Source organism: Diabrotica virgifera, chromosome 2, assembly GCF_917563875.1.
Source record: "Diabrotica virgifera virgifera chromosome 2, PGI_DIABVI_V3a".
Lineage (NCBI taxonomy): Eukaryota > Metazoa > Arthropoda > Insecta > Coleoptera > Chrysomelidae > Diabrotica > Diabrotica virgifera.
The window spans coordinates 16,789,875-16,934,053 of record NC_065444.1 but is presented as its reverse complement, the minus strand read 5'-3'; the positions used below and the strand labels follow the sequence as shown (position 1 = coordinate 16,934,053).

Sequence of the window (144,179 nt, the reverse complement as noted above, 5' to 3'; positions counted from 1 at the left end):
CGAAGTTTTAGACTCTTCACATTTTTCAATGTCGTTTACAGGGTTAATATTTGAGTATGGAAAAAAATGTATACAACGTTTTTTGTAGGAAATTTTCCGTACTTTCTGATGCGCCTAATTAGAAAACCCTAAGAGATTGCTTTCACATGTTCTTTGATATTTTTTATTGTCACCTTGAGAATATCTAGATCAAACTCCACACAAAAAAATAATTGTTTTGCAAAATATACATGCATTGATACTTTACCTCACTCTTTTTGGAGTGTGCATGTATATATATGCACATGCAAATATGTGAATATAAATAATAAAATACAACTAAAATAGCTTTATCAATATGTGACTGAAGTAATTCTGAAAAAATGTTTTTTATTTATTTCCTTCGATTTGTCAGGACGACACGTTTATCATGCTCCACCGTTAAAACTTCCCCTGTTGCAGTGTTACCGTGCATCAATGTTTGTCCGACTAGACACCGTTAAGCTATTAACAAATTTTCAGCTTGCTATTAATCAACTTTTTTTTCTTACGCGGGATCCAGGTCTATGTATTACACAGTTTGTAGGTACACAATATTTTTTAGATTACACCCGTATAATATCTTTTGGCATGGATATAAATTTTATATTATAAATGCTGTAATAAAATTAGACATGCAAACAGTTGAGAAAAAGATTGTATTGTACATATTTGTCTACTAGGCAATTTATAAATATGGACTAGAAACAATTTGTTTAAAAAACAGCTGTATTGAAAACCGTAAAGAATGTTTCTCATGAATCACGTTTTAAAAGACATGGTATTGATTCCGGAAATGCAAGAAGAAGGGGGTAAAAAATACAGTTGGTTGCAAAAATTAAACTAAACGATCATTTTTTGAATTATTTTTTTATAAAATTATTACACTGATAGAGTAAAATAGAATAGTCAAATTGCTGCCAGTTTTTATATGAAAAAAAATTTAAAAAATACAAGATCCTTTGTAAAAGGTATATTTAAAATACCCCAATAAGGGTTACATCACAAAACAAAACGTTTTCGGATTAATAAGTAATCCATCATCAGTGTTAAGCCAATAGCATGCATGCGTGAGCCACCAAAAAGTTATGGGTGAAAACCCTTTGAAAGTTGTAAGATGTTAAATGATACTACATATTATTTATAATGATGATCGATGTTGCAAATATTCCTGGATATAACCCAGGGCAACACAGGACTCTAACCCACGTGGATATGATCTGCAAGGAATGAACCTTACATATTGAAAATTTAGTGTCAACTAAATTTTTATATGCTTTTCGTCTTTTTCTTGATATGCCTATACGTGTAACAATTGTTAGCGATCATCACGGCGATCTTTATTTTATCTGCAGCAGTGCGGAAAAGCTGCACCGGTGTTGTGTTGAACCAGGTTCTGAGGTTATTTAACCAGGATGTTCTTCTTCTTCCTGGACCTCGTTTTCCATATATTTGTTCTTGTAGGATGTCGTCTAGGAGTGCATATCTGGATTAGTTTTGCATAATGTGGCCGAAGTATCTTTTGGGATTTGATGGTTAAAAGTGAATTTAGCTTTTCTGATGCGCGCACTTATCTCTTGTTTATTGGTATACTCTTCATTTGGTAGGGTGCCGAGGTTGTTGTGGTGTGTCATTCTTTATACAGGGGTTTGGTTGACCTTTTTTTATCTTCTCCTTGCACATGATTATAAGCTTTGTCTTATTTACGTTTATATTAATAATATATACTTTATATACTTGATTCATATTAAACTCTTTTAGACATTCAAAATATTTTCAAATTTTACATTTTAGGCAAACAAATAATATAAATAAAATGCGTGTGCCAGGCCTTTAAAACAGAGAAGAAATAAAAATATTCTCTAGTATACACCGTTTTGAATAAATTTGTTCCTTAACTTCTGAAAGATTCTGGGACGTCTAAGTCTCCCCAAAAGCGTCCATGTCTTGTAGTAAATATTGTACTCTTATTTACGTAAACATTCCATAAAATTTTTATTTTAATTATGGTAGGGGAGCCCAACCGGGGATTTTTGCAGTTACTCGAGCGCGTCAGATTAGCATATGGGGAGAAGCCTGGTACCCTGCAGATGTACCTCTACCATATATTGGCTCTTAACACAGGGGAGTTCATTAAAATCGGGGGGGCCCGAAAAAAAATCTATCCTTAAAAACACTCGAAATTGTCAGATTAAGATAAGGTAAGTTAAGTATACATGCAAGAGATTAAAAAATTTGACGATTTGAGCGGGGCATAAGGAAATGGGTGAGTCCCAAAGTTTTACAAGAAAAAAACGAATATTTCGCGAAATGAATGACAGAGCGAAAAACTAAAAAATATGTGCTCAATATTTTTTAAAAATCTATCGAATGGTACCAAACACGACTTCCCACGGAGAGGAGTGGGGGGTAAATTTAATATTTTAAATACGAATCCCGGGGATATTTCGCGAAATGAACATCAGATCGAAAAGCTGTAAAATACACTTATTCAATATTTTTTAAAAATCTATCGAATGGCACCAAACACCACCCCCCATGGAGATGGGGTGGGGGTTACTTTAAAATCTTAAATAGGATCCCCCATTTTTTATTGCAGATTTGGATTCCTTACGTAAAAATAAGTAATTTTATTCGAGACATTTTTTTGAATTATGGATAGATGGCTCTATAACCTAAAAAAACGATTTTTGAAAATGGAAAATTAAATTAAAAATGGAAAGTCCCCACTAAAATGGAAAACTTTATTTAACTTTTTTTGGTTTTAGGACCTACTCTTCACAACCCAATAATAGGTCCCCATAACGCTCGAGTGACTGCACATTTAGCAAACTTTACTCCCCTACTATTAGCAATTAAACAAAACTATTTTTTTTTTGTTTTCATTGCCTTTACTTTAAAAATGTTCCATAAATTAGCAATAACTTGCTACGGTGGTTTATTTCGGATGTTGTTTTGTTACGGTCCATGTTGATGTTTTATATGGTTGATGTGATGTTTTATATGGTTCCAATATGTAACGGCTATATTAGTATCGGACAAAATTGCGCAATTATAATCGCAATTGGGTCAGAGGAAGAAATCGAAAAAATGTTTGACATCATAGATAAAATATTGCGACTGAAAAAAAGAGGCGAGATAAAGATGATCATGGGTGAATTTAACGCCAAATTGGTCGTGGTACTGAAGGAGACACATAGGGGCATACGGTTTCGTTACTAATAACAATAGGGCGAGAGAGACTTTTACAAACCTGCGTAAATAACAACCTTTTAATAGCCAACACTTTTTTTTAAAAAACATCCTAATAAACTTGGAAATTACCTGCAGACAGTGAAGATAGAATTGTTAAGAATTAAATTGACTTCATATTGCTCTATAACAACTTTAAGAAGTACATAAAATCTACGAAAACATACCCTGGAACTGACAGACACAGCGATCACAACCCAGTTATAATGGATTTTAGACTAAAATATTTCTGAAAGCTTAAAATGAAAACTGGCAAGAAAAATATACATCTCACAACTGAAAAACCCTGAAAGAAAAAATGAAAAGTATCAAGGTTGAGAAAGAAATAGGAACGATAGAGAACTAGGTACAGACACACGTAGAAGTAACATGGACTGCTTTAAAAACACAAATAACAAAGATACAGTAGAAGACATTAAAAAAGCAACAGAAAACAAGAATGGGTAACTGGTTGCATGGACCTCGTTGACGTAAGACGAAAAAATAAAACAACCCCAACAGAATACAAACGAATCAATAAAATCATTGGAAAAAAGTGCAGAGGAGCTAAAGAAAACTGAATGTCAGAAAAATGCCTAGAAATCGAACAACTTCGCGAAATATACGACACCTTTTAATGTCCATAAAAAAGTGAAAGAAATGACAGGTAGATGTATATATTATCGGTTTACAACGTTCTCCGTCTTCCGATACCGGTTCGCCATTCCTCTCTGTCCGCACATTGATCTACTTGCAAACCTCTTTCATCCATGGCTTTGTTTATTCCTGCCTGCCAACTTTTCCTCGGTCTACCTCTTCTTCTTCTACCTTGCGGTTTCCAGTTTTGTATTTGTTTTGGGATTCTGTCTTCGTGCATTCTTTGTACGTGACCAAACCATCGTAGTTGTATTTCATTGATTTCGTCATTTATTGTATGTGTGACCTTCATTATTTCTCGTATTCGTTCATTGGTGACATGTTCTCTTCTTGATCTTCCTGCAGCTCTTCTCCAGAAATCCATTTCGGTGACCTCTAACATTCGTTTTGCTTTTTCCTTCATAGGCCATACTTCGCAGCTGTATGCTATGATGCTTTTCACTACGGCGTTATCGATCTTTTTCTTGTTTTGTTTGTTTATCTGCTTGTCCCAGAGTACTGAGTTTAGGAGCGTAGTTGCTTTCCTGCCCTAAGTATTTCGTTCTTTAATGGCTCCGTCCAGTGTTCCATCATTCGTGATTTTCATACCCAGGTATTTATATTCGTTACATTTACTGATTGTTTCTCCTCCTTCTAGTATCAAGTCCTGCTGCGTTTCACCGATATTCATATATTTGATTTTTCTTATGTTGATCTCTAGTCACCATTTCCTGTACTCCTCTATTAGCTTTCTTGTCATGTAGCAGATATCATCGCAGTCTTGTGCTATTAGTATTTGGTCGTCTGCGAAGCAAAGAGTATATAGGGTATGGTCATTTAGTGGGAGTCCCATGTTCTTGCATTTCCGTTTCCAATTTTTAAGAGCTTGTTCTAAATGTATTTTAAAAAGTGTTGAAGAGAGGCAGCACCCTTGTTTGAGCCCTTTATTTGTCAGAAATCCTTCGGTGAGTTTGTTTCCTTGTTTAATTCTCGTGGTCGTGTTTTTATAAAAAATTTTAATTATTTTTATGATTTCTATGTTTATATTTGTATTCTTCATTGCCTCTCATAACTTTACCAAAGGTACACTGTCGTATGCTTTTTTCAGATCAATATATACGAAATGAATCTCTTGGTTAACCGCTGTTTTCTTTTCCATGACTTGTGTGATTGTAAAATGGTGGTCAATTGTAGATCTTCCGGCTCTAAATCCTGCTTGTTCTTCTGCCTCCATTTCCTTGTAAGTATTCGTCTTCTATTCGGTTTTTTAAGATCCTTCCGTATATCTTGCTGATTGTTGGTGTAACGGAAATACCCCTGTAGTTATCATATTGTTTTCGATCTCCTTTTTTGTATATTGCTGACATATACGATAATTTCCATTCTTGTGGGACTTCTTTGTTGTCGATGCATCTTTGTAGAAGTTTCCTTATGTGCTCGTAAAGTCTTGGAGTTCCGTTTTTTATCAACTCAGCTGGAATCCCCCCAGGTCCTGGTGCTTTACCGTTTTTTAGTTCGGTACATACTTTCTTAATTTCATTGGTGGATAGCCTTATTGGAGATCCTGTTACTCCTATTGTGTCCTGGGATGGTTCTGATGTTTCGAATTCATTTCTTTTTTCTGTCAGTAGGTCGCTAAAATACTCCTTCCACTCATTCGGTGATATTGCAGTTACAAGTTCTTTTCCTGTCTCTTTGTTTGCTTGCTCTTTGTTTCTACGTTTGCTTGTGCTTCCTTATAAGCTAGTTGGTCTACTACATCTCTTGTACTCATGTATTTCTGGTATTTTCTTCGCTTTTCTTCTATTTCTGATTCGACTTCTTTGTCCCACCAATATGGTTTGTTTTTTGTGTTCTTTTCTATCTAATGACAGGTAGATACAGAAACAAATAAGGAACAATATTAAGACATAATAATAACGAAATAATTCTGCCTTCACATATCTAGGCACAGAAATCAATCAGAAAAATTTCGTAGGTAACGAAACGAATGCAAGTATTTCCAGTGGGAATCGTAATTACTATCTACATACAGAACATTGATTAGACCCATAGTAACCTATGGTTGTGAAACCTGGGTAATGACGAAAAAAGATGAAGCCCAACTCAGGACGTTCTAGAGAAAGATGCTGAGAAAAGTATATATGGTGCAAGAGGAAGATGGCACATGGAGAATCAGGAGAAACGACAAGGTTAGTAAATTGAATGAAGGGTATGCTATTGTAAGATTTGTGGAAAGTCAAAGACTGTCATGGCTGGGACATGTTCAGCGACAAAAACGACAAAGAAGATATTACAGTGGAAACCGGTAGGAAGGCGAAAAAAAGGAAGGCCCTTAAAGAGATGGTTGGATGACATGGAAGACGACCTGAAAACCATGAATATAAACCATGAATATAAGACAATGGAGAAAGGCACAAGAGATAATCTGAATGGAAGGACATATCTAGACTTACCTTCCAGGGTTATGATGACAACAGAAGGAGAATTACAAAATAATTATAGGTACAGAAGACAAACTTGTTAATTAAAAGATGTAACTTGTTAAGTTGTGAAAGTTTAATAAAACAAATTATGTATATGTTACAGTTCAAGTTGATTATCCAGTTGGAGTTGACTCTAACGCAGGGGTGGGCAAATACTTTTAAGCGCGGGCCAAAATGAAATTTTCAAAATGTCTCCCGGGCCGGAGACATATTATATCCAGTATGTACGCTACGTACAATGTTTGTGGTGGAGATTTTTTCTGTCCAAGAAAGTTTTTTGACATAAATACTATAAGTATCATTTTAAAGTATTTGGATAAATACATTTGACTGTGAATAATAAAAAATAGTAATAATAAATTGTCTTACTTGTGTGTACATGCGAACAATTTGTTCTCAGTAAAATTTCGAAATTTTTAAAATGGTCCATTATATTAAGCCATAACAGCCTTTTTGAAGATAAGGAAATTTCTGAGCAATCAAAGATTCAATCTGCAAATCTGATATCGGATGGTAAAATGTTATGTCAAGTCAACTATCATAGTAATAATTTAAAGGTGTCAACTGATCCAGTATGGTCATGTAGAAAGATTGGACGACGACAGGCTGCCAAAACAAACTTTAAAATGAACGCCAAAAAAAGAAGGAAGAGAGGAAAGCCGAAACAATCCGGGCTAGATGACATTCAGAAGACAATGTCGGAAAGGAACCTTCACCCTGGCGAAAGCAACGACGGACGAAGCTGGAAATTGGGAACCGGAAGGCGGAAACCCTATAAAAACCCGGGATAATAATAAAAATGTTATGTCCACTCTATTCTTCTTTATTGGATTGTCAATGCTGACTTAGTGAGAAAGCTGGAAGCTTTTGACATGTGGCAACAAAATGGTGTTGCACAGAATGGAAAAGGAACAGAGAACTTTGACCATCGTTAAAGAGAGAGAGACAGCAAGGAGAAAGGGCACATACTAATAAATGATAAGTACGATGTTGTATGTGGTTGAAGCAGCTGATTATGAAGGGTAAAAATGAAGGAAAAAGGTCCTGGTAGACGACAAATACCCTGGCCGAAAAATATTCGCGCCTGAACCGGGTTAAACACAAGACGTTTTTAAGAAAAGCAGAAGAAAGAGATTAATTATTTATATGAACCCTACAAACACTAATCTAATACTGTTAATTTCAACAAAATCGCATAACAGAGATTAAGAGCGTAAGCGCAAAATTTCGGACCAATGATTTTAAATGAATTCTTTTTTTCGAATACTGAGAAAAATAATAAATATTTTTGAAAAATTTAAACGCAGAATGAAAGATTAAATTATTACCGAGAGCCAAAAGTCTCTTAGAGTAAACAAAATGTTTCTTTTGAATAAGATATTTGAAATTAAAAATCACACTTTTTTTTCTTTTTTTTTACCCCTGCGACTTACTAAAATAAGCATTATAAAAGTTTTCAGGTACTTTCAGCCCTCGGCAGTATAATTTTCTCAGGCTTCGAAAAAAAAATGAATGCATTTAACAATCATTGCGCCTATCCTCTTAAAAAAAAGTTTGCGGGATTTTTCAACGGGCCGGATAAAGTAAGCAAAAGGGCCGCATCCGGCCCGCGGGCCGCCTTTTGCCCACCCCTGCCCTAACGGCTGGTTTCAGTAAAAGTTGATTATAAATATAAAATGAAGATTTATATTCAACATTTACTAGTAAAAGTAGTCTCCAACTAGGAAAAGTATACTCTTCCCAATGCCATTTAGTAAAAGTTGATTCTGATTCATACAAACAGCCGATTCTAGAAATTAAATGTTACTGAAAATGTTCAAATTAGTCTAGGCTGTATCGTCGCCCCCGTTAGGTAAATTACTCCGATTCGAATTTTTTGCACAAACTTACTCAAAAAGAGGTCCTTATAACAAATCTACTGGGTGCCAGGCAGTACCTTGATCGATAAATTGTTTAAACAATTTTTTTAGACAAATTCACAAAAATAATTTTTTCACTTCGAACAATTTTTTTAGATCACTTGGGTTATTCTGAGCAAAAAAAGGTATTTTGTGATTTTTCTCTAAAATTGATTGTTGTCGAGTTATACGCGATTTAAAATTTGAAACATGCGAAAATAGCCATTTTCAAGGCTTAATGACTCTGTTAAAATCCATTATTATGAAAGTCAGAAAGTGACCAAATCAAAGTTTATAGCCCCCTCTACAAGATCCAGCAGAAATTTTTGTGACTATTTTATTACTAAGCTTTATCTTTAATTATTAACAATGAGCGCTAAGTGCGTATTAGGCGGCCGTCAATGGTGAGTGCTAAAGAGATAAACCATTCCAGCCGTCCAATGGTGAATCTCACTCGCACTCACATTGACGGCCGCCTCAATACACGGTTAGCGCTCATTGTTGATAATTAAAAATAATATCTTATTAATGAAGGAATGACAAAAATTTCTTCAGGATCTTATAGAGGTAGCTTTAATCTTTGATTTTTTTTAGTTTGTGACTTTCATAATAATATATAATATCGTATGGCATTTTTGCCTTTCGGACAGTTCCGGCTTCAATTACATCTTTAACCCTGTTTCACGTAACTAGTGTCGATGTACACTAGCCCAGGGGGACCGACTGCTTAACGTGCTCTCCGAGGCACGATGAGACGGCTCGTGTCATTATTGAAAATGAAAATGGTTTGTCTTTAGCAGGGCTCGAACCCCCATGCACTGGCGTATGAGGCCAGCGATTATGCCGTTACTCCACGGCCGCTCGCTCGACTTTCACAATAATTATCTTTAACGAGTTATTAAACCTTGAAAATGGTTATTTTGGCGTTTTTCAAATTGTAAGTCGCTAATAACTCGACAACAGTCAATTTTAGAGAAAAAAAGGCACAACGGATCTAAAAAAAATTTGTACGAAGTGAAAAAATTATGTATTTTTGCGAATTTGTTTAAAATCATTGTTTATTGCCAAACTTCACTAAAATCATTCATTATTGTACTCATTTGCCCTCATTTTCGGCAGTAAAGTAACACTTTGTTGTATTGAAAGAAGAATGTTACTTTACCTGCCGCGATAATTAATCAAATTAACCGAGATTGAATGTAAGTGGTCAATGGCAGCAATCGATTATTTATTTGAGTGAAATTAAAATTTATTTACTTTAATCATTAAAAATATTGTATAAAATTTATCTTATTATTAATAAAATTTATCTCAAAAAGTAAAATTCTGTAGTGTTTCGCAATTATATTCATACAAAATAAATCAAAACTTTACAGATTTAGTAATTAGGTAGGTATACAATATTGATAACTATCGATTAAACATCAAAACCGGCCATCATGCAAAAGTCATCTGTCATTACTGTCATACGAATTTTATATTTCGTCTAAAATTACAAAAATTTCCTCAAAGTTGTAAGTAAGTGTTAATGTTTTTTATGATTGACGATACAATTTTGTACGCACCACCTCAATACTCTTTATCGAACGCGTCTGTTCCTCTGCTCGTAATATCAGACTCGTTCGATAAAGAGTCAATTTACTGACTGACTTTACTGAAATTGGTTAAACAATTTTTCGACGGCGGTACCGCGTGACACCCTGTGTATTTGTTATAAGGATTGTTATACGGATGTATTTCTTTGAGTAAGTTTGTGCAAAAAATCGAATCAGAATAATTTACCTAACGGGGGCGACGTTACAGACTATACTAATAAGTAGTTGAAACGGTCAAAACAAAGAAACGCACATTCATCAAAAATGCACTTGAGATTCTCGTATAATCAACATTTACTGAATCGATCCAGGAAGAGTCAACTCCAACTAGTAAAAGTTGATTTAAATTTTTAAAATCAACTTTTACTGCTCGTTTCAGTTGGAGTTGACTCCAACTAGTTGGAGTCAACTCTAACTGAGAATCAACTTGAACTGTAACATATACACTTATTAATTGTAATAATAAACATTTTTTGACATTCTCGATTATGTGGACGCACTGTAAAATAAAATTGCTTTGGGTAATGGATTTGGTTCCGGAAGAGATAAATTACAGATTTCATTTAACGAGCAAGATTTTATTGCAGTCTCGGTGAAAAGTTCTTTATTTGTATGTTTCAGGTTGAGTAGATACCAAAGGCAAATGCTTTCTGCAGTTATAATTATTGTTTTTTATTATCTTGACCATGATAAAACTTTCTCGAAATTTCTTTCGTCAGTCACATTTTCAACGCTTTGCATAGAAATCTATAAAGTTTGATTTAAATTGTTGCTAATTACATTTTTTTATTTGAATTAAAGCGTTTCAGCAACTATTGGCCATTGACACTGGTACAAAATTTATATACAATCTGTTTATATACAAGTTAGGATACATTAGCTACATCTTAATATAATTACACTAGGTAGTAAAAGAAAATGTAATGGCATGGTAATCCCTCTCAATGACCAGACAACACTAGACACTTTATGTTTCGCTGATGACCAAATTCTGATTGCTCAGGATCATGACGACTTGAGTTACATGATGCGAAAGCTAATAGAAAAATATTACAAATGAAGTCTCGAAGTCAACATTAAGAAAACTGAAGCCATGTGTATTGGAGGGACAAAGCAGTCCATTACATTAGACGATGGGGTAGAAATTAAACACTGTGCTGAATGCAAGTACTTGACTATGAAGATATCTCAAGATGGAACACTCGTTGCTGCTATAAAAGACAGAAATATACAAGGTAGAAGTAGAAAAGCCATATCCATGACGAACGGCATTCTGTGGGACCAAACAATATCTAAAGAGAACAAACAGCTTATATACAATACCATACTTAAAAGTGTCACACTTTTCACAACAAAGAGACACAACTCTCAGGAAAGAACAAGCGGGTTTCAGAAGGGGAAGATCCTGTATAGACCAAATTTCTACGGCAAGAATCATCATAGACGAAACTATAGAGAAGAACGCAGGCTTTATAATGGCCTTTATAGATTTGCTAAAGCCTTCGACAGCATAAAACATACAGCCCTGTGGAAAATCTTAAAGCTAAATAAATTACCTCCCAAAATATCATTGGAATAATCAAAATGATGTATTAGCATCAGCAAACAACATGTCAAGTACTGCATAAAGAGCAAATGACAGATAAAATAACAATAGAAGTAGGTTTAAAACAAGGTTGCATACTGTCACCTTTGCTCTTTAATATATGTCTTAACCATATACTGGAAAAACCATTGAAAGAAAAAATGAGATACCTTGGAACTCCTTCAGAACAAGAAACTAGCAGATATGGAATACGCAGATGATATCTGTTTCGTAGCGAGCACAATAGATGATATGAAGAGCATAAAGGAAGCTAGAGGTAAAATCGGCAAAAGTGGGTCTTAAAATTAACACGAACAAGACAGTAGAGATGAGAATAGGAGTATCTAACTGTGACAAACTATACATCAACCAACAAGAAATAAAACAGGTTCAATAATTTTGCTACCTAGGCAGTATAATCAGTGCTCAAGCAGATATTAAACAGAGAATACGAAAAGTACAACATGCCTTGGGAACCCTCGCAAATATATGGATATGGAGATCAAAACAGATTAGCCAAAATGCTAAAGTAAGGCTATTTAGTAGTAACGTGAAAACTGTGCTACTTTATGGGAGTGAAACATGGGCAATCACTGACGGAAATGTAAATAAAATCCAAGTTTTTGTAAATAGATGTCTACGTAAAATTCTAAAGGTATATTGGCCTAATACCATAACAAATGTAGCACTATGGAGGAAAACCAAACAAGAACCCATCAGAACAACAATAAAGAGGAAAAGATGGAACTGGCTGGGACACACCCTAAGGAAAGAAAATGCAGACAGAACAAAACAAGCACTCAAATGGAGTGCAGTAGGACCAAGAAGCAGAGGACGCCCGACCAAAACATGGAGGAGTACCATTGAAGAATACTACAAAAGTATGAATAGCAACCATGGCGAGAAATAGAGGAAAATGGAGAAGCTTCGTGGATGCCATATGCTCCTTCACGGAGTAACAGGATTGGATATATGTATACTTAAAAGTGTGATCAAATATAGCAATGAAGTTTGACCAATGAAACAAAGAGCAGAGAAAATGTTACTAGGAACAGAATTGGACTTCTTGAGAAGAGCAGCACGCAAATCAAAAAGAGATCGGATATCAAAAGAGAGAATACGAGAAATTATGGGAGTCAAGCATACAATAATTGATGATATAAAAACAAAACAATTAATATGGTACGGCCATGTACAGAGAATGGCAAATGACAGGATCCATAAACAGTTTTTGACGTGGACACCACAAGAGAAGTAAAAGAGGCCGAGAAGAAGCTGGAGGGAGGGAATTGTAAGAGATCTAGAAGAAAGAGAGATTCTTCTCAGGTCTATGGTGAAACAGAGAAGAATGGCGGTTAGGAGTTGGGAGGCGTCGGAGAACGCAGCAAAACAATAGTAGTATGTAGTATTAGTAAATGTAACAGCCTTTTAGGAAACAAATTATGGCACTGCACATGTTTGTAGAACCGAGTAGGTCACTTAAATTATTTTGAAAGTCGTTGTAGTGTCTTTGAGGTATGTATTAAACCAGTGATTCTCAACCTGTGGGGCGCGCCCCCCTAGGGGGGCGCGCTTTTAGCAATGAGGGGGCGTGAAAATATAAAAAAAAAACACCTAAAACATTGACTAATTTACTAAAATCAAAGCAAAACAAAATTCTGACAAACAAAAAAATAAAATACCCATGAACAAGGAGCTATACATAGTTATGAGCACTGAATACTAAATCAACTAATTTAATGTAAATTAGTGACTTCCTTGGGCCTGTTTTGCAGAGCAAAGCTTATCAAAACAGGGTGTAATATTAGAAATAGACGCTCTCAGTTCTTTCTCTATATTTAGCTGCGATCTATATTTGGTCTTTAAAGCAGCCATCGCGGAAAATCCTGTTTCGCAAAGGTACGATGGTGAAAACGGTAATAGTATACGAAACGCTCTGGTTTTCAGTGCAGAAAACTCATCATTTACCCCTGCCCAAAATTCAAAGAGGGATCTAATATTAAACTGTTTCTTGATTTCGGCATTTGCTGTGAAGTCTATGAAGGTTCCTTTTCTGCAGTAGAGAGCTCTTCGGGTGTAATTTGAAACGGATTCCCGACCCACTCATAACTATTAGGTAAGTATTAATTGGTCGTCGGCAAAAAAGTATTTTTTAAAATTTTTTGTCAGCATTGCTAAATGATTTTCAATGGTTACAAAAACAACTTTCACGTGTTGTTCTTCAACCTGGTAAGTTTTAAAACATTCATCCACATTTTCAAATATTTCTAGGTTTTTTGCTTTAAATTTCTGCTCCACAATTTCAATTTTCTACAGAAAGCGTTAATTTTATCATTCGTATCAAATATATGTGTATTGGCCCCTTGAAGTTGTAAGTTCAAAATATTTAGTTTCTCGAATATATCAACCAAGTAACTCAAAAATAAACCATCGTGAAACATCTTGGCTTGCGGCCTCTTTTCTTCTTCAAGAAAAATGGCGATTTCATGTCTTAATTCAAAACACGTTGTAAAAATTTCCCACGTAATAACCAGCTTGCCTCACAATAAAATAATAATGCTGAATGTACCGCATCCATGTCTTTGCAACGTACAGAAAAGATTCTAGTTTTCAAAGGTCTCATTTTTATGTAGATAATTAACTATTGTTACAACCGTAGTTAGCACAATATTCAAGCCAGAGCTTCTCTGTTGAACATACAGTGTCTCTATTTTTGCTTCATTTATATAATCATTTAACATAGCAAATAATGCAAGCGACTTTGCTATCAATTCTATTGGTTTGCAGAAAAGTAGTTCTGCTACTGATCTGCCATCACAAAATCGAACGTAGGCAATAAAATGAGCATATTTATTGCTACTGTTGCCTCATCAAGCTGAATCGAAAACGGCTTTTCACGCAACTTCCTGATTAGCTGATCCTGTACATATTCAGCTATATCACCAATTCGGCGGGCAACAGTATCATTTGATAGAGGTATAAAATTTTTTAGCAAAATTATCTCCAAACACAGTTTCTACAATTTTGATTGCAGTTGGTAATATAAGATCTTCACCAATAGTGTTAGGCTTTTTAGATCTGGCTATTTAATATCAGACTTTATAAGAGGCAAGTAAAGCTATTTCATTCACAGTCAAAGTTTTTATTAAAACTAATTTTTGCTTTTCACGCCGTTTTAATTTTAACTCGAAGAATTCTCGGGGTTTGTTAATGTACTCACTACGAAGCGTTTCCCAATGTATTTTTAGTTTATTAGGTTTCATGCTGCTCAAGGTATATTATTATTGCATATATAATATATATTGTTATTGAACGAGGAGGGGCGCGGTGAAAATAATTATGGAAAATTGGGGCGCAAATGGTAAAACGTTGAGAAACGCTGTATTAAACACATTCTAGTATTTCTAGTAATAAGTGCTGGATTGCTAAATAGTCATCACAATGTTCACAGCGAGGACGATTTTCCGAAGACATCAGATATCCATGAATAAGACGAGTGTGACCTATTCTGAGGCTGCCAACTTATTCTTGTTACTCTTTTCAGATCTATTCCGTCGACATTGACCTTCACCCTTCTGTTTTGGTGCTTGGTGATGAACGTCGTTTTTGTCTTCCTTGTATTCAATTTCATTCCAAATTCTCTACAGGCCTTCGTTACTCGGTCCATTAGGCGTTGCAGTGCTTCAGCATTATCTGCCAGAATGAGCGTATCATCAGCGTATAGCAGGTTATTTATACATTCCCCTTTTATAATTATACCATCCGAGGTAACTTCGTGTTGATTGGTAGTGCCTGATTGGTACTAATACGAAGAAATCACAAACTTTTAGTAATATTTAGGTTTTATTGTGATCAAAGGGATTTCAAAAACATTTTGTACATACAGATACATATTATATACATATACATATTATATACGAGCTCCTTCCATTTCAGTTGGCCCAACATAGGTTAAGGAGAAAATCCAATTTTAGAGAACAAAAACAAAAGTCCAGCAAACTTTAAAATAATTTTATTAATTCATCAAACATTATTTTTGGATTCCCATAATTATAGAAAATGTTGTTTAAATTAACGAAAACGGTTATTTAAACAGAATAATAACAAATTTAATAAAAAATGTGTAGTTTACTACTGAGTGAAGTCCCCCTTATTTGTAATGACATCCAAAATTATTCAAGGCCTACTTTTACAAAGTTCTGGAAAAATTTTGGTGTAAATGAATCCCATAATATGTCTTGCAAGTTTTGCTTTAATTCGTTGACAGACCCGGCAGTTTCTATAAGGAACAAGTCGGGACTGTTAGAAACCCATTCCATAAGTGGTATACGAGTACCATGGTCTTCAATCCAGTTTAAACGCTTTTTTAAGGTATGACAACCTGCGCTGCCAAATCTTCTGCTGATTTTGACTTGTTTGAAATGACTTTGTTCTATAACCGGTAAGAGAGATTCTCGAAAAAAGGCAACTTTTTTACATCCTCGGACGACGTGCTGCCCTAGACGATGAAAGACACATGGAATTTGACTTTTCTCTTGAGACAGTTGGATTGAAAAGCATTATTTTTCCTGCGAATAACGCGACTCCTACTGTCTCCATCTCACACTTCAAATCTGGATTGTGTATTAGATCTCATGGTGAATGTGTTCAACCTTAATGCTCTTTTCTTGTACTGTTAAAACTAGATTTTACTTGGCCTGAGATAAAATGAAATTTTTCTGTCTTATTGTTGAAAACAAATAAAAACAGTAAGAGTAATGTTTTTTTAAATACAGTGGAATCCCGATAAGTCGGCCTCCGATAACCCGGAAGTCCGGCTAACCCGGACTGATTTTAATCAGATGAAACAAACATTCAGTTTGACTGAGTTTTTTACCAAGAAATAAGCAATACTGTATACAACTGTACGTAATTTAGATGTACTGTACATTATGTATTTCATGTTTTTGCAATTATAATGAGTATTTGTTTATTATTTATATGTATTTTATTAATTTTTACCATGTTCTCCGGCTGACCCGGATTTTCGATTACCTGGATCGGCCGCGGTCCCGTTTAATCCGACTTATCGAGGTTCCACTGTATTAATAAAAGATGCTATAAAAATTAATCTGGGAACTTACATGTAGATTATGATTTTTTTATAACTGATTTGGGAAGAGGCTCATATACACATATACAGTGCGTTGGAATAAGTGTTACCCCCATTATTAACTTATTTATTTTTAGCACATAAGGAAAACGCTTGGATAGGTCGATTTTTAAAATAATCAAAGTATATTATAACATCAATGTTTCGAACTTTACGCAATCCGTCTTCAAGTGACAGGCACAACTTTGATTTTTTTAAATGGGAAAGTACATCATGTGACACCTCATTTAAGAGGATCGGTACGTATTTTCGGCTGCAATGCTATTCAAATTGGGATTCATTTTTTTCAAATCCTGAGAAAACTAATAAGTCTTTTTGAAAAATTTAAACGCAGAATGAAAGATTACGTTATTAGCGAGGGCCGAAAGTCCCTGAGAACTTCTATAATGTTTATTTTAATTAGTTACAGGGGTGAAAAACTAAGAGAAAATGTAGTGTGATTTTTAATTTCAAATATCTCATTCGAAAGAACCTTCTTATATATTCTAAGGGACTTTCGGTCCTCGATAATAATTTAGTCTTTCATTTTGTGTTTAAATTTTTTTAAAATATTTATTAGTTTTTTCAGGATTTGAAAAAAATGGACACCATGTCCGTGGAGATCGAACATTCGCTATCTTTGTCATAAAACGCACTCAGTCGAATATAATGTTATGACAAGACTCAAAAAAGTGACAAAGTAGAGATGTGTCCGACCCGCTATTTTGATATAGCAGTTCATTCTGCTACTGCTTTTTAACGCTTTTGCGATGATAATAAAATCAAACAAAGAGTTGTTTAAAGATTAACAAATAACAATTGTTCATTTTTATCCTCGCGTAACTCGTTTGTCGCTTCGGAATCTGAGTCACTCGTTTTTACTCATGTACAATAATTATTCTTTAATATAATTAATACAAAAGAATTATTCTAATAATTAAATAATCCAACAAATAGTTTATTCCTTTAAACTACAATAAAATTTAATGCGAAAATTCTTAGTTTACCTATAGATTTTATAGATCATCTTTTCACTATAAATTTAAAATTAATTTGAAAAATACAATAGTAATTAATTTGATTTATGTAAAAAAGTACTTACTTCAATTGAGCTAACCGTCTATTTCTTCGCTTTTCAGTAACACATTTCTTGTAACAACGTCCCATATTTTAATTTGCGTAAATAAAGAAATAAATAAAGTCTTTATAAATTACTTGAGTAACACTACATTTATACAACGCAGTTCTTCACATGTTCAAACCTTATCTAAGCTTTCCATGGTAACACTACATTATTAAAATAACTTTACAACTTTTTTTCTTTTTCGACTATTTGTATAGTATATAAATAATGGTAACCACTGAATACATAATTAGTGAAAAAATAATCCTATCATTTATACAAGTAAAGGTTATTCAAGAACCAACAACATTCAAAAACTGAACGAAACCGAAATAGCCATCTCTACCTTTCTAATGACAATGTCACTGTCAACCTAATGTTTACATCTGCAGTTTCCATACCAGTGAGAATTTTACTACACGTAATTTACCGTGTAAAGACAGAAAAAGTAGGGATAGCCGTAAAATATTTGCGAATTATGTACCCATAGCCTTAAAAGCTTTTGAAATACTTATTACAAAAATAAATTACCAATTAAATTTCGATCAAATTCTTTTTAAACGCATTCATTTTTTAGAATCCTGAGAAAACTAATAAGTATTTTTGAACCATTTAAACGCAGAATAAAATATTACAGTATCTTCGAGGGTCTAAATTCGCTGAGAACCTCTATAATGATTATTTTAATAAGTCACAGGGGTGAAAAAAAAAGAGAAAATTTAGTATGATTTTTAATTTCAAATATATCATTTAAAAGAAACTTTTTGTTTATTATAATGGACTTTCAGCCCTCTGTAATAATGTAATATTTTATTCTGGGTTTAAATGCTTCAAAAATACTTACTAGTTTTCTCAGGATTCGGAAAAAATGAATGCGTTTAAAAAGAATTCGATCGAATTTTGACGCCTACGCTCACAAAAAGAACTAAAGTATTATACATTTTTGTAATAAGTATTTCAAAAGCTTTTCAATGAGGTGTCACATGATGTACTTTCCCATTTAAAAAAATCAAAGTTATGCCTGTCACCTGGAGAGGTATCACGTAAAGTTCGAAACATTGATGCTATAATATACTATGATTATTTTAAAAATCGACCTATCTTAGCGTTTTGCTTATGTGCTAAAAATAAGTTAGTAAGGGGGGGGGGAACACTTATTCCAGTGCACTGTAGAAATTTTGTACATAGGTACGAGAAGAGACCACAGAATAATTTTAAAATACTTTTATAATTTGCTTAAAAAATATTGATGATTGGTTAGCAAGAAAGCCTTTATTATTTCTGCAAACAATGACTTCCTTATTGACAATTCTATAAAATATAGTCATCTTTTAATTGCTTTATTTGCAGAGTATAAATTTTTATGAAAATTACTCTTAAAACCACAAAGATCGATTTTGTCCGGTTTACCTTGCATAATAATCTTAATATATCATGGTTGTCAGTAGAACCAACAATTTTTAATTCTGTAAAAATGTAAATTTATGAGCAACGCTTACTTGGGTGGATGTAAGTCAAGGACCATATAATATGTACATTTTATATTTCTTAATTTTTTTCGTTTTATTTATAGAATGCACTTTATATGTCATTCTTACACAAGAATAAACCATTACCTAAAATATCTGATAAAATGTAATCTACATTTTCATCGTAAAACACTGTGGGTTCCTGCGCCAACTCTATATTTTCAATAATAAGAGCAGAAATTGATATAAATAAATCTGAAATCAAATGGGTACGTACATAAGTTAGAGAGAGAAAAAATATTTTAAAATACCCAAATTGTCGGTACTCCATAAATCAGAGGATTAGTTTCACTAATTCGCTTAGGCCCAGCGGGGGGTTTAAGCTCTTTTGAATAGCATCCAGAGCAATAGTGATGGTAACTGACACTTTTACTGACTCAAAAAATGTGATTTCGATAAATTTTAATTGCAATTTGCGCCGTAATTAATCATAATTAAGAGTTGGCGCAATGATAAGATTTGACCGTTAATTTAAAACGAATCTATTCGTATAAATTTTATTGAATTTGAGTGACATTATATTTTCCATAAGATGTGTGCGAGGTCCTTTGTATAATATTTTATTTTTATAGTATTTATCTTTGTGTGTTGAACTTTTTGTCGTTAATTTATCTCTATTGGTTCAAAAGTTATGTTGGCAAATAAATAAGGGCAGATTTTGGACGTATTTTTGGTAACCATCAATCAGATTAATAATAGTTTGACATTAATTTTACAACAACAACGAGTACAATAAATGAAATGTTTTTCATAATCGGTAAAAGTCCTTTTCGCAGTAGTTTTTAGAGTGTAACTCTGGCCTTAATACAAAAAGATACCAATGTTAAGGATATACAAGATAATAATTTAAATAAGTAAGGTATAATCAGAATTGCAAATAAGCTTGCATAATATGTGTTAATAGATCTTCTTTTTCCAATATTGACCGATTTTTGCAACTAAATATTGTTTAAAAATACGTACAAGTGTCAATGATTATTTAATTGGCTAAAAAGATAGTTTCTTGAACTCAAAATTCGTATTTTACAGACTTAGAAGCAGTCTGTAAACTTCTAGCTTATCAATAATTGACGTCAAATGAAGTAAATCTATACCTAGTATTAAAACAGCAGTCAGGTTAGATGAAAGAAGTCCTAACCGTGCATTTAGGAGGTAGTCCTTTAGGGGGTCAATAGTAATGTAAATTTAAAATCGCGATTTTGGTTAATCTTCCAAGTAACAAATTAACATTACAACTTTTAGCAATCGTCATTTTAAAGCTTTTTATGTCTTAAAAGATAAAGTTTTGTAATTTTCTCTCAAACCATAATCTTTTTAATTGTAAACAAAAAATCGAAAAAAGTCATTTTTACACTAAATTTTTAATAATTAAAAAAGCATCAAAATATCTGCAGAAAACATACCTTTACGTGTATACTCCATCTAATTTACTTACCGTTGCACGTCATCCGCGTCATAGCCCGTGACGGCACATGATACCAACACGAAATATTTAGGCGGTAGGTGTGTTCTTTTTTAGAATCCTTTTGCCGAGTACACGGGAATTACAGCCACTAGACATATTTTATCATATACGCGTAGAAATAATATTCGAAGATTTCTATTAATGTTAACTTAAAAAAATACAGAATAATATGTTTCGTTTAATTTGTATAAATGGATTATAAAGCGTTTTTATGAAGCACGTTTGTTCGGAACACACTGTAACTGTAATCGAACGAAGGTGACATTTCGGCATAAATTGGTAACATTTATTTGACAGTTGCTGTATTGACACTTTAGATTTGTTTTGATTCTTTACTCTAAGTATTTGTTTTATTATATTTATTGTTTTTATTATTTATTTTAAGGTAAGTTTATAACTTAATTCTAGTTTTACATTTCTAATGTTTTTATTTATTTACATTGAATATTAATTTGTTTTGTTGTATAATCCTAGTTTGCAATAATTATGTGATCTATTTGATTTAAAATGGATTCAGGATTTTTTTATACTTTGGCAACAATGTCAACTTAGATCTCTGACATAGATAATGACGTGCAACGGTAAGTAAATTAGACAAACTGTATATGCTTACGAGACTTAAAAAAAATTCAGATACATACCTACCTGGATTTGTCATAGTCCTAGAAAAATTTAATTTTCCCGAACTAATTGTATTAGCCTCTATCGCATATCACAACTAGTGAGAAATGAAAAATCCATATAAAATGTACTCATTTTACTTACCATTTATCCATTAGAGGTACTTCTGAAAATAGTCATAAAAAACAATATTTCAATATATTAATTTAAGATATGTTGGTTGCCTGACTGCTAGGTGTTCTTTATAACAATGTTGAAATAAGATATACTAGGTTGTTCAATATGTTTTGCGGTTCGATAATAGACGGAGAGGCAGCGCTGAAAAATCTATTTCAATTTACTAAAGCTAGATTTTTCACAGTTGATTACTGTGAGTGTGTAGAGAAACATACTGCGGTCGGTCAAGCGAAACGTAGAACAGGGGTTACTGAGAGGGTATCAAAGTTGCTTTCCTACGAAGGTAATTATTTCCATTTACTAAGGCTGAAAATCAGTACACACATTCTAAATTGAATGTAAATAAAAGTTATTATAGTCGGTCAGCTATATGACGGGACAGAGCCGGTCGGTCGGCCCCAATAGTCGATTGAAGAAATGAAGCATTTTGGCTCGCAATTTTTTCATCCAGCATGGATTTACTTGAAATTTTCACAGAAAGTTGGGAATAGTCCAAGGATTATTTTCTATATCATGCCGCTATCATACGCTAAAACCTTGGGGGTGGTTACCACCCCATCTCGGGTGTGGGAATTTTTTATTACATTTTAACCATGTAATTCGATGGAAAAAGTGATTCTAAGAAAAAAACGTTTTTTACATTTTCTTCGTAAAACTAATATTTTTCGAGTTATTCGCGCTTGAAAATAACAGTTTTTCGACGAAAAAATCGACTTTTTTAGATGGTTTTTTGAGAATACCTCGAAAAATATGCATTTATTAAAAAAAAACTGTAGATATCAAAATTGTACCTTTTAGTAACACAAACCATATTATTTTCCAGTAATATTTTTAAGACCAATACAAACCGAGATACGGCATGTTAAAGTTTAGCTTATTTCGTCAAATGAAGAATTTGAAATATTTAAAGCCAAATAATGGGTAAAATTTGCATTTTTCGAGGAATACTTAAATAATCTTTTTTCAAGTAAACAATTAGACCTTTCAAAAAATAATAATAAAAAGATTCTAGCGTGAAAACTAAGTGACTTATAATCAAAAAAATGTCGGTACCTGCTTTTCTCTACGAAAAAATCAGTGAGAACAACCCCCTAACTACCTTCCTAATTCATAATTGGTCTTTACCTTTCTGTAGTTCCTTTTACATTTATATTATAAATAGACTTAAGGAGTTTGATCTATTTAAATGGCCTAATTTTGGAAAAGTTGGAGTTTTAAAGAAAAATTGATTTTTTGCAATTTGGTATTTTTCACCTTTTACTTCATAATATCTCCGAAAATACTGAAGATACGAAAAAAATTATAAACTACTAAATTTTAGCTTTTTTAATGACTAAAATTATCCTGTACATAGATTTTCATTACAGTGAACAGTTAGCCAGATATAGCTGTTTAAAACCTCTATCTACCAGCAAACACCCCCTTATTTGAGCCATTTAAACCCGCCCCAATTAAAAACTAAGCGATCTTACGGAATTTAATTTACACAATCGTATAGCTCTTTAAAAATCCTACAAAATCATTTTTGAAGAAACTTTTTATCGCCAAAAATATATAGAATATTTTTCGAGGTACTCTCAAAAAACCCTCTAAAAAAGTCGATTTTTTCGTCGAAAAACTGTTATTTTCAAGCGCGAATAACTCGAAAAATATTAGTTTTACGAAGAAAATGTAAAATACATTTTTTTCTTAGAATCACTTTTTCCATCGAATTACATGGTTAAAATGTAGTAAAAAATTCCCACCCCCGAGATGGGGTGGCAACCACCCCCCAAGGTTTTAGCGTATGATAGCGGCATGATATATAAAATGATCCTTGGACTATTCGCTACCTTCTGTGAAAATTTCAAGTAAATCTATGCTGGTCGAAAAAATTGCGAGCCAAAATGCTTCATTTCCTCAATCGACTATTGGGGCCGACCGACCGGCTCTGTCACGTCATACAGATGACCGACTATAATAACTAGACTTAGGCAAATATGCAAATAAAAACAAATGAAATATGCGCATAAATATGCAGCATTTTACACAAAAATATGCATGTTTATCTAGAAAATATGCATATAAAAATAAAAAAAAAATAGAAGTACCTACAGTAAAACCTGTGTTACCGGCCACCTGTACTAACGGCCAGTTTAAAAATTCTCCAAACCAATTATATGTAGACTACAAAATCTGACAATACCGGCCACCTTTCTATATCGGCCAATTACTCTTTCATTTTTAGTGGCCGTTACTGACAGGTTTTACTGTATATATAAATAACTCAGATTGTAGTATACGTTTTATTTACAAAAATATTTAAAATATTTTAATTATATCATAATTTACAGTAATTAACATTTATTTATTTTACAAACTAAGCTTAGGTATTTAACCATTTAAGTATTTTAACAAATAAATGATATTACTTTGAATTGTGCTAACACTAAATCATTAACGGCTGTTTAAATTTTTCTAACAAAAACTTATGGTTTCTGATTAGGTACAATATATTTGTACATGAAAAAACTTCTTTCCACATCAACTGATGTAACTGGGGCATTTTTCAAATACCTATACGGTAATCTTTGCTTTCAAATTAAATGGTTCCTAAAAATGTCCCACCTAGTACTTGAACTAAGTAATTCAAAAAGGACCTGGTAACTATTTGTATAACAATTAAAATCAGGAATCTTGAAAATATCAAGCTAATATGACTATCAAAGCAGGAAGATCCCCCAAATATTTACAGGAGATTCTTGGTTTTTTCTCTTTATCTTAGAAAAAATACTATGAGCCTAAATTAGAAGCACGCAACTGGCTATTGTACGAGAAAACACAGCGTTTATTTTCGGCAGTTTCAAATGGCAATTCACAATAATATTACAAGGACATGTGTTACCGGTATCAAGTTTACAACATAATAATTGATTTCTAAAACTGACCATCCCAATAAAAAATTTTTACCTAGAGGTATAAACTAGCAGATTTTGGAACCCTTATTCAAGGACAAAATTACAATAAATATCTAGAAATATATATATATAACAGCGCTAACAGGCCTTATAGGCCTACGGCTTCTAAATTCTGGATAATATTTCTCCATTCTGTTCGGTCCTCTGCACTCTTTCTCCAGTCCTTCACCCCGATTTCTTCCAAATCCCTCTCTGCAGCCCCTAACCATCTCTTCCTTGGTCGACCTCGTCTCCTTTTTCCCAATGCTCTGTCATTCAATATTCGTTTGACGTTTCTAGTTTCTGGCATTCGAGTAATATGTCCCAGCCATCTAACTCTTTGGGCTCGTATTTTTGTCGTTATTTTTGGTCTCCCATACATCCTCATTACTTCTTCATTTGTTCGTCTCCTCCAGGTTTTCTCCGCTATCTGTATACCTCCAAAAATTTTTCTCAGGATCTTCCTTTCCCATATCTGTATCTTCTTCTCCTCTTGTTGATTCATTACCCACGTTTCGCTCGCATACAACACTGTGGGCCGTATTATCGTTTCATACATTCTGATTTTCGCGTTTATTGATACATTTTTTGCTTTTAATATCGTGTTTAAGGCACCCACAACTCGACTTCCCTTCAATAATCTTTTATCTATTTCTTTTTCTTCCCTTCCAGTACTGGTTACAGTCACTCCCAGGTATTCGAATTCTGCTACTTCCTTAAATTTATATTCATCTCCTTCTCCTTTCATTTTTATATAGTTATCCTCTTTATTTATATCTCCTTTCATTACCATGTATTGTGTTTTTCCTTGGTTGATTCTTAATCCATACCTTTTTGCTTCCGCTTCGAACTTTTGGAATATTTTTTGGAGATGTTCCTTTGTTCTTGTTAGGATGACTAGATCATCAGCGTAAGCTATAAACTGCTGTCTGTTGTTAAATATGGTACCGCTTGTATTAATTTTTATCCTTCTTACTATGTGTTCTAGTACCAAGTTAAATAAGTCTGTAGATAGAGGGTCACCCTGTTTCAGTCCTTTATTCACTGTGAATTGTTTTGAAAAATTTCCTTCCAGTGTTATCCTGTTTTTTGTATTGTTGAGCGTCATTCTCACTAATTTAACCAGCTTTCCTGAAATACCCAAGGATCTCATTGCTTCATATAGCATATCTCGGTCTACTGAGTCGTAAGCCTGTTTAAAGTCAATGAACAACATGTGTAGTCCCAAATTTTGTTCGTAGCTGTTGTTCTGTATTAGTTTTAATAAACATATTTGATCTGTTGTTGATCTTCCTGGTCTAAAACCTCCTTGGTATTCTCCAATGATCTTATTTACCTCCTTTTGCAATCTATTTCGGATGATTTTTGCAAGTATTTTATAGGCCACTTCTAATAGCGATATTCCTCTATAATTTTCGCAACTTGTTTCATCACCTTTTTGTAGATTGGACAGATGAGTGCATTGTTCCATTGTTGCGGCATTTCCTCTTTTTGCCAGACTGTTAATATTAGTCGGAAAATTTTTTCTTGCAGCTTTTCTCCTCCTACTTTAAAAATCTCTGCCGGAATTCCGCTTTCTCCTGCGCTTTTGTTATTTTTTTGCTTCAATATTGCTTCTTTTACTTCTTGTAGTGTAGGTTCTTCTTCACGTTGTTGTTCTGTGTTATCCTGTTCATGTTGTTTTATTTCCTGGGGTTCTGCTTGTTTATTTTCATTTAATAGTTCTTCAAAATACTCCGCCCATCTGTTCAATTTTTCTGTTGTTTCTCCTAAAATCACACCGTCTTTACCTCTACAATAACTTGTTTTACTCTTTGCAGTTCCTCGAGATTTTTTTACTTCTTGGTAGAAATTTCTTATTTCCTTGTTTATGTATGATTCTTCTATTGTTTTCAACTGTTTGTCAAGATGTTCTCTTTTCTTTTTTCTGCAGATTTGTTTTACTTCTCTTCTTGCCATTTTATATTTTTCTGTAGTATCCTGTGTATTATTTTTGTCTTTTTCTATTTTTGCTTTATTTCTACGTATCAATGCTATTTTACAATCCTCGTCAAACCAGTCTCTTCGTTTCTCTGCTTGTACTTTTCCTAGACATAGTTCCGTTGCTTCTGTCATCGCTATCTGTATATTCCTCCATTCTTCATCAATATCTTCTGCGGTGGGGTAACGAAGTCTTTTATTTATCTCTGCCACAAATTTGTTTGCCGTTTTTTCTTCTTTAAGTAATTCTATCTTGTATGTTAATCTTTCTTTTGCTGTTCTTGGGTTTCTTGGCAGCTCTTGTTTAAGTTTGGCTATCGTTAGAATATGATCGCTATTGGTATCTGCCCCTCTGTAGCTTCTGGAATCGGTAATTGCTCTGATATGTTTACTTTCTATTAATACGTGGTCTATCTGGTTTTTTGTCCTTCCATCTGGAGATATCCAAGTTATCTTATGAATATCCTTATGGTCAAATCTTGTGCTTACAATTTTCATTTTATTTTCTGTTGCAAATTCAATTAATTTTTTCCCATTTTCATTTGATTCCTTATGCAAACTTTTTCCACCCGTTATACTTCTGTAAATCTCTTCTCTTCCTATTTTGGCATTCATATCTCCTACGATTATCTTTATGTCATATTTCTGAATTTTATCCATCAAATTACTTAGCTTCTCATAGAACTCTGTCTTGGTTTCTAGGTCTTTTTCTTCAGTGGGGGCATGTGCATTAATGATGCTAATTTTTCTGTACTTTCCTCTTATTCTTAAATAACATATTCTATCTGATATTGCTTGGAAGTCTATAACTAATTTACTTATTTTTTCTGTCACCATAAATCCAACTCCAAAATATCTGTTTGTCCCGCCACTCTTAAAAAAGGTTCTTTTTCCTATTTTGACTATTTCAGTTCCCAACTGTTTTGTTTCTTGTAAGGCCAGGATGTCTACTTTGTAATTCTCCATAATATTATCTAAATTTTTTAAGGCACCCTCTTCGTACGTACTTCGTACATTCCAGGTTCCAATTTTTATTATTTCCTCATGTTTTTCTTTATTTGTATCGTTTTTTCCCTCATTTTCCAAAGTCGTTATTCCTTTTTTTGCCATGTCAATACCATATTTCAGCCGCTGTTCTTCGTTTATTAGTTTTTTGAATTTTCTATCAGCTGTTCTCTCTCCTCGTCCCATATCCAGATTTTGCCATTTACTATTAATTTCTTGTAGCCGATTTTCGTTTGCTTACCTTTGCTTCTTTCTTCCTTTGCTATTTTAGTTATTTCCTTTTGTATTTCTTTTTCTTTCGATGTCAAATCGTTGTTTATATAGATACGGTCTTTATGCTGTTTTAGTTTACTTTTCTTGTTTAGGATTTCCATTTTATCCGTGAAAGTTTCTGTCTCTATTGCGCATACTGTTTCTCCTATTTTTGTTGCACTTCTTAGTTTTATTTGTGTTTGCAACTCTTGGGCTATGAAATTTTCCATTTCTTCTTTTAATTTCTTATCATCATTTGTTTGTACTTTCAACCCAGTTACGATCAAGCTTTTCTCTTTGCTAAATTTCTCCAGTTGCTCCATTCTTTCATGTAGCAATTTTACTTCTTTTTTTAGTTTTTGATTCTCTACTTTTACATCCATTAACTCTTTATTGGTTTGTTGTTGTTCTTTTCTTATTTGTTTTATTTCCTGAAGCATTTCATCATTTTTATTCATGAGCTGTCTCATCATCGTAATCATAACATTTTCCATGTCTTCATTTTTTTCGTTGCCTGCTTTGCTTGGTGACCGTTTTGTAATTTTACTTCTATTAAAACAATCATCCAAGTTTTCTCTTTTGCGTTTCGTTTCGTCATCGGTTTCACTTCCTGTGTCATTATCCTTTCTTTCCATTTTCTAAAAGTGCCCCGCTAAATGTTACAATTAGAAAAATCTGTATAGAATACAATATAAAATATAAGGTTAGTTTAAAAAATAAACCTATATTAGACACAATCTATAAACTTAATTTAGAAATTAACTTTAAGCCAGTTCCTAATCACCGTAAAAATTAAAATTATTGATTTTTAATTCTCGCACTATTTTAGATTTATTTTATAAGTCCGACTCTGCACTGCGAAAATAAATCAAGTCTGTTTGACCCATCAAAACTTGAATTTCTTATCAGTGGTTTTATTTTATTTATATTGTTCGAATAATTATTGGCATCTAAAATACCTGTTTACAGTAAATAATGGAGAGATCTTACTTTTTCGATGCTTTGGACGATTTATTTTCACTCACTAGTGCACTTGTACTTTTATTTACACACTGTGTTAACTTGGCGATTTATCTATTCGTAATTCCAATGGAAATTGGATTATTCACGGAACAGACGTTAATCAACCTCACAATTTGCCTACCAGGACCGTTCTTCATCTAGAAATATAGAAACAAAATATATTCGGATTTCCAAGCTCTTCGTTGATTTTATTTCATGAATATATCTATACACCTGAAATTTCAAGTTATATGCACTTTATGCATACTTTTATAGAAATATGCAAAATTTGACATTTTTGCATATTTTATGCATAATATGCAAAATATGCAATTTGCATATTTGCCTAAGTCTAATAATAACTTTTATTTATATTTAATTTAGAATGTGTGTACTGATTTTCAGCCTTAGTAAATGAAAATAATTACCTTCGTAGGAATGCAACTTTGATACCCTCTCAGTAACCCCTGTTCTACGTTTCGCTTGACCGACCGCAGTATGTTTCTCTACACACTCATAGTAATGAACTGTGAAAAATCTAGCTTTAGTAAATTGAAATAGATTTTTCAGCGCTGCCTCTTGGTCTATAAGAAAAACACAATTTTATGACTTGAAATACACTTTATTATTCAGTATAGTCTCTCTGAACATCAATAGGTACACTTGTTCCAAGGAGATTTCAATTTATTAGTTCCATCCATGAAGAGAGGATCAGAAAGGCCTGCAAAATACACTTCCACAGCTGTTAAATACAAGTACATACTCATCATTAATTTGATGAAAAACGCTTTCCACGCATAAATTGTTTTAGGTATTGAAACAAATGAAAGTCGCTAGCAACCAAATCTGATTAATACTGTGGATGCTCTCACAATTCGAACTTTAATTCATGGATTTTAGCCATTGGCAAAATACTAATATAACACGGTGCATTGTCCTGATGAAAAACGATGTATTTCTTTTGAAAACCGGGTCGTTTTTCATGATTTTTTTCCTTCAGCTGGTCTAAATGGTTGTTATGAATCAAATCTTTTTTAAAGCTAAAAAAGAGCTGACAATGTACAATAATTAACTACTCAAGCTTAAAACAGCTAATAAACTCAAATCCAAAAACAAAATGAAACCTTTTTTCTATTCTTCTTTTATTTAGGCGCATTGCGGGTTTATCTTCAACGTTTCCTCGATGAAATATTACCATTCCATCTCTTTTTAAGAGGATATATACTTCTTCTTCTGGTTGGTGGTTTGTTTCGGGCTCTTTTAACAATTCTGCTTTCAGTTATTATTTAATGTGTGTTCATTTTTTCTTTTCTATCCCTGCACCCTTTCTTATTTTATTCGTCTTCGTCAGTATGGTCAAGCTAAATTAGAAAATTTTACCTTTTATAATTTAGCTTTTCATCGTACTGTGACGAAGACCAGTAGGCTAAAAATACATATTCTAGCTTACTATTAATCACTTTAACCCTTATTTCGTAAAATATTGCAAAACCTCTAAATTTTAAAGAACTGCTTGGATTGACATGAAATTGGGCATACACATAGCTAAATGTCAAAGAAAAAAAGTGATATTGTGCCGGTATGTGCTTTTGCCCCGGGGGTGGTTTTCACCCCCTCTTGGAGGTGAAAAAATATTCGTCCAAAGTAAGTCCGGAAATGGATAAACTGACTAATTTTAAGTAACTTTTGTTCTATACCCCATTCCACGAATATACGACTCTCTTTAATTATCGCGACAACGAATATTTTACTGTGCAAAATATGAAGAACGAAAGTAAATTGCAAATTATATTATTATCTATTGGAGTAATTATTACAGCAAAATACTTTCGTACTTCTTATGTTGCACACTAAAATATTCGTTGTCGCGATAATCCAAAACAGTCGTATATTCATGAAAAATACCATATAGAGTTTTTTCACTAAGTCAATACTTTTCGAGTTATCTGCCAGTGAATATGTTCATTTTTTTCAACAAAATAACCACGCTTTTAGACGGTTTTTCGCAAATAACTCAAATAGTAAGTATTTTGTCGAAAAAACATTCTAAGCAAAAATATAGCGTGTAAAAATTAAAAAAAAAAATGGTGTATATATCACGTGTCTATACCTAGCAGAAGCAGAGTTGTAGCTAATTAAAAATAGGTTCATATTCGTCAAATTCCAAACGGAATACTTTAACGTGAAATAACCAAAAAGGAAGCACATTTCGGGGAAAACTCGTTACAACTTGTTTAAAGTGTTTAAAAAAAGCTTCATTTTTATTTTATAAAAAAATTTCTAGCATCAAAAGTAAACAAGTTACGCTCATAATAAAGTTAGTCCCTTTGTTTTGGTAAAAGAATCGGGAAAATCACCCTCTAATTATTATCTCAAATGAACTTAATCGTTACGACTTCACAAGTTTCGTGACTCGTGTATGTATTGTTTATATGATCTGTAAGTTTCATCGGTTCAAAGTTCTTATTTTTGAAAGGGCTGTAGTTAAAAGCGGTTGAACGAGTCACTGATCACGAATGTAGGAAAATTTAGAAACACCAAATCTTGATCAATTTTTGTCTAACAGAAAAACAAAAAATATATAATATTTAGAAAAGCAATGCTGACTTTTTTGTTTTTCAAGATTTTTGGTATCTCTAACAATTTTTAAGTTATTTGGAAAAAAGCATATTTTTCAATATTATAATTTTTAAAAATTTTACTTTAAAACCAAATTTTTTCAAAAATAAGCACTTTGAATCGATGAAACTTACAGATCGTGTAAACACAGCATAAGTCAAATAATATAATTTGTGGAGCGGTAACGATTAATTTTATTTTAGTTGCTAATTAGGGGGTGGTCTTCCCGATTTCTTTTTGTCAAAACAAAAGAGACCAACTTTATTTTAAGCGTAACTTATTTTAATTTAATGCCAGAAACTTTTTATAAAAACAGAAATAAAGCTTTTTTTAACACTTTAAAAAAGTTATAATCGGTTTTCCCCAAAAAGTGCTTAATTTTTTGGATATTTCACTTCGAAATATTCGAAAATTTGGTGAATATGAATCTATTTTTCATTGGCTATAACTCTGGTTCTACGAGGTCCAGAGAGCTAACGCGTACACCATTTGTTTACTTTTTTACAGGCTTTATTTTTGCTAAGAACGTTTTTTTCGACAAAATATTTACTTTTTGTATAACCGTCTAAAAATGTAGTTATTTTGTTGAAAAATGAACATATCCACTAGCAAATAACTCGAAAAGTGTCGACTTGGCGAAAAAGCTCTATAGAACAAAAGTTACTTAAAATTAGTCAATTTATCCATTTTCGGACTTATTTTAGACATATATTTTTTCACCCCCAAGAGGTGGTGAAAGTCACCCCCAGGACAAAAGCACACATCGGCACAATATCACTTTTTTTCTTTGATATGTAAGCTATGCGTGTGTCAAATTTCATGTCAATTCAAGTGGTTATTTAAAATTTAGAGCAAAAACCGTGAAAAAATGTACTATGGGCCATTTTGTCAAAGGAAGGATTAAAATGTGAGAAAAAAATACGATGAAATTATCAGTAGTAATTACACGAGGGCTCTAAAATTGTCGATTTATATCCCGAGTGACACTTTGACAGTTTTATGTCAAAGTGTCACGAGGGCAAAACAAATCGATAATTCGAGCTCGAAAGTAATTCGGTAAGATTATTTTATGAATAAAACTGTTTTTTAAATCATTTTAACTAATATTTTATTGATATCTTCGCCTGAATATTTGCTAAACCTGTTTCTTGTTGTTCTCTGTGACGAGTTGTAAAACATTACTTGTCATTAATGCCACTGAATGTATTTTTGCGTAGCAACGAAAGGCATCTGACGTAAAATAGTTAACGATGGGAAATTATCAAAAACTATCGCTGTAATTTTTATTTCTGTAGCTTTCTATTGGTCAGAATCTCTATGAATGAAATAATCACCTACAATATTATACACAAGACAAGACATATACGACACATAAAACGCAAACACTAATCCACGTTACACAACTTACGTTTGAAAACAACAACAACGCTACACGCACAGTACAGATCACTTAAACAAATGAATTATATTATATAATAATACATATGTTATAAAACACATAAAATAGTCAAAATTTAATGCCCCTAGGGTAAAAATACCACCCTCAAAATTTTTTCAACCATACGCATGCTGTTGCCTACAAGATCTAGGCCAAGTATATCAATTTAAAAAGACATAACCTAATAATAACTTGGTTGTAATGTACAGCTGGTTCCTAAAAAACTGATACGACTCCTAGAGCCTATTTTGTAGAAAATTAAGCAGTGTATTTTGAAGGATAAATACTTATCATTTACATACTGTCACTGCTAATTTTAAAATTAAATATATTGTTGAATTAAGTCGTTTGTTTTATTTCTTAATAATAATAACAACAATCCTATTTTATGTAAAAACTATCATTTATATACTTACTCTTTATAAAATGCAGGAATTCAAAATAATATCAAAATTTAGACCCTAAGAGGATGGGTAAGTATTTTCGGCTGCAAGGCTATTCAAATGGGGATTCATTTTTTTCGAATCCTGAGAAAACTAATAAGTATTTTTGAAAAATTTAAACGCAGAATTAAAGATTACGTTATTAACGAGGGCCGAAAGTCCCTGAGAACTTCTATAATGTTTATTTTAATAAGTTACAGGGGTGAAAAACTAAGAGAAAATTTAGTTTGATTTTTAATTTCAAATTACTCATTCAAAATAAACTTTTTATTTATTCTAAAGGACTTTTGGCCCTCGGTAATAATTTAGTCTTTCATTCTGCGTTTAAATTTTTTAAAAGTATTTATTAGTTTTTTCAGGATTCGAAAAAAATGGACACCATGTCCGTGGTAATATTTTCCAAATCTATCTTTGTCTTACAACGCACTCAGTCGAATAGAATATTGTCAGTCAGACATTGACAATCAGTGACAATTTTAAATATTTGACATGTCATCGGGAATATTTTGAGTTGTTGATTAAATAATATTGATATATAGTGTATTTGATAAATAATTGATTTAAGACGTGAACTTAATAAAAAGTTATTTATTGTGTATTATTTGTGGAAGATCCAAGCAGAGAATGTGATCCAAGTATTTTTTTAGCATATTTTGTTAAATATGTTCAAAATTGTAAGCGTTCCATAGTACCAATATATTATTAAAAAATCACTTAAACACTTTTTCTCTTTTCTCGATTGAGTATTAGTTTTTGTTGTACATATAAATTATTACCATCACTGAATACATAGTTAGTGAAAAAATTATCACATTTATTAACTGAATTAATAATTTGCAATTATATAAATAACAGTTATCCAAGAACATTTAAAAGCCATCTCTTTAACTTAAGAGGAAACAGCAGCGATATTTTTTCGAGATATTTGGCTCACGTATTCGTAATATAATAAAGAATGGCGGTACAGAGCCCAATTTGAAAAATATATTAATATGTGGAAATTACTCTGTAATTAAATACAGTATAAAAAAAACGAGCCTCTACCGCCATTAAGAAGAACAAAAAATACTTTCTTCAAATAAATTTTTTTATCCGATGCCTAGATTTTGTGTCAGTTTTTTTATACAGCCGCAATCTTGGAACGCGTTTTCGCTACCTGTTGATCGCTACTGTTTCCTCTTAAGTTAAAGAGATTGCTTTTAAATGTTCTTTAATGATATAGTAATGTTTACATATCCATACCAGTGTAAATTTTACTACACGTAATTTGCCGTGTAAAGACAGAAAAAGTAGGGATAGCCATAAAATATTTGTGCATTATGTACCCATGGCCTTGATAATTATTATAATTTATGAATTATCATAAATCAGTTGTTTGCTGTTTGTTTGTTTATTTTGTTATTTGTCTGTCATAATAAATATAATATAATGTCAAATCAATAAAATACACTGCTCAAAATAATCAAATCTTACGAGTCGTATCAGTTTTTTTAGGAACCAGCTATATAACTTGTTTTTTGCAGAATTTCTAAAATATTCTTTTTTGAAAACGAGTTTCGGAGTGGAAATCGAAACGTCAAACATTACTTAGTTAAACTCTGGTTTAATTCCATATACCTAAACAATATTTAAATTAGACATACTACAAGAAAGTAGTTTCAGAACCTTCCTAATTCAAAATAATCAATGATCCAAACTAGGAAACATTTTTATTACCATCTAGCTCATTTTCTGACAGACGCAGACGTCAGAGATATATAAAAATACCATTTAATGTTAAATGAACGACCAGTAGTCCAGAGAAATAAGATTTTTCCCGTGACACATCCCCCTCCAAGCCGAAACCAAATTTTTTGAGTAGTATGGACATCTATAATAATAACCTATATGTTTCCTGCAGCCGATTTTAATGATATATATATAGTTATAAACAAATGAAGATAAAAAACTATTACTAAAAAGTGAAGCATTCCAAACAAATTTGAGAATAAGAAACTCATAAATCATATAAAAAACTTCAATATGGAGTTTGCTGAATATGTCTATCCTTATTTTTTGCTTAGAAAATTGCAAAATAAGTCATAAATTTTGAGATTTTATAAATGTTCATAACTTATTTAAAAATTAAATTAGAACCTGCTTATTATACGGAATGATGAGACTTCATGTGCTTAATTTCAAGCAATTGGTCAAATAGTTTAAAAGTTATTTAATTAGTTTATCCCAAATTCATTTTTTTTGCAACATTCAAATTCAACGTCAATTGCAAAGTCAGAAAACTATGAGGTTACAATAATACTTCGGACAGTTTATGAAAGAAGAACATTTATACTATTAACTTAATTAAAAAATAAGACACAAAGTAATTTTAAACAGTGTAAAATTATTTTGCAAAAACATGTCGATTTTTTGCTTACTTCAATTAGAATAACTTTTTAACCGTTACATTTAAAAAGAAAAACAATTGTCCTAGAACAATTAGGGACGAAGATAGCCCCCCCTTTTTTAATTCACATGTTCTTGCAAAATAATTTTGCAATATTTAGAATTATTTCTTGTCATATTTTTTTAAATTAAATTAATAGTGTAAATCTTCTTCTTTCATAAACTATCCAAAGTATTACTGTAACTACATCATTTTCTGACTTATAGTGTTGCAAAAAAATAATTTGGGAAAAACAAATTAAATAACTCTTAAAGTATTTGACCAATTACTTTGAAATTTAGGGTGTAATTTAAATAACGGAAGTCTCAGCATTCCGTTTAATAAGAAGGTTCTAAGTTAATTTTTACATAAGTTATGAATATTTATAAAAATTCAAAATTTTTGATTTATTTTGCAATTTTCTAAGCAACCAATAAGGATAGACATATTCGGCGAACGCTATATTGAAGTTTCTTTATACGATTTATGAGTTTCTCACTCTCAAATTTGTTTAAAATGCTTACCGTTTTTTGATCTTAATTTGTTTATAACTATGTATATCATCAAAATCGGCTGCAGAAACATATAGGTTATTAGTTATTATTATAGATGTCCATACTACTAAAAAAATTTGGTTTCGGCCTGGAGGGGGTTGTGTCACCAACAGGTATTTTTTTCCTTATTTCTCTGAACTACAGTAACTTATTTTCAATCTTGTTAATTAATTATTATAATAGGTATATACGTATATAATATATTCATTAAACTTGATTTTCGTGTATTTAGAAGTTTACCAGAAATCCCAAGAATTGATTTTTGAATGTCAACTACATTTGATGGTCAAATTTACACGTGCATCTTACACAACAGAAACTCAAGGAAAATCATATTTTAACAATAATTCTTCTTCTTTTAGTGCCTATTCGTTTCGAATATCGGTGATCATTCTGGCTATAATTATTTTATCAACTGATGCTTTAAATAGATTAGTTATTGTTGTGGAGAACCATTTCCTCAGGTTCCTTTACCATGATATTTTTCTTCTCCCAATTCTAACAATAATTAATCACTGATAAAAATATTTTAGGATCAGGAAATTAGAATAATATACAATAAATGTCACCAATCAAAGAATATCCTATACAGTTTGTATAGAATATGTGTTTGTTGCAGAATGCTCAACAGTGATCGTAAGTAAAATGATGAGATAAGAAGTCGATCAAAAGTAACAGACGTGGTCCAGAAGATTGCCATGTAAAAATGAAACTGGGCAGGATACATAGGAAGAATTGAAGACACCCGTTGAATAAAGCGAATTCTTGAATGGCGACCAAAGGTAAGCAAAAGAAATATAGGCAGACCTCAAACGAGATGAACTGATGACATCAGGCGAATGGCTGGCCACGAATGGATGAAAAAAACAGCAAACAGATATGAATGGACACACCTAAGGGAGGCGTACATCCGACGATAGATGGAATAGCTTTTGATGATGATGCTGATACAGTTTGTAATCTCTAGGATTTCTGTATATTAAGTTCTTTACAGATATGCATTCGTTTTTAGCTAAACAAACAGTACTAAACAACCATCACTATACAGTAACAAAAACAGACTGGAGCATTTTCAAGACTAAACTAGATGAACTAATTGACATAAACACACTCAAAAAAATTTAGTTCGTAATATTGATTAACAGTGATTACTGAATAGTATTTCGTTGTCACAACAATTTAATTTGTTGTTTCAACGAACTTTTAGACATTGACGAATGTATTTGGTTATTGTCACAATGATTGAATAATAATTGTGAGAATAACTAGAGTACATTAATTAATAACACTCAATTTATTCAGCCAATAACTTAGTTTAGTATATTTAATAAATACTGTTAATTCTGGCAGCAACTCACGTTCTTGATTTCGTAGATGACAAGCAATTACCTTGGTTTATCGTGACAACGTACAGATTTCATTAAAACAATGTACAAATGTTGTTAATATAGAGTAATAGATGATTATTGAATAGATATAAGTTGATTGTTGTGACAACGAATGCATTAATCAGTTTACTACTGCATTTAATACCCACAACCAATGCGTTCATTGTGACAATAATCATAGTTGTTGAGACAATAAATGTTTTGCTTGACCATTTGAAAGTTAACGGCTTTTCCTTATCGTGATACCCTTAGCTTCTCTGTGTTACCGAAGTGCCGAATAATAATTGCATTTCGTTTTTAAGTGTAGTCCATAGTAGAAGGAAGTTTTTGTGTGTCTATTATCGTGAAATTTCGGTCGAATTCTTTTTAAATGTATTCATTTTTTTCGAATCCTGAGAAAACTAAATAATATTTTTGAAAATTTAAATGCAAAATAAAATATTAGAGTATTATCGAGGGTCTGAAGTCCCTGAGAACCTCTATAATTATTATTTTAATAAGTCACAGGGATGAAAAAGAGAAAATTTAGTATGATTTTTAATTTCAAATAGGCATACCATTCAACAGAAACTTTTTATTTATTCTAAGGGACTTTCTGCCCTCGGTAATAATGTAATATTTTATTCTGCGTTTAAATTTTTCCAAAATACTTATTAGTTTTCTCAGAATTAAAAAAAATGAATGCGTTTAAAAAGAATTCGATCGAAATTTTGCACCTGCGCTCTCAAAAAGGATTAAAGTGTTATACATTTTTTTATTCACTATTTCAAACGCTTTTAAATAAGTTGTCACATGACGTACTTTCCCATTAAAAAAATCAAAGTTACGCCGCGCCTGTCTCCTGAAGAGGGATCGTGTAAAGTTCGAAACATTGATGTTATAATATAATTTCATTATTTTAAAAATCGACCTGTCCGAGCGTTTTGCTTATGTGCTAAAAATAAATAAGTTAATAAGGGTTGGGGGGAGTGTAACACTTATTCCAGTACACTGTATAAGTGAAATCATATGAAAAATCACACAGTGTAAAGTCCTTTAGGTTAAGGACAAAAAAGAGGGATTTAAAAAATTATTATTAATCAATTAATATCATACATTGGGCTATTGCATTCAGTAATTGTAATAGAGATTCAGTAATTCAGCTATTGCATTCAGTAATTCAGAATTAATATAAAATACGTTCATAGTAGGAATGGACGAAACTGATTGTAAGAATGAATAGAATTGCTTGTAAGAAAAACCGTATTTATTGTGGGAATGAACGGAATTAATTGTAATAATAAACGGAAATAATTGTATAAATAAACGAAATACGTTAGGAGAAATAACACTGTTATTGACACAACGAATAGTCTTCGTCGGTCAATTAACGACGTTGTTGTTTCAATAAAGAGTGTTCGTTTACTCAGTGAACAGAGTTCGTAATATCAATAAATAATGTTCGTTGACTCAGTGAACAGAGTTCGTAATACAATAATAAAACAATGAATTGATGAACATCGTTTTGCTGTCCCAATAAAACCAAGAATTGAACAAATTTTAAGTATTGCGTTTGTTGTCTGAATTAACATTTTTATTGATATTATTATGTACCTTTTTCGTTGAGTGCATCCCATTGAAAACAGAAAGTGACATCAGCAGTAGAAAATCTTCAGAAATCTATACAAGATGCTGCTTGGTATGCAACCCCTGAGTGCTACCAAAGAGAATTTAAAGAGAATTGCCCAACTGTAATAAAGGAAATGATTGCTAGAAAGAGAAAAATAAAGGAGGAGTGGCGAAGAAAAGAACATCTGAGAACAAGACGAAATTAAATAAAATCACCAAGGAAATTAAATTACAATTGCATAATATCAAAAATAATAAAATACAAAAATAACTTACAGGTTTATCAGCAAACGCAGATAGTGAATACTTCCTTTGGAAGGCCACGAGAAAAATCAAACACTCGAAACAACAAATACCACCAATACGGAACCAAGAGGGAAACTGGTGTAGAAATAATAAAGAAAAAGCCGAAGCATTTGCAAATCACCTCACTAATGTATTCCAGCCACATCCCATGGAAGATCGTGACACAGAGGAAGAAATAAATGACTTCCTGGAATCGCCCTACCAGATGGACTTACCTATACAAAAAATCACCACTAAAGAAGTTAGAAATATTATCCAGCATGGAATCAGTCCAAAAAAGCTCCAGGGTATGACCTGATCAACGGGAAAGTACTGCAGCAATTGACATGCAAAGGTCTGAAAATGATAACGCAAGTATTTAATGCAATATTTAGGCTAGGTTACTACCCAGAACAATGAAAAGTTGCTCAAATTATTCTCATACCTAAGCCAGGGAAAAATAAAACTCAGGTGACTTCAAAAGACCAATAAGCCTGCTACCTGTTCTATCAAAAATCTTGGAAAAACTTCTCCTTAAACAATTATCCCCAGTTATAGAAGAAAGGAAACTAATTCCCCAACACCAATTTGGGTTCAGAACACAACAAGGAACGATAGAACAGGTACATAGACTGGTAAAACACATCAGAACTGATCTAGAAAATGAAAGGTATTGTTCTGCTGCACTCCTGGACATTGGTCAGACCTTCGACAAGGCATGGCATGCTGGTATGCTCTTTAAACTAAAAAAAACCTTCCCCATCCTTTTCATCAAATCTTAAAATGGTTTATTTCCAACCGACATTTCCTAGTCAAGCAGGATAATGAATTGTCAAGCCTAAGACCAATTAAAGCCGGAGTACCACAAAGAAGTGTCTTGGGACCGATATTGTACTTGCTCTACACTGCTGACCTACCCACAAGTAACAGAACAACGTGTGCAATTTTTGCTGATGACACTGCTGTACTAGCCTCTCACCATGATCCAAATACAGCATCCAGAACCCTTTAGAAATACCTTAATAATATACAAAGATAACTTAAAAAATGGAAGATAACGGCGATTGAGAGTAAATCCACCCATGTAACATTCACCATGAAAAGACAAACATATCCATCTGTTACACTAAATGAAATGCAACTCCCACAAACCGATACTGTCAAGTACCTAGGAATCCATCTTGATAGGAGATTAACTTGGCAAAATCACATTTTTACAAAAAAAAAAAACAACTAGGAATAAAATTCCGAGAAATGTACTTGATCATCGGTCGTAAATCTCAACTATCTCTTGAAAACAAACTCCTGATATATAAAACTATATTAAAACCAGTGTGGACCTATGGTATCCAACTTTGGGGGACAGCCAGTCAAACTAACCTAGAAATACTGCAGAGATTCCAGAACAAAGTCCTTAGAACAATGCTGAATGCCCCTTGGTACGTGCCAAACTATGTGATAGAGTAAGACCTCAATGTGCCATCCATAAAAACAGTAATAACAGAATATTACAAAAAGTATTCCAAGAGACTAGAATCTCATCCAAACGAGTTAGCCAGCAATCTCACTGATGACCACAATGATGTACGACGCCTGAAGAGATTCAAAGTAGTGGACCTAGCAAGAAGATTCGAATAATCTGTGAGAACTAAACTGTTTTAACTTGTTTTAATTTAATTTATGTAAAGAGGGTGAACACTGGATCTCCCTCTACAGGTCAAATTTTCAATTTTTGTTAAATAATTTACCTATTGTTCTTAGTTAAGGACAGATTGTAAATATTACAATATTTAAAAAAATGTTTTTAGCCAGTTTCGCTTCTTTCTGATAGTTAGAACCATCCCATAACTTCTTAACCTACTGTTTACCACTTATTTTCGCATTTAAGTCTGATAATAATAATCAATTTATAATTTTCTTCAATTTCGTCTTTTGAATTTTCTGTTTTAACTATTTAGAATGGGAAATAAGCCACAATATTATTAAAAAATGAGTTTTATTAACGTTTCGACGCCCAAATCGGGTGCCGTTGTCAAAATACAAAATACTATTAATATAAACAAAAATGTTGTTGCTTAGTAAAAAAATTCTTCTAATAATTTATTTAATTTGACTCATTTATATCGGCAATTCAGATACATATGATACATTTTAAAGTAGAAGACTTTAAAATGATATTGCCAATATTTATGAGTTGCGTTCCTGGGACGACTTTACTGAAAGATAGTTCATTCGATTACATGAAATCAACCCCAACTCAAGAATATCCGTCACAAAAAATCATAGCATGTGATCTGTCTTTAAAAAGACGACCACATGCAATGGTGACATTAAAATTCTCGCGTTAGAGATCTCATAGTAAATCACGAGGGAAAACCAGGAAAAAAATGAGATTTTAATTAAAAATTTAAAAAAAAATTTACTATGAGATCTCTAACGCGAGAATTTTAATGTCACCATTGCATGTGGTCGTCTTTTTAAAGACAGATCACATGCTATGATTTTTTGTGACGGATATTCTTGAGTTGGGGTTGATTTCATGTAATCGAATGAACTATCTTTCAGTAAAGTCGTCCCAGGAACGCAACTCATAAATATTGGCAATATCATTTTAAAGTCTTCTACTTTAAAATGTATCATATGTATCTGAATTGCCGATATAAATGAGTCAAATTAAATAAATTATTAGAAGAATTTTTTTACTAAGCAACAACATTTTTGTTTATATTAATAGTATTTTGTATTTTGACAACGGCACCCGATTTGGGCGTCGAAACGTTAATAAAAATCATTTTTTAATAATATTGTGACTTATTTCCCATTCTAAATAGTTAAAATTGTAAAAATGCCACAAGAAAATAGCTTCAGAACAACATTGAATTTTCTGCTTGGACTACTTGTAATATCTTTTTCGTGACCTAGTACCTATTTTAATATTTTGATCTTCGGTAGATTTAATCCGATTAAGAATATTTTGCTTTCTTTACTCTGTTTGCTTATTTTACATATCTTCCACCTTCTCCAATATAGAATTCACTGTATGCTCCTGCCACTTTCGCTTTTCTTTTATTTTTCTAAACTTTTACCACCACGGAATGGTGGAATTAAGAATTGCCCATATCGTAGCTAGAGAAACCTTAGCACAAAATACGAAGATTTAACCCAAAACACTTAAATAAAATATTCTTCCTTACCGAGATACAGAGTGTGTTATTACAAATATTCGAAAATTACTTTAGCGCATGGTTAAAGCACCTTTTAATATTTTTAAAGGCATGCTGAAGGGATATATACTTCTTTTTCGCCCCTTTCCCCCTTACAATCTATGCCACTGTCGTAATAATCATTTCAGCATGTTTTTTTATTCTTCGTTACTTTTTACGTAAATATCATCCTCTGTCTCAATGCGATAGAGTAAGTAGTTTTCAAGGTATTTGAGTTTTAATGTAATGGATTCAATAAGATTATGTATTTTAAACACATAATCTTATTGAATGTAGTTTAAAGTGCATAGTCTTATGGAATCCATTATCTTTAAACGCAAATAACTTGAAAACTACTTACTTTATCGCAATGAGACAAAAATATGATACTTATGTAAAAAGTAACAAGGAATCAAAAAAACATGATGAAATGATTATTAAGGTAGTGGCGTAGATTGTGAGGGGAAAAGGGGCGAAAATGAAGTATATACCCCTACAGCACGCCTCTGGCACAGAATAGGAAACAATTGTTACCTAACAAACCTATTCTGTGCCTCTGGGAACAGCGGAAACCTATCGTCTAAGACTAGTTGAGGTATCCTAACATGTGCAAACTGTGTGTCAAGTTTGAAAAAAAATATTAAAAGGTGCTTTAACAATAGGCTAAAATCATTTTAGAATATTTGGAATAAAACACTCTGTATCTCGGTAAGGAAGAATATTTTATTTAAGTGTTTTATTAGTTTAAATCTTTGTATTTTGTGCTAAGGTTTCTCCAGTTACTATATGGACAATTCTTAATGAAACACCATGTATAACTAAAGTTTCATTTTACAACAGTTTGTTAAAAATTTGAGCCTGTAATTGTTTTATTTCTTTGCTTATTCGCATTTTCAAACTTTTTAACATTTATTCTTTTTAACAGTGTATTGTCATGTCGAACAAGCCTGTTACCTCACGAATCAATTAAACTCGCAATACTTAATCACACACACGTCTACAAGTGTTCTCAGGGACAATGTTCCGAATGCGACCTTTTTTTCTTCAAGTCTCTACACTAATTGCTAGAAGAGCCGCTCAGGAGTAAGGGTACGGTGGAACTCAACACACTGTATAATTTACTTAAGATCGGACAAGAGAAAGTGAAGTAACGAGACAAAATAGTATTTGATCACGAGTGCATCAAATAGTCAACATCTCATTTTAATATTCTTAGTCTAGTTGTATTAAAGATTGAGTCGAAAATGGAAATGTGGAGTATATTCGTTTGTCTTTTTGTCGTTGTGCCTGTTTTAGCCTCTGAAGTTGTTCGTAAGTTTTTGAATTTTTTTTCATATACAGTTTTTTCGCACATTTTACTGGTAACATTGTTGTGTTTTCTATGATATAAAAAAATCTTATTTTTGTTCAACGTTTTGCAAATTTCTAAACCACCTTCAAGGTATTTGTATTTTATACATTTATTTATATTTTCTACATAAGTTATAGAAGTTTTTTTATAATTTCGTAACAATAACCGTCATTGAAAATTATTTTCATACATAGTGTAAATTTAAGAATTATTTAAAGATATTTGTGCTTTATTGTTTAAAATAAATAAAATCCACTTCTCAAAATTAAAAAATCTCGTTTTTTTCAACAATTTTTTCAAAAATTCTTATTAAACGCTTTTCTTTAGTTCAATCGTTTGGATCAAATCTTATGACGTTAATTTGACTGCCTTTTCTTCAATGCAAATGAATGAAAATTTGCAGACATATGCATTCGCAGGAACAATACACGAATAGTCAATAATTTTTTTTATGTTTATTAATTGTTTAAATAAAAAAACTATTTTAATGGAAAATGCTTAAATTTTCTTGTTTTTTACAATGTAGAAACTTGAAACTTTTACAGATTGTAGCTAATTATATGAACTACAAATAATTTCACTTTTTACGTTAATTGTTTACGTTATGCTTCATAAATAAACAATAAAGTTTCAAATTGTTTGCCTATTCCGACTACTTTTCATGTTTGTACATCATGTTTATAAACATCCTAAGCGGCGACGATCATATACATCCCTTTTTTAAACATGACGATATATTTTAATGTTGAAAAGTGTAAGACTAAAAAGTAAAAGATAAAAAAATATGAAAAAAATTTTGTAAGGAACGCTTTTCTTTAGTTGCCAGTGACTAATGTTAAAAATATTATAAAAAAATCAACTAAAAAGCAAAAATAAAAAAATAAAACTTTAAGGATTATTCGAAAAAAACTGTTAGACAGATTAAATATACAAAAATCTCACACATTCGTTAAAAAATTGAAAAATCTAACACATTCGTTAAAGAAAAGCGTGGGGTGGGTCTTCATTGAATAAACGGTTTGAGGATAGATACTTTTTTACTGCGATCTATCCTCAAACCGTTTATTCGATGATGACGCGCCCACGCATTTCTTTGACGAATGTGTTAGATTTTTTCAATATCTTAACGAATGTGTGAGATTTTTGTATATTTAATCGGCCTAACAGTTTTTTTCGAATAATCCTTCGAATTTTTTTATTTTTGCTTTTTAGTTGATTTTTTTTATAATATTTTTAACTTTAGTCACTCTAGTCTTTAATCACTACTTTGGTAACTAAAGAAAAGCGTTTTTTTAAAACTTTTTTTTTATATTTTTTTATTTTTGTAATACAATTAGGAGAAAGGTAAAATTTGCTTGGAATTATCGGCAGTTGCACTTTCGGTCTCTTTGTTACGTATTATTCAAAATATTCAAATTATCCTTCTACGCTTGCATATCATTAAATTTCGAAGTCATGTAATTTTTTAAGAAATCAGTATTAAGTTTTCGATTTCTTTTTTATAAATGTCTGCATAGCGAATACATTGCGAAACAGGAAGACATCTATATAGGGTGAGGCAGATAACTGGCCTATTAGAAATATCTCCAGAACTAAAGGCAACAGAATCATGAAAATTGGAATAAAGGGGTTTTGAAGGATAATCTATTAAATGAAAATATTTTCATCTCTTTGCAACTTCCGGTTATACCGGAAGTTGCTTATAACTTCGTTTTTTTTTAAATGGGACACCCTGTATATTTTTACATTTTTGGATTCTCTTCGATGTCTTCTTTCTTAAAATATGAGGTTTTGTAATGTTATACAGGGTATTTTAAAAGATAATTACGTTTTTTCATTAATTTCGTAGCAACATTCACACCCTGTAGAATTTTAGTAGTTTGACATCTAAAAGTCTACTTACGTTTAAATGATTTTTAATATACTCTACTATTGTTAAGAATCATTAGTATAGTTAAATTTTCAATTTTAGTATACAGGGTTGGTCGAAACTCGGAATGAGTATTTTCGGAGTTTTCTTAAATGGAACACCCTGTATATTTGTATTGTAGTGAAATGATATTTTATAGTACTTTTTTATTTCTTAAGCATTCCCTATACCTAACTGCTTTAATTTGTGAGTTATTGGTGATTCAAGCTAAACATTAATTGCAACAAAAAATACGTAAAATTTTATTAGGTTGACCGTGAAAATGCTTAGTCCCAAATAATTTTTCAGAAATAAATACATATTAATCCAGACTGGTCCTTAAAATTACCAATAATGGTTTATCTATCAAAATACCTACGTAGTTAAGATTGTTGGTGCGATTAACAATTAAGCACAAATTAAAGCAGTTAGGTATAGGGAATGCTTAAGAAATAAAAAAGTACCATAAAATATCATTTCATTACAATACTAAAATACAGGGTGTTCCATTTAAGAAAACTCAGAAAATACTCATTCCGAGTTTCGACCAACCCTGTATACTAAAATTAAAAAAATAGCTATACTAATGATTCTTAACAATAGTAGAGTATATTAAAAATCATTTGAGCGTAAGAAGAGTTTTAGATGTCAAACTACTACAATTCTACAGGGTGTTAATTTTTCTACGAAATTAATAAAAAAACGTAACTATCTTTTAAAATACCCTGTATAATATTACAAAACCTCATATTTTAAGAAAGAAGACATCGAAGAGAATTCAAAAATGTAAAAATATACAGGGTGTCCCATTTAAAAAAACGAAGTTATAAGCAACTTTCGGTATAACCGGAAGTTGCAAAGCGATGAAAATATTTTCATTTAATAGATCATCCTTCAAAACCCCTTTATTCCAATTTTCATGATTCTGTTGCCTTTAGTTCTCGAGATATTTCTAGTAGGCCCTTTATTTGCCTCACCCTGTATAGTTTTTGCAGGTTCTCATGACAAATTGTTAAAGACATACAGCTGCTTTTTCTTTGATTTTTATTACATTTTTATATACTTTGCCTGTTCTTTGTGTTTCTTTGTCATTTTGTCAGAAATATGAAATTTTCAGAATAGCTCAAAACTAGATGACAATGCGATTCAACAGCTTTTACACGGATGCATTGAGTTTTATTTGGAATTTTAAGCCATTTTAAATTTTATGTGGTAAAATTAGTCTCACTTTTCTAAAAATATGGCGATACTTTCTGTAATGTAAAATTTTCTATTCATTTGTATGCGCTACTGAATATTTAAAATTATTAAAATTAAAAATTCCAAATTTCTTGTGTTAGAAGACAAAGGAATTGAAACAACAAAAAAGTATTTAATGTTATATTGTGTCCTATAAATAATAAAAACGTGGTATTATAAAAAGTTCTTGTTTTATAAAAGTGTAATTATTACTTTTAAACAAATTATAAAAAGTGAAAAAAAAATGCTATAAAAACGTTTCTTATACAATTAGAGAAAAATGGTTCCAATAAAAGTTGTAGATCTTAAAAAGTTGTTTAATTTGCGAGTTTCTAAATTAAAATACACTTATAACATGTTCAATTTGCAGCTCTTAATGTTAATAAACAATGAAAATATGATTCTAACAATAAAGATTGCCATCTTGGTTGCTATTGACCATAGAAGGTTCTTTTTTTCAAAGATTGTGTTATTCACCTATTTTTCAGTGAACCTACAGTCCTGTCGCCAGGGGGGTATAACGGCCTCCTTTATTCAGATGGACTTATCCAAGTTTTTTATGTAGTTTGACCCGTAGAACACAATTTTTTTGGGTAACAGTTGATGCGGATGTCGATAAGATTGTTATAAACAAAGAACTTGAGAAATTACATAACAGCGATTTCTCGCAAAACAAAAGATTTCTTCGTATTTTTTGGGTCATTCTAAGCAAACAATGTTGTGAAAAGTTTTTTCGTGTAATGCATAGTTTTCGAGATAAACGCGGTTGAACAAAAAATCGAAAAATTGCAATTTTTGAACCCGGATAACTTTTGATTAAAAAAGAAAATAGCAATTCTGCTTACCGCATTTGAAAGTTCAAGTGAAATTATATCGGTTTTAATTATTTGCATTGCTAAAAATGTATTTTTTTATTGTTAAACAAAGCTCTAAACACCTAGTGTTTCCCGTGCCTAATACATGCGTTTTAATGCATGCTACGTAGAAATTGCCTCGCTTGCACTTGTACCTACTGTACCTACTCGTTTGATTTTAAATGAGAGATCATTGAAAATATCACTCAAGCAGTAGGTGTTTATAGCTATGTTTAACAATAAAAAAATTTTTTTGACTTACAACACATTGAAAAATGCCACAAATGATTTCTGAACAATAATTGTTGCCAAAAATTTTAATTAAATACGTATTTTCTGAAAAAAAAATATATAATAATATACTTACAATCATAAAATCTATAAAAAAAATAAAAAAATTATATAACTTGCATTGGGCTTGAACCTACTTCCCGTGTATCCCGCCGTACGAGAGTCGAAGCGATTTCAGACTGCACCACCTTCGCGTATACGTCATGTGGGAATATACACAAACTGAACAACTTTTTGACATTTTGTTTATATGAATTTTTATTAATTTGATTTTTGTCGAATTTAAATACAACAATATATAGAGTAAGAAAACGATACATTAGATCAAAATTTGTAGAAAGTTTGTTCGTAATCAGATTATGTAAATAGTATGCAAGTACTAGGTAAGTACATTATTTTTTTTAAATTTTCCAAATAGGTATGAAGATAATTTTTTATTGGAATACAACTGAAACATTTAGAATTACGTATCTGTGGCTTTTCAAAACTATTTAAAAAGTCACTATAATTATAAATTTGATTTTATTTCTGTCCTCACAACAATAAAAACTAATATATTATACAACATTTTTGTTTACCGATAACCTACATATTGAACAATTATTGACAGATCATTTAAACACCCAATCAGAGCCCGTATAAAGACTAATACCAAACTGTCGGTGTGCCCATGCGCGCAGATCAATATAAATTCACCCTCAATCTCAATCGCGCCTAAAGAAGTATAACTTCAAAAAACTTAAGTTAAACTTAAGGTAAGTCCATCTAAATAATGGAGGTCGTTGTACCCCCCTGGCGACAGGACTATTACAAGCGGGTGACATAAAAATATCAAACATATATAAAAATATAAAAGCTAAAAAATCAGCACTTTTTTAAACAGTCCTCTTAATAACAATTTTGCTAAAATATTTTTTTATCTTTTTTATTATATTTTTTAAGATATTTTTTAATATATCTTAAAATTGATGCCTTAAAGCACACTTCAATTATTTATGCACACTGCAATAATTTATAAATTGCCATAATTTCAAAAAGATGTGTTAATATCATTATTCAAAAAACAAAAAATAATTTTTTTAGAACCTTTAAAAACCTGTATTAGTAAGATTTTTTCAGCTGTTTTTGAAGTTATACTTCTTTGCCGGCGATAGAGGGTAAATTTTTATATGGGAAAACCTAGCGACCGGGCGCATGCGCATTATAACTTTGTCCTGATTGGATGTTCAAATGACATGTCAAAAATTATTCAATATGGCGGCTGTGGCACAGCTGTAGTTAGATTATTTATGGTTGTTGCGTTTTAAAATTTGTGTGAAAAGAAACAACAAACAAAAGTTAGTTAATAGTTATACTGCCTTTTTAAATAGTTTTCATATACCTATATTTTTGGACTTTTGGACTATTTTGGACAAGGAAAACTCATTCTAATTTGGTAAGTAGTTTTTATTATAATCATATTGTAATTATACATTTGGATTAGGTTGAAATACATAACCTACATTTATTTTCTCAAGAATGCGGATTTTAGAGAGAAATCCCAAATTAGGTTCGATTTTTATTTTTAAATTATGATTTTTTGGCGTAGATTTATTTATCTAGTAGGTATGTAATGCTTTGATTTACATACTTAATTTGATTACCAACAAAGTTCTACCAATCTTCATCTAATATATTGTTTTCTTACGTTTTTGTTATATTTTTATATTTTCTTCCACAAAATTTGAACTACATAATTTAATTTTCAAAACAACTGTCAAACAGTAAAACGTTCAGTTACCGTATTTTTCCACATGATAAATAATGTGGGATTGGACGAGTGAGTCTACGCTTCGATTACGAGTCAAAGCGGCACGAAATTCAAGGGTTCAATTCCCGATGCAAGTTTTATTTTTTTATTTTTTTATGCATGTTATGATTGTAAGTATATTTGTTATATAATTTTTTTTTCAGAAAATGCGTATTTAAAATTTTTGCCAACAATTATTATCGTTCAGAAATCATTTTTTCTTTGTGGCATTTTTCAATGTGTTTGTGTGCGTTTTATTCTTTTATTTTTTTTTAATTTTTGGTATTGTCTTAAAAATCACATAATATGTAGTAGAAGTATAACTTCTTACGTGCGTACAAAGTACACACACATTCTTGTTTCTTTACTGGCCTATACTACGACCTTAGGCCTTAGACATAATGTGATCAGTTTAGGTCTTATCGTTTGAAATGTGCAATAAAACGTCCAAATTGTGAATATAATGTGATAATTATATTTTTTTAGAGCGTCGTAATCTACGCTAGTAATGACGATTTTATATTTATATTTCCGGGGTATTATTACAATAAGTGATTAAAAACTGAGATGACAGGACTAAACATTTTTTGAACAGTTTGATTAACATGTGCTATACAGTTAGATCGCATCTTGTTTAGTAATTTGTCATATAATCTGTCGTATGCGTTTCTCGATTTCTTCGGTAGCAAGTTTTGTGATATTTTTTCCACTTTTCTGCGATTTCGTGGGGAATTTAAAACTTTCTTGCACCTTCACTTTTTAGGTTTGACAGCAGCAGATGTATTATAATTTATTTATGTTTGACATCATTACCTTAACGACGATATTGTCTATTCTATCTATCTAATCAGTCCTTGGCCTTCCCCTTTTTCGTTTGTGGTTCTACGGTCTCCAATGTACATATATCGTCTAAAGCCAAGCGTCCACAGACCCGCATCGTACGCAACGGATTTTAGTTTGCCTTACAATTATTGCCGATAATGCGATCCGTACGATGCGGATCAGTGGACGCGATTACATAAGTTTCTGTACAAGGCAAACTAAAATATGTTGCGTACGATGCGTCCGATGCGTACGATGCGGGTGTGTGGACGCTTGCCTTTAGTCCCTCTTTCATACTTCTGCCTTAGGGTGTGCCCAGCGAACTTATATTTAAGCTTTGCTACTTGGATTGAGACATCTTTCACTTTTGTTTTGTTAGGGATCCATTCGTTTCTTTTCTTCTCCTGTCTGATAGTTTAATGTTTAGCATTTGCCCTTCCATGAATCTTTCTGTCTTTAATTTTTTCCATATTTTCCTTTGTAAACGTCCATGTCTGAGAACAATATATGAGGACAGGGAGTATACACTGATTGATGAAGAATTGCGTACACTACTATGATAAATTTTCTGAATTTTTAAAAATATTTAGATTGTGAATACAACAACAAACTAGTATGACATACAAGTTTGTATACACCGTGGGAATTAATAGATGTGTATGTATACCCTCGGTCGACTTAGAAATACTCGCGCCAGAGGCCCTCGTGTTTTAAAACAGTCGTCCTCAGGCATAAACATCTACTTAATGCCCTTGGTACATAAATAATTATTTTATTTAAAATAAAAAGCGGCACACGGCAATTGCAGCTTGCTTCATCTCACGAGAGTAAAATTACAGTAATGTGAACGACCCCGCTTACAAAATACATACAATAGCTGCATGAAAACACAACATGAATTGAAGTACCTACTTTAAAAAATGAAAATAATTACATCACAAATTATTCTCTGGCACTGAAAGAGAATAATAACATTGCAATTTAAAAAAATTAACTACTATAAAAGAGATAGGTATTATTTATTTTGAAATGATTTAGAAAGGAAAATGTGGTTTTTATTATTATTCTAAAATGTTAATAAAAATCATTTTAGTAATATAACAGCCAAACATATATGGAATCATTTAGATTTCTTATTATTTCGAACGAATTAAAAAAAAAACAATATTACGATGTCAAATAATATTTATTTTAAAGCAATTTAGTCGCCAATGCATAAAAATTAAATAAAACAATAAATGTTGAAATAACAAATTATTGAAACTATGCAGTTATTTTACAGACAATAGCATAATTTCATTGAAACTAATAATGGCGAAATTGTTTTTATTTATTTATTTATTTATGTTTTTTTATTAGTCCAGTTACCACCCCTAGACTTTAATGTTATGCAAACTTCAATTTGCGTGGCCACGCTCCTTCTCAAATTGTCAATACTTTGTTGGGGTAGGTTGATATCTTCTGCTTCAAGGAAGTCTGTAGTCACTCTGCTTGTATGTGGAGGTTCATTATTATGCATTAAACATTCATTTTCTTCCATTGCACCACACGTCATTAGTCTAGAACCAAATCAACATACCTGCGAGCTGTTAATGGTAGGGGAACAAAATATGCTAAATGTGCAGTCACTCGAGCGTTGTGGGGACCTATAGGTTGTGAAGAGTAGATCCTAAAACCAAAAACGTTAAGTAAAGTTTTCCATTTTAGTGGGGATTTCCCATTTTTAATTTAATTTTCCATTTCCAACAATCGTTCTTTAGATAATAGCGCCATCTATCCATCATCATCATCATTATTCTCTTTGCCTTATCCCTATGCGGGGTCGGCTTCCCTAATTGCATTTCTCCACACAATTCTATCCTGGGTCATATCAATATTAATCCCCTTTACCAACATGTCCTGCCTAATCGTCTCCCCCTCCCCTTTACCAACATGACCAAACCATCTCAAGCTATGCTCTCTCATTTTGGCATCAATTGGTGCCACACCTAGACTTCCCTTAATATACTCATTTTTAATTTTATCTTTTCTTGTCACTCCTCTCATCCATCTAAGCATTCTCATCTCCGCCACATGCATTCGTTGTTCCTCTTTTTTTTTCACTGCCCAACATTCAGTTCCGTACATCATAGCCGGTCTTATGGGTGTTTTATAGAATTTTCCTTTCAGCTTCATTGGAACTTTTCTGTCACAAAACGCACCACTCGCTTTAGCTTTTGCTACTGCTACTTTTGCTTCCTTTTTCGCGACCATATAGTTCTCCAACTTTTCGCGACCAACAATCGTTCTTTAGATAATAGCGCCATCTATCCATAATTCGAAAAAATGTCTCGCATAAAAGTTACTTATTTTTAGTTACTTATTTAAGGAATCCAAATCTGCAATAAAGAAATGGGGACTCCCGTTTAAGATGTTACAGTAACCCCTACCCCAACTCTGTGGGGGGTCGTGTTTGATGCTATTCGATAGATTTTTCAAAAATATTGAATAAGTGTATTTTTCAGTTTTCCGATCTGATGTTTATTTCACGAAATATCGCGGGATTCGTATTTAAAATTTTAAATTTACCCCCCACCCCTCTCCGGGGAAGTGCTGTTTGGTATCATTCGATAGATTTTTGAAAAATATTGAGCACGTACTTTTTAGTTTTTCGATATGTCATTCATTTCGCGAAATATTCGCTTTTTTCTTGTAAAACTTTGGGACTCACCCATTTCCTTACGCCCCGCTCAAATCGTCAGATTTTTGAAATATACACTCTTTTGCATGTGCTTAACTTACCTTCTCTTAATCTGAGGATTTCGAGTTTTCTAAGGATATATTTTTTTCAACCCCTCCCCCTTAACGAACTCCCCGCATTAAGAGCCAAAATATGGTAAAGGTACATTTTCAGGGTAGATGGTTTCTTCCCATGTAATAATCTGACGCGCTCGAGTAACTGCAAAAATCCCCGCTTGGGGTTGGTTGGATGAAAGTTAAAGGAGTTTTTTTATCGATCATAATACCTACCCAGAACATGACACTTCCTTCTTTATATCTATGTACAGTCAAAGAAGAAAAAGGACTTAGAAGTGTTTTAGATAATTTTATTTTCTTTAAATTCGTTCTTTAATAAAAGCAATAAAGTATAAACAATTTAGGTTATATTTTGAATTCTTTGAATAGGAGTGAATAATCAGTAAAATAAGGAAGAGATATATTGTTCTGAAGCTATTTCTTTGTGATATTTTATGCAAATAACTATTTGATTTGGGAAATAAATTAAGAAAGATTAAGATTTATCAAGGTTGTATAAACTGGATGTTGGGTTGTCGCAGTGGATTAGCAGATATAGTATAAAAAAATAAAGTCAGATTAAATCAAGAGAACTGAAAGCTTACCAAGAGAATAAATTATATTTTTTAATTAACCAGTTGTTTTCCAAATATAGTGTTTTTATTTTCTCGTTGACCCGTACGCAAGAGTATGAGTCAGGGACAAAATTAATTGACGCCCCTACATACGGGCAAAACGTTGTTTTTATTTAGTACAGTGCCATTAAGTAGAGGTATCTTGATAAAAAATTTAACACTATAGTATTTTACTGTCAATAAACGAATGATTTTTGTTAACCATACAGAAATATATAATTATCATAATTCTAATACAGTTTCTAATCAATGCGAAATTTATGATACTAAGTAAGAGCAATCTGAACAGACTGGATACCCGTTATAAATTATTATATTTTTAAAAATAAAATAAAAATTACATTTTTATTCAGTTGCACTGCGAAGGCAAAACAATCTTATTTTTCACTTAGAATACGGAGCGCAGTCCAGCACTCTAAATCGACGATTTTAGACTCTTATTGGAGTCTCATCGGAGAGACGTAGGCCTGCTGCTCCATACTCGAAGTGACCAACCATGAAAGCTTACCCCCACATTGCAACTGACGTGTATGGATTAGGTGACTAGCGTCATCTGGCAATTGAAAGGTGAAGTTTTCAATCCTAATAGCAACATTTATAATATTGAAAAATATTAAAAATATTACTAAAAGATTTTTAAATTGAAAACTTATTGGTCCATTTCCCTGGTGACACCTCCATGGTTTCTAAAAATTGCAAGCCAGATGGATGTTGAAGCGAAGAAGACAAGAGGGGATTCAAAAAACTTACAATTCACGACCCTCTTGAATTCTTTGAATTCCCTCTTGTCTTCTTCGCTTCAGCATCCATCTGGCTTGCAATTTTTAGAAGCCATGGAAGTGTCACCAAGGAAACGGACCAATAAGTTTTCAATTTAAAAATCTTTTAGTAATATTTTTAATATTTTTCAATATTATAAATGTTGCTATTAGGATTGAAAACTTCACCTTTCAATTGCCAGATGACGCTAGTCACCTAATCCATACACGTCAGTTGCAATGTGGGGGTAAGCTTTCATGGTTGGTCACTTCGAGTATGGGGCAGCAGGCCTACGTCTCTCCGATGAGACTCCAATAAGAGTCGAAAATCGTCGATTCAGACTGCTGGACTGCTCTCCGTATTCTAAGTGAAAAATAAGATTGTTTTGCTTTCGCATTGCAACAGAATAAAAATGGAATTTTTATTTTATTTTTATATTGGTCTTTACTCCCTTGAGTAACTAGGTCCATTTTCCGTTGAAATTTACTAGCTGAACAAACGGGGTCGTGAATTGTAAGTTTTTTGAATTCCCTTTTGTCTTCTTCGCTTCAGCATCCATCTGGCTTGGAATTTTTAGAAGCCATGGAGGTGTCACCAGGGAAATGGACCAATAAGTTTTCAATTTAAAAATCTTTAAGTAATATTTTTAATATTTTTCAATATTATAAATGTTGCTATTAGGATTGAAAACTTCACCGTTCTCCTTTTTTATTATATTTTTAATTAATATATTAAAAAATGTTGGACTGGTGGTATACGAAGATCTATGAGCGAAAGATGATTAGCCGATGAGGACTGGAACAACCGAGGAGACTGGCGCGTAGGCATCGGACAACGTTGCAGGACGTTATAAACCGACAATTATAATATAATATATTTTGAAAATATTTTATACAATTATACAAGGTAGCCAAACTAAAAAAACATTCAAAATTTCAATATGATTGAAGCAACTTACAGGGGTAAATCAATTAATAACGTGTTGATGCACCTCGGTGCAACACACTGTTAGATGTGCCTGTGTTCAGTTTTGATTAGGTGCTCAATATGTTTTTGGGATATCTCGTTCTATACCCTAACTAACTCCTCTCGAAGTGCTCCCGAGGTTTGAGGAGGATGCTTTTAATTAAGAAGTATTCGTCCTCACGTCCCACACGTTTGCAATTGGGAAAAATCTGGGGATCTAGAGAGTCAGGGTAAAAGATTGACTCCAGCCTATTCAAAGGAATCCATGATGATTCTCGTAATGTGTGGCCTGGGGTTATTCTGATAGAAAATTGGATGTTAGAGCATCTAAAGTTAGGGTATGAGATAGTGTTCCAGAATTTATTTTAGGTATCACTAGTCATGTTGCCTGCGGCAAAGATTAGATGTGTTCTTGAACCATAAGCGGTGTCACACTACACCATAACCCCAACAGTGCAATTCCCGTGCCGTTCGACAAAAAAAGGTGGATTTCGTCTTCCACCAAGTAGTCTTCTGACGCTGGCTCAGTTATCATGCATCCCGAAACAGAATCGAGAACAGAATTCGTTTACTGCTGCAAACCTAGTGAACATTCCTGATAGTGTTCTCAGTTTGTTTCTGCCCATATGAAGCAGTTCCTCTGTTCTGTTTCTACATCGTTTACCAATGAAGATTTTCCCATATGTTTGTTTTGGGATCTCCCAATATCCTTCATTACTTTCTCGGATCCAGTAATCTACAGCTCTACAAACTGCAGAGTTTGGGACAGCCAGAGTATCAGCCGGAGCGTTTGATCTGTTCAATTCTCTTATAGCAAGTTGGTATGCTTTGTCGTTGCTTTCAGTGCTCTGATTCCCTGGTAACCAGACAGGCTCAACGTTTGTTTTGCTCTCCCAGTTCATCCAGTTTTTTTATGCAGTCCCACACCAGCTTTTGGTTCCGCCGCACTATCAGAGACTGTACTGCTATTTTTCAAGTGCTCTCTCATTATTTCCCTCTACACACCAAAGGCAAAGCTTTCGCCAATTCTTGAATTATTGGAGTATATTTCTGCCTTTACACCTTCTCTAGTGTACGATCCGTCTGTATACCAGACCCTGTTGGTTGTGGTAGGCTACTTGTTTTTTCATAAATTTTTGTCTAGAATAGACACACTCCCTAATAACACAAAACATTCCAGGAATGTTCCTAGAAGGTACACACAGGACATTGAAAACATTCCTGGAATGTCCCCAAAAGCACACGAACGTCCCTGGAAAGTCCCAGGAAAGTGCTGTGTCAGCATTTTAAACATTCCTTGAATGTCTTGTTGGAACATTCCATGAATGTCTACGAATGTTCTTTGAACATTCACAGTATATTGTTTAGACTGAAGGTCTTGTTGAAACATCCCATGAATGTTCTTAGGACATTCAAAGTATATTTTTTAGACATTCTCTGAAATATATCGTCAGTGATGTGACAATACCTCCTATATGTTTTTTCATGAGTTTTGCAGGAGACGAAAAACATTTTTTACGGTCACCTCCTGTTTTCATACGTCAGTTTTGACTTGTTTTGTAGTAAATAGATAGTTGAATTTACTACAAAACAAATCAAAAAATATATGAAAACACGAGGTGGCCCAAACAAGTTTTTCATCTCCTACAAAATTCATGAAAAAGCATATAGGAGGTATTGTCACATCACCGACGATATACCAGAAGTACAGTAGGAAAAATGAAAGAATACCCATGAACGAACATATAAAACACGCTGTATTTTCCTGTCACCGTATCACACAAAAAACTGGTCAGCACAAGTACATGTAATAATTATTGTTACTTGCACTGGACAATTTTCTTTGTGACACGGTGATAGGAAAATACAGCGTGTTTTATATGTTCATTCATGGGTATTCTTTCATTTTTCCGACTGTATATGTAGCCATACCAAATAATACATCCTTGATAAATATAAACATTTTTATTGCACAAAATCTTGTCATATATTTTTTTCCGTAATCATCACTACGATGACGATTCATTGTATTGAATTGTTCATTAGAATTACAGTCTGGTCATAACTCTGACCAATGAGCAATTTTAATTTAACCTAAATTACTACTGTTCCTTAAAATGAAGAGCTTACCCATAGCGTCTCTTATCTAATCTAACAGGCACACAAGCACTATGCTCTGCTTTTCTAACCGCACTATTCTAACATACACATGCACACAAGCATTATGCTCTGCTTTTCACTATCACTCAAACTAGTTCAAAAGGCTTTGTCTTCTTCAATCTTCTAGTTTGCCCAGTAGTATCCAGGAGCTGGATTTCCTCAATATTCTTGTAGGTGCTTACGAAGTTGTTGCTTGTGACTTCCAACTTTACTCCAACTTTAAAAACAAATCCAGCTGTAAAATATTTATGTGCCTGAAGGCTTTTGTATGCTTTCATCTATAATATCTATAATAGTAATTTGGTGGAATGCACTTTATGGTAAAATCCAATTCTGACTGAATTGTATATGGATCTAAATCCCCAATTATTTTCAGCATCAATAAATATCTAAAACAATAAAAGAAATAATGTTATTGCTTGCAAAATTCATCAACATTGATAAATATCAGAGAAAAATGAACATTGATAAAAATTGTTTGCCCTACCTTTCTCCAAACATCTGGTGTCTCCAATAATAATTTCCTTAAATAATCACTTTGCAGTGTGGTAAAGTTTATAAAGTTCACAAAATACAGCAAACGAAATCCAAATGAATCCAAAATATGACGATAAACAGTGAAATGATGAAATGAAATGATATTACAAAATTACAAACATAACCTCTGTAACCTGTATGCCATGTGCCATGCCAACCAGAACCAGAAGTCACGTGGTTTGGATTGCCTAAATACATATACACGCGCAGCAAATTTGAAAATGAATGCAAATTGAATAGTAAATGGCCTCTCTTAAAATATAGGACATTGGTAGTATGTTCATAGAATGTCTTGTGGTAACATTCCACGAATAACTTAATCAGATATTCACCGAATGTTCCTTGAATTTCCAGTACATTCAAACATTAATAGAACTTTGATAGTACATTCCTGGAATGTTTTGTGTTGTTAGGGCTGTATGGATTCTTAAAATTGTATATTTTTACCATGTGACCTGGTTATGGATAAAACGCAGAATAGCAATAACCAAAACTACTTTTATGAAAATTAAGTCATTTCTTTGAAATAATCATCTCAGTTTAGAACTAAGACAAATAATGGTTAAGTGCTATGTTTGGGCTGTATATGGCGCAGAAGTGTGGCCGCTAAAAGTATCGATCATGCATTGAAGCATTGGGAATGTGGATTCATAGACGGATGCTGAAGATACCTTGGACAGCAAGAAAAACTAATGAAGAAGTACTAAGGAGTGTCAACAAAGATAAAGTACTGATAAAGACTGTCAAACACCGAAAAATGTCTTATTTGGCACCTATTTGCCACTCCATAGAGGAAGACAAGCTTCTTTGTTAAAAGACATTCGTGAATGGACTAAGATATCAAATGCAGAAGTCTATTCCATACTGCAGAAGATCGAGAAGCCTTCGCAATGGCAGTGGCGTAACTAGTCTGACCTGCGCCCCAATGCAAGTATTCCTCGTGCGCCCCTATTCCCAGACTTATTCTCCCCCCCGCCAACCTCCAACGAAACTAACAAACGACATTTCTCCGTACTTCCAGGGGATACTATTTCACTACACACGACATTGTACAAGCCATATCCAATCAGCAAAGTCAGGCAAATATGCAGGCTTACTTACTTTCCGTGTTCGGAACACCAACAACTTTAAATTCTGTATTTCCAATGGTTGGCCACACAGATGGCCCTGTCATTTGCTATAATTAAGTCTTCTTCTGTGCAGGTCTCTCTCATCTCTGTGCATGATAGTAGATGCCGGCTGGTCTGAACCGCACCACAGTCGCAGGTATCGTCCTCCTGGTATCCCCATATTTTCAGGTTACTAGCACAACGTGAAACGCCAGTTCTTAGTCTGTTTAGCGCTTTCCAAGTCGGATACGGTAAATTGTGTCCAGCAGCCATTTCCTCTGCGGAAGGAAAATGTGTCGAGATAGCTGACGCTTGATCTTTTCAGGAACCTTTTCCGAGATCATAGTCTGCTTGGCTGAGTTTGGTGGTCATATAAGGGGTGTCTTCGGTCCGTCTCCTGCTTTTTTCGTTCTACCTCTGACATGACCTTCCTCCTGATAGGTGGTGGAGCAATCCCAGCTATGGGGTATATCTCTTCGATAGGTGTCGGTTTCAGGCAACCCGCTATTATACGAACCGTATTATTTAGAGCCACGTCGACGTTCTTTGGGTGAGCAGAGTTTGCCCATACTGGTGCTCCAAACTCCACGGCCGAAATTCCGAAATTTGGGTTTCAGATGGTTTTTATCGTAGTATAGAGCTAAGTCTCCCAGGGGATCTGTCAGTTTCACTTCGACTTCATTGAAAGTTCTTCCCTGAGCTACCACAGCTGTATCATCAGCGTAACTAAATTGCCTTGTTTGTTGGTGTATGGGTTGGTCGTTGGTATATATGTTGTATAGAATCGGCGCGAGGACACTTCCCTGTGGTAGCCCGTTTTTTGGACCCTCCACCGACTGTTCTTGGACTGGAGCGTTACGTAGAAGCGTCTATTCTGGAGGAGACATTTCACTAACCTTGTTAGTCGTAAATCCTTTGTAGTTTCGTAGAGTTTTGCGAGTAGCCTTTGATGGTTAACTGTGTCATAGGCGGCAGTTGGGTCTATGAACGCTACTCCTGTTATTTCTTTCCATTCAAAACCATCTTCAATATGTTGGGTGAGATTAAGAATTTGATGCAGCAGAACTTTCCGGGTCTGAATCCTGCTTGTTCTGGAATAATTTTAGTCTCCACATATTCAGCGATCCGGTTCAGTATCATTCTTTCAAATGCCTTGTAAAGGTGACACAAAAGAGAGACAGGTCTAAAATTCTTTGTATCCGCTGGTATACCGCAGAATATACAGAATCGGCCTGGTTTCTTATTAAGCTTCTTTCATTTGGAATATTCCAGTTACGGTAATTTATTCATTCCAAGAAACATGCGCAATTCGTTTTGAAAATCTATTATACATATATGCACCGTATTTTTAAAAATACCACTATATGCAAAATTAAAATCAGAGAAAGATTATTCAAACAACTATAACAGTAATTTTAAAGTTAATTATTAAAAAACATTATTATTAAAAAAGTTAATTGAAAGTAAAATTAAGAGGCTATCCTAGTGTAAAACTACGAAATTCACATACTTTTTGTTAATTTCTAAAATAAAAAGAACTGTACTAATTGTTTTGAAAAGTTTCATTAGAATTTATTATAAAAAGAAGTACATGTAAAATAATTTTCATAAAAAAATTTCGAAAATTAAACGATTTATGCGCCATCTACTTGCACCGTGAAAATAAAAACATAGCTCCACTGCTGCAGTAATTGGGACTAATAGAGACCCTGAAACATGAAATTTCGAAGTTATTATTGAAATATAAGATATTTTCTATACCATCAACTAGGGGTATTTGTGGCCGGCCACAGTTTCTCGTCTGTGATGCAACGTCCACGCCACATAAGAACCCACGGTCAATCATCGGAAACTATTTTTGTGGATCCACAGAGTGCCCGGCCCCAGTCACCCGTCTGTTATTGCGCTAACGGAATAAAATACCACGAATATTTTTTGACATTTTGTTTTTTCGGGAAGCTACAGGGAGTTTTGCTTCAACATATTTTTTTTGCTAAAATATTTCCAGAATATCAGTTTTTTACGCCCCCCTAAGGCCTGCGCCCCAATGCACCGCATTGGTTGCATTGGCGTTAGTTACGCCACTGCGCAATGGTGACCGCGTTCGCCATCGTCGGAAATTCTGATATGGCACGTGAAGAAGAAGAAAAAGATCTGGTTCCACATTAAAGTTTGGCGACCTTACTAAAGATTATATAAACCAGTGAAATATTTAATATTTTACAAAAATGGTCAGTTATTTTATATAGATTAATATAATATCCGTTAAACAATTTATAAATGCCAATAAAAAAATAATATAGCTATTTGTTATATCATATTCTTAGTAAAGCAATATGCAAATAGAGAAAACGCGTCATTATATCACATCAGTATATTAAGTTAATGACATATTTTTTTATAAAAGAACTAGATGATACCGATTTGTTAAATCAGTAATAAAATATGGGAACCTTTCTTGTGGACAAGAAAATATGATCTTTACTTTCACTGTGAGTTAATACACGTCTTTCTCTCGTGTAACCAAAGTGAAATTGAAAGTAGAATCTATTCTGTTAATAAGGAATAAAAGTTATTATTATACGATTGGATAATTTTAGTTACAGTAAAAGCAAAACCATTAGCAGTTTTTCTTCTATTATAGATATTATAATTTATCTGTTTTTTTACACCAATTTATTTTTTTTAATAACTTGGTAGTAATTTTTGCAATAATTATAATAATTGTGTTGTATACAGGGTAGCGAGAAAGTATGGAAACATGGTAATTTCTCGGAAACCGCTTGAACGATTTTTATAAATTTTGGTGGGTAGAGGTGTCCTAATGCGGCCGATATTATAGTGGTAATTACATTGTTGTCAAATCTTCCGTTTTTCCGGAAATCTAATGAACTTTCTTATTTTAAATGGAACACCCTGTATATTTTTTGGGTTTTGAAGTCCTTAAGAAATACTGATTATTTTTCATGTTATGTTCCCTATACCTAAATGCCATAATTTCGGAGTTAGGTATTGCTACATTTATTAAAAAATTTTTTAACAATTTATAAAAATCAATTTTTTCGGCCCAGGTAGACAATATTTTAGATTCTTTGGATCATTGGGAACAAAAAAGGTCTTTTGTAATTTTCCTCGTTTCCGAGTTATAAACAATTTAAAACTGAAAAAAATCGAAAAATGACGATTTTCAAGGTTCAAAAACACAAGTAAAAAAATCATTTTTAAAAGTACGAAGTACCTAAATTCAAGCTCAAACCTTGTTCTATCAGATCTCTATAACAATTTTTGGTATATTTTATTGTAAAACATTGTTTTTTTTAATTGTTAATAAATCTCACATGCGAGGACGGGCTATCGGGCTACATTAACAACTAAAAAATAATGTTTTAGAATGAAATAAGACCAAATCGCTTATCAGCATTTGATAAAAAAAGTTTTGAACTTGAATTTAGGCACTTCATAGTTTCAAAAATAATATTTTTTACTTATGTTTTTGAACCCAGAAAATCGTCATTTTTCGATTTTTTTCAGCTTTAATATGTTTATCACTCGGAAACGATTAACTTGTGAGGAAAATTACAAAAGACCTTTTTTGTTCCCAAATAATAAAAAAATAAAGGGCCTAGCCGGGTAAGATGATGAAAAGTGCCCCCAGCTCGATTCGAATTACATATAGGTCGCCGTTTAGCATATATAGTGAAACTAACTTTCTGAAATTTTTAGCCCCCTAGGTGGTCATGTGACCCATCTAGAGCCTAATTAGAGTTTTTATGTTTTTATTTTTTATCTCAGCCGCATCGAGAACTAACGAAAAACTTTAAATAAAAAAGTTGTAAGCTTTAAAAAGTTCTGTCCGAAAAAAATTTTGTTTTTTATTTTTGGTGGGAAATTTAAATTTTAGAACGATTTCAAAATTTTAAATGAGTATAAAAAAATAACTAAGACATTCGTTTTCACTAAAAAATATATAACGTGTATTTTTGCATAATGTTTCACTCTGAATTTTTTAAAATTTTTAAAATTGGTGAAACGCACCTTTAAAAATAAAAAACCGAATTTTTCCGGTTTTTTTTTTCGTTTTTTGATACAATTTTATACATATTTTTCAAAAAAGCTAACACCGTCACTAGAGTAGGTAAAAAACTGAAAAATAATTGGGGTTTGCTTAATAAAAATTTTTTGTAACGCCGTCCATTTTCAAGATATAGGGCGTTGAAGAAAACAAAATTTTACACATTTTTTACGATTTTGCCGAAACTACTGGCAACATTGTAATAAAATTTGGCTAGTTTTAAGAGGTAGATGTTGTGCATTTTTTGACATACAATTAAGAATTTTGTATTTATCATTGGCGCGCATAGGGGTAATGGTCTGATCTTTTTAAAGAAAAAGATAGTACGCCACTGACATATTTCAAATTAACAATCGTTTTTGAATCCCTCGTTTAATTTGTGACAAAAAATCTATCTTCCTATTTTTTCATACGAGGCGCCGTTTTGCTGCAAAAAATAAAATATCTTAACGCTTCCAAAGTATTCGAATTAGTTTCTATAATGGATGTACGAGTTTATGTAGATGTAGAAACTACTAATAGTAGTATTTTATTTCATAGAAGTTCGAATACTTCGAATACTTTGTAACGGTTAAGATGTTTTATTTTTTGAATAAAAATGGCGCGTCGAATGAAAAAATAGGAAGATAGATTTTTTGTCACAAATTGAACTAGGAATTCAAAAACGATTGTTAATTTGAAATATGGCAGTGGCGTACTATCTTTATTCTTTAAAAAGTTCAGACCATTACCCCTATGCGCGCCGATGATATATATAAAATTTTTAATTGTATGTCAAAAAATGCACAACAACTACCTCTTAAAACTCGCCAAATTTTATTACAATGTTGCCAGTAGTTTCGACAAAATCGTAAAAAATGTGTAAAATTTTGTTTTCTTCAACGCCCTGTATCTTGAAAATGGACGGCGTTACAAAAAATTTTTATTAAGCAAACACCAATTATTTTTCAGTTTTTTACCTACTCCAGTGACGGTGTTACCTTTTTTGAAAAATATGTATAAAATTGTATCAAAAACCAAAAAGGAAACCGAAAAAATGCGGTTTTTTATTTTTAAAGGTGCGTTTCACCAATTTTAAAAATTTGAAAAAATTCAGGGTGAAACACTATGCAAAAATACACGTTATGTATTTTTTTAGTGAAAACGAATGTCTTAGTTATTTTTTTTTACTCATTTAAAATTTTGAAATCGTTCTAAAATTTAAATTTCCCGCCAAAAATTAAAAACAAAATTTTTTTCGGACAGAACTTTTTAAAGCTTACAACTTTATTATTTAAAGTTTTTCGCTAGTTCTCGATGCGGCTGAGATAAAAAATAAAAACATAAAAACCCTAATTAGGCTCTAGTTGGGTCACATGACCCCCTAGGGGGCTAAAAATTTCAGAAAGTTAGTTTCACCATATATATGCTAAACGGTGACCTATATAGAATTCGAATCGAGTTGGGGGCACTTTTCATCATCTTACCCGGCTAGGCCCTTTGTATAATTTGTGTAATTTTTTTTAATAAATGTAGCAATAACTCCGAAATTATAGCATTTAGGTATAGAGAACATAACATGAAAAATAATCAGTATTTCTTAAGGACTTCAAAACGTAAAAAATATCCAGGTTGTTCCATTTAAAATAAGAAAGTTTATTAGATTTCCAGAAAAACGGAAGATTTGACAACAATGTAATTACCACTATAATATCCGCCGTATTAGAATACCCTTACCCACCAAAATTTATAACAATTGTTCAAGTGGTTTCCGAGAAATTACCGTGTTTCCATACTTTCTCGCTACCCTGTATACATAGAAATAGATAATATAAGTATCGATATTTACTTTTTTCTACTACCTGTATCATAATGAACACCATTATGATACAGAGTTTGTGCATTTATGGCATTCGCAATAAAGGTGGCACACGCGCTGTGACCAAAGGCGAGTCAAATACATACGCTTTGACAGTTCTCAATATTTAAACAAACTATCAAACTGACGAACTACTTAATTTGTTTGCGTTATCAAATTAATAAATTTGAATATATTTTTTGTTGTGAATGATCATGTATACTCCATACAATTATCATTATGAAGCTCGTACTTGATACGAAACTCGCCGCTAGGCGGCTCGTTTCGTATCCCTCATACTCGCTTCATAATGACCATCATTAAATGCTCGTTGCATAATATACTGTTAATTGTTTAGTTTATTTATTTATTTAGCGTATGGCTTAAGTATATCACAGAATATATTTAGATTTATGCATTATACAATGCATCACAAACATATGTCCAATTTTTTTATATATTCGATTGACCCTTCGGTTGCCATTACAAAGTCTATAGGGTCGCCTGTGTATGCTCTGCGTGGGCAGTCCTGAACAATGTGACTGATCGTCTGTCTTGCAGCGCCGCAGTCACAAGAGGGCGAGGGGAGTTTACCCCATCTGTGGAGGGAGTCGGCGCATCTTCCACAGTTTGTTCGAATTCGATTAAGGGCTGCCCAAATCTTACGAGGACGTTCAAATTCGCCAGGTTTCCCTATGATGTCCGGTAGACTATGGTAATGCGGATCTGTCCTACTTTCCCAATCTTCTCTCCATCGGGTATTTAAGTCAAAGTTGGATTGCTGCAGCGCTTGAGCAGATTGTAGAGGGGGTAACCTGGATCGGAGACGGTTTCCAAGAATATCGGGGATGTCGTTGTGGACTAGAAGCTGGCGACTGTCCATTATTTTGTTATATTCTTTAACCAATGCATGTTCGCGGCGTAGGCTGGGTGGTGCTATATTACTAAGGGTAGGTAGCCACATTGTAGGGGTGGGCTTAATTGTGCCTGTTATCATACGCATAGTACGGTTTAGTTGGGTGTCGACCAGGTGGGTATGCCTGCTATTTAGCCACACTGAAGCACAGTATTCTGCCACCGGATATATCAGGCCAAGAGCAGAGGATCTTAATGTTGATGCTGTGGACCCCCATGTAGTGCCGCAGAGTTTCTGTATTATATTGTTGCGTGTTTTCAATTTTGCTGCTGTTTTCGTCAGGTGTTCTCTGAATGTGAGCGTTCTGTCCAGAGTAACCCCAAGGTATTTCGGGTATTTATTGTGTTTTAACAGCTTGTTATTAAAATACACTCGCAATTCTCTGTTTGCCAACTTGTTGTTTAGATGAAAAGCTGATACTTCAGTTTTTGTAGTACTTGGCTGTAGTCTCCATTTCTTAAGGTATTCGCTGAGGATGGATAAGTCATTCGTGAGAGTGATTTCTGTAGTTTCTAAAGATTGGTGGCTTGTTGCAAGGGTCCAGTCGTCAGCATATCCAAACTTCCGAGATTTGGTTTCAGGCATGTCAGCAATATAGAGGCTGAAAAGTAAAGGGGCAAGGACAGAACCCTGTGGAAGACCATTGTTAAGTTTCATCTGTCTACTCGTCTCCTTTCCCATTATAATCTGAAAGGCTCTGTTGGTCAGCATGTTGTCAATGAACAGTATCATATGCTGCTGTTAGATCTATAAATACTGTTGCTGTCTTTTGTTTCTTTTGAAAACTAGCTTCTATAAAAGTTGTTAATGACAGCACTTGGTCCGTACAGCTTCGATGAGGGCGGAAGCCAGCTTGTTCAATGGGGACATTTTCTAGTATCCTGTGACTAATTCTGTTGAGGAGAAGCTTGAATTGTTTAGTTATAAGCGTGAAGATAAAGCGTGTTGTTATAAAAGTGAAGAATTGTTTAGTTATAAGCTGTTTTTAATATTACCTATTGTGTTAAACTACGTAGTTACCTAACTAAGTGTGGAAAGAGAGATATATTTCTTAAAAAATCCAGATAAGCTTGGTGAAAGCACTTGTATTCTCAATATCTCTACACTGGACAAAGACTTGGACGCTGACGCTTATGTCTTTGAGGTATTGTTGGATAACAACTGCGCATACCTTAAACAGCCCATGGGGTTGCTGAAAACGAATATGGCATCAGAACCGACACCCGGAGAACCTGGTGTCCAGAGTTACATTAACTTCTGGATTTCCGGGTCATTTCAGCTCTAAATTGATGCAAACAGATTACACGGGGGTGTTGTTTGGTGTTGCTGTAGACGCTATCAAAACCGACCCCTGGAGTACTTGGTGTCCACGATCACTGCTAACGCACATCGTCTTCTGAAGTTTCGAAAGTTTTCGGCAGTTCTGCATTATTAGGCGGTTTTTGGGGTCGCTGAATACGAATAAGCTATCAGAACCGACGCCTGGATCACCTGGTACTTAAGATCACTGCTAAATATTGTTATTTTCTGGAGTTTGAAGGGTTTTTGGACACCAGGTGCAGCGGGATCGGTTCTGATGGCATATTCTTGTTTAGCAGTGAACACAAAACCCCCGAGTAATCTGTTTGCATCAATTTAGTGCCGAAAACATTCAAAACTCCAGATGACGTGCCTTAGTAGTGAAGAGCACCAAGTGCTCCGGTGGTTGGTTCTGGTGGCCTACTCATCTTTAATGACCCCAAAAACCCCGAGTAACAAAATCGTATTTATGCATTTCCACTATTTTTCTATTGTAGACACTTTTTTTTCTGACATGACCCTGAACATAACGCAAAAAGTTGTAAGTTGCTGTACTTAATTAAAAATCGATTTATTTTTTCCTAAATGCCCTTGTCTAAATGATGTAAGTATATATCTACTCTGTGAAAGTTTCTAGGTTTTTAAAGGATTAAAGTAATATTTTTGCTTATTATTGTATCGGTCTCCAAAAGGTCTTCCACCTAACGGTATATTTCCGTGGAGCATTACAGGAGCTCCAAAATTTATAACAAGGACGTAATAGAAACCTCAGGCAATTACATAGTTTTTATTTCTTATGCAAGAACTATCTGAATAAACACAACTAATTTAAAATTGACTACCAATGTCACCTATGTAGGATTACAATGAGTATTTTTCCACTTAACGAAGAAGTTTTATTACTAATAAAAATATTATGATCTATTAGATAATAATTTAATTATGTAATATGGTGACTAATTTCCTATTTTTCTAATTTCATAATAAATATATTTTTAAATGGCAAATAAATTTTCCCATTATTGTAAACACCTTAATATTTTAATTTACATCAACTTAAGGGGAAAGACACAAAATATCGCCTGTCAAAATTTTCAAAGTATTGTAATAATTTATTTCGAATCCTGAGAAAACTAATAAGTATTTTTGAAAAATTTAAACGCAGAATGGAATAGTACGTTATAACAGAGGTCCAAAAATCCCTTAGAATAAATAAAAAGTTTCTTTTGAATGAAATATTTGCAATTAAAAATCACACTAAATTTGCTCTTTAATTTTCACCCCTGTAAATTATTGAAATAAACATTAGAGAAGTTTTCAGGGACATTCGGAACTAAGTAATAATGTAATCTTTCATTCTGCGTTTAAATTTTTCAAAAATATTTATTTGTTTTCTCAGGATTCGAAAAAAATGAATACATTTAAAACACATTGAACATTTTGACATGCGACATTTTCAATGTAATTTAAATGTGCTCATTTTTTTGGAATCCTGAGAAAACTAATAAATATTTTTGAAAAATTTAAACGCAGAATGAAAGATTAGGTTATTAGGTTAGGCAAAAAGTTTCTTTTGAATGACATATTTGCATTTAAAAATCACACTAATGTTTCTCTTTTATTTTTACCCCTGTAACTTATTAAAATAAACATTATAGAAGTTTTCAGAGACTTTCGGCCCTCGGTAATAATGTAATCTTTCATTCTGCGTTTAAATTTTAAAAACATATTTATTAGTTTTCCCAGGATTCGAAAAAAAAATGAATACATTTAAAACACATTGAACATTTTGACAGGCGACATTTTGCGCCCATGCCCTTAAAATAGTGTCTATATAAAGATAAAAAAATATAATAGAGTTAAGATAGGACTAGTATAGAACTAAATAGTGAATTTTGCCATTCCGAATTCTTGGTGGCAATTACAATTACATATTCATAATTCGCTTTGATTTTAATTCCAAGTCGGCTTCCTAGTTCCATTTTTCCAAAAAATTTTATTTTGGATCATATCAATAAACCACTTCTGCTCAAGTCTTATTTTGTCGTCACTTCATGTATGATTGTATGTCGACTTTGAAATTATGTATGATTTTTCTGGCGAGTATTCCCAAGTTAAAGTTAATTTCATGTAATCTAATAAACTGTTATCTAATATAAAGTCGTCCCAGAAACTCAACTTATTTATATTCTTTTGGATAAACAAATATTGCTTATTCCTAAAAAAAATCATTGTATACATCAAAAAATTTACTACCAATGTTTTTGTCACTGAATATACCACGAAGTACAACATCTAAAACTTATCAAATCAGCTAAAAAAGCCTATTATCAAAATCGTCTGGGAAGCTCTAAAAGTGTTGCAAAAAAACTTGGTCTATAATAAACGATCTTCGAAATAAAACTCACACAGCTCAATCATTTTCCCTTCCAAATCCTGAAAGTCTAAACGATTACTTCGTTAATGTGAGTAAAAATATAACATCAACTATTTTGCCGCAACAAGATCCCATTTCCTATCTCCCTAATTCAAGAAAGGTCTCGAAGAACTGATCCAAACAATCAATAGTATCAAAAGCAAATCATCCTGTAGTACTGATGGACTATCTATAAAATTTTTCTCTAATCTCACAGAAAATTTGTTGGAAATCCTCGTCTCACTAATTAATGATTCCTTCGAAAAAGGTAAATTTCCAGAGTGCCTAAAGCCAGCCATTATTATTCCTCTTCATAAGGGTGGTGAAAAATCTAATGCCTGCAACTATAGACCTATTGCCTTACTACCGGTACTCTCCAAAATTATTTAGAGACTCTTTAAAACTCGACTTTATCCTTTATCGTTGATGACAACATTTTATCACAAAATCAGTTCGACTTTTTAACTAATAAATGTACCACCGATGCCATGTTTTCTGTACCTACTACATGAGGTTTACCAAGCACTAAACAATAATCTTTATACTGACACCGTTTTCTGTGACTCTGCCAAAGCTTTTGATTGTATAAATCACGACATCTTGATTAAAAAACTAAATTTCTATGGAATTCGAGGTGTTTCTTTGAATTGGTTCCAATCCTACTTGAATAATAGGAAACAACTAGTTAGAGCAAATGATACTGACTCTAGTCTCAAAAACATTCTATGTGGAGTACCGCAAGGTTCAGTATTGGGTCCTCTTCTGTTCCTTCTCTTTATAAATGACATCACTAATCTAAAAATCGATGGGAAAATTTTTCTTTTTACTGATACCAGTATCACTTGGAGCAACTCAACTATTGCATCTCTTCATGAAACTATAACTTCGAATCTACTGACGATAAAGACCTGGTCTGATTCTAATTTACTCTCTTTTAACGTAGATAAATTTAATCTGTTCAATTTAATGTTATTTTTAAATTGCAAAATAGAGCAATAAGATATATGTTCTCAGAGCTATATGGCCTCAGAAGATCTACACATTGCAGAAGTTACTTCAGTGATCACGGAATTTTAACACTTCCATCTTTATATATACTAGAAACGGTTTGCTTAATTCGTAAACACCTCCATGTCTTTCCAGCAAGGCCCAATCATCTTTACTCCACCAGAAATTCAATCTTTGACATTTATTTACCGATTTCATCCACTGAGTTAGTAAAGAAATTTATATTCCGCAAAGAAACTTTACAACCATCTCCCTTTACAACTTAAATCTGCAACATCTTTCCCAAAGTTCCGTAAAATGACAAAAGCCTATCTTCAATAGAAGAATTTCTTAATGAATAACTAAGAAAATTGTGTTTCATACGCAGTAGCAAACTTGTCAGTTCCTAATGTTGTATTTTATCTGTTGTAAGTATGTTCAATTTGCAATTTATATAAATTTTGCAAGAAATTGTTTTTGCCTTTGGTTTTATATCTTATATACTGTATATTGACGATTTATCTAATTTTAGCAAATTGTAGTTGTTATTTGTTATTGATACTATTTTTCTTTTGACTGTATGTATGTAAGCTTTGTTCATAAAATTGTAAAAAATTTCAGTGACAATAAAGCATAATTCTATTCTATTCTATAAGATTAACTAATTGGACATGTAGTACTGGAAAAACCTGACAACAAAATAAATATTAAAATACATTAAAATGGTATAGGCGGTTTATGTATGCAAATATTATTTTTCATTTTATAATTGACACCTCCAAAAATAGAAATAATACTTTTAACAATAAATATAGGAACACAAAAGGTTTCCATAACCTCGATTACGTTTAATATCACAATGATGTACAGTGCATTTTTAAATTTGAATTCATTTTAATGTTGGTCACGTATTAAATCATTATCAAAGGTGTTTATTGTTATTTCAACACTTTTTTGATATCCGATTTCAGTATTAATGAAGGTTTCGTTGACATTAAAAATCAGGATTAGATATCACAAGGGTAGATCTAAGATATAAATTGCTTGTTTTGAAAGTTAATGTACGGGTTTCCGGTAATTAAAGAATAAATAATCTTTTTTTTGAAAAATCTACTGTATCTACCATTAAGTGATTAGCGAGAATACAGTGAGGTATAAATTTCGAGTTATATATTCCAAATAAGCATATAATTCCAAATTATATGCTTATAATATTAAATGCACAATTGTTTCACATATCGGCTGCACTAAAACAAAAGGCTAGGTCTAGAAATTAACACAGTAAAAACAAAAATAATGACTCAGACGAGAAGAAATATAGTCCCACAAAACATTATACATGAAGATGACATTGAAACGGTTGGAAAGTTTACATACCTGGGAGTAGAAATATATTCCGACGGATCAGAAGATGGAGAAATACAGAAGAGAATAACGCAGGCAAACAGAGCTTATTTTGCCCTCTCCCATTCGGTCTAAAAATGTCCACCGAAATACAAAGATGAGAATCTATAAAACTTTAATTCGACCAATAACATGCTATGGCAGTGAAGCCTGGGTCGTCAAAGAAACATCCTGAAAGTACTGAGGAGAATACTAGGACCTGTGAGGGAAAACGGAATCTTCAGAAGTCGATACAACAACGAACTTTATCAACTTTATAAGGAAGCACCCCTGTCAGATTTCATTAGAATACAAAGATTGCAATGGGCCGGACATGTGATAAGAATGGGAGAGGATAGGCTACCAAAAAGAGCACTGAATGCTAGAATGCAGGGAAAGAGACCGGTTGGAAAGCCAACAAAGCGCTGGGAAGACACAGTAAATAGCGACGCACAAGCCCTTTTAGGAGTCCGTGTATGGAGAAGAGCAGCCACAGACAAGCAAAGGTGGAGGCAAAAAATAAAGGAGGCCAAGGCTCAATTTGGGCTGTAGTGCCATAGAAGAAGAAGATACATTTCGAGTACATACATTAAATTTTATAAGACAAACCTTAAGGTTAAACCTATACATTTTCATTATGATTCAGAGCAACCACAGGTCCACAGGCCTCTCTGAAGATCCCAAAAGGACGAAACGTTCGTAATTGTCTTTCATTTTCTTTTAGTTTTACCCCTATCTGAGTACAAGGAATCAAGATTCGTTGGAATGTTAATTAGATGAATTGACTGATGGTGAAATGCAATCTGAGATTCCTCCTAGTCTGCTTCCAAATTTTAGAAGGCACGGATTTAAGTTGTATCCAGAATGTTAGTTCCAACGATAGAAGTTTTAGATTTTAGGATCTAAGACTTCTCATGCTTTTCTTTTGCATTTTTATTTGTTTCGTTTTATAATTATAAATACATTTCCTAAATGACTTGAAGTTTCGTAAACCAATTAATGGTTTAAGTGTTTAAACTTAGTAAATTTGTTATTATATAACTCAAATTGCTAAACTTACACATATATCAGGTGAAAGGAATACTTATATGCATTTTTTTAAGAAAAAGCTGTATCCATATTGCTGAATTTGCTATGAGGGGCATGCAAAAAGTTAAAACAAATTATTGGCTAAAAACCTGATTTTTAATTGCTATTTATTATGTGGTATTTATTTATTAAAAAAATATAGGTAAAAATAGATAACTTTTTACCTCTGTTTTCTCTTATGTGATTTTGCCCTTTCAGGTGTCGGATTGGGATTCCGGTTCTTCCTCTAACCATTTTTTTCATGTATTTCTATTTTTAGCTATCCTCTTTAATTCCTCAATTTTTCCTTTTCCTTTTCTTTTTCCTTTTTCCTTTTATTTTAATTCCTTTCTATTTAATCAATCTAATCTATCCATTTTATTTTGGGCCTTCCCCTTCTCCTTACCCTTATACTTCCCAATTCTAATATTTGCCTTGTAATTCTTTCTGATTTCATTCGATTCCCAACCAGAACATTTGCTTCTGTTTAGTGTACTCAGTAATAGGTTCCTGCTTTGTAATTTGTCTGATATCTTCATTTCTTATCCTGCCCCATTTTGATTTGATACTGTTATTGGCACTGTTATCGTACTATGAATTTTTCTTATTACTTCCATTTTTGCATATTTGTGTCCTAGTATTGTTGTATTAATTATTGTGTAGTATAATCGCGTAGATTTATTTCCTATATTTGTATTTACGCATTTATTTTGCCACAATCAGTCAAGTCCTGTCCAGATATTCGTATGTTATTTTTTCTAATATTGCTCCATTACATTTAATCTTTTTACTGTTTTGGCCTTCCTTTTTTTGACCTAAATATCCCCGCAGAAACCTTATGGGAAATGGCTCTCTGTCAAATGCTCTGAAACTTTGGGTTCAGGTAGTCCTTGACGTATAGAACAAGAGACTCAATGGGCACGTAGCTCCAAAAATCATGGTTTTAAGATATAAGCCTCTGAACTTATAGGTACAATATTATATACATTCTTCTTTTTGTCTCAATTCGTTTAACTCAAACAAAATTTTTGGACATCCTGTATAAATAATTATGTTAATATTTATATTAGTGAATTGAATAACGTTTCAAACGAGCTATCACACGACCCCTATTATTTAAAAAATCATCGATTGCGTCATCACGCGCAGATTGATGACGTGACTAGTATGATATATACGCCAAAACAATTAAAATTTAAAAATAAAAACCAACCTGATTCGTAATTTATCTCCAGAGTCGCCCATTTTGGAGAAAATTAATTTATTCCAACTCAACTGTCCTTACTGTACTGTAACTTCAGAGGCTTATATCTTAAAACCATGATTTTATTGGAGCTACGCGCCCATTGAGTCTTTTGTTCTACAAATCAAGTACTACCGGAACCCAAAGTTTCAGAGCATTTGACAGAGAGCCATTTCCCATAAGGTTTCTGAGGGGCTTTGCCTTTAGGTCAATAAGAGTCAAGTGTAGGGGCCATTCCATTTCAAATCACTCAATTTTGGAGCAAAAAAAATTTTGGACCTCCGATTTGTCTGAAAATTGGTATATAGCTTCTACGGGACGTGAAAATAAGATATTTAAGGTCAAAAAATTTTCTTCTTCTTTTTTTCTCAAAATGTTATTTTATGCGGTTTTACAGTGATTTGGTGTTTATTTATACAAATTTGCATTTTCTATCGTAAAGTATCAATGGAAAACATAATATTTTAATAGAAGGGACTCAAAAATGTCATTATATGGCATTATAACAAGTTACTTTGATTCAAAACAAGCTTTTGATCAAATTTTATAGTGTAGAAAACGTTAAAATACCGTTTTTTACATTTTTCTCCATTCCCAAAATACATCATAATCGATTTGGCTGAAAATTTGCCCACAGATAGACAAAACATAGGACTTTAAGTGGTGAGAAGGATTTGAATTATATTACAATACCAAAAAAGTTACATGCAATATTATAGTCAAAAATATAGGCGTCTACTGTAAGTACAATTAACTCGAAAATATCGACCTCACGACAAAAATTGTTAAAAAGAAATTGTAATAATTGTAAATACGATTTATTTGGAACAATTTCAGTTCCTACCATTTTTGTCGAAAATTTAAAAATGGCGGAGATATTGAGCAAAACAGGTTCTCCTTTAAAATCAAGATGGCTGCTAACGTAACGGAGGAATTTATTCGTGATTTTAAATTTAGGCTACTATTGACTCCCCTAAAGATCAGAAAAATAAAATTTTGGGCAGCTCGGCATTCAAGGTCAAATGCTATCCCGACTGGACTAATATATACTTTGAGTCTGATATTACTGCATGTAACTTTTTTGGTATTGTAATATAATTCAAATCCTTCTAACCACTTAAAGTCCTATCTTTTGGCTATTTGTGAGCAAATTTTCAGCCAAATCGATGATAATGTATTTTGGGAATGGAGGAAAATGCAAAAAACGGTATTTTAACGTTTTTTACACTATAAAATTTGATCAAAAACTTGTTTTGATTCAAAATAACTTGTTATAATGCCATATAATGACATTTTTGAGTCCTTTCTATTAAAATATTATGTTTTTCATCGATACTTTACGACAGAAAATGCAAATTTGTTTAAATAAACACCAAATCACTGTAAAATCGCATAAAATAACATTTTGAGAAAAAAAAAGAAGAAGATTTTTTGACCTTAAATATCTTATTTTTACGTCCCGCAGAAGCTATATACCAATTTTCAGACAAATCGGAGATCCAAAATTTTTTGCCTGAGTGATTTGACATGGAATGTACCGTAGTTCTTTCGTTAGTCTATTTTTTTTAATATCTTCGTTTTATATTCGTTTTATTTTAGCTCCTTATATAAAACAATGTTACGAGGGTGATACAGAAGTTCTTCAATGTTTCAAAAAAGCTATTCACCACTTGAGGCCTTATTTGGAGAAAGGTATTAAAGAGATAGAATTGCCTTCGGTGGAACCATTTAAAATGGACGAGCTCTCCTTGTCACTTACTACTGGACCTAATGGGTACAAAATATCTCTGAAAAATATCGATGTTCTTGGTGCTAGCAAATTCACAGTGAAAAGCTTAAGGTAAGAAAAATAGTCATATTTTATTTTTTTATCTATAAAAATGTACAACATAATGGTATTTATATTTTATATTGTATATTTGTACATTTATACAGGGTGTAACAAAAATACAGGTCATAAATTTAATCGCATATTCTGGGACGAAAAATAGTTCGATTGAATCTAACTTACCTTAGTACAAATGTGCACGGAAAAAAAGTTACAGCCCTTTGAAGTTACAAAATGAAAATCGATTTTTTCCAATATATCGAAAACTATTAGAGATTTTTTATTGAAAATGGACATGTGATATTCTTATGGCAGTAGTATTTTAAGAAAGAATGATAATGAAATTTGGACACCCCATAAAAATTTTATGGGGGTTTAATTCCTTTCAACCCCCCCAAACTTTTGTGTACGTTCCAATTTAATTATTATTGTAGCGCCATTAGTTAAACATAAGTTTTTAAAAACTTTTTTGTCTCTTAGTACTTTTTCCAAAAGTCAGTTTTTATCGAGATATTTGAATATTTGTCAAATCCACCACATATTTGTATATGGTAAAGTACGATTATGGAGACTTGGTAATAATATGAAAATTATTTATGATTTACATTTTTAAGTATATTTCTAACCATATTAAAAAAGAAGCCACATCTCGATAAAATATGCTTTATCAAAAAAATACAAAGAGGCAAAAAATTTTAAAAACATTGTGTTTAACTAATGGTACCGCAGTAATAGTTTAATTGGAACTTACACACACATTTGGGGGGTTTAAAGGAACAAAACCCTCATAAAATTTTTATGTAAACATATTAAAAAAGAAGCCGCAACTCGATAAAAACTGACTTATCGAAAAAATACTAAGAGGCAAAAAAGTTTTAAAAATATTGAATTTAACTAATGGCACCACAATAATAATTTATTTGGAACGGACACAAAATTTTGGGGGGGTTTAAGGGAACAAAACCCCCATAAAATTTTTATGGGGTGCACAAATTTCACTATAATTTTTCGTTAACATTTTCTTTCCATAAGAATGGCACATGTCCATTTTCAACAAAAAATCTCTAATGGTTTTCGATATATTCAAAAAAATCGATTTTCATTTTGTAACTTCAAAAGGCTGTAACTTCTTTTTTGTGCATATTTGTACTAAGGTAAGTTAGATTCATTCGAACTATTTGTGGTCCCAGAATATGTGGTTTAATTTATGACCTGTATTTTTGTTACACCCTGTATACGATGTTCTGTTTTTAATATTCTAGGTGCCAAAATTCGTAATACTTTTTCGTTTACCACATCGTTTTCTATTAAGTCCATTCGGTATCCTCTCTTTACTAGGCGTTTTAACATAATATATGGCTTATCTTTTAGGAGAGCAGGAGTGCTGGCCATACGTCTCAACTAATACCTTGCGCACTACGGATTCTTCTGTTAGTAATAGTATATCTTAACAATTTGTTCCAGTTTTATTCCGCCAAAAACTCGCCATCACTCGCAAGCTACATAGCTTACGCCCATTGCTCATAGGTCACAAACGTGGATATGACAGTAGGATTTGTTGGGACGTTTTGTTGAAAGAACTGCGGAAATTTCTTAAGAGTTTTAACATAGCAAAGACCTTAGCAATATTTGCTATCTCTAAGACTCAAATTCAAACAATTTGAGTTCCTTATTGTTAATCATGCTCAGCTTAAGATAGTTCATTTGGTAGTTTTTACTATATTATTAATTATTTTTAGGTTAGCTACTGAAACCCAACCATTTGAAGCAAGGATTCATATACCTTTCCTTAAAATTAATTCGAGGTATGAGAGCAGTGGTGTTCTGATCATCTTACCAGCCAGTGGAAATGGAACTTTTAATGGATTACTAGGTAGGGTAAATATTTTACTTGGTTTTGGATTTTACTAAATTTTTTAAAAAATTCACTTAAAAAAACAATTGTTGCTCCTTTTTGAATATGGTAGGACCAACTATCTCTATTTAGTATCTTGGAACTACGGAACTAGTATAATTAACTATGGCAACTATGAAGCAGAAGTTCGGAGAGTAATTGGTACCTTTATCAAAAAATTCTATAAGTCACTTAACTGAAGTTTGGACGGATATATCCATCCCTTAAAAAATCTAGTTGATATTGGAAAATACAGTTTTATTCTCAATGTTTCTATACGGGGCAAAATTCTTGAACGCTTTGAGAAGAATGTTGCGAATACCTTGGACAGCTCATCCTGCAAATGTGCCGTTAAAAATAATTACTAAACAAAGAGAGAAAAATACAATACTTGGGTCCTGTGTTGAGGTGAAAGATATTAATTACTCTGAATAATATTGGAAAGTAAAGTACAGGCAAAAGATCAGAAGAAATACGCCAGAATTCGTTGCTGAAAGACCTGGGGAGATGGTTTGACCACTCATCCGTAGAAATCTTTTGTGCAGCAGTTTCCAAAGCTACAATAATTGTCATCGCCAACCTTCGAAAGGACTGAAAGAAGACTGCGCAATTAGAAGAAAAAGAACATTTGATTGGTGAACATTATTATATAGTACAACCTGTCTCGAACTGATATGGTAATTTTCTTGAAATACCAGTACAACCTCCAGTTAATTGGCTTCGGGTATTGATTTTCTAGCACTTCTGGAGAGAATTGCTAGCGCTTCTTTGCTAATTGTTGATTGAGAAATCGTGTATTCAGATACATTTATCCACAGTTAATTATGATATTAAAGCATCACGTATTATGATGAAATCGACAAACACACCAAAATGACCAATAATAGGAAGCAATATTCTATAATAATTATTGAAACCTCTACTGCAATATATTAACTAAAAGAAGTATATTGATATTGTATGATCTCCTCCTCCGTCCAAACTATTATCTTCAAAATTCAGAAATATTCAGTAAAAAAAAGGTGATAGTTTTTCATTCCATATAACATATTTTTATTTGATTTGAACTATTTTATTGTTTGTTTTCAGAGGATGTCCTAGCCACTGTCCGTGGTACATCCAGCATCAACGAAAGAGACGGATCAAAATATTTACACATAGATACTTTGAAAGTTGAACTAGATGTTAAAAACCTCGGTTTGGAGGTTAAGAATATATTTAAAAATAATGTCGTATTAAGTAAGTAATATGTAAACATAATCCTACTAGATAATGATAATATCTCTGTTACGGTCAATGGCCAAGGAAAGTGGCTCAGTATGAGAAAACACTAAGTACCTACTACTCACCTTACAATATAATTTTGATTCTTTTTAAATATAAAATAAGTATAAAATGACAAAGAAAACTTTTATGTACGTAATAGATGGTCTTATTAAATAAAGGTATTATACCATTCATTAACGGTAAAATATTGCAAAACCTTTAAATTTTAAAGAACCGCTTGGATTGACATGAAATTTGGCATACACACAGCTAACAAGTCAAAGAAAAGAAGTGATATTGTACCGATATGTGCTTTTGCCCTGGGGGTGGTTTTCACCCCCTCTTGGGGGTTAAAAAATATTCGTCCAAACAAAGTCAGGAAATGGGTAAAATGGCTAATTTAAAGTAACTTTTGTTCTATAGAGTTTTGTCACTAAGTCAATACTTTTCGAGTTATTTGGCAGTGAATATGTTCATTTTTTCAACAAAATAACCACGTTTTTAGACGGTTTTTCGCAAATAACTCAAATTGTAAGTATTTTGTCGAAAAAGCATTCTTAGCAAAAATATAGCCTATAAAAAATTTAAAAAAATAGTGAATATATCACGTTTTTTTATTTAGTAGAAGCAGAGTTATAGCTAATGAAATATAGGTTCATATTCGTCAAATTCCAAGTGGAATACTTTAACGTGAAATAACCAAAAATGAAGCACATTTCGGGGAAAACTCATTTAAACTTATTTAAAGTGTTTAAAAAAAGCTTCATTTTTGTTTTATAAAAAAAATTTCTAGCATCAAAATTAAACAAGTTACGCTCAAAATAAAATTAGTCCCTTTTGGTTTTGGTAAAAAAATCGAGAAAATCACCCCCTAATTAGTATCTTAAATGAACTTAATCGTAACGACTTCACAAGTTTCTTGACTCGTGTATATATTGTTTATATGATCTGTAAGTTTCATCGGTTCAAAGTCCTTATTATTGAAACGGCTGTAGTTAAAAGGGGTTGAACGAGTCACTGATCATGAATGTATGCAAATTTAGAAACACCAAATCTTGATCAATTTTTGTCTACCAGAAAAACAAAAAAATGCATGATATTCAGAAAAGCAAATCTGACTTTTTTTGTATTTCGAGACTTTTGGTATCTCTAACAATTTTTAAGTTATTTTGAAAAAAAGCATATTTTTAAAAATTTAAATTTTTAAAAATTTTACTTTGAAACCAAATTTTTTCAAAAATAAACACTTTGAATCGATGAAACTTACAGATCATATAAACACAATATAAGTAAAATAATTTATGGAGCGGCAACGATTAATTTCATTTAAGTTGCTAATTAGCGGGTGGTCTTCCCGATTTTTTTTTTGCAAAAACAAAAGGGATCAACTTTATTTTGAGCGTAACTTGCTTAAATTTAATGCTAGAAACTTTTTGTAAAAACATAAATAAAGCTTTTTTTAAACACTTTAAAAAAGTTAAAATGGGTTTTCCCCAAAAAGTGCTTAATTTTTTGTATATTTCACGTCGAAATATTCTATTTGAAATTTGGTGAATATGAATCTATATTTCGTTGGCTATAACTCTGGTTCTACGAGATCCAGATACCTAACGCGTACACCATTTTTTTTACTTTTTTATAGGCTATATTTTTGCTAAAACGGTTTTTTCGACAAAATACTTACTTTTTGAGTTATTTGCGAAAAACCGTCTAAAAATGTGGTTATTTTGTTGAAAAATGAACATATTCACTCGCAAATAAATCGAAAAGTGTTGACTTGGCGAAAAAGCTCTATAGAACAAAAGTTACTTAAAATTAGTCAGTTTACCCATTTCCGGAGTTGTTTTGGACATATATTTTTTCACCCCCAAGAGGGGGTGAAAGTCACCCCCAGGGCAAAAGCACACGTCGGCACAATATCACTTTTTTTCTTTGACATGTAAGCTATGCGTATGCCAAATTGCCCAAATTTCATGTCAATCCAAGCGGTTCTTTAAAATTTAGAGCAAAAACCGTGAAAGGATGGACTATTAGGGTAAATACTAGAAATAAGTGCTAAAAAAATATCTTTTACAGATTACGACGATGTAATAATATCTAATTTGTTACCTTTGACCCACTTACCACGTGTGGGAGTCATATGTTATCCTAGGGCCGTATCCTTAGGAATTATATCCATCCTTTGGAATTTGCTATGTTAGCATTTTGATGTGACTTTCAGTCCATTTTTGAAAGGCTTTGACCTTCGTATTTTTTGGTTGGCTCACCATGTTCTTGCAACATTGATGATGCTCTTTTTAGAGCGAAAACGTTTTGTTCGATGTTTGTAGCCCTATAGGGCTTTTTAAAATAATATACCTTTTACCAAGACCAAAATTTTTTATTAAATTTTACTTGTAATAATATCTATTTAACCTAGATCTATTTAACCCTAAGAATGGGAGAGGATAGGCACTGAACGCTAGAATTCAGGGAAAGAGACCGGTTGAAAAGCCAAGAAAGCGCTGGGAAGACATAGTAAGAAGCGATGTAGACGCACTTTTAATAGTCCATGTATAGAGAAGAGCAGCCACAGATAAACAAGGGTGGAGGCTAAAAATAAACGAGACCTCCTGTGAAAATGGTGATTTATACGGCTCTAATAGCTTATTACAAATTTGATTTTGTCCTTATCTACAACTTCTTTGATCTCACTCCAGGTTTCACTAAAATAAGTGGAGCCTACCATCTAGTCTACTGTCTTGTGTCAAATAGTATCAGTTTTGTTTCAGACTAAGGAAAGTACAATCTGAAGAGTTCTTTGAGGATCTCTTCATTATTCTGAGTGATTCTCCTCTTCAACTGAGGGAATACTTATTTGTGAGTACTAATTTTACCACTAGGGCATCACTAGAACGCCAACATGACAACCTCTTGAAATTTTGTAGCCATATCTTGCTCTAGTGTATGGTTTATTGTTCCTTGCACCCTGCCTTAACAATATTTCAAGTTAGCATAATGATTTTCTTGTCGTCTTTTTGTCATTGCTTATAAGTACTTTCCAGTCTCTCATCAAATACCAGGTCCTTCTTCCCTCTTCTCGTCATCTTTATCTTCAGTGAAGTATGGATATTGATGATACTGTAGTTGAAGAACCTACCTCTTATTCGAATTCTACATATCCTTGGCCTTATTGGGTCGAGAGCTATGATCTTTGATTTCACGCGTTTGCTCAGTATTAATCCCAACCAAAAATATGATTGCTTTTATCTTCGCTACGGTATAAAGTGTAGTCCTTTTTTTCAGGCTCCCTCTATCTGCCCACTTAATTTCTTTAAATGCTATGATAGCTGCTGTTTTTTTAAAAGACTTCTTAACTTACCTGCACTATAAAGCGTACAGGTATTTCAAGAAAATAAACAAGTATCAATAAGCTTATTTCGTTTGCCAAGTCGTCGACAAAAAGACTATCCGGCTAATTGCTCTGAAGTTTCCGTAAGAGAAGGTTTTCTACGGGATCAGAAATAGTGGTCACTTACATAGAAGAAGCAAGAACTGCTTAAACGTTTCGATCGAAAAATTCTAAGAAGAATATATGGAGGAATAAAAGAGCAAGGTTTGTGGCGTAGGCATTGCAACTTTGAGTTGTATAGAAGTTTCGATGAACCTGACATTAAGGAAAATTCATTAAGGTACCAAGCCTTAGGTGGATAGGATATGTAATCAGGCGAGAGGAAGGTGCAACAGTCAGAGAAGTTTTTAACCGAGGAGGGCTGATTTGACAATGAGCCAGGGGAAGATCGAGATTTATGTGTCAAGTCAACTTAAAGAACGATTTAAAATCTACTGTAGTTAGATCATTGCAGTGGCGTACTGAGCATGGTTCCGCCGGTTCCGCGGAACCAGGGCCCGGACCCCGCAGGGGCCCTCTCTAAAGCGGTTTTTTATTCTTTTATTTCTATTTTGACAGGGACATTTTGAACTACACAAGTACACACCACGAAATGTAACTGCTTAATAAATTTTAATTTTTGTCTAGGTACTTATTAATAAAAACAAAGAATAACTATTCATCAAAAAATTTGAAATCAAAATTTATTAAGAAACACAGGAAACGCTTTTGTAAGGTTCCTTCCTCGTTTTACCTGCTTGCCGAAGTCTTTGTTTAAAGACAAACCGCCGGTGCCTGCCTACACGTGCTAACTCAAACACTTGTATTTTTTATATAAGCACGATCCATGAATAAGTTGTAGGTAAACTATAAAGTTGCAGAAATTCGGAAACTGAGATATTCAATGCAAGTTTTATACGGTTGGTCATAAAAATAATCCCAATCCTCGATACTCGTGTTATACAATGTGAGTTTTTATTATGCGGGTGGGCCCACATCCCAACTGAAACGAGGGCCCTCTGATCTATCGGTACGCCACTGGATCATTGTGAAGAGTTGCTAGACAGGAGTTAATGAAGGATTGTTCTGATGAAGGCTTTGGATTATAACGAGCTTGTATGCCACTGATGAGGATGATGATTAATTGTAGTTATTAAATGCAATTAAAAGACACCACTATATTTAAAAAAGAATTTTTCAAAAGAAAAATATTGTTGCTTAAGTCTTAAAGTGATGTGAAGCACATAATTCAAGCATTAATAAATTTAATTGATTGTGAGTCGTGGAATTTTCTTTTCATGTCATTTATTTAAAATCATGACAAAATATACTTGCTATAATATTAAATACGTATTTTTTTGAATTTCTATATTTTCTATAATTTTTATGCATTATAATTTATTTTTTTCTTTTAGCTCAAGCGATCAATCTATTTTTAAGAGAAAACGGAAAAGAAGTATTCCACATCATGTTACCACAATTGAAACAGAAGCTCGGAGTATTATTTATGGACATTGCCAACGCCCTATTGTCTCACGTACCAGTGACAACATTCTATGTACCGAAGAAAGACGTAATAGCAGCATAGTAACCACATATTTATTTTTAAAACCTGTACTGTAAATATTTTAGCTAGTTCTTTATGTATAAAATTTAGGTTCTACTAAAAGATGTGATAGTTTTGATTTTTGACACAAATATTTTTGCACAATAAAAATTAAATTTGTAAACATACTCTTAATTAATAGGATTATTTCTTCACGAAATACATCTTGAAGATCGAATTATTGTAGGTATTTTCAAGTTAGGACGTATGTATAACATAGTCCTTATTGGAGACCGGGTAGATAATGTATGCCAACTTCTTCAAGACCTTCAGGGCTCTTGCAAGTTGACTTTAGAATTAACTTTTCCGTAAAACAGATAGACTAGGTCGATTTGGAAAGCAAGATTGAGGAAGAAGAACATTTTGGTTAAAAAATCTCAGAACCTAGTTCAACACATCTATGCTGCAGGGAGTATTTTACCACTAGGCCAGTGAGGCACCTACCTCGGGCCCGCATTTAATTGGGGCCCGGAAAAATCATCAAAAAATTTTGATTGCAATAAAACAAGATAAATTTTCAACTTTGTCAACTGTGGTCTTAGAACCACATGAGCCACATTTTGAAAATCTTTCTACGTATCATCCACAGTAGAATCAGAGATGTGAAGAAGACCAGGATGAAACACAATTTGGCTTCAGAAATGGACTGGGAACCCGGGTCGCATATATGTAAACTGCAGACGCACAAGGCATGGGTGAACGATTCGGCTTTTTCCGATTAGCGGGTAGTAGAGTGCAGACGTACTTAGCCTTTATACGTCTGCTGTTTACTACGATTGATCGTGATGCCAATATACGTCTACAATTATTTAAGCCTGTTTAAAAAATGTAAATAAAACACAGTATATATTCGTATTATCAACGTTTTTAATTATCTTTATGTACAAATATCGAATTTTACGAATTCGGAAAGGAGGAAGACCCAACCCTTCGGTCCTAACTTAACTTTCGGGTATTAGAGTTTAGCGCACTCTACTACCCGCTAATCGGAAAAAGCCGAATCGTTCGCCCATGCCTTGTGCATCTGCAGTTTACGTATATGCACCCGGGTCGCACTCTTTGCACTAAATGTATTATTGCAGAAATGCCGAGATCAAAGGAAAGACGTATTTGCTGTATTTATTGACTATGAGAAGGCCTTTGATCGAGTACAACATCACAAATTAATTAAAATATTAAAGAATTAAGGAGTTGATAGTCAAGATGTACGAATCATAGAAAAATTATACTGGCGTCGAACAGCGACAGCTTGCATAAAAAGAAAATCAACAGAAATATGCAAAATACAAAGAGGTGTCAGACAGGGTTGTATACTGTCCCCACTGTTATTCAATTTATATTCAGATAGAATGAATATTTAAGAAAGTGCTCCATATTTTGGAATGGAGTGTGAAAGTTAATGGAATTCTGATAAATACAATCAGATATGCAGACGATGCAGTTATTTTAAGTGATGATATGAATAGATTACAACACCTAAATGCCATTGACACAGTGGGAAGAGAGTTTGGCCTAAACATAAACTGTTCAAAAACAAAATACATGGTATTTAGCCGTTTGGCCCATCAAGATTCACAGTTATATGTTGATGTCATATAATTCAAAGAGTACCCAGTTTTAAATATCTTGGTTACCATATTACTGAACAACTAGATCCAGATAAAGAGATAAAGTGTAGAATGGAGATAGCCCGCACGACATTTTTAAAAATGAGGTCATTCTTCTGTAATGATAACTTGCAACTTAAACTTCGAAAGCGCATGATTAAATGTTACATTTAATCAGTCCTCTTGTATGTTGTCGAAGCATGGACATTAAAAATATCGACCATTAATCGTTAATTAGTGCCTCGGGCCTGATTTGAAGTAAAATAGGTTCTGCTTCTGGCAAAAGGGAGCGCAAAGATGAGTCTGGCACCCCGGCGCCGTGTATGGTTAAGACGGCCCTGTTTATCAAATCGCCAGACCATCGACCGACAGCTCACTTACCTTCCCTTGGGCTCCATTCCAATAATCTCTTTGTCCATCGCCCACCTGTCATTGTAGCTATCATCTTTAGGTCTTGCTTTGTTAAATGTCTTCCTCAAGTCAATTAAACATAGGAACATAGGAATGCGGATCTATTGTATGTTAATGCTATGTATGAAACCATGTTGCTCATCTGCTAGATTATGAGCTGATATATATGTTCTTGCAAAATTTTAGTTGTAAGTCTAATGATAGTATGCAGTAAGCAGCAAATTGATAGCTATGTAGTTTTCTGGTTGTTTCTTATGACCATTTTTGAAACATAAGATTATCTCGCTTGTCCTCTATCCTTTTGATATTTTATTAATAAATTAAAATAATATTAAATGAAGTAAAAGACAGACGTACTCTCAAGCATTTAATTGTGTACTTCCGACGACCGGTTTCGCTCTCTATAGGTTGCACAGCATCATCAGGTCAACGGTTACAAGTCACTAAATGCTACAAATAAAACCAGAGTTAGAACAATGTCTGGTTATAAAAGATGCTAAAGATCCATAAGATCAAGCCAATGTTGAACAACATACATAAAATAGTAAAAACAGCAGACAAATACATATGCATGTAAAAAGGGGGCGGTAACAAACGTCCCCAAGCTTACAAACACATGCAGATGTATACTGTCAACAATCATGCAATTATAACGTGTCGTACTTACATTCGGATACAAGGAGCTATAACCTCATTATTCCTTAACATGATGTTTCTACTTAAGTTATGCCAACGGGATATGGTGGAATAGACGGAGAATATTACAAAGGTAAACAAGTTTATGGTATTTGGGATTTCTTGAGGGTGAAGAGATAGTTGTTGAGAGACAACCAACAAATCTGTGTCTATTCTTGTGTTTGTGAAGTAAAATAGTGAATGTCATATATACAATTTTTTAAAATGTTTACTGTTTACAAAAATTTTTTGGAGGTTTTATTGGTTTTAAAGATTTATATTTTTAATTATTAAAGAATTTGTTTTTATTATTATTTTATTTATATTTATTGACAGAATTCTATTTATTAATGTGTGTGTTAGTGCAAGATTGACAACGTTTGGATACAGACGGGTAGAATGTATATTATGTATGTTAGATGTGGATGTACAGCTGTAACCTAAATTGTTAAAGCTAGTACTACTTGATGTTCTAATGAAAGGAGTAGTGGTCGTGTAAGGGAAGACCAATCAGAAAGCTTAAAAACTTAAAAACTTGTAGCTAAAATATAACTTAGCAGTCATATATTAAAACAGTAATAAATGTTAATTAATAGAAAACAATGTAGGTACCTCGAACTGAGATTTAAGTTAAAGGGGTGGAGAAGTAGAGTAGAAAATAAAAGAGTAGAAAGAAAGGTAGGAAGTAAAAATTCAGTTGTAAGTAATTGATTGCAAATTGAGACTATGTTTTAATACAAGCAGTGTACAAATATCAATAAACTATTGAATTAGATAAAAGAAATAGTAATAAATTGTATTTTGTGGGGATACCTACATTGTATTTTAAAAATTCGTCAATAAATAGGTGAGTGAATTCACATCACATTAAATTAAAACAAACACATAGGACACAAGACGAAACAACAAATAATGTGGGAAGTTTAAGTTAGGAGCACTGCATTTAATTTTTTTTATTTTAAAATAAAAAAATCGATCGAAAAATCGAGAATAAAAAAAAGTTGATTGGTCTTCCCTTACACGACCACTACTCCTTTCATTAGAACATCAAGTAGGTAGTACTAGCTTTAACAATTTAGGTTACAGCTGCACATCCACATCTAACATACATAATACACATTCTACCCGTCTGTATCCAAACGTTGTCAATCTTGCACTAACACACACATTAATAAATAGAATTCTGTTAATAAATATAAATAAAATAATAATAAAAACAAATTCCTTAATAATTAAAAATATAAATCTTTAAAACCAATAAAACCTCCAAAAATTTTTGTAAACAGTAAACATTATAAAAAATTGTATATATGACATTCACTATTTTACTTCACAAACACAAGAATAGACACAGATTTGTTGGTTGTCTCTCAACAACTATCTCTTCACCATCAAGAAATCCCAAATACCATAAACTTGTTTACCTTTGTAACATTCTCCGTCTATTCCACCATATCCCGTTGGCATAACTTAAGCAGAAATATCATGTTAAGGAATAATGAGGTTATAGCTCCTTGTATCCGAATGTAAGTACGACACGTTATAATTGCATGATTGTTGACAGTATACATCTGCATGTGTTTGTAAGCTTGGGGACGTTTGTTACCGTCACCTTTTTACATGCATATGTATTTGTCTGCTGTTTTTACTATTTTATGTATGTTGTTCAACATTGTCTTGATCTTATGGATCTTTAGCATCTTTTATAACCAGACATTGTTCTAACTCTGGTTTTATTTGTAGCATTTAGTGACTTGTAACCGTTGACCTGATAATGCTCTGCAACCTATAGAGAGCGAAACCGGTCGTCGGAAGTACACAATTAAATGATTGAGAGTACGTCTGTCTTTTACTTAATTTAAAATGAAGTCTCACATGCAACCCATTCAACATTTAAAATAATATTGTCAGTTAATCAGTCATTGTCGCTCCACCATATTCCAACAAATAATTTGGCATCCCATCTTTACCTGAAGCTTTTCTGTTCGTTAGTTTTTCCAGTTTTTTTGCACCTCATTCTTATGTGAACTTCTTCTTTTATGGAAATTCCTGATGTTTTTCAGGTTCAATGTCGAAATGTTAAGCTCAATATGAAGTATTGCTATATAAGTGTCAGAATTTCTGAGAATCAACAAGAAAGAGGTTTGGAGGCAATTATTCAAAAAAATTAACTGGTATGGCCCAATATATGGAAAGGTGATACGGAGAAACAAAGTTAGGGAAGCGAAATCTGCATAGATTTGTTTGCAGATGATCAAATAATTTTCTTCTTCTTCTTCAAGTGCCGTCTCCTAATCGAAGGTTGGATGTCATCATCACTATCTTTACTCTATCCACCGCTGCTCTAAAGAGTTCTATAGAACTGCATCTAAACCAGTCTCTTAAATTCTTTAACCATGACACTCTCCTTCTTCCTATAGTCCTTCCGCCTCTTATTCCTGTATTATCAGTCTTAGCATTTCATATCGCAGTCCCCTCATTACGTGTCCCAGATATTGTAACTTTCTTATTTTTATTGTGTTTATTATTTCGCATTCTTTACCCATTTCTCGCAATACTACCGTGTTCGTTTTCTTCTGTGTCCATGCTATTCTAAGCATCCGTCTGTAACACCACATTTCAAATTATGACTGTAGCTTATTTATGTGTTCTTGCATTAATGTCCAGCTTTCAAGTCCATATTGTAGTAGCGAGAACACGTAGCATCTCAAAGCTCTTACTCTCAGTTCTAAGCTAAGGTCTTTGTTGCAGAGAACTGTTTTCATTTTTACAAACGCATTTCTTGCTATTTCTATCCTGGTCCTTATTTCTGTTTGATCATTTTTCTCTGAAATCCAGGTTCCTAGGTATTTGTATTTATCAGCCCTTTCTATCGGTACATTTCCCAAATGTATGCTTGTTTGTATGTTTGTTATCTTAGTTATTATCATGTATTTGGTCTTTTTATATTCATTTTTAGTCCATATTCTTCACAGAAATTGTTTGTTTTGTTTAGTAGTACAGTAGACTCGCGATTATCCGAGTCTCGGTTATCCGAGCCCCTCGGTTAACCGAGGCAAAAGTCATAACTGGTGAGTTACAACTTTCAACCTTGGCGCAACATCGCCGCCTCAAAAAATGGAATGAAGCTTACGCAAAAATCAATCAAATATTTTTTTAACAGTAATATTGATAAGTTAAATGTTTTTATCTTTTATAGACAGTAAAAGTTATTAGTTTTGTGATTAAAAGATCCACAGTTATTGTTATTTACGTGTTTTTCTGTCAACGTAACCAATCTCAGTATTAACCGAGTTTTTCCATATCCGAGGTAGTCACGGTCCCAGATACCTCGGATAATCGCGAGTCTATTGTAATTGGAGTTGTTCAGCAGAGCTTGCCATAATCACGGTGTCATCTGCAAATAATTTTAATCAAACTATTTAGCAGAACACAAAGACGGCATCGTCTACATGACGAAAATGCTAGAAAAAGAATTTGGAAGCTGGGCTTTAAATATGAATTACAATAAAACCTAATACATGGCTATTGGATACATGGGTGCCAAATAAAAGAATGGAAAACAGAATAAATGCAATGGAAATGTTATTTTGGACAAGGTGCTTCCGATTAACACTAATGGACGAACTGAGAAATGAACGAATTAAAGAACTAAAGAATGTGAAGAAGACACTAAATGATGTAATAGAAAAACGAAAAATTACTCGGGTATGGATATTTGCGAAGAATGGACGGCACACGAATACTGCAAAGAGCTTGGAAAAGGAAACCAAAAAGGAGGAAAAGAGGATGTCCTAGATTAGAGCGAAGCGGACAAATAAAAATAACAATGGAAAAGAGAGACCTCACTGAAGAAGAGTATATACGACAAGAAAAAATTGCGATTGGGATATGGTAAACAGAATATGCTGTCTAAAGAAATGAATAAGTAAGCAAATAATTCCCAACTGCAGCAATGGAAGTCTTACTAGACCTTCCTCCCTTACACATCACAGTGAAGGGCGAGGCAAGGATGGGGTTACATAGACTGCAGGGAAATCAAAGCAAAATTGCAGTGGACAAAGGACACTGCAGCATTAAAAATATATGCGGGGATCCAATATGGGAGATGATAACAGACCATTCTATCCCCAAATATAAAATGGAAATACCTTTCCAGGTGGAAATACACTCCAGAGAGGTATGGGAAGATCCTGGCAGACATCTGAAGTATGAATGCCACACCTGGTATACAGATGGGTCCAAGACAGAAGATGATTCGGGATCAGGAGTATATAGTGAGGATAGGAACTATAACGGTTCCATCCCACTAGGAGAATATACCTCTGTATTTCAGGCGGAGGTATATGCAATCCTGCACTGTGCACGGATAAACAGATTGAGGACTTATACTAATAAGAGAATCAATATTTGTTCAGACAGCCAAGCGGCCTTGAGGGCTTTAAACAACCCAAGGATAACCTCACGGCTTTTATGGGAATGCCGCGAAGAACTTGACACCCTGGCGGAACATAATGAGGTAAAACTCATTTGGCTGCCTGGACATCAAGGGATCGCTGGTAATGAAAAATCTGACGAACTTGCTAAACGAGGATCAGCAACAAGATACTTCGGTCGAGAACCGGCACTGGGAGTGTCCAAAAGCACAATCAATTGGAGACCGATTAAGAGACTGGATACGAAGACAGCACAAAGAATACTGGGAAGAAATTCCCACGCAACAGCATGCGAAGAGATTTATACCTCAGACATGCGCAAAAAGAGCTGAAGAACTGTTCAAAATGAACAGTAATCAGCTCAGAATCACTACAGGTTTCTTAACTGGACACTTTCCAGTAAAAGGACACCTATACACGATAGGAATATATAACGGAGATCTCAGCTGCAGACTATGCAATAGAGAGACCGAGACAGTCAGACATTTATTGTACGATTGCGAGGCACTGGACCGTAAGAGACAAGCAATATATGGAGACTGCAAACCAAGTCCGACAGTGTATGGCACTAACCCAATTGACCTTTACAGGGTAGTGAAAGGCACTGCTATATTGGATTGGGTATCATGAGAACAAATGGAAGAAAGGACAATAAGCTGAAAAGCTGCAGTGCCACCGGGGTCGGGTCGGCTTCCAGGAAAAATAAGCAAATAATTCTACATAGTGATAAAGGAAAAGTTAATAAATGATGCGAATAGTATATTTGTGATTTTTTATTTTAAAAGATATTTTTGTCCCAAAATACTGCTTACCTATTAGTTAATATATGACAAACGTAAACTATTAATTTAAAATAATTTTTGTTCACCCCTCGTAGATTTGTTTTGATCGCACTGAAAAAAATATTGATTATTGAGTAATTGGAATGTATTTCTGCACAGCTAATTAACACAGATATAGCAATCAAAACCATCCACCTCTTTCTCTTATTCGCGGTCTCATCGCGGTTTTCGATAATTTCGATCTACTTTTATCCCCCCTTCGACTTTTCTTCTTCTTCATGAGTGAGGGTCACGGTCGTAGCAACTGAAGGAGGTCAGTCTTCGACTTCACTAAGCGCATCTTCATTTCTTTGTAAAAAATTGTTTTAAATTTTTATCTACCAACATGAATTATTGGTCGTTTTTCTGTGCCCTTTTTGCCGTTCTTTGTTTTGCTGAAGCTGAAAACTGTAAGTATATTTTTTAGTTAATATTTTAATATAAAAAAGTAAAATTATAGCAAAAACAAAGTAAATCGTGTCAGAACAGTTATGATGAGATATATATTTTTTTTAATATTCTATTAATATAATATCAGCTTGATTTAGCCTGTTGATATATTGACTTGCGGTTGTGCATAATAATGTTGCCATTAAATTTCTTCTCATATTTTGGATAAATGTTATCTACTCTTATCCTAGTATTTATAATAATGTTTACAAAATATATGAAGTTAAAATACATTATTTTTAATTTCTTCTCTATTTATTTGCCAGCTTTACATGTTTCTCCAATAGACCAGGGCGCATCTATAAAAATATTAGTATTGGACGTTGAGAGGTGACTCATATTTTTTTGCAGAAATTGCTAGAAAATAACTCATATAATAATATTTGAGTTATCCTCTCACTTACAAAGGTCCGGACCATTGTTTAAATAATCAAAATGTTTAAAAAAAGGAAGGAAAAATTAGATTTTTTTCTTCGTTTTTGATTATAAGTTTGAAAGTATTCATTTATGAGAAAAGTTGTACTGACATAAAAGTTGCGAAATTAAATTTTCTACAATATAGAACTCGTTAAAATTTTTAAATATTGTCACCCTTGTTGCAAAATAGCAATAATTGCGAAAAGACGATAAAAAAAAACAAGTATCCGCATTTTACGGTTTTCAACCATTTATGCTACACTTAGGACCTTCATGTTTTACCAAGAAAAACTTTATGATATAAGCAAACAATACTGTGAATTTCATTAAGATCGGTTGAATAGATTTTGCAAAATAAATTTTGCAATCCAGCTTTCGCAAAAAAAAATATTTTTTCAAAATCTTGCAGGACTGAATATAAAGCAGACAGCAAGTTTAATTTTTTTTTACATATAGAAGAATACAGTACCTTTCATTTGCAATTTGCAAAATTAAAATCGGTTAACCATTACAGCGTCAGAATTTTTTTAAATAAACATTAATTATTGGTGCTACGCGCAGGACAGCGGATAGTTTGCTCTGATTGGGCATTTCAATGACCTTTGATAATGATTGACAAATTTTAATTTTTAGTACATTTCGATATAAATAAATAAATTTGTTTATTGCAAAATATAAACACATGCCCTGTCCTTTGAAATAACACTTTTTTGGCAAAAACTTTCTTTGTTCATATATTTTAAGTTAGAAAATAAAAGTTTATTATTTTTAAACATATGCAACTGTTTAAACAATATTACACAAACAATAATCAAATTAGTTTGATTGTTGTGGAATTAAATTATTAAAATACAACAGAATATAGTGTAAGAAAATAATATATTAGATAAAGATTGGAAGAAATTTTGGTGGAAATCAACTTGTGTGAATCGAACATCGCTGACCTGCACGTAGCACCAAAAATTAATGTTTATTTAAAAATATTCCTGACGCCGTGGTAGTTAATGGATTTTAATTTTAAAATTGCAAATGAAAAATACGGTATTCTTCTATATGTAAAAGAAATTTCAACTTGCTATCTGCTTTATTTTCAGTCCTGCAACATTTTGAAAAAATGAATTTTTTTTGCAAAAGCTGGATTGCAAAATTTATTTTGCAAAATCTGTTACACCGATATTAATGAGATTTACAGCATTATTTCGCTATATTATGTACTTTTTTTGGGTAAAATATGAAGGTCCTAAGTGTAGCATAAATGGTTAAAAAAACGTAAAATGCAAATACTTGTTTTTTTTTTATGTTTTTTTTTGCAATTATTGCTATTTTGCAACAAGGGTGACAATTTTTAAAATTTTTAAGTAATTCTATATTATAGGAAATTTAATTACGCAACTTTTATATCTGTACAACTTTTCTCGAAAGCGAATACTTTAAAAGTTATAATCAAAAAACGAAGAAAATAATCGAATTTTTCCTTCATTTTTTGACATTTTGATTATTTAAAAAATGTTCCGGACATTTTTGAGTGGGAGGATAACCCAATTATTATTGTACGAGTTAATTCCAAGAAATGTTGTTCTGAAGCTATTTCAAGAAATTTCTGCAAAAAAATATAAGTCACTTCTCAACGTCCATCTCAAAACAGATGCGTCCTGGACTATAAACATTTTCTTCGTCACAAGGTGGAGATCCAAATAAAACTTAAACTATAGTATTTTTCACAAATTTGCGACTATTTTGGATTAGGTATGCAAGCTGTGACTTAAACGGTGCGCCGTTCTGAGAAAGTTACTAGCAAATTCTCCCAATATTTGAAGCACTGTCGAAGACAAGCAAAATCCTTGTTTTTTAGATTCACTTACAGAAATATACAATTATTAGTGCAAAAATAGAAGAAAATTACAAATTCTATTGTTTTTAAACACTTTCCAATCATAATCATAGGATAAACTTATTAGTATAGATTCAGTCAATATCTATACTTACATTAGTCTCTCAGAGGTTACTGATCAGAACCACATTAAATTCTAGGTAACAAACTAAGTGTAACAAATATTTTGCAGGCAAATGTAAACGAAAAAAATGTTTCAAAAATTGAAATCTTTTCATAGCCTTGTTACCATGAAACTGTCTTTAATGTTGAGCAAAAAGGTAAAACTGCTAGGCAAACAAGCATTTCCGCGTAAAATGTGCAGTGCACATGAATTTAGTTCAAAAGAATTTGGTGCAAATATGTATAGTCCAGGGCCCATCTGTTTTGAGATGGACGTTGAGAGGTGACTCAAATTTTTTTGCAGAAATTGCTTGAAAATAACTTAAATATTAATATTTGAGTTATCCTCCCTCTCAAAAAAGCCCGGAACATTGTTTAAATAATCAAAATATCAAAAAATGAAGGAAAAATTCGATTATTTTCTTCGTTTTTTGATTATAACTTTAAAAGTGTTAATTTCCGAGAAAAGTTGTACTGACATAAAAGTTGCGTAATTAAATTTCCTACAATATAAAATTGGTTAAAAATTTAAAAAATAGTCACCCTTGTTGCAAAATAGCAATAATTGCGAAAAAACCATACAAAAACAAGTATTCGCATTTTACTTTTTTCAACCATTTATGTTACACTCAGGACCTTCATATTTTACCGTGAAAAACTTTATATTATAGTAACATGATACTGTAAATTTCATCAAGATCGGTTTAATAGATTTTGCAAAATAAATTTTACAATCCAGCGTTCGCAAAAAAAATTCATTTGTTTTAAATGTGGCAGAACTGAAAATAAAGCAGATAGCAAGTTGATTTTTTTTACTTATAGAAATGTACTGTACCTTTCATTTGCAATTTGCAAAATTAAAATCGATTAATTGCCACGGCGTCAGTAAATTTTTTAATTTAAAATAAATTTTTGGTGCTACGCGCAGGACAGCGGTGTTCGATTCACACAAGTTGAATTCCACCAAAATTTTTTCCAATCTTTATTTAATATATTATTTTCTTACTCTATATTTTGTTGTATTTTAATATTTTAATTCCACAAAAATCAAACTAATTTTATTATTGTTTGTGAAATATTGTTTAAACAATTACATATGTTTAAAAATAATAAACTTTTATTCTCTAAATTATAATATATGAACAAAGAAAGTTTTTGCTAAAAAAGTGTTATTTCAAAGGATAGAGTATGTGTTTTTATTTTGCAATAAACAAATTTATTTATTTATATCAAAATGTAATAAAAATTAAAATGTATCAATCATTATCAAAGGTCATTGGAATGCCCAATCAGAGCAAACTATCCGTTGTCCTGCGCGTAGCACCACTAATTAATGTTTACTTAAAAAAATTCCTGACGCCGTGGTAGTTAATCAGTTTTAATTTTGCAATTTGCAAATAAAAGGTACACTACACTTCTATACTCAAAAACAATTTCAACTTGCTATCTGCTTTATTTTCAGCCCTGTAATATTTTGAAAAAATGAATTTTTTGTGCGAAAGCTAGATTGCAAAATTTATTTCGCAAAATCTATTAAACCGATCTTAATGAAATTTACAGTATTGTTTTACTATATCATAAAGTTTTTCTGGGTGAAATATGAAGGTCCTATGTGTAGCATAAATTATTTAAAAACGTAAAATTCGAATACTTGTTTTTGTATGGTTTTTTTCGCAATTATTGCTATTTTGCAACAAGAGTGACTATTTTTTAAATTTTTAACCAATTCTATATTATAGGAAATTTAATTGCGCAACTTTTATGTCACTACAACTTTTCTCGAAAATGAATACTTTTAAAGTTATAATCAAAAAACGAAGAAAAAAATCGAATTTCTTTTTCATTTTTTGACATTTTGATTATTTAAACAATGTTCCGGACCTTTTTGAGAGGGAGGATAACTCAAATATTATTATTTGAGTTATTTTTAAGCAACTTCTGCAAAAAAATTTGAGTCACCTCTCAACGTCCAAATGTACTAATATTTTTACAGATGCGCCCTGGTCTAGTATTAATACTGTAAGAAAATATTGTAACAGGAATTTTTTAATTCAATTTAGTACTTGTTTCATATTTTCATTACTAGAACAATTTACTCTCATACTTCTTGTGTTGTACAGTAGAGTGTACCATGGGCTGTTAGGTGTCTAACGATAATCCAAAACGATTGCAAATTCGTGAGGTATACTTTATAAACACTTATAGGCATATACCACAAGTGATTTTAAATATACCTGAATTTTAGTTAAAAAAAAAGAAGATAAAAATTGAATGGGCTGGGTAGCTCGAACTTGTACCGCTAGTTTGGTACTTGCACCAACAACAACAAAAGTTGTGAGATACTTATTTTTAAAAATATCGAAAAATACCTGGGTCGCCTCAGTTTATAAATATACATATATTAAAAGAAGTACCTTGGGTAAAACCAGAGGCAATAATACGTCATTAAATGGTCTTTTTGTTGTTTCTTGAACTTATATTTAGAACGTAGCAAGATCGTAGAACGAGCGTGCAAGATGTAGTCAGATGGGGCAGGGAAAGACGAAGAGAATGGTTCGGTCATGTAAAAAGAATGGAGGAGCACAGACTACTAAGAATTGCTCTAGAAGGAAAACCAGCAGACAAGCGTCCACCGGGGACACCATCAAAAAGATGGAGAGATAGCTGGCAGTCTACCTCTCAAGAAATACTTCAACGTCGGAATTAACAGATCGACAGATCTACAACAAGTATAAGAAAAAGAAGAAGAAGATATTTAGAACGAATTTTCTACGGCTGTTGTCATCTCTTCGTCCAAAGTTTCCATGCTCGTCTGTTGCCTCTTCTACATCGTCACGCCAACTTCTTCGAGGTCTACTCTGGCATCTTCTTTACGTGTCCGAGCCATGTCAACTGTATTTTCTCAATATTCCCACTCACATTATGATCTAGCTTCATTCCATCTCATATTTGCTCGTTTCTAACCCTTTCTAGCTTTGATTTGTCATAATTTTGTCTTAAATAATCGATCTCTGTCGTCATACGTTTGTTTTTATTAGCGTTGGTAACATCCTAAAACTCCAAACCGTAAATAATTTTTTTGTTTCTTTTTTGATTTACGTTTAACAGAGAAAAGAGTTTATCCACTTCATATTCTTCTTTTAATTTCCTTATCATACAGCTAATATCCTCTTTATCTTCCGCCGCCACTATTTGGTCATCAGCACAGAAGGGTGTAAAAAGCGTCTGTTCTTCCACTGTCATTCCCAATCTTCGGCATTGCCTTACCGATTTCTCTAGGAATCTGTCTATATAAATCTTGAATACGGTGGTTGATGAACAAGGCGTTGTCTCAAATATTTAAGATGTTTTAAATGGAGAAGTAATTTTTATTCCTATTTGAATTCTTGTTCTCCACATAATATTTTTGATTATCCTTAATAAGGATAGGATTTAGGGGGGCTCATTGAGTCACCCTACTTTTGAAAACTTTTTGACTAACTAGAATTGGAAAATTCCGTTTAAGTAAGTATTCTTTATTAGCGACTTCTGTCGAAGTCGTTATTTCCTTAACTACTTAACTTCTTAACTACCTAAAAAGAGGAAGTTAGATATCTGGAACTTCTAAAATGTTTTCACACAAGTATATATAGTGGAGTCACTGAAGGTTTTCACCTCCAATTTCGTTGAACCTTCATCGATTTTCATGAAAATTGGTGAGTAGTTAGAAGATATTTCAAGCAACAAAGGTGACATGACGCCAACTTGCGCTTTTACCCTGGGGGTGGATGCCACTCCTTCTCGGGGGTGAAATTTTTTTATTAAAAATAATACCAGAAATCGATAGAGGGGCAACTTCTAAGCAAAATTTGTTATATAAAGTTATTAACATAAATCAATACTTTTTGAGTTATTAAATATCAAAAATATTATTTTTTCTTAAAAAAAATGCATGTTTTAAAGCTGTTTTTACGTATTAATCAAAAACTATAAGCTTTTGTAAAAAAGCTATTATTACCAAAATTAAAGATAATAAAAAATTTAATACACTTCCCACTTAAAGAACTAAACTAATGTTATTTCAAAGTGAGTTATGGGTAATTGAATGTATATTTTTTTCGACGAGTACTCAAATCTAAGTATTCAAGCTTACATAACGGGAAAACGATGCATTTTATAAAATATACTTGTTAAGCACTTGTCAAAGTACTTTGGAATAACTATCAAATGAGCTACAGTAGAAGTTAATAGCATTTAAATTAAGCAAGTTATGATGAAATTAAGAGAACCCTTTCGATTTTTTTAGGAAAAAGTGAAAAATAAAACATACGCCATTTCCACAATAATTAAAATTTGTAGTAATCCTCACAAGAATTTCTTTATGTTAACATAGTTAATGATTTCAATAATTTTGACAGGTTTAGAATGCATATTTTTGGAAAAGAAGATATAATTTAAAAAAATCAGAATTTTTAAAATTAGCGTACTTTTCATTTTCTTTTGATAATAACTCCGAAAATACTCAATATACGTAAAAAATGATATTCAACTAAATTTTAGTTTTTTTAGTTCCAAAGACTATACCCATTTTACTATTTCCGTAGATATTTCCGTAGATATTTCCTAAAATTAACCGAGATAGACACGTTTAAAATTTCAATTTTGCTGCAAAAACCATGTAACCGGGGCCATTTATCCTTATATTTTTAAAAAAGTAAGAGGTTTAAAATACTAATTTTGACGTTTTTTAATAGCTCCTAGAATCATCTTTTAATTAATTTTTTAGGTGAATCTGATATCCTAAAAATTAACGGAGTTATTTACAAAAAAACACTAACATTTTTTGAAAATTTTTTTAAAAGATACATTTTGAAACATTTTTGGTGCATAAATTTTATTGCTATCAACTTGTTTGATAGCTTATTTGATAGATATTTCTATGAACTTTGAGAAATGTTTAATAAGTTTGTGTTATAAAATGCATCATTTTCCCGCTATTTAAGCTTGAATACTTTGATTTGGGTACTCGACGAAAGAAATATATATTCAATTACCTATAACTTACTTTTATTTAACATTGAAAAGTTTTTCTAGTAAGGAGTTTATTTTATTTTTTATTAGCCTCAATTTTGATAATAAGAACTTTTTTGTAAAAACTTATAGTTTTTGAGTTATTTATGAAAAATCGGTTAAAACATGCATTTTTCTCAAGAAAAATTAAAATCTTTGATCTGTAATAACTCAAAAAGTTTTGATTTATTTTAATAACTTTATATAACAAATTTTCCTTATAATTTGTCCCTCTACCGAATTGTGTGGTTATTTTTAATAAAATAATTGTCACCCCCAAGAAGGGGTGACATCTACCCCAGGGTAAAAGCGCAAATTGGCACCATGTCACCTTTGTTCCTTGAGATATCCTCTAATCACTCACCAATTTTCATGCAAATCGATGGAGGTTCAACGAAATCGGAGGTAATAGCTCATATCCACCTTCAGTGACTGCACTAATATTAAAAAGTATTGCTTCATATTTTATAAACCAAATAATTTACTCTGTGACCATAATATTTTCACCCAAAACTCAACGAATATTAAAAGATTTCACTTGATTATTAATACCTACGAAATGTCATTCAATTAAGTCCCTTGATGAATCAGTAAAGACTTAAAACTTTTGATCAGTTTATCGAGGTTGGCTGGCCTTCCGTTCACGAAAACGATGGACATTAACCTTTCGACACGGATATTTCCTCGGAGGTAACAGTAAATTGGATGCCTATAAAAGTGAGTCCAGTTGTAGCCTGACGCATCGTTATTCCAAGTTAATCAAATCAATCCAATTTGATTAAAGTTCAAATACAGCCAATAGTAATAATTATTATAATTAATTGATAATACATGATATGAATAGTTCTTATCGATTACTATAAACTATGAATAGGTAAAGCTATTGATTCTTTATAAAGAACAAAGTACTTTTAAATGTTTTTCATATTGACAAAAATAACTCAATGCTAATAAAGACCTTGCAGTGAGTCAGGTTTATAGTAACTTTTTTCCCTCAATTAAAATAAAAAAATATTGTTATATACGTACATATACCTACATACACTTATTATGTAAGGAACCACTATGTACTTCTAACCAATATTTATTTCTTTTGAAAAAACTTGTTATTATTGTGAAGAATACAGGTTTTTATTGAAAATAAACAAAACTATAAAACAATCAGATAACACAGCTGGGTACGTTGTAAATAAACTAAATTTTGCGTTCAAAAATAAAAATATGCCTAATGTAAGGTTAACGGACGCAAAGACGAAAAATTATTGATCTAGTGGAGCAACAAATGTCTCTGAGGGATATATCTGCAAAATAGCAATGACTAAAACTACTTTTATGAAAGGAAGTCATTTCTTTGCAATAATCATCTCTGTTTATAATATTAAGATAAAGAATGGTTAAGTGCTATGTTTGGTATGTAGTTTTGTATGGTGGACACTAAAAGTATCGACTATGAATAGAACTGAAGCATTGAAAATGTGAATTCATAGACGGAGGCTGAGGACAGCTTGAACAGTAAGAAAAACTATGTAACGAGGAACTACTAAGAAAGGCCAACAAAGAGAGAGAACTGTTAAAAACTGTTAAACACCGGAAAATGTCATATCTGGGACATATAGTGAGGGTAAATAGATATAGAATACTACAACTAATCCTTAAAGGCAAGTCGTAGATGGTCGTAGAAGTGTAGGAAGAAAACAAGTTTCTTGGTTAAAAACAATCGTGAATGGACTCAGATATCAAATGCATGACAGTTATTATATATTACAGAAGATCGAGAAGCCTTCGCAATGGTGATCGCCAACGTCGGAAGATTTTGATATGGCACGTGAAGAAGAAGAAAAGATAGACTAAGATAAAGCCACCAAAAGGTAACAACGGCTTGCTACGATCGTTTCATTCTCCAAGTATCTAGAAAAGACCCAACAATTTCTCACCCGCAGCTTCAAAGGCAGCTTTTGAAAGTTACGGGTGTGTTTCAGTAGAAACGATCAGAAATATCCTTCGTGTCCATGGACTGAACAGCAGAAGATAGGTACAGGTTCTCGAGTGACCTTCTTCTTCGTCTTCAGATGGCGTGTCTGTATCCAGACGCTGGCGGTCATCATGTTTACAAGTTCCTAAAACCTCTCTCTATTGGTTGCTGCGCGAAATACTTCTTCTACCGTGGAACCACACCATTGTCTGACATTACTCAACCACAAAAGTTTCTTTCGACAAATCCATCTCTTTCCCTGGACTTTTCCTTCTATTATAAGTCGAAGTAGATGGTATTTAGGTTCTCTAATTATATGGCCGAGGTATTCTGTTTTTCATCTCTTTATGATGTTATGAACAGACGAGTTACCCAGGTAGCGTAATTTAGTGACTTCAACATCAAAGCTGGAACATTGGATATTGGCAAAATGTGCTATTCTCAGACGAAACGAGTGTTTGTGTAAAATTAAATGACCAATAAATTCGTGTACTCAGAGGGCGAAGAGGATAAACAAGAACGAAGACTATCAGATTTGTTCACAGATTCTGATATAAAGGAGGAAGTGTCATGTTCTGAAGAGGCATTAAGCTCGGTGAAAAAACTGCATTCATTTTCATCCAAATAACTTTAACAACTCGCAGGTCTGTTGACTTGGCTCCAGCAGCTGTAGTTAGGTCCTGGAGAAGTGCAATAGGAGAAAATTTTATTCCCATCCATGATAATGCACCTTCACATATCAGCAGCGTGATTACGGACTTCTTTGAAGCAAAAGATATCACTATTCTGGTGTGGCCTGCTTACTCACCCGAACTTAACCCTGTAAAGCATTCGTGGAGTGAATGATTTCAATGAATTCCTAGGTTACGTGGTTTTGAATAACTTTGTAACTGCCAATATTTAAATCTTTACAGTTACTTCCTTTTGTTGTTCCCTGGGGTGTAATTTATAAATCAAAACAAAAACTTTGACGCATGGTTTAAATAGCTAGAAAAATATTCTCATACCACAGAGATCAACCCTTGGACTCACTATACTAATTTTACATTTAAAATGCAGTAGAAATAAACAAACCAATACACGTTAAATGCTACTAGGACCACTCCCAAATCATAATTTTCAATGTATTGTTATGCTCTGTATTCTCATTCTCTCTTTTTATGAGATTGATCAGCAAATTCTTATTTTGATTAATTACTTAAATATTTTAATTATTATTTATGTAAAACAAAACCAAAATTAAATTGAATTTTCTAATAAATTTTATTTTCAGGGCTATTGTAATTTTAATGCATTACCTTAGGTTTGTGGCTTCTAGTATCTCTAGTTGCTTATTTCATCCAGGGACAAAACAGGGAAATTAAACAAACTTGATGTCATATAAATGTTATAAATATTTTTTATTTATCCAATATACCATAAATATAAGATTTAAAAATTATACTAAAATTCAATTCTGTTGCAACTCTTTCTCATCTAATAAATTAAGCTCTAATTCTGATATCTCCTTTGTTTTAACAAAAATTTTATTTAAATAATTCGTTAGACTATTCTTACAAAAATACTAAAATTTACTTTTCTCCTTTTGAATTGATTACTTATCTCTTCTTTAAATTTTGGAATAACTAAATTATGCTATAGAAATACTCAATACGAAAATAATCAAATATGGTGTGGATATAAAACAAACTCTCCGTTTCACAAAAATTCTGACTAACCTTTTTGTTTCTTTTTTACTTCTTCTTCCTGGATTGCGCAGCCTTCGATTCTCTCCCATTTGCTCCTAGGATGTAGCGAAAGGTCCTTCTCGTCCAAACTGCTTCACCAACAAACAAACAACGGGACTCGCTCGAAATCTCTATTCAGTTTTCTCTCTGCTCGATATCTTGTGCAAATTGATACCCACCGGCTACTCGTTCTAGACAGAACACAGGAATCTCTTCGGACACAAAGGAAAATTAATTTCTCAACTCGGTCAACGATTTCGTTTCACCACGATCTGCTCGCAAAGGCCAATCTCACCACTTTACACCGACTTCTCACTTTTTAAAAACTGGACTGTCCTCTCCAGATATTAATTACACAGTGCCCATTTTTTCTTTCCTCAAAATCAGACTCAACACTCTCATCCCTTCCATCCATTATCCTCCGCCAATCACAAACATCCTGTCTACCCCTACATCCATGTTTTCATTTTTTAAGAACCCATTTATTTTGTATACCACTTTTCCATTTTGTTAAATTCTAGGAGATACCAAATTACTTTGCGTTGTTTCAATATGCTAAACAAAAAACCTTATATTCTAAACTCAATAATTTTGTTTATTGTCTCTCTAACTACGAATCATTTACAAATGTCCTATTGTCGATTCCAACGCGAAATATATGTACTTTCTAATTTTTACCGCATAATTGTATATCCGTTCAAAGAACCATTAACAAATCACTTAACGATTTCACCTTACGCGAAAACACTGGTTACTAGCTAACTTAAAATATTTACAATTTTTGGTCATATACAGGGCGATGAAAATCTATGATCTCGTGGTCTCTGATATAAATTTATTTTCTAAAGTTTTCCCATAAAATTTTACAACAGTATATATATTGTAAATCCCAAATCATGATTTAACGTATCTTGATGTGTTTATTTCTACTGCATCTTGATTGTAAATTTAGTATAGTGTCCTAGAATATCAATATAAATAGTAAAGTATTGTAGTGATCGCAAGATTAAAATTGCAAAATATTCTCTTAATTTACCTTTATGTTTTTCTGTGTGATTTTTTCTTAGGTATCTAATCATTTTTATATTTTCAGATTATTTCATCAAAAAATGCTACAAAGAAGATAAAAATTTAAACATGTGCCTGAGACAATCCACGAATTTCTTGATTGCTAACCTTAGAAGAGGTATTCCCGAACTAGATATTTATGATCCGGAACCAATACTTATAGATCAGATTCAACTAGCTTTGGGAACGGGTCCTGATGGTTACCGAGCAATTTTTAGAGATATAGAAGCGTTTGGAGTTAGCAATCTTACTGTCACCGCTGTAAGGTAAATATAATATTTTTTTATGAACATGTAATATTTGCAAGTCATTACTATAATTCAGATTATCACCATCATCAGTTAGTCGCAGTAACTCTCTGTGAGCCTTAACCTGCCTCAAAAGATTCCTCTATCCTTCCCTAGAAATGGGAAACTGTTGGATAATAAAGCTATTATGTATTTATTTATTCCCCGTCTTCTCCATCCTTTATCTAAGTCTAAGTCGTTCCTTCTTGTTCTTCTTCGTCAAACTGAAAACGATTATCTTTTAACAATTTTTCAGTGGCCCAAAATGTGAAAATCACAAGGCAATAAATCAGGACTATAGGATGGATTTTTCCAGTAAAATTTTACAGGAGTTTTACGTTCATCAGTGCACAAATATAGGCTAATTGATGATGCTGATAGAATAGAATAGAATAGAAATATGCTTTATTGTCACTGAAAATTTTTACAATTTTATGGACAAAGCTTACATACAGTCATAAGAAAAACATAATATAAATAACAAATAACAACTACAATTTACTAAAATTAAATAAATCGTCAATGATGTACAGTACAAGATATAAAAGCCAAGACAAAAACAATTTATTGCAAAATATATTGATGTGATCTTGATTATTGATATGAGATAATATTTTTATATGTCATTTAATTTAATCAATGCATTAATAATAATCTAATTAATTTACCAGATCACATATCAATATGTTTTCAATCTCAGGGCTTTTTATAAAATTAATTACTTACATACGTGGCTTCTAAGTATTTCTCAATGGTTCCTAATCGGGATAGGAAAGAAAAGAGTAAAATAATAACACATATGGGTTACAATTGTAATCAAAATATTGTTTATTTTATTTAAATGGCAATCACTGCTTAATATTTGCTATATCTTATTATTCTTAAACATAACATTTACACATGGGAATCTTATTTCCTTTTGGTTTCCAATTGAAAGTTTTTATTAACATTTAACTATTATGATTTATTAGCAATAATTCTATTTAAGTTTAATGAAGCTTTTCTGATATTATTGATTATGTTTCTTCAATTTTAAATGTGGTATTTAATACGAAAAACCCATACATTCATGTCCAAACAAATGAGACTGACCTTTTTCTGGTGAACTGAGAATGTCTTCACACAAGACCCGTTTCCTGCTATCCTTGGCTGCAATCAAAAACCTCGTCCTGGCTTCCAGTAATGTTCTCCTCTGAAACTAGCTCGTATAGCTCTCGTTTCCTGCTTCTGTCGTGATGCTGTGTTCTACCTTTTTCGAAACTGCAATCAGCTACCGGGAACTCTTGGCTCAAGGAGGTTCTTTTACTCTCAACCTGGCCTACCTCTCGTTCCACGATAGATACTCCACACTCACGGAACTACACCGGCTTTCTCACTCTCCGTACACTACCGTCTACTACTGGACTTCACTTCTCGACAGCTCAAAACATTCTGATCTCTATTTGTCATTCATTCCCCTACTTTCTAAATATCCCTTCCAGATTCACAAATCAAACTTCCACCACCAACTCTCATTCGCAGTATTCCTCAAAACCAATTTTTAATCTTTCTAAATATGCTTAATGGATTTCAAAAGAAAAATAGTTAATTCCCATTCTAAAATTACTTTCTACTAATTACAAAATTTAATGATCTATTATCTACTTCAACTGAGTCTTATTTAGCATAAGCTAATGATCGAACCTTCCGCGAACTACGATAATGACCTATTATCGATTTCACTTGAGTTTTATTTAGCATAGGCTAATGATCGAACCTTCCGCGAACAACGATAATGGTACGCGCCATTCACTTTGTTTGTTCTAAGCGCATTGTCCCGAGTTTCTTTTAATCACTTCTTAAAATTAAATATAACAATTTGTTGCATACAGGTTGTTCTAAATTTATATGCCCGTGGTTGAGAAAATTGAAAATATTTTATATTAAATTGAATTCTGTTTATAATTATCAAAATTTAATTTTCATATCAAATAGAAATATAACAAATCCCCGCCTTGTATTCGATAAAATTTATCTGCATTTTTAAATAAATTTTCTCGAGGCAAAACCAACTCCCTGTATATTTCCTTACTTTAATCTACGTCTTATACCCCTTCTTCTTGTGTTACTCTAATTAGTCCCACCTGTAGAGTAATTGTTTCCTTATTTTCAGTGTCCTCATCCTGTGTTAGAGTGTCGGCTATTATGTTGTCTTTCCCTTTTTCCCATATCAATCTTATGTCTTTTTCCTCAGATTTTTCACATACTTTTACCGTGTATTCTGCATCCTCGTTTTCATATGCCTCCTCTTCAAATGCCACTGTTTCGATCATATCTTTTTCGCTTTCATTTGTTAGCTTTATTTCTTCTTCTCCTGAGCTCATCTCTTCTTTTGAGGAATCCCAGTTTTCTTTTGCTTTTGATACTCTCAATTTTTCTTCTTCTGGGCTCAACTCTTCTTTTGAGGAGCCACAGGTTTCATTTTCTTTTGTCTTTTTCTGACTTTTTCTCCCTTTTCTTCTTTGTCCTTGCTTCGTTGCCAAATTCATTTCCACTGTTTGTTCTTTACCTGATTCGTCCGTATTTTGTTTCTCCTGTTCCTTGTCCTGTTCCTTTTCTTTTTCTTCTGTTAGTTTCATCGTATTATTTTTAAAATCTATCACTACATGTTTTTCTGCCAATTCGTCAACTCCTACTATCATGTCATGTGACATATTTGGCATTATTACACATTGTAGTGCATACATATTCTTACCCAGTCGTACCATTACTCGTATGCCTTCATTTATAGTTGCCAATGTCCGTTTGTTTGCGCCCACTAAATTTACCCTAGGTATTTTGTAAATTAAATTTGTTAAGTTAACTTCTTCTATTAGTTTTCTGTTGACCAATGTTATTTCCGATCCAGTATCTATCATAATTTTAATTGGTGTCTCGTTGATAAATCCATCCACAAATTTTAAATTAATTCCATTTTTCTTTTCGTTGTTTCCTGCCAATTTAATAAACTCCTTGGGGTGACAAAAGATTCCTGTTTGTTTTTTTGTTTTTAGTGAGCGCCGTCGTGAAAAGACGCCGGTTGCTCATTGTTGTTTATATTTTCGTCATAATTTCTCTCTCCGTCATATTCTTCTGTCTGGGTATTATTTACCTCTCTTCTATTTTCTCTTGGTCTGTCGGATCTGTTTCGGTTTTCTCGATATCCCTGTTCATTTTGTCTACCATTATTTCTGTTTTCTTGATTTGAGCGTGTGATGTTTCTACTCTGGTATTCTCGATTTCTGTCCTTATTCCATTGCCTATTTCTTTGTTCATAATTTCCTCTTCCGTTGTCTCTATTTTCGTTTTCCCTTCTGGGATTAAAATCTCGTCTTGTATAGTCCCTCCTATTTTGATTTCTATCTCTGTAATCTTGTGTTTCTCGGGGCCTGTAATCTTCTCGCGACTTTCTTGATTTTCTTTCTCTTAGACGTGATTCTCTTATTTGTAGAAATTGGCATAAACTATCTATGTCTTTGTAGTTTTGCAATGTGATATGGTCTTCCAGCGTTTCCTCGAAATGTCTTGCAATCAGTTCGACTAATTGTTCCGATGAGTAATTATATTGTAAATGTTTTGCATTATTGTAAATTTGCAAAGCATATGTCCTTTCTGATATACCCATCCTATCATTGTATTTCCCATTTTGCAATTCCTTGTTAATTTCCAATTGTTGGACTTTTCCCCAGAAATAATTCAAAAATTTTTGTTCAAATTGTTGCCAACTGTCAAATTCTTCTTCTTTGCAATCGAACCATAGGCTTGCTTCATATTTTAGATGGTTTCTGATAGTTTCTTTTGCTGTTTCGAAATTTCCGATGTGCTGTATTTTCTTTTTCAGGCTATTTATGAACGGCACTGGGTGTAATCTTCTTACATCCCCGCCAAACCTTATCTTCACGTCATCTGTGCTATGTATAACCATTTCTCTTCTTTCTCCGACATTCTGTTGCGTCCTGTTTTCGGTGACTTGTTTTTCTATTTCTGTGATTCTTTTTTCCACTTCTTCTCTGTCTACTTGAATAGCATTTTCTAACTTATTTTCCAAATTTTCTAGTTCCTTTTTCTGGCCATTCGTTAACTCCTCCATTTTGTTTTGAATTATCATTTCTTGTTCTTTCATGTGGTCCTTCATTCTAATTTCTTGTTCTTGCATGTGATCTTTAATTTTCATTTCTTGCTGTTCTATCTCGTTTTTCATTGTTGTCAAACATCCTTTTATTTCCTTTTCATACTTTTCTATGCGTTCCTCTATTTTCTTATTGTTCTCTTCTATTGCTTGTTTTGTTTCCTTTTGATTGTCATCCATTTTTTGCTGTGTTTCATCCATTTTCTTTGATGTTTCTTCCTGATTTTTATCCATTGTCCTTTTTGCTTCATCCATTTTTTGTGACTGGAGTTGCATCAGTTGTAATAGTTTATCTATTCCTGATAATTCTTGCTGTTCTGATGCCATGATTGTCGTGTCTAAAATATCTTCTTGGTCTGAATGTTCTTTTTGTTTTTTTGTTGTCTTTGCTTTGGCTTCTTGTCACAGACATTTGTTTTCAAGAAGTACTATCCCCGCCAAATATGAAATTTTACTAGTATGTTACCAAGACGACTTTTTCTCACCCAAATATTATAAATTGTCAATAAATATATCAAATGTAAATATCGTAAAAATAAAATATTAAATCAGTTATGTAAAATTTGTACCTAAAGAGATCTAAAATTTTATGTTATCAAATGTAAGTATCTCACTTTTTACCACAGGCATATAAATCTTCAAATACCGGCTTTACTCTTTCTATCCTTCAAATTTGCCACTAGAAATACTTTACAATGCTTTCCACGTTGGACGACAGTTGATGTGATCTTGATTATTGATATGAGATAATATTTTTATATGTCATTTAATTTAATCAATGCATTAATAATAATCTAATTAATTTACCAGATCACATATCAATATGTTTTCAATCTCAGGGCTTTTTATAAAATTAATTACTTACATACGTGGCTTCTAAGTATTTCTCAATGGTTCCTAATCGGGATAGGAAAGAAAAGAGTAAAATAATAACACATATGGGTTACAATTGTAATCAAAATATTGTTTATTTTATTTAAATGGCAATCACTGCTTAATATTTGCTATATCTTATTATTCTTAAACATAATATTTACACATGGGAATCTTATTTCCTTTTGGTTTCCAATTGAAAGTTTTTATTAACATTTAACTATTATGATTTATTAGCAATAATTCTATTTAAGTTTGATGAAGCTTTTCTGATATTATTGATTATGTTTCTTCAATTTTAAATGTGGTATTTAATACGAAAAACCCATACATTCATGTCCAAACAAATGAGACTGACCTTTTTCTGGTGAACTGAGAATGTCTTCACACAAGACCCGTTTCCTGCTATCCTTGGCTGCAATCAAAAACCTCGTCCTGTCTTCCAGTAATGTTCTCCTCTGAAACTAGCTCGTATAGCTCTCGTTTCCTGCTTCTGTCGTGATGCTGTGTTCTACCTTTTTCGAAACTGCAATCAGCTACCGGGAACTCTTGGCTCAAGGAGGTTCTTTTACTCTCAACCTGGCCTACCTCTCGTTCCACGATAGATACTCCACACTCACGGAACTACACCGGCTTTCTCACTCTCCGTACACTACCGTCTACTACTGGACTTCACTTCTCGACAGCTCAAAACATTCTGATCTCTATTTGTCATTCATTCCCCTACTTTCTAAATATCCCTTCCAGATTCACAAATCAAACTTCCACCACCAACTCTCATTCGCAGTATTCCTCAAAACCAATTTTTAATCTTTCTAAATATGCTTAATGGATTTCAAAAGAAAAATAGTTAATTCCCATTCTAAAATTACTTTCTACTAATTACAAAATTTAATTATCTATTATCTACTTCAACTGAGTCTTATTTAGCATAAGCTAATGATCGAACCTTCCGCGAACTACGATAATGACCTATTATCGATTTCACTTGAGTTTTATTTAGCATAGGCTAATGATCGAACCTTCCGCGAACAACGATAATGGTACGCGCCATTCACTTTGTTTGTTCTAAGCGCATTGTCCCGAGTTTCTTTTAATCACTTCTTAAAATTAAATATAACAATTTGTTGTATACAGGTTGTTCTAAATTTATATGCCCGTGGTTGAGAAAATTGAAAATATTTTATATTAAATTGAATTCTGTTTATAATTATCAAAATTTAATTTTCATATCAAATAGAAATATAACAATATATAAATTGCAAATTGAACATACAACAAATAAAATAAAATAGGTACAACATAAGGAACTGACAGGTTTATGCTACTGCGTATGGAACCCAATTTTCTTAGTTATTCATTAAGAAATTCTTCTATTGAATAATATGGTCTTTTGGATAGATAGGCTTTTGTCATTTTACGGAACTTAGGGAAAGATGTTGCAGATTTAAGTTGTAACGGAAGATGATTGTACAGTTTCTTTGCGGAATATAATATAGATTTCTTTACTAACTCAGTGGATGGAATCGGTAAATAAATATCAAAGATTGAATTTCTGGAGGAGTAAAGATGATTGGGCCTTGATGGAAAGACATGAAGGTGTTTACGAATTAAACAAACCGTTTCTAGAATATATAAAGATGGAAGTGTTAAAATTTCGTGATCTCTGAAGTAACTTCTGCAATGTGTAGATCTTCTGAGGCCAAACAAATATCTTATTGCTCTTTTTTGCAATCTAAAAATGACATCAAATTGAGCAGCTGTACTAGAACCCCAAAAAGGAAGACCATATCGAAGATGAGACTCGAACAACGAAAAATATGTTATTTTAGAAGATGCTAAATTGATTTCCCTTGAGACAGATCGTATTGCATAGCAAGCTGAGGCGAGTTTCTTACTTAACGAATCGATATGAAGGGACCATTTGGGGTTGCTGTCTAAAAAAATACCAAGAAATTTTACAGAATCAACGGTACTGATCTGGCTGTTATTAAGAGGCAAAGGTTGAAGAGCTCCTTTATAGGATAATGCTACTGTTTTATTTACATATAGGGTGGATGCTCCAATATCCTCCTTTTCTTTTATTGGTCATTTGAGTTCACTATTTTGACCACAATATGCCGAGAATTGTCGTGCAGAAGAATGACCCCAAGTGAGAGCTTCCAGTATGTTTTCATTTTATTGCTTGATGGGGCTTGTACAAAGTTACATTGTAGAAATTTCCATTGAAATGCACTCTAGATTATGTAATTTGAACTCTATGCTCAAGGGTCCTTTATGTTAAAAAAAAACTTTTACCATGACCTTGCATACAGAAGGTTGAGTTTTAAGCGTTTTTAGTGAGAGAAAATTTGCATGTTTCCATTGCATCGATGAAAGATTACGTGGATGATTCAAAATATTGACACCAAATTTCGTCGCTAGAAATTATTGACGAAAGAAAGTCATTACCGATTTTCTTATGCTCCATGATAGCATGTTGCAAATACAAAACCATTCGCAAGCTTTTTTGCTCTGATTTAAATTCAAAGTTTTTCTCTAATTAAGCTTTTCATAGATGCCACATTACTCTCTGTTGATGCAGTACCCAAAGCCAAAGCACCTGGCCGTGGCTTACCATTGGTATCATATCTTCCACGCTTAAAGTTTCTGTCCATTCCTTTATATGTATTTGCAATGGTGCAAACCTTCAGCACACAAAAAATTATTGACTTGTTTCCATTGAACAAGTGTATATTATCTTCGAAATTGCCAGGCCACCTTCATAAAGATGAGAAAATTCTTCTGCAACAGAGATATAAGCATCCCTCTACGATTAAGAATGCGAAGAGGCTACGTATTTAACACGCTATTATACGGTGTAGAGGCCTGGACTCTCAAACAGAACAACACAAAAAATATTGAAAGTTTCGAGATGTGGTGCTACCGTCGAATGCTGAAGATAAGTTGGGTTGAAAGAATCACAAATCTTGAAGTAATACGAACGATAGGAGAGACCCAGAAATTTTGTTAACCATAAAACGAAGAAAACTCGAGTATTTGGGTCACCTGATGAGAGGTCATAAATACGCATTACTTCAAAATATAATGCAAGGAAAAATAGAAGAAAAACGGAATCCAGGCCGTAGAAGAATGTCATGGTTGCGCAATTTGAGAGAGTGGTTTGGCTGCACCACTAATGAACTTTTTAGGTCAGCAGTAAACAAGGTCAGGGTAGCCTTGATGATTTCCAATCTCAGATAGAAGTGGCACAAGAAGAAGAAGATAATATCTTCGTATTTATACGCTTCAATTGAACAAGCATATATGTAGGAGAAGATAAAATTTGACACGCAATTTAATTATTGTGTATTTTTAGGTCGGATATAGAAACAAACCAATACCAGTTTACCATGTACATACCAAAGATTACAGCCAAAGCAAGATACGAATCCAGTGGAGTTCTCATATTGGTACAAGCTTCTGGAGGAGGAAATTATTGGGGAGAGTATGGTAAGATATACAGCTTCATAGTGATATGGTTGATAAGACTTTAGAATAAGTTAGATTAAACATGAATGGTTAATAATATTTATATTCTTTGCTATTTTTAGAGGGAGTAAAGATCAAGGTATACCTAAAAGGATCACCAAGAGTGATAAATGATAAAACTTATCTCATAGTGCAACAAATGAAGATGGATTTCAGTGTTAAAGATATTAAAATGGGAGTTGATGGTATACATAATGGAAATACTGTTCTACGTAAGTTAATATTCCTTTTAGCCATAACATATTTTGATTTTTTACTGGTAATTAGGTACCACAGGCTATTATTAGCTATTAATAAAGATTATTAAGGGAATGGGTACGAACTTTCGGCTTCAATGCTATTTAAATGGGATTCATTTTTTTCGAATCTTGAGAAAACTAACAAGTATTTTTGAAAAATTTAAACGCAGAATGAAAGATTATGTTCTTACCGAGGGCCGAAAGTTCCTGAAAACTTCTGTAATGTTTATTTTAATAAGTTACAGGGGTGTAAAACTAAGTGAAAATGTAGTGTGATTTTTAATTTTAAATATCTCATTCAAAAGAAACTTTATATTTATTCTAAGGGACTTTCGGCCCTCGATAATGATTTATTCTTTCATTCTGCGTTTAAATTTCTTAAGACCGCTTTACAGCTTGCAAGAAAACTTGCTGCAATTTCTTGCATGCAAGACTTTCATGCAAGTCTATTGCATGGTCTTTTACAGCTTGCAACCCGGCTTGCATGCAATTTGAAAGTTTTACCCTTAACCTAACTTATAAACTTTTGTTTTTTTTAATTACTTTATTGCTGTTTATTTAACTTGGTAAATTTCGAAATGCCAAGACTATCAAAAATAACCAAATATAAAAGGAAAAAGGCGGTAGCAGCAACTTTAAGTATTATTATTGCTGCAGCCAGCCTTTTAGTCACTAATTTAGAACGCCGAGATCGGAGATGGTGAGTAAGATCTTAGTTGAACAAGAAGAGGGGTAATAATGTATCTCCAACAGAAGAATTTATCCAAGTAGATGATGAAAATGACTCTAATTTTCTAGGAATGAATGTACATTTTAATAAACCCTTGGGAAAAATTGAACAATTACAAAGAAATCTATATTTCGAAATACTATTTCTGTGAAACACAAATTAATTATTATCCTAAGGTACTTAGCTAGAGGAGAGAGAGCTTCCGTAACTTAATATACAATTTACAATAATTATAGAATCTCAGAAAGTGCCATTTCATTATTCATTCATTTCCATCGTTAATCGTTGATATATTTCACAAATAAACAGAAAACAGCTGATCGGCATGTATTCGTGAATCCGTGTCGTCAATGACATTTGATATTGTGGAAAAATCAAATTCGCCTAGACTTGCATGAAAACTTGCAGAAAAAATGGCACCAAACCGATTATCGCGCAATTGCAAGAAGTTGCATGCAATAATCAACTGACGACATACTGCGCATGCCTTTAGGCAACTTTCTTGCGTCTTGCAGGTAGAATTGCAAGCTGTAAAGCGCCCTTTAAAAATATTTATTAGTTTTTTCAGGATTCGAAAAAAATGGACACCATGTCCGTGGTGATATTTTCCACATCGAACATTCGCTATCTTTGTCATACAACGCACTGAGTCGAATAGAATATGGTGATAAGACAGTGACAATTTTAAATATTTGACATGGCATCGGGAATATTTTGAGTTGTTGATTAAATAATATTGATAGTGTATTTGATACATAATTAATTTAATACGTGAACTTAATAAAATGTTATTTATTATTTATTATTTATGGAAGATCCAAGCAGAGAATACACCAGAAAATATTCAATTATTCAAGTATTTTGTTGTTAAAGATGTTCAAAATTGTAATCGTTTCATAGTAACAATATATTATTAAAAAACCACTTTATTACTTTTCCTCTTTTCTCGATTGAGTATTAGTTTTTGTTGTACAGTAGATAAATCACTGAATACATAGTTAGTGTAAAAATTATCATTAATCAACTGAATTAATTATTAAGGCAATTAATTATACAAGTAACAGTTATCCAACAACATTCAAAAGCCATCTCTTTAAAGTTAATGATGACATTGTCAAGTAAAGTTTACATATCCATACCAGTGAGAACTTTACTACACGTAATTTGCCATGTAAAGACAAAAAAAGTAGGGATAGCCGTAAAATATTTGCGAATTATGTACCGATGGTCTTTTCCCTGATTTTCTATTGATCATATATTTTAGATCTATAATTAATTATGGATGTATATGTAGTTCAGCTCTTAAATATACTGTAAACAGAGTAGAAGTTGTACAAAACTTAGGACTGCGCAATTGCTTTGGGAGCTATGAAGTCAACTCCAAATAAGGCTTTACATGTAGAAGCTTTAGAAATGCCACTCAATTATAAAAGAGAATATACCTTAGCTAGAAATTTTCAATGGAAATTTGATAACTAAATAAAGTGTTTACCACAATAACAATATAAACAAACTGAATGTAGCAGAATGAGAGACCTTTCGAAGTCTGTCAAAATTTGATTATAATTTAAGTTAATTGACAGCTTAGACTTGAAGATTTTCATTCTGTTTTACATAAAGTAAGACCAAGTTACCATGAAAACATTAGTATTAGGTAGCACTAACATCTTAAGAGCAATCTTAGAGAATTGGTCAGACTATAAATATATATACAGACGCATCGAAGACATTAGTTGGTACTGGATGTGCCTTTTATATACCTGCTAATAAGATAGAAAAAATGATTAAATTAAACCACGATTTTCCTATCTTTAGTGATATAAAGTTATCAAAAGGTAGGTAGCGTTTTCACTATTATACACGAATATTTAGGTATGAAAAATCTGTTTTCCAAATAGGTGCAGCGATTTCTAACACCAGAACAAGAACAACAATGCATTGATGAGTCGCGGTGCTGTTTGGACATATTTAATTGGAATAAGTCTGCGTTTTTTGGTAGTTATGTCTATCTTATCAGCCCTAAACATCCATCCTTGGATATAGGCCTCCTCTTCCTTCTTCCATGCCTCTCTATCTTGGGCAATTTGCATCCATTTTGACCCAGTGTGTTTCTTCAGGTCATCTGACCATCGCATCTGTGGCCTTCCCCTTTTTCGTTTGTGGTTCCATGGTCTCCAATGTATTACCATCTTAGTCCATCTTTCATCCTTCTGCCGTAGGGTGTGTCCGGCGAATTTCCATTTAAGCTTTGCTAGTTGGGTAGAGACGTCTTTCACTTTTGTTTTGTTACGGATCCATTCGTTTCTTTTCCTGTCTGATAATTTAATAATTGATGGATTCGACCGTTACTTGATGGAAGTTCATTTTATCTCACAATAAAACACTGAAAAACGTTTGTTTTCTATACTTCCACAAAATTTATTACAACTATGTTATTACTACAGCTGTTTCGGCAAAGTGCCTTTCTCAAGTGATATATTTTACAATGTGTTTGTCTTTTCAAGTCTTTAACTGAAGAGGTTGAGGAGTGGGGAGCTGTTTGTCTCGAGTTGGTCATTCAGAATTATATCTGTATTTTTCAATTTATTAATTTCCTGTAATTATTAATTGATTCTAAAAGTGATAGCTTAAGGCCTTTATTTTGAATATGTAGAATTTGAAACTCTTCATTGAAAGAATGATTATGATCTAGAAGGTGAAGTGCGTATGTAGAAGTGTCTGTTTTTCTATTGTTGAAAGCCCTTTTGTGTTCTGCTATCCGTTTGTCAAAAGTTCTGCCAGTTTGACCGATGTAAGTTTTCGGACAGTCACCACAAGTTAGTTTGTACACACCACTCTGTAGTTGCTTTCTCTTTCGGCTTTTATTGTTTTTAATATGTTTGCTTAAGTTGTTGTTAGTTCTGAAAGCTGGTGTTATTCCCCTCTTTTTTATGTATCTGGCTATTTTTGTTGTTATTTTGCCAGTATATGTGAGAGAGCAGAAGGTACTGGGTTTTTTCTGTGGTGGTGGATACACTAACTTCAAGGCTTTCTTATGGAGTTTTTGGTTTAAAATGTTGTTAACTGTTTGTTCGTTATAGCCATTGTTTACTGCTATTTGTCTAATGATATTTAGTTCTGTCTCGAAGTTATTTTTTGTCATAGGAATTTCTGTCAGTCTATGTATCATGCTATGGTAGGCTGCTAATTTGTGTTGTGTAGGATGGGATGATGAATTGTGTATAGTTGTGTCAGTATGGGTAGGTTTATGATATATAATACGGAGAACTCATGTTTGTTGTGTAGTCTGGTAATCGTTACATCTAGAAAGTTTATGGAATTATTCTGTTCTGTTTCTATTGTGAACTCAATATTACTATGAAGTGAATTAATGTATGATAGAAATTGGTCAAGTTGTTGTTAGTTCCTGTAAAGCAGGCTAGTATGTCATCCACGTATCTCCACCAATATAAGAACTGTTTAAATACGGGGTGTTTAGAAATTGTTGTTTCAAGTTGGTTCATAAATATATCTGATAGTAATGGGCTTAGAGGATTACCCATAATAAGTCCTGCACTGTTGTTTGTGTAAATTTGATTATTGAATTCAAAATAGTCTTGATTTATGCAAATTTCAAGAAGGTGTAAAATTTCAGATGCAATGATCGGATTTGTACTATTATGTTCTAAAAGGTTTTTAACCAAAACAAAAGTTTCTGTAGGAGGAACACTAGGAAAAAGATTTTTTACGTCAAATGAAATTAGTCTGGAGTTGTTGGGCAATTGAAAATGTTGTATTTTATTAACTAGTTCTAGTGTATTTTTTACGGTGAATTTAGGTGAAAATTTAGTGTATTCTGTAATAATATCTGACAGTTTTTTTGAAAGTTTATATGACGGAGCTGTATAAAAAGAAACTACAGGTCTTATTGGGTGGTCAGGTTTGTGTAGTTTAACAAAAGAGTATAATTTAGGGGGTTGTGGGTTCATAATATTAAGGTATTTCTGTTCTGTTGGATTTAGTATTGATTTTGAATTTTCAATGGCTAGTTTAATTTGTTTTCGGTATTTTTCTGTGGGGTCTTTGTTTAGTGTTACACTATTTTGGTTATTTAAAAATTCTATTGTTTTGTTATTATAGTCACTTTTATCGATAGCAATAGTAGTGTTACCTTTGTCTGCTTTTGATAATTTAATGCTCAGCATTTGTCTTTCCATGGCTCTTTCTGTCTTTGCTATTTTTTCCATATTCTCTTTTGTAAACGTCCATGTCTGAGAGCCATATATTAAGGTGATACAGTAGCGATCAACAGGTAGCAAAAACGCGTTCCAAGATTGCAGCTGTAATTTTGAATATTTTTTCGAGATATTTGGCACACGTATTTGTAATATAATAAAGAATGGCGGTACAGAGCCCAATTTGAAAAATATATTAATATGTGGAAATTACTCTGTAATTAAATACAATATTAAAAAAACAAGCCTGTACCGCCATTAAGAAGAACAAAAAAATACATTTTCTTCAAATAAAATTTTTTATCCGATGCCTAGATTTTGTGTCATTTTGGAACTACTAATGAAATAAAAATTTTTAGTAGTTCCAAAATGACACAAAATCTAGGCATCGGATAAAAAAGTTTATTTGAAGAAAGTGTATTTTTTGTTCTTCTTAATGGCGATACAGGCTCGTTTTTTTAATATTGCATTTAATTACAGAGTAATTTCCACATATTATTATATTTTTCAAATTGGGCTCTGTACCGCCATTCTTTATTATATTACGAATACGTGTGCCAAATATCTCGAAAAATTATTCAAAATTACAGCCGCAATCTTGGAACGCGTTTTTGCTACCTATTGATCGCTACTGTATCACCTTAAAACAGGGAGTATACATTGATTGAAGGCTTTTGTTTTTAGGTATGGCGGGTATTTTCTGTTCTTTAGAATATAAGACAGTTTTCCGAATGATGCCCAGGCCAACCTTATTCTTCTCTTTATTTCTTCGGTTTGATTTTCTTTATTTAATCTAGTGATTTGTCCTAGATATATATACTCTTTTACTTGTTCTATTCTTGTTTGTGCCACTGTAATTACTAGTTCTTCTTGTTGATTGGTCATGGTTTTTGTTTTACTGTAATTCATCTTCAGTCCTATCTTTGTCGATTCTCTATCTAGTTCTTCCATCATTCTTTGTAATTCTTCAATTCTTTCTGCTATTAATACAATATCATCAGCATATCGTAAATGATTCAGATATTGCCCGTTTATGTTTATACCCAAACCATCCCAGTGCAGTTGTTTGAACACATCTTCTAGCGCTTGGTAGTTATGTCACAATGAGTAAAACATGGATCCATCACTTCATTCCGGAATCAAGTCGGCAGTCATCTGAGTGGACAGCTCCCGGAGAAAGACATCCAAAGCGACCAAAGACACAACAAACCACTGAAAAGGTTATGGCCTCTATATTTTGGGCCTCGCAAGAAATTATTGTCAGCGATTACTACGTTAGTTTATTGGGGCGTTTGAAGACTGAAATCTTAAATAAAATGCTTTATTCGTTAAAGAAATTGTGTAACCAATACAATGCACCGTGTGACAAGTAAATGAAAACGATGGTAAAAAGCACTAATTTTGTTTTTAATTGCTTCCGCACCCACCGTATAGTCCAGATCTGGTCCCAAGCGACTAACACCTGTTTTATGAAGTAAAAAGTGCCCCGTCGCAAGAAATATTGCTCCAGTGAGAAGTAATCGCCGAAGCTGAAGTCTATTTTGATGGTAAAGATAAATCGTTTTACAAGGGCGGCACCGAAAAATTAGAAAATCGGTGGAATGAGTAGATTAGTTTGATGAGTCAAAAATAATTTTTGCAAAAGAATGTTCCCTATTTAGGCTCACTTTCTCATTAGAGTTCAACTCAAGTTCAGCGCCATTACCGAGTTCAATGCATGAAGTGCGTACCACCTATAATACAACGCACTTCATGCCTTGAACTCGGTTATGGAGCTGAAGTTGAGTTGAACTCCGAATGAGCAAGCGGACCTTAGGCTCAGGACTTAGACCGCATATTATTTTCAAAAAACGATATATCAATGAACCGATAACAAAATAAAAGTTACTCATTAATTTGCAAAGTTAATGAGAGTTTTTTTTATTTATAATTTTTCTTTCATTTTTAGAAGCCGCACTTAATTTATTTATCAACTCGAATTCCCAGGAGTTGTTGAAGGAGATGAAACCCCATTTGAAGAAAAAATTGTTGATCCTCATGAGAAATTTTGCCGATAAAGTGTTCTCACAAGTACCTTACGAAGCCTTCATAGCATAAATTTTTAGATATAGAGGATAGGTACTGTTAGAATTTAAATTATCTCACTAAGTGTTTTTATAATAAATTATTATTAAACTGTTTATATTTCATTAACGAATTTGAAGATAACAGCAATACCATATGTGGAGAAATTTGGCCTACTATTTTCTTCAAAAAAAAAAGAGAATACACTTCTTGGTATGTATCTACACTACGACCAGACTGACAATAGACCTGAGCTGCGTGCGAGCCGGAGGAGCGATGCAAAATTCATTTGGGACTTACATTGCAGGGTTGCCACGGTTTCTACAAATATTTACTGATTTCTTTTGAACTGTTGTTTAGATGAATCATTGTCTCATTGTTTATAATGAGTTTAATTTAATTATTTAAATATTTTAAATTTTGCCAATCAAGTACAGAAGTGGGACAAATAGGTACTTTACCAAGCCCTCATAGCCTAAGTTTTTAAATATAGATTGTAGGTACTGTTATAATTTAAATGATCTCATTAAGTGTTTTTAATCAACAATGTTATATTAATAATGTTCGGTTACTATAAACACTATACCACATAAGCAAACTGATAGATTATATTCTGAATGAAATTTTACATGCCATTACATCTTCGTAGACTTTAAAGCAGCGTACTGCAGCGTCTGTTGACACATCTAATTATATTCGGCTATGCTCGAGTTTGGAATACTAAAAGGATTGGTCGAATTAGCTAAAATGAAAATAAGGAAAGTAAAATGGAAAGTGCGGGTAAAAGAAGATATTTCAGAACCATTTACAACTAACAGCGTTAGAAAAAGTAATGAGATATTCGGGAATAAACTCTAAAAACAACACATCCAAAGAAATAAAAACAAGAATATGCGTGGCTAATTGCTGTTATTTTGGCCTAGACCCTCAACTAAGAGCAGGGCTGCTTTATCCATTAGGCAATATAGGCAGTTGCTTAGGGCGGCAAATTGTGAGAGGGCGGCAAAATAATGTACACAAAATATTTGTATATAAATATTAAAATCGAATAACAAGTAGGTATGTACGTTCATCCATCAATGAAATAGAAATGGGCATTCATTTATAAATAGAATAAAACAAATTGCATTCATAACAAAAATAAAATAAACATAGCATTCTCTTATCTTAACACTGTTCATTCAAAAAGAACGGAAGTCATAAATTTAGTGATTATTAGGCCGCCGGCAGCTGAGCAAAGGCGGTGGGCCATTGAACACTTCAATATTGCACATTTTGCAGAACCTAAAGATTTGACTTTTCTACAGTAGGACATCGAGTTAAAGTTGGGATTTTCAAACTGTATTATTACAAGTAGATAAGGTTCGTGTCGTCGCACAGATATACTCCAGGGAAATAAGCAAGAAATAGACCATGTTCGGGAAACTGAAATATCGAGATAGCTGACTACTTTTTTAGTTATTGTTGACTGTTGACCTATAAGATGAAAATCTACATGTTTAATGCCTAGAGTTCGCGTCCGTTTTTTAATTATTAACAATTTAGTGCAAACAACGTGATTTTTTCCATTTTTTGCACTCAATTAAAAATTTAAATACTTGGCATAAAATTACAAAATTTATTTTGTTAGATCATTGCAAAACCTTCAAAATGACGATTTTTGAAAATCAAAAAATTTATTTGTTCCTTCGTAATCTGCAAAATAACTGAAAATCGTTATTTATTAATAACTTTTACTAAAACTAACTTAGAACTGTAGTGTTTAACTTAAAGTTGGGTATTGGGGTACATAACAAACACTCAAAATTTGAGACCAATCCATTAATTAGTTTAAAAGTTATTCTATTTGTTTAACCCAGAGACCTTTGTTTTGCAATAACAAATGACAGAAAATAATGAAGATAGGACAATTCTGCGTATGCCAAATGAAAGTAGAAAAGTGATACTATCAAAATGTATTAATAAAAGATAAAAAAATATCTAACATAGTAAAAAATCCTAGTTTATAAACATTTAGAATAACTTTAAAAATATTGTCCGTAGAAAACATCTTTTTACATATTCGAAAAGGTGATATTTTACTCGAATTTTTAAAAATGTAGGTAGTTCAAATGGTGACTAGTTATGGTAAGTGAAGGTACAATGGCCTACTTTATTCAGATGGACTTACCCAATTTTTTTGTGTATTTTGTCCCTTAGAACACGAATTTTTTGGTTAACAGTTGATCCGGATGTCGATAAGGTTATTATAAACAAAGAACTTGAGGAATTACATAACAGCGATTCTTAGCAAATCAAACCTTTTTTTATTTTTTGGGTCATTCTAAGCAAAAAATGTTGTTAAAAGTTTTTTCCTAGGATGCATAGTTTTCGAGATAAACGCGGTTGAACTTTCAAAATATCCAAAAATTGCAATTTTTGAACCCGAATAACTTTCGATTAAAAATAAAATAGCAATTCTGCTTACCGACTTCGAAGGTTCATGTCAAATTTTATCGGTTTTGATTATTTGCATTGCTAAAAATTAATTTTTTTATTGTTAAACAAAGCTATAAACACATAGTGCTTGAGTAATGTTTTCAATGCATCTCTCATTTAAAATCGAACGAGTAGGCCCGGCTACAAACAGGCAATTTCTACGTATCGTGCATTAAAACGCATGCATTGGGCACAGGTCTTACATATAAGTCTTACATGCATTGGGCACTTACATATAATAGTAACAATATGTAAAATTACGCCTGACGTAAAACAAAGAATATTTTTAACACATTTCCAAACATTATTTGAAGAACCTAACATTCTTATTTAAATATAAAATTCTGCTTGCATTTTTTTTCGCAAAAATGGTACATGTTTGAAGGGCGGCTACTAGAGAATTGCCTAGGGCGTCATTTGACCTAAACGCGGCCCTAAGAAGGAGATGTATATCAAGAGCAACAAAGTGCAAACTTTATAAAACAATTATAGGGCTTTTCATTCAGAGTCATTTGTTTCGAGCTTCTGTCATGTGTCACATAATATTAATATATCTACGTCATACGTTATTATATACCAATGATACAAATCAAAGACTTATGACGTAGATATTATATTAATATTATGTGACACATGACAGAAGCTCGAAACAAATGACAATCGATGAAAAGCCCTATATACTCGGTGTTCACGTACGGATCGGAAGCATGGGCCATAACGACTCGAGATTAGTGATGTTGATTATAGTTACTTTCGAGTATTCGTTACAAATCGTTACTTTTGTATACAGTAATCATTTACAGTATTCGTTACTTTGATTACTATGATTACTTTTGTTACTTTTGTATTTGAGTACCGGTAATAATATCGAAAATCGTATTTCTCAGTAGGTAGGTATTTTGTATAGGTATTCCGATATAACGTAACTTGAGGAAATTGTACGGATGCACATCAACCGAACTATTCAGAGCAGCAGCATCTAAGATTAGAATAGCAATGATGATTGCCAACCTGCGTCGCGGAGATGGCACGTAAAGAAGAAGAAGAATCCAATATAACAAGTAATCATTTACAGTATTCGTTACTTTGATTACTATGATTACTTTTGTATATTAGTACCGAACAATGGTACCGGTAATCAAATCGAAAATTGTATTTTTCAGTAGGCAGGTATTTTGTATAGGTATTCCGATATAACATTATCACAGATATAACAACTGTAGAAACATTATCATTTCCACATTTTTCCGGTCAGTCTAGAAACTAGAAAGTAATCGAGTGTACTGGTTGTAGATACAATAGTCGTTACTCGCTCTGATACGATTGGTACGAAGTAATCAGAGTAATCAAAGTAACGATTTGCCTCTCTGTATAGTAATCGTTACTTTCGGTATTCGTAAGTAACGAGTACTTTGTAACGAATAGTTACTTTTTCAACATCACTACTTGAGATGAAGAATTACTATGATTCTTTGAAAGAAAAGTATTGAGGAGTGTATATGGCGGAGAACAGGATCTGTGCAGAAGGCAATACAATTTCGAACTCTACAGACTTTTTCTTGATGCAGATATCGTCAAAAACGTCAAAATAAACCGCCTAAGATGCGATAAATAAACTCAGATATCTGGACGATGTGGAAGAAGATTTAAGGGAGATTGGAGTAAGGGGACGGAGAAGACAGACACTCAACAGTGAAGGATGGAAATGTTTTGAGGTAGGCCAAGGCTTACGAAGGACTGTAGCACCAGTTGATGATAAAATTTTACATCAGAAAGCTTCCAACACGATAACCAATTCAGGGCAGTATTTGACGTTGTTTAAGCGCAATGCGAAGGAGTTTCTGCATCGTTTCGTGAGCATGTAACGGTCCGAAATCGTTATTATTTTTGTTCCACCCTATATACTAAATCCGTTTCAGAAATTGTATTGAGTTGTTGCGTAGAATTAGGTCATCTGTGATTCTTTTTCGTTTCTCACAGTGTTAGATCGATCTTGTGTTTCTCGTGAATAGATAACTTTTTATCCTCCACGTGTTTACGATATTTTAAACCGCCAAAGTGATCTTTAGCTGTAAATCTTTCACTAATGTGTTTTTGGCGACTGTGAAAGTGGAAAATGTTTATCTTATCGGGATTAAGTGGTTTTGAGTGTTACCAACGGGCCCAAGTGTATTTTTCGTTGATTTGGCAATTTTTGTGGGAAGAAGGTTGCATGAACTACTAAAATCCGTTTTGTTTATTCTTTTGGTGATTGGACGAGCTGTTTTGATTTACACCAGTAGGTTTAACCCAGAGCGTATTTTGCATTCTCCTATTGGTTAAGATTTTGATTAAGTAAGTGTCTTAAGTCTATGATTGGTTGTGAACGATTATCGATGGGGAGATCGAATGATTTTGGAAGGTTCGTTTGGTTTCTAGGATTGAGTTTGAGAGATCGAAAAATTCAGTTACGTTGGAGCTGTAAAGTAGTCAAGTTTGAGTTAGCCTCGGAGGTCTACAGGGTTGCAGCACCTGAAAGGTTAAATTTCCATTTTAAGTTTGTGTAAGGTGAAGTTATTACGCAATTTTATTGCAGAATTCTTTGTGTTGCAGCTAAAGTGTTCCACTATAGTCTAAGCAAGTTAGACCCCCGCGTTTTCGCTATTTCTAGGCGAACGCGACTACTTATACCAATGCGGTATATAATCTTTTCGGATACGGGCAGGAGTTAGAAGCTTTTTTTGTGTTAGCAGTTTCGAACATCATAGTTAAAGCATGGAGTGCTTATATATATTTTTTGATCCCATTTAATATAGGAAAGGACTAATGAGTTCTTCAATATTTTTGTTCGAGCAGTACCGATTTGTTTTAAGAAATAAAGGCAGAGTTTTTCTATAAACTTTGGAAACAACCATTCATTGATGTACTTTTAATGTATCTATTCCTTTATAAAGTGACATTTAGTGAAGTGAACTGTGCCTTGGACTTAAATCCAACCAAGAGAAGATACAGGACTAGCACAAGGTATTTTTTTTGTAAACTTTTCATTTTCTTTTTGGTAAACATGATCTCTTTATGTAAAATCGCAAGAGATCACAGATCTTTTTAATTTTATTTTATTTTGTTTCAATAAAAAAGTTTGGTTCATTGCAAAATACCTTCTTTTATTATTGTCTTTTCCCTTTCTCTTGTTTCGTAAGCACAACAAAGATTTGCATTAGTAAAGACATAGATAAGGTAGGTCACGCCATAAGTATTTTATATATTTTGTATTGACATATGTTTTTGTTTAGTTTTGGATTTAGCTATCTTTTCTTTTACATTCTATTTTTTGTATATTTATGATTCCCACAAGGAAACCAGTGGCGCCCAATATTTTATTTCTTCTTATTTGATTTTTCTATTTTTTTTATTTCTCTGCCAATAAGAGAATACTAATAACATCACATTCCGTTAAGAACCACCCCATATCTCTTCCGTTACTGAGCAACCGAGGACATGTTTTTCAAATTGTGTAACACGTTTACAACCCCTTATAATATGACGTATCAACATCTTGTCAAATTCTATTTTCCATTATTCCTACAGGGTGAATTTCGTGGTAACATATATTTTTGTCGCGGCAACGTGTTAATAGTGTTATACAAATAACGCCGATTCGTGGGACTGCTATATCCGTCGACGAAAGACGTAGATTCATTGGTACACAAAGAAATAGTCGAAACAGTGGACTTCAGCCGACAAATGTACTCGTACTGAAGAAAGCGAATACTGAGCTATTGGCCGGAAAGGTGATGGCCACCGCTCTCTGGTATTCGCAAGATGTGATCTACGTCGATTACCTTGAGAAGGGCAAAATAGTCACAAAGGTCTGCCATGCCAAATTATTGGGATGATTCGATGCCGAATTGTAGAAAAAATGACCACATTTGGCAAAAAAAGTTATCTTCCTCCATGACAACACACCGGCAAACACCGTCGCCACGACCAAATAAATATAATCAGGCTACACAATTCTGCCCTATCCTCCTTATTCTCCAGATTTAGCCCCGTGCGACTTCCTGGTGTTTCCAAACTTGAAAAAGCCACTCGTTGGGTAGAAATTTAAGTCGAATGAGAAGGTCGTCTTCGCCACGGAGGCGAGGCCTACTCTGCAGATTTCGAGAGAACGTATTTTTCGGACAGGTGAATGGAGTGTCTCTGGGTCGAGATAAAACAAGACTATGTTAAGAAATAATACATATCGGACCACCCTCGTAGATACTATTTGAAGACAAATAAAAATGTATGTTTTCCCATAAACAAAGAATATTGATTTGATTTTCTTGTTTTTTAAAAAACTTTTAAAATCCAATTAAAGATAAAGCAAAATGTAGAAACAGAACTACCTTTTTAAATATTTCGAAATTACGTGTGGAAAATTGTATATGGTAGAAAATTACCTAAAATTAGATACTTTGCTAAAACGAGACAAAGTTTTCCGGAATGCGTTGTTAAATGTATATCATTTTAGGTCAGTTTCCTTTATTCTATGTGACGTAAGTATCTTTCTAGAACTGTTGCTATCCTGGATATAAACTCGTCCTTGATTGGTCAATGTGCATTTTTTAAATTATCCCTTGTATCGCATAATTTATAAAAATTTGCCAAAAACCTAAAATATCTTTACAATAAATATTTCTTTATATATTTATATCACTCAATGTTCGCTTACCTTGTTTTCGTGGCCCATTCTAGTTGGTGTATTAATTTAATGACTTGATGGGTCCCTAAACGAGAAGTGAGTAACCATGTTTATTCCTTACTGATAATCAAATAGGTATTGTGATAATTACTTTCTTTTCTTTGCTTTACGAATAACTTAAAAAGTTGTGACTGGCTGAATGGCAAATGTCTGTGCAAAAAAATGTTCGCTTGTCCACTGATGGATATACTTATATCTTCATCATAATTTTCTATCTGTTTCTATACAGGGTGAGTCATGAGGAACTGTACATACTCCTACCTCGTATAGAAGCTCCTATGGGGAATAACAAATGACCATTAAAAAGTGTCTGCTCGCATTGTTTAATAATATACAGGGCGAGTTTCGCATTTTGACAGGAATTTGTATTCGTCATAATTTTTGAACGGTCAAATCGATGTGTCTCTTATTTTGGTCAATTGTTATACTATTACCGCCTAATCAACTGGTTTATTCAAACTGGAAAAAACTCAGGTCCGGTTTTAAAAAATTAGTTCGTTTGGGTCTTAGACAAAAATTTCACCCTGTATACGCTTTTTGAAAACTCTAATATGAATTTTACAAATTAGACAAATAGGCAATTAAAATGGCATATTCATTTTTCCCCACATGATTACTTAATTTTTTATAAAAAAATCAAATTTGACTATGAATGAAAAGTTTGGCAAAGTGAACCATAGATTTAAAAAAATTAACTTTTATTACAAAAATTAATTTTTTTTAAACAAATATTTAATTTATGTTACCACCCAATCAACTGATTTATTCAAACTAGAAAAAAATCAGGCCCGGATTTAAAAAAATTTGTTCATTTTGGTCTTAGAAAAATTTCACACTGTATACGCTTTTTGAAAACTCTAATATGAATTTTACAAATTAGACAAATAGGCAATTAAAATGGCTTATTTATTTTTTCCCCACACGATTACTTAATTTTTTATTAAAAAATCAAATTTGTCAAAATCGGAATTTTAACCTAAAAATGAAAAAAAAAAAATGAAATCACGGTTTAACTCGCTATAACTCTGTTCCATTTTAATATTTTTTTTTCTGAAATTTTTACAGCACATATCTCTTACCATTGTGAAGACTATGAAAATTGCTGTAGACTTCCAGTCTTGTTCTCGTAAAAGTTATGAATTATTAAAAATAAAAGGTGCAGATTCGTGAATTGCAAAGTTAAATCGCAAAAATTAAGTGAAAAAAATTAAAATTTATCTATTTGATCACGTCTATGTTAAACTATAGAGTCCAAAGAGAAGTGTTATGTGGAGATTTAGATCTAGACGTGTGATAGAAAAAAAAAATGGTGAAACTTTTAATTTTAAGAAAAACGTTGTTTAATTTTTTTATTTTTATGGTAAAATGGCGATTTTGACAAATTTGATTTTTTAATAAAAAAGTAAGTAATCGTGTGGGGAAAAATGAATATGCCATTTTAATTGCCTATTTGTCTAATTTGTAAAATTAATATTAGAGTTTTTAAAAAGCGTATACAGGGTGAAATTTTTTTTAAGACCCAAACGAACTAATTTTGTAAAGCCGGACCTGAGTTTTTTTTAGTTTGAGTAAATCAGTTGATTAGGTGGTAATGGTGTAACGATTGATCAAAATAAGAGACACATAGATCTGACCGTTCAAAAATTATGACGAATTCAAATTTCTGTCAAAATGCGAAACTCGCCCTGTATATTATAAACAATGGGAGCAGACACTTTTTAATGGTCATTTGTTATTCCCCATAGGGTTCTATACGAGGTAGGTGTATGTACAGTTCCTCATGACTCACCCTGTATTGCGCCTCTTGCATCCGATTCCTATAGCAACGTTTTAGGCCGATGCCACATTATGCGTTTTGACCGGATGCATTTCCGCCGCATCCGGTGAAAATGCATAGTGTGACAGATCGGTCCGGTTGCGTTGGAAACGGATGCGTTTTGAGTCATCGGTACGCGCTTACAAACTGCACCAGACTAAACGCATAGTGTGACAGGTCAGTTCGGTTGCGTTGGAAACGGATGCGTTTTCACCGCATCCGGTCAAAACGCATAATGTGGCATCGACCTTAGACCGACAGACCAACGTGTTGGTGGACGATCTCTGCTTCGGAAGGCATCAACTTTTGATGTCCATTCAAAAATATATCTAGATTCCGCTGGAATCTGGATATATTTTTTTCTTAATCACAAAGGTCCTAGTTAAAAAGTTGCAGCTCGTTTCCGTTTTTTGAGTTTCTGAGCAATGCGCCATTCTCAATTGCCCTTTTGAATTGGACTCTTTAAGAGATTTTTCACATCTTTTAAGATGAGAAGGCGTCTTTGCACGTTGATCGCTTAAAAATTTTCTATCCGGATAAATCTGAATCCCAAACCCACTTATTCACACTTTCTGTTACAGAAACATGCGTTGGCAATGGCTTGTACTTGTATCAGAATACATATTCTTCTTCTTTTAGCATCATAACCCTGGATGGATCTTTGCATGTGTGGCTATGTCCTTCCATTCAGATCTCTCTTGTGCTCTTCTTCTCTATTGTCTTATATTCATGGTTTTCAAGTAGTCTTCCACGTCATCCAAGCATCTTGTTCTTGGCCTTCCTTTTTTTCGCCTCCCTCTCGGCTTTCATTGTAGTATTTTCTTTGTTGTTTTTGTATATTCTTGTCTCTGAACGTGTACAAACGATGACAGACTTTGACTTTTCACAAATCTTACAGAATCATACCCTTCATTCAATTCATTAACCTCGTCGTTTTTCCTGATTCTCCATGTGTCGTCTTCCTCTTGCACCTGTCCATATACTTTTCTCAGTATCTTCCTCTTGAATGTCCTGAGTTGGGCTTCATCTTTTTTCGTCATTATGCAGGTTTCACAACCGTAGGTTACCACGGGTCTATTCAATATTTTGTACATAGTCGTTTTGGTTATTTTGTCTAATAATTTCGATGTCATCAATCTTTTATTAGCATAGTATGTACGATTCCCACTGGAAATACATGTATTTATTTCGCTACTTACGTATTTCTTTTGATTGATTTCTGTGCCCAGATATGTGAAGGCATACACACGTTCAATAGTACCTATATTTAGTTGTCTATTACGATATTATTTTCATTGTCAAGTGTTCTTTTGACGGTCATGTACAGTGGAACCCCGATAAGTCGGCCCCCGATAACCCGGAAATCCGGCTAACCCGGACCGATTTTCATCAGAAAAAACAAACATTTTTTCACTTTGCCTGAGTTTTTACCAAGAAATAAACAATAGTGTATACCACTGTACGGAATTTAGATGTACTGTGCATATGTATTTCATGATTTTGCAATTATAATGTGTATTTTCCTATTAAAAATATTTATTTTACTAATTTTTACCATATTCTCCGACTAACCCGGATTTTCGATAACCCGGATCGGCCGCGGTCCCGATTAATCCGACTTATCGAGGTTCCACTGTACTTCGTTTTTGTTTTGTTTATTTTAAGCCCTTTTTTTCGTGCTTCAGGATCAATTTCCTTGAATGTTTCCATTAGTCGTGGAGTGATTTGTAGTATATTCGTATTTATATGGTCGGTTTCCTTGGTTTTTTGACGACTGCTTCAAGAACTAGGTTAAACAACATGGTTGATCATGCGTCTCCCTGTCGCACTCCCACATTTATGTCAATAAGGGGAGTAAGTTATCCATCAACTCTAACTGCGGTTTTTGAACCCTGCATCGTGATTTTTATGAGGCTGATATATTTTTTAAATATACTTAGATTACGAAGACCTCTTTTCACACTATCAAAAGCTTGTTTAAAGTCTGTATACATATTATATAGTTCTATGTAGTATTCATAAGCTTTTGCTTCTTTCGTTTAGTATGAATATATTGTCGGCACTGGTTCTATTTGGTCTGAATCCATTATGATAGTCACCAATAATAATTATAAAAAAAGGTTTGCTCTAAAAGAAATTTTGCTGTATTGCAAATCGTCGGACTAATATCAAAAATGCATAAGTCAAAAATATTCAATTTTAGACTTTTTATAGCATATGTTAGCATTATCCAAATGCACGGCTCTGTTTTTTTCTAATATATTTGACTAGGTTTTGCTATCGTTTTTAGTATGAATATATTGTCGGCAGTCTGAATATTTGGTCTGAATCCATTATGATAGTCACCAATAATAATTATAAAAAAAGGTTTGCTCTAAAAGAAATTTTGCTGTATTGCAAATCGTCGGACTAATATCAAAAATGCATAAGTCCAAAATATTCAATTTTAGACTTTTTATAGCATATGTTAGCATTATCCAAATGCACGGCTCTGTTTTTTTCTAATATATTTGACTAGGTTTTGCTAAAGTTGTGAAAATGAAACCTGCATAAGTCCATTAATGTTGATAACCATATGAAGGGGACAGGAAAAGAAGGTGCTATGTCAATTTTTGCAGAAATGAGTTTCTGGTCTCCTCTGTTGGCCAGCGATCTCGACTACCATTCTATAAATTAATCACCGGCTATGAACGTGTTGAGTCATGAATAACAATTTATTTTAATTTCTCTAGTCAGGCTAAGAAGGTGGCAAGTCCGCGCGGTCCCGGCGAAAAAAGTGCTATGTTATGTTGTGCACATAGACTGATTTAGTAGTAATTAAGGATACAGGTTAAAATGACATACTACTTGTACTATTTTCAAGTTATATTTAGTTGTGTACAAGTGGAGGTATGCACAGTTAGTTTTTTGTCTCCCCTGTAAAATCAGGTATTTTGGACTTATGCCTTTTTTACATTAGGTTGACGAAATTATGCAGATCAAATAAAAAAAATCCTTACCTTACCTTCCTTGTCTATGCGTGTTACACAAATAAGTGACAAAATTACACATCGATAAAATCGGCTAATTGTCTTTGCATTTCCGTGCATAAAAATTAACTAGACACATTAATTACTTCATTTAATATTCTCTTTTTTTTTGTTTTCTAAACAGATCAATTTAGGACGGTTAGAAAATAAAGCAACATGTCATTAATACCGATGATTTGCTAAATACAGCGTTGAACAAAAAATGACACATAATGACTAAGTATACGTTAGCCAGGAAGTCGTAATGTGAGGATTTCAAAACTAAGTGAAGGATTCTAGCTTATAATTTTTTAATTACGGTTGCTGTGCAATTTTCGTGATTTATTTGTTTCGATGGATACTCTTTTATTTCACAGTTTGCTAAAGTGGACGTATACCTATAATACAAGTAACGACATTACAACTGAGGCTATGAGAGAAAGAGTGGGCTAAGCCCAAATACTAAATAATGGATTTACACGAACCAAGAATATTAGCGTTTTTTTGAAATTTTATAAAATTAAAATATGATGCCAAATTGTCTACCAATCATTAACTACTTAATAACAAAAAACTCGAAGATTGTGCAGTTTATTTAACAAAAATAAAAAAATTTAAGCTTTTTTGTGGATTAGACCGCTTTTGCATCAGAGCGCCCTTAAACATTTTGATAGGAATGTGGATTAGACCTAGAGTAGAATACAATTAAACAATATCATTGTTGAAAATATGCTTTAATAAAACACAAAGTAAGAAAAATACTTAATCTTCATCGTTAATGAACTCTTCTTTTTGCTGTATAGCGGATCTTATTGTTCTGGTGCTTGTGTAAAATCCATAATGTATTGGAGGTATAAATAAAAGTAATTCCAAAAGATTTTTTTTGCTTCGGTTATTGGACGTTCATCGGGATATAGATAATTTATTTAGCTTAAGAATTTCCCTGGATGTCCTCTTTTTGACATTTAGTGAGTAAAAGAGAACATCTGCATTATTTCTGTATTTGCAGTAAATTTGGATTTGTTATCTTGTATTGTAACCTTAAAGTAGGGAGAATTTAAGTGTAAAATTCTCCCTACTCCAAGATTACAACCATACTGTGTACCATAGCGCATCTCCAAGCGCAAAGAGAGGATACGATTAAAAAGAAAGGGACTGCACTTAACAGTTAAATTTCCACCTTAACACAAACATCTATTCAATGGAAGGTTAGATTGTGTGATACGTACCCTTGATTAGCAGTTAAAACCGGTCTATCCTACAAAGAGGATGGTTATGGTTAGCCCACTCTTGCATCCTTTTACGTATTTATTTATTGAACAGTTTTGGTATATTCCACAATTTCGTGGGTTAGCCCATTCGTGTTTTCAAATCTTTGTTATTTTCTATAATGCAAAATCACTTTACTGGAGAGATTTATGTTATAATATACGGAAATGTTGGTTAGACCGGTTTTGCTTTAAAACTTTAGGTCATTAGAAGTGATTGCAATCTATAACTCAATTATCAACAAAATGTTGGTTAACCCACTCTTGCCCTCATAGCCTCAACTTACCCTGGGAAAAACATTAAAAAATAGTTAATTTTTAGGAAAACATTATATTCTAGGCCTTTTATTTGAAACCCATCTTTGGCTCAAAAAATAATTGGCAACTATATCTTCATAAAATTATACAGTGCGCTGGAATAAGTGTTACCCATCCCTATTAACTTATTTATTTTTAGCACATAAGCAAAACGCTTTGACAGGTCAATTTTTAAAATAATCATAGTATATTATAGCATAAATGTTTCGAACTTTACGCGTTTCCTCTTCAGGTGACAGGCATAACTTTGATTTTTGTAAATGGGAAAGTACATCATGTGACACCTCATTTAAAAGCTTTTGAAATACTTATTACAAAAATGTATAATACTTTGATCCTTTTCGATAGCGCAAAATTTTGGGTCGAATTATTTTTAAATGCATTAATTTTTTTACAATCCTGAGAAAACTAATACGTATTTTTGAAAAATTTAAACGCAGAATGAAATATTACATTATTCCGACAATAGGCCGAAAATTCCTTAGAATATCTAACGAAAAAGTTTCTTTAGAATGTGGTATTTGAAATTAAAAATAACAGCAAATGTTTTCTTTTTTTTTTTCACCACTGTAACTTATTAAAATAAACATTATAGAAGTTCTTAGGGACTTTCGACCCTCAATAATACTATATATAGTCTTTCATTTTGCGTTTAAATTTTTCAAAAATACTTAGGTATTAGTTTTCTCAGGATTCGAAAAAAAATATTGCATTTAAAAAGCATTAGAACGGAAATTTTGCGCCTACGCTCTTAAAAAGTATTAAATTATTATACATTTTTCTAATCAGTATTTCAAAAGCTTTTAAATGAGGTGTTGAATGATGTACTTTCCTATTTAAAAAAAATCAAAGTCATAACTGTCACCTGAAGAGGGCTTGCATAGAGTTCGAAACATTGATGCTATAATATACTATGATTATTTTAAAAATCGACCTGTCCGAGCGTTTTGCTTATGTGCTTAAAATATATAAGTTAATATGGAGGGGTAACACTTATTCCAGTGCACTGTATATAACAGCACCACATACCTCAGTAGCCATTGCTTCCTTTACGCTTGGCTAATTTCTTCCATTTTTTCCGGACCTTCACTTGTCTCCAAGGGTATTACTTGTAATAAACAGGAATTTTTGCTACAAAATATGGAAGAAAGGTTTTAACCCGGATCTCACCTTCATCAGCATGTCTAGAGAACCGTTGCGTTAGAAGGGTATATACGCCTATACCAAAGACACAACATAGGCCCTTGGGAATAACCGTATACAGCGCTATAAAAGCTCCCAAAATACCTTTCAAATGAAGGTTTAATTTCATAAAAGCGGACTGGGAAAAATATGCTGATGAATTGGAAACACAAGTGAAAAATATAGTCCCTATCCCCAAAAACTATGATGCGTTCATCAAACTTGAAAAACGAACCTCATGCAAACACATACCCAGAGGAAGTCAAGAACATTACATATTTGGTCTGAACGACGAAACAAAAGACGTAATGACAAAAAACACCGAAGAATACAGATATTACGGCAAAAATTTGGAAGAGATTGCAGCAAATACTAAGCGCCTCAAGACAAGAACTTTGGAACGAGACATTAAGTGAAATGGATATGACGCACAGTAGTAAGCAAGCTTGGAATATGATTAAAAAACGTAACGGTGATCCCACAGTAGTGATGTTGATTATAGTTACTTTCGAGGATTCGTTACAAATCGTTACTTTTGTATAAAGTAATCATTTACAGTACTCGTTACTTTGGATTACTATGATTACTTTTGTATTTGAGTACCGGTAATCATATCGAGAATCGTATTTCTCAGTAGGTAGGTATTTTGTATAGGTATTCCGATGTAACAACGACCTTCACCGATCTGTTTAAGGGATAAATCGTTACTTTTGTATAAAGTAATCATTTACAGTATTCGTTACTTTGATTACTATGATCAGTGGCGTACTGAGCATGGTTCCGCGAGTTCAGCGGAACCAAGGCCCGGGCCCCGCAGGGGCCCGCATTAATGCGCTTTTTGCTTCTTTTGTTTCTAATTTGATGGGGCCATTTTGAACTACACAACTACACACATAGAAGATGTAACTGTTTAATAGATTTTAATTTTTGTTTAGGTACTTAATAAAAACGAAGAATACCTATTCCTCAAAAAATTTGAAAACAAAATTTATTGAAATACAGGGAACCCTGTTGTAAGGTTCCTTACACGTTTTACCTGCTTTCCAAAGCCCATGTTTCAACTTTTGTAAAGACTAACCGACACGTGATAACTCACTTGTATATTAGCAAGATTCATAAATAAGATGTAGGTAAACTACAAAGTTGTAAATATGCATTGCAAGTTTTATAAGGCCATAAAAATAATCCTAATACAATAGGCAATACTCCTGTTTATTGAACCGTCATCATTCAGCCTGTACTTTTATAGAGGTAGGTAATTCTTAAAAATTTAAATTAAATTCTAAATATAGACAATAGTGGTAAGGATAACAAGACCCTATACACAGACACTAATTTATTTTTAAGAAAATCTCGTCGTTTGATAAAAGATATCAACCCCACCGTTATCCAGGGGTTTTTTGATATATTTTTTAAGCGTTTTATCTCCCTAGAGGTTTGTTTGTAATTATTTAACTTATTTATAAATGCATCATTTTATGCAATTTCAGAATCTATTTTGTTGATATAAATTTTATTCAAATGTTAATTTTTTAAAAGCTGTGTTAGTTTTCCGATATTAATGAGGTTTTTAATCATAAGGTCTTTAATTATTACTGGAATTTTGGATGTAGAAAATATTTGAGTTTCATTATTGATAAAAACGGCTGGCGTAAAGTGATCAATCATGTGAGTATGAAAACGATAGGATAAATATTAATTTAATGTTTTAATAGTCTATTGTTTTTTTTTTAAGTTTCTAACATCAAAAATAAGTAAATTTCGATCAAAATTATGTTGTTAATCTTTTTTTTTGGTTGGTAAAAAAGTCGTGAAAATCACTTTCTAATTAGCATCCGAAATGATATTACCGCTTCACAAATTACTTTACTTATGGTTTATAAGATATGTAAGATTGGTTGGCTCAAAGTGCCTATTTTTGAAAAGGCTGTAGTCAAATGGGCTTAAACGAGTCACTAATCACGAGTGTATGCAAAATTTGAACAGACATATCTTATAACCAATTTTTGTCTTCAGGAAAACAAAAAGTCCAAAATATTCACAATTGCAAAACCTATATTTTCTATACTAGTTAAGATTTTTGGTATTACCAATAATTAATAAAGTTATTTTAAAAAAACAAAATTTGTTCCCAATTATAGTTTTTTTTTTAAATTAAAACCAAATTGTTTTTAAAATTGAGCACTTTGAAGCGGTAAAACTTACAGATCATATAAGCAATACATAAGTCAAGTAACTTGTGAAGCGGTAACGATTAATTTCATTTGGGATGCTAATTAGGGGGTGATTTTTACGATTTATTTACCAAAAAAAGTGTCCAACTTTATTTTGAGCGTTACCTACATAGTTAATATTGATCCTAGAAACTAAAAAATGATAAATTGTGATGACTTTTTCTCGAAAATTGATTCATTTTTAGTTATTTCACGTCGAAATATTCGATTTGGAATTTGACGAATAAGAACCTACATTTCATGACCTACTGGGTTTAAAGACTTCGTATATACACCATATTTTTCACTTTTTTTATAAGCTATATTTTTACTAAGAATAGATATTTTTTCGATAACATACTTACTTTTTGAGGGTATTTGCGAAAAACGGTCTCAAAACGTATTTTTTTTTTTTGAAAAATGAACATATTCACTCACAAATAATTCTAAAAGTATTGACTTAGTGAAAAAACTCTATAGAACTTAAAGGTTGCTTAGAATTAGTCAGTTTATCCAATTCCGGACTTATCTTGAACGTATGTTTTTTAAAACATACCTAGGGCAGAAGCGCACATCGGCACAATAGGTATCACTTTTTTTGTTTGATGTTAACTATGTGTATGCCAAATTTCATCTCAATCCGAGCAGTTCTTTAAAATGTACAGCAAAAACCGTGAGTAAATGGACTATAAATTAGCTTGAGTTTTTGTGATATTTTATGACATAATATGATGATTTATATTTTTTAATGTTTTGGGGGGGGGGGCGCATCCCAACTGGAACCAGGGCCCGCTGATCGATCAGTACGCTACTGACTATGATTGCTTTTGTTACTTTTGTATTCGAGTACCGATAATCATATCGAGAATCGTATTTCCCAGTAGATAGGTACTTTGTATAGGTATTCTGTCACACCCTTAAAAGGTTTCATACCGATAACGATATTCCATAACACTCGTAAAATACCGGTCCCGTTCGTTACTCGCTGGGATACGATTGGTATTTTTTTATAGAAAGTAATCAAGTGTACTGGTTGTAGATACAATAGTCGTTACCCGCTCTGATACGATTGGTACGAAGTAACGAAATAATCAGAGTAATCAAAGTAACGATTTGCCTCTTCGTATAGTAATCGTTACTTTCGGTATTCGTAAGTAACGAGTACTTTGTAACGAATAGTTACTTTTTCAACATCACTATCCCACAGAGATGAAAAAGCCATGTGTAATAACGCCAAATCAGATGGCCTACCAACTATTTCTGAATGTTAAAGCAAACCATCGTTTCAAAGCTTACAACCAAAGATTACAAGAATTCAAGAACTCTCTTGCTAAACCCATTTACCATCGAAGAGCTCAAAAATGGCATACAGGCACGTAGCCAAGGGAGGGGTCCATGGGGTCCGGACTCCTCCCAGTGTACTTATGTCCAATTTAAAAATCAGATTTACCAAAAACTAAAGTATTCTATCAGCATTTCAAATTCTTTTACCTAGATTTGCCTCTGCAGAAAAAGCAAAAGCAAAAGCCTATGGTAGCAACACTTGCTACCATATAGTCATGATGTGAACACGCCATACTCGAGGTCAATGGTACGTAGAGCATAAAACATTGGATATTTTAAACATCCATGTTTAATTTCACATCTTTCATCTATGTTCCTATGACGCATCAATTGTAAACGGTTTTTACCCGCATATTTTTTATTTTGGTGGATAGCATGTTAGATTTACGTAAACACTGATGATGATCGGTCATCCGATCGAAAACTAGTTCTGTTCTGTGATGTAGTCCTTTTTAGGGATTTTAACAAATATACCTCCTATAAAGGATTTTATCGTTTTTGTAAAGGCGGAAATACATATCCGCGCCGCGAACTCCGCGCCGTGTGAGCGCCGCGCTTTCGTGGCGCGGTTAATGTTTGTTAAAATTTTTCATTTTGACGAACCTTCCGCGATCCAGAGGAAACTTACGAACATTTAGTAATTGTAGATAATTAGTATTAAATGTTGGTGCCTACATTGGATCCGTTTTTCTCCGATCAGATCAGATCCGATATCGGCCGACGTCGGGAGTAGCTTCTCCTATTCTCATCGAGAAGTGTTTGGTTTCATTCCGATTGGTTGCAAGTTGAGTTTCAAGTTGGTTGCAAGTTGGTTGCAAATTGGTTGCAAGTTGGTTGCAAGTTGGTTGCAAATTGGTTGCAAGTTGGTTGCAAATTGGTTGTAAGATGGTTGCAAGTTGGTTACAAGTTGGGGGTTGCAAGCTAACATGTTTAAATATATTCAATGTCATCATCTCATTTTCACTTTCCACGATAAACATCAATAAGTTTGATATTTCCTTCCTAACACTCCATTACTAACAAATATTCAACTCAGGTGCCCCAAAACCAACAAACCACTCGCAAACCCGTCCACATACGTATTGCGAACCATAAAAGCATTTGTTGAAAAGCCGACAGAAGTTAGATCGTGGTGTGCCGTGTGCGAGCCGTTTGTGTGCCACTTGAAAACACGTACTAATCTAACAAATATGCTGCGCGCGAGCGGCTCGCACACCGAGCAGAGCGCATATGTATACCCGCCTTAATACATTATACAGCCAACTACAGGAAAACTTTTTCCTCGTGGATTTCAAAAATTATTGGGTAGCCAGTTGAATATAAGACCACTTGTACTCTTTTCTACGGAATCCTATATTTCATTAGTAGTCACTACACCATCAAGGACGCTAAAATGATATTAAAGATCTTCTTCTTAACGTGTTCTATCAAGCCCCCTTGACTATTAAATATACAATTATGAAATTAGGTATTAAAAACAAGTTACTAGTGTGAGATTATCGTCATATAGATGTTATATCTTAGTAAAGTAGTCAACACTTAGTAAAAGTAATTTGAAAATTTTTAAAAATGTAAGTTTTACGTGGTTAAAATATTATATTAAATTCAAAAATATTTTTAATTAAATAAGTAAATAAAAACGAATTGCAATTTTTAAAATATTAAAATATGTTTTTTAAATTTTGCATATGAAACTAAAATTTATTCTGAATATTTTTTCAATACCTTACCGTCTAATCTAACAAAAAAATTGAGTTGTGTTTAGACACTCCTGGCACATTTCCTGGCTACGTGCCTGGGCGTGGATCTTATAAAAATGGAAAATCACCTAAGGTGGACGAAATCCTAACAGAGCAGATAAAACACTTCGGACAAAAAGCGAGACAATGGGTGCTCGATCTATTTGCTCCAACTGATTAGGCGGGGAAAGAGAATCATAGAATTTCATGGCAACGCAACTTGAGGAAATCATATAGATGTACCTACATCAGAAGAACTTTAAAGGGAGCCGTCTCTGAAATCTGAATAGCTATGATGATTGCCAACCTCCGTCGCGGAGATAGCACTTGTAGAAAAAAAATAAGAAGCATTATGTCTGTAAGCAATACTTTGTTTCTACCCAGCTAAGACAAAAAATAGAAGCAGAAACAGAGACTGCACCTAAAGAAGAAGTACTAATAATTTAGTAGATGAATCTAGATTAAATAAATCTAATCTCTTTGTCTATCGAAAAGTAGAATGGGAAAGTCACACTATTCATTCATTTAATTTTCAGAATGAAAAAAAATGATATCCATTCGAAAATTATAGACCTTATTGAAATGTGACAATGTGTATAATTACAAAAATACCTCACATTTTATATTATTGCATCAAATAATTATAAGCTTAATTAAGTACTTCGAAAACTTAGTAGTCCAGTCGGGTTAGACGAATAACAAGCCTAACCTTGCATTAGGAGCTGCCCCAAATTTTATTTCTCTAATCTTTAGGGGAGGTCAATAGTAGTATAGATTTAAAATCTCGACTGAATTTTGCCGTTACGTTAGCCGCCATCTTGATTTTAAACGAGAACGGTTTTTGCTCAATATCTCCGCCATTTCCAATTTTTCTAAAAAAAGTATAAAACCAAAATTGTTCAAAATGTGATTTTTTATAATTTCTATTCTTACAACTTTTTTGGGCGGTCGATATTTTTCGAGTTATGGCGGAAAATAATGACAGTTAGAGCATGATTATTCAATTATCTCGTTTATTATTAGTTTTACGACAAAAATATTTATATACAAAAATAGACAGAATTAAATTCTACACAATTTTGATTCCTTCCATTTTTTTGCTAAAATTAATATTTAAGGTCCTACGTATGCGGCAATGGCGCGAGCGTAAGATCTGAATGATTTTATAGCAATTGTTTTTGTTCAATATCTACGCTATTTTCAACTAAAATTGCTTAAAATATGATTTCCTACAACTTCTTTTTAACAATTTTTTTCATGCAGTTGATATTTTCCGAGTTAAGTGGGAAAATAATAAAAAGTGGTGGGAGAGCATAATTATTGAATTGACTCTTGTTTCCGAGCTGCCCCAAATTTTGTAATTCTATCCTTTAGGGGAGATCAATAGTGGTGTAAATTTAAAATCTCGACTAAATTCCGCGGTTGCATTAAGCGCCATATTGATGTTAAAGGAGAACCGTTGTTGCTTAATATCTCCGCCATTTTCAACTTTTCGACTAAAGTGGTACGAACTAAAATGGTTGGAAATGCAATTTCCTAGAATTTATTTTGCACAATTTTTTTATGCGATCAATATTCTCCGAGTTAAGGGGGGAAATGGTGGAAGCGGAGGGGGAAGCATAATTATTATTGAATTGGCTCAATTATTATTAACTTTACGACATAATTGTACATAAACAAAAATAAAGAGAATTATATTTTATATAATTTTTTAAACTTCCAATGAAACACCAACCAAACTAAGTACATAAAAGACATAAATAATGACTTATATGCATTAAGTTCACTTAATTTTATTACCTACCGGGTTTTATTGGTTGAATTTGTCTGCCGATATTTTAAGTTTCATGTCAGCTAATATATTTTAATATTTCAACAATTTTTTTAAAATTTTGGACCATGTTGGGGGGAATTTTCCCACCGCCCTTGTAGACCCGCCACTGGTTCTCTCGAAAAATTGTTGCAACAATTGCAACAATTTCAGTCCTTACACTTTTTGTCGAAAAATTGAAAATGGCGGAGATATTGAACAAAAACAATTGCTATAAAATCAATCAGGTCTTACGCTCGCATTTTTACCGCATACGTACTACCTTAAATATTGATTTTATCAAAAAAATGAACGACATCAAAATTGTACAAACTTTAATTCTCTTCATTTTTGTATAGGTATAAATTTGTTGTAAAACTATAAATAAACGAGATAATTCAATAATTATGCTCTATCTGTCACTATTTTTCCCCCATAACTCGGAAAATATCGACCGCACGAAAAAAATAATAATAAACGAAATTATAGAAAATCGTATTTTTAACAATTTCTGTTTCCGCACTTTTTGTCTAAAAGTTAAAAATGGCGGAGATA

General features: G+C 32.7%; 1 protein-coding gene across 1 annotated transcript; it reads left to right on the top strand.

The window, feature by feature from the left end:
* The first annotated feature begins 43,615 nt into the window (after positions 1-43,615).
* On the top strand, positions 43,616-121,837 carry LOC126880624 (uncharacterized). Its single transcript, XM_050644635.1, has 11 exons — positions 43,616-43,944; positions 76,650-76,890; positions 78,618-78,751; positions 79,862-80,011; positions 84,824-84,995; positions 87,219-87,235; positions 93,261-93,374; positions 105,666-105,906; positions 114,306-114,439; positions 114,541-114,690; positions 121,610-121,837. Exons 1-11 carry the CDS (start codon positions 43,878-43,880, stop codon positions 121,756-121,758), a joined length of 1,569 nt encoding a protein of 522 aa, XP_050500592.1. The 5' UTR covers positions 43,616-43,877; the 3' UTR covers positions 121,759-121,837.
* The last annotated feature ends 22,342 nt before the right edge of the window (positions 121,838-144,179 follow it).

Coding starts and splice junctions, on each gene's coding strand:
- LOC126880624 (XM_050644635.1), top strand. CDS start 43,878: ATGGAAATGTGGAGTATATTCGTTTGTCTTTTTGTCGTTGTGCCTGTT. Junction 43,945..76,649: donor TTTAGCCTCTGAAGTTGTTC/GTAAGTTTTTGA, acceptor GTTTTATTTTAG/CTCCTTATATAAAACAATGT. Junction 78,752..79,861: donor AACTTTTAATGGATTACTAG/GTAGGGTAAATA, acceptor GTTTGTTTTCAG/AGGATGTCCTAGCCACTGTC.